The sequence below is a fragment of the Chelonia mydas genome, chromosome 2 (assembly GCF_015237465.2).
Source record: "Chelonia mydas isolate rCheMyd1 chromosome 2, rCheMyd1.pri.v2, whole genome shotgun sequence".
In the NCBI taxonomy this organism is placed as follows: domain Eukaryota; kingdom Metazoa; phylum Chordata; order Testudines; family Cheloniidae; genus Chelonia; species Chelonia mydas.
In genome coordinates, this window is record NC_057850.1 from 97,527,975 (window position 1) to 97,672,153 (window position 144,179).

The 144,179-nt window shown below is 44.0% G+C and overlaps 3 protein-coding genes and 2 long non-coding RNA genes across 30 annotated transcripts in view; 1 reads left to right on the plus strand and 4 right to left on the minus strand.

The window, feature by feature from the left end:
* Positions 1-248: 248 nt before the first annotated feature.
* LOC102940059 (cytochrome b5) lies at positions 249-23,784 on the minus strand. Of its 2 annotated transcripts, XM_037892926.2 has the most exons (5): positions 23,264-23,784; positions 15,921-16,049; positions 6,684-6,713; positions 2,816-2,850; positions 249-1,556 (listed from the first exon to the last, which is right to left on the minus strand). In XM_037892926.2, exons 1-5 carry the CDS (start codon positions 23,396-23,398, stop codon positions 1,478-1,480), a joined length of 408 nt encoding a protein of 135 aa, XP_037748854.1. In that variant the 5' UTR covers positions 23,399-23,784; the 3' UTR covers positions 249-1,477. The 2 variants fall into 2 exon arrangements, with proteins under 2 accessions (XP_037748854.1, XP_037748855.1); XM_037892927.2 differs by lacking the exons at positions 249-1,556; positions 2,816-2,850 and having other exon boundaries at positions 6,683-7,306; positions 23,264-23,558.
* Positions 8,001-11,732, minus strand: LOC122464515. The gene is made up of 2 exons (XR_006288614.1): positions 8,987-11,732; positions 8,001-8,687 (listed from the first exon to the last, which is right to left on the minus strand). It is a non-coding gene; the product is annotated as an uncharacterized LOC122464515 (long non-coding RNA).
* A 2,003-nt stretch (positions 23,785-25,787) lies between the features above and the next one.
* Positions 25,788-83,290, plus strand: C2H18orf63 (chromosome 2 C18orf63 homolog). 25 transcript variants are annotated; one of them, XM_043539944.1, is made up of 17 exons: positions 25,788-25,916; positions 26,437-26,538; positions 35,825-35,994; positions 36,735-36,813; positions 39,105-39,161; positions 40,377-40,488; positions 54,856-54,897; positions 56,500-56,576; positions 59,430-59,539; positions 59,621-59,744; positions 59,862-59,947; positions 61,364-61,547; positions 63,459-64,583; positions 67,699-67,815; positions 68,409-68,556; positions 71,239-71,337; positions 82,660-83,290. In XM_043539944.1, the coding sequence occupies exons 3-15, from the start codon at positions 35,861-35,863 to the stop codon at positions 68,532-68,534; spliced, it is 2,373 nt and encodes a 790-aa protein (XP_043395879.1). In that variant the 5' UTR covers positions 25,788-25,916; positions 26,437-26,538; positions 35,825-35,860; the 3' UTR covers positions 68,535-68,556; positions 71,239-71,337; positions 82,660-83,290. The 25 variants fall into 25 exon arrangements, with proteins under 25 accessions (XP_043395879.1, XP_043395901.1, XP_043395880.1 ...); XM_043539966.1 differs by having other exon boundaries at positions 63,459-63,908; XM_043539945.1 differs by having other exon boundaries at positions 59,648-59,744.
* A 9,047-nt stretch (positions 83,291-92,337) lies between these two features.
* Positions 92,338-135,429, minus strand: DIPK1C (divergent protein kinase domain 1C). The gene is made up of 6 exons (XM_007054595.4): positions 134,884-135,429; positions 128,540-129,217; positions 122,213-122,377; positions 109,610-121,051; positions 101,521-101,660; positions 92,338-96,305 (listed from the first exon to the last, which is right to left on the minus strand). The coding sequence occupies exons 1-4, from the start codon at positions 135,064-135,066 to the stop codon at positions 120,830-120,832; spliced, it is 1,248 nt and encodes a 415-aa protein (XP_007054657.2). The 5' UTR covers positions 135,067-135,429; the 3' UTR covers positions 92,338-96,305; positions 101,521-101,660; positions 109,610-120,829.
* Positions 135,430-138,987: 3,558 nt separating this feature from the next.
* Positions 138,988-144,179, minus strand: part of LOC122464516 — a 6,019-nt gene continuing 827 nt past the window's right edge. The window contains exon 2 of the long non-coding RNA XR_006288615.1: positions 138,988-140,901. This is a non-coding gene — a long non-coding RNA (uncharacterized LOC122464516). The remainder of the gene's footprint in view (positions 140,902-144,179) is intronic.

Consider the following 144,179-nt stretch of genomic DNA (forward strand, 5'->3'; position numbering starts at 1 on the left):
CTCTTGGATAGGGTTATTTTGATTGAGGTCTGTACACTGTAGTGTGGATACCAGAGGCCCAGGCTCAAGCACAGGTCAGAAAATCCTTAACCTAGGTTAACCAGTGTAGACACTCAAGCCCTAGGTTCTGACACAAGTCAGCTGACTTAAGCCCACTAATCAGAGGCTTATGTTGCTGTGTAGATTTTTCTATAGGTATGTCTATCTGCTGAGTGGGAATTAATACATTTGAGAGACAGAAAATCCAATTTTATAGGAATGTGGAAAGACACTAGGGATGTGCTTTTATTCATGATACTGTACATACGAATAGCACAAGTTAAAAACATCACCCTAGAAAATGCAAACAGCAAGATTCCTCTCCCGAAGAGTTATTTCATGATAAGTACAAGTTGTATGTTCCTTTTTTCCTTAGTACTGAGAATCAGCACAGTAAACTGGGTACAGTAGTTAGATAATCAGTTTCACTTACTAGGAACCATAGCTTTAAGTTGAAGATTTCCTAAAGCTTTAGCTCAAGTTGTAGGATAAATTACAGTCACATCAGTTCAGAGCTCTGGTTGCTAAAAGTAATATTTTGCTCCACTTAGAAAAATTACCTGTTGTGGAATTTACATGAAATATTTTCCCCCAAAAAAGCAGAACCAATAAAAGAGCTTTTGATTTGTACGTTTTTTCAAAATAGACAAGATGTTTATATGAGATATCCCAATTATTTCCTTAAGTTTAATTTCACTATGCTTCAGTGATGCTTTTCCAATAAGCAACTGAATTAAGCACTCTGGCTTTTTTATGGTAGCACTCTGTACTAGTCCTAGGTGTCAGGAAGGTCTTTTAAGTAGGCCATTGTACAGCTTGACATGTAGATCCACACATTGTATAGGCTACACTTTACATACATTTACAAGCTTTACTGACCCTTAGACCTACTACCACAGAGCTTTCTCCATTTTATTTTTAAAGTAAAAAAAATTGAATTTGTTTCTTTATGTAGAAAGAAAAAACAATTTGAAAGCAGTGCTAGACTGAAAGCAAAGAATATAAGATTATGGGTAAAAGGTAAAATGAACATTGTTTTCAGAGACACATGCCCACCAAATTTTATAGTTATTTAGGGCTGAAGGATTCATATTAAATTCAGACAGTGCCTTAACAAACATTAAAGAAGCAATGTTACAAGTTTCAGGCAGGTACATACATAACATCTGTTGTAATACAGAAATCAGCATTATCTCAAATGGTTCATTAGAGAATAAAACAGTGATATACAAAAGATAAACACTACCTTTAGCACTTAAGCAGTGAGTAAAAGGTAGAATTAAGAAGAAAGTGCACAGCAGAAAGTTTTCTGGAAAAGTTCAATTTAAAAAATTTCTTTTCAGCTATTATGCTTTTGTCAGGAAGTGTAGTGAGTTAAGATGGCTTCTGTTTTCTTTCCCAAATCCGTCTCTCCTTTTATTGGTTCTCAGTAGCATGCTTACTCTGACATGTAGAAATGATACATCAGGGCCACAATAATTGCTGCTATTGCTGGGATCACCCAACTGGTCCACCAACTAGAAAGAATCACAGTGAGAATTATTTTCATGCAATGTCTAACAGCTGCTAAACTACACATGAGATTTTATTGGTTATAAAAAAAGTTTACTTTGTAATTCTTTTCCACTCTTCAGATAAGGATAAGAGAGCCTTTGACTGGGGGAGTGTTTTGGTTGGTCTAGAACCAAATGCTGGTAATATGCTCTTGCCAGCCAACACGATCGCATGCACAGTTATAAAAACTTTGTTTCAAAGTCTCAGTTTGCTGATTGGAGAATAAGATTCCAGCCAAACTTAAAGCCATGGCTTGTCGCAACAGAACAGTGCCCTTCACTGAAGAGAAGATACAGGTGAGCTTTCCCAAGAAGTACCAAAAGTTTTAAATTCCTCTGTGGGAAGTGATATGGAAGGTTCTTGAATCACAGGATTCCTCTAGGTAATGAACAGTATTAATGCATGAAGTTCTGGCTGGATTGTGTTGAAATGTGAATATCTGTGCACATTTTAAAATTCTACTACATTGGACCCTCACTAGAACGCATGTCTATATAGCACGAATTCGCATATAACGCGGTCACAGCCATGGATCCCAATTTAATTACTTTAATTGCAATTCGTTTTAAAGCAGTACCACACATGGATCCCAAATCCTGCGTTCTAGCAAGGGTACAGGGTATATGTGCTGCTCTACGTTTAGCCCAGAATCCTCCTTATATTTAACTTGGATGCAGCAGCAAAGACTTTTCTGAGTTGATGCTTATCAATAAGGCAGCCAGAGTAGCTAGCAACAGCAGCAGCACTAGTGAGTAAGATCACCAAGCACCTCCTGCATTAATAGCATACCGGATCTTCTCCAGAAGAAGGTAAACTTAACTTCAAGATGAAGTGTAAAATCTGCATGGTAAGACTACAACATGCCCTGGAGAGCACTGAGAGCAAACTTGGGATTTACATATGGCAACAGCCTTCACATGTCATCCATTCCCAGGGTCTGACTCCATGGGAAGTTATTCCTAGTTATTCCCTGTGTGGACACATTCTAAAATAAAGAGCGTCCACACAGGGAGTTCATCAGGAATGCCTTCTTGCTTTAAATTCGCTCCTTATCTTATTCCAAATTAACTTCATAGCATTGATAAGCCCCTAAAATCGACCATCTTATTTGCTAGTAGTTTGAACGGAACAGTATTTTTTCCCCCACTTCATTGAATTAGGGAAGGGTAACCATGAAGCACCAGTCTGTTTTAAATTTATGACATTACAAGCCATACTATACCTGGAATTAGAGTCCACAGTGGTAAGAAGTGTTTCCTGAAAAACAAAGGTCATAACTAAGATACTGAACATGAGTGGCAATTTCCCCCCACTTCCCCACAGAGGGCTGGCTAAACGAAATGGATTCACCATAACACTTTTATTTATATCTTTTCCAACAACTAGCCAAAGCAAGCCACAAATGCAGCTTTCATGCCTGGATGAAGTCAGCCTTATAGTTAAAAGCTTCAGAAGTAATTTGCTAATCAGATAACATTCTGATCCCATGTTTCCTGCTGCAATTTATACCTCACTTATAACAAAATGGTTATCTAAAATTGTTGCCAAGTCATTTTTTATGTCCCTCTCTTACTAATTAGTGGTTGCATTAACGTCTGTAGTTAAGGTTATATCAAGACTGTTTACATATTCTTTGTGGCCTAAACTTTCCATGCTTTGTTTCAAAGGTTTAATTATTGCAGTGGAAAAACAATCGTTTTAAGACCAAGATTTTTTGGTTGCCAATAATTCAAACTAAATACTCCAAATCTGTACATAAATACTTCTTATTGAGAACGAGGGTGGAGTGATTAATTCACGTCATATTGAAGCTTTGTAAAACTAATTTGAAGTTTTGTGCTACTGCAACTTTAAAGTCAATAATAAATTAATTTTTTTTAAATGCCACTACTGTTAGGATGTCTTATTCAAACAAAGACACTGCTACAGGCAAAACCAAAATACTGAACATATAGCAGGTATATAGCTTTACTCACATGAGTAGCCCTATTAACAGTAATGGAACTACCAATGTGCTTGAAGTTAAGCATGTGCATAAGTATTCACAACATCAAGGGTTAACATTGTATTCAACAACTTCATTAGTGACATTAGATTGGTGTCATGTCAAAAGCACATTGCTTTAGTGTTAGATATTTAGGCTTCAATCACAGTAACTTTGTTAATGTGATTTTGAAATCCGGAGCCTAAACTTAGGCTCCTATAACCTCTGGATAGGCACGTAAGGGTGAGATTTCGAAAGCCACTTAAGTGACTTTGGAGCACAAATCCCAGTGACTTCAAACAGCAACTCCTAATGGAGGACCAAAGCCGGTTCAAAACATTTCTGTTTTCTTGATTTATGGTAAGTGCAACACATCAGAAGATAGTGTTGGTTATCAAGATAGCCTGTGGTAATTGCTTATCAATTTTGTGTTGTTCTCACAGGAAACAACGAGCTCCCGGACTTGTCGTTCAACATAGATCTAAAATGTGAAACTTCCTGATAGTGGGATTTCAGTTTTCCATAAACTTTCTAACAATTAGGAAACAAGTACAAATTGCTAGTCTTCCTCCTTCAACTAAAACACAGGATGCTGGGGCTGTTCACAAAAGGAATACCAATTCTTACTGAAAGAGTGAACTATCTCTGTGTAAATCCTTCAGAAACACAGAGCCTGGTCCCACAAACCTGCATGCACAGAATACACATCTTCAGTGTTTATATTCTTTGATGACATTTTTCAAGTGTGCTGCTGCCCTGTTAACCCAGCCCTTAACAGTTCCTCCAGCCAAACAGGAGTAATTGTGAGAACTCACTTATCCACCATCCCATTTATCTCAGGGACATCTGGACTTCAAGACTTAATCATTTAAATGCTAACTTGCATTGGCAGTTTTTGTTTTTAAAAACAAGATACTAAAACACAAAGAACTGCAATACTAAAGTTGCACATTTCAACAGAAAGTCAGAAAATAAAGTTAATGTTCTCATTAAAATCTGCTCAGTGTAGCCGTTACTTTATGAATTAAACTACTAGTACCTGAAAGTTTGAGTGGTTGCGCAAAGGTAATTCGTAAAGCCATGTGTCTAAAAGCCCCTGAGAACTTAAAAATTGGATGGTAACAGACCATGAATCCCAGTGATGATTGAAAACTGGTGATATTCTAAACAAAAAGGTCTCAACTAGGCTTGTAACGGTTTCCATCACTTCACACTAACTCAGACATTTTAGACTTCAGAGTGATATTTAGGATTATTGTGTATGCTGGCTGTTTTCCTGTGGGTGGCTGTGCTGATTTGTCTGTGGGGGAGTTGTATAGATTTGTGGTGAATGAGGGGTTTATGATGCCATGAGGGGCTGAGAGTCTAGACTGTTTTGTCTACCGATTGTTGCGTGGGCGGTGGCATTGATTTTTGTCTGGGAAGGCTGTACTGGGAGATTTGTATTGCTTTGTGCAGGAGGCAGTTGGGATAAGTAATCCACTATCTGTACAGTCTCCCCCATACAACCACTGAAATGGCTGTATGCAAATTAACCATACATTAACTTAGATATCAGGATACTCTAGGAAAGCATTTCTAAAGTGGGGGCCACACAAAGCCCCAGGTGCCCTGTTGGGCTGAAGCCCCAAGGCCTCCCCACTGCTGGGCAGCTGAAGCCCAGAACCCCAAGCTTGCCCCCACCCCCCCCCACTTCTCCCAGCTGAAGCCCTGAGTTTTTAATAGCATGTTGGGATGGCCTCAAAGAAAAAGGTTGAGAATGCCTGCTCTAGGACTCTTGACATGGCATAGATACATGCCTTACTGTAGCTATGCACCACGTGGCTGTAATTTGTAAAGTCAAAATGACGGAAAATTTAAAAACTGGAGGGTAACAGATCACAAAACCTAGTGATAGCCTGAACAAAAATATCCTTCGATTATGTTTCTTGCTGTTTCCAGAGCTTCAAGCTGACTCTAGAGACATAATAGGCTTCAGAGTGACAAAGTGACAATCCTGGAATCTTGTTGTACAGAATACATAATTTAATTGTTAAACATATAGACTAGGGATGAGCTAATGTTACTAAAGTACTTTTAAAATTTTTAGGGAGTAACAGGAAATGTATACTTTTTTCAAAGCAAATTGGGGGGGCTCTCAAAGTTAATGCTCTCTTTATAATTGCAGCAAGACATCCCTGACTGGGTGGTAAGTCTGCAGGAAACTAAATTTTGGAACAGATAATTAGCAAGCAAGATTGCACAGTTTAATCTAATTGCCTACTGGGCATTCTGCTGCACCTACTACAGGTGTACTAGCATCAGAATCTAAACAAGCCCTGGCCCTCATAATTTGCTGCTTACTTCCAACTTGCTGGCACCACTTCTACTAATTCCTGTGGCTTTATTTTAATTGTAGATGCATCCATAACAGATGCTTTTGGATGTATGTCCTGTAAATAAAGAAGTAGCACTAAAAAAAAAAAATCTGTGGTAGTAGTATTCTGTGTTTACCTAATCTAAAATTTTTCAGGTGTTGACAGAAAAGGTATAGTAACTCAGACCTGACGCAATTTTATTCTAGCTTCAACTTAATTGTGTAGAGGTGTGGTAACTGTCATGCTTGTAATATTTGTGAATTGTGTCCATTTTGCCAAGAGCTATACTGCAAAAGTTGAGGTAATTAGAAACCCTTCAGATTTGTCCCCAACTGTTCATACAAAACTTAGACAACTTAATAAACTTCCTAAAAGTTTAACTTTTACACCTAACACAAGATTATTTTTATATAAAATCTAGAAAAAAATAGTTAATTTGTACATTTGGTGGCACTTTCTATACAGTGAAACAGAGACTGGAATTAATTTCCTATTTTGTTCAGTGGGAGGGGTTTTTTTGCAAGAACAGAAGAAAACATTTTTAGTCAAGAGGAAAGGTTTACTGTAAAGCCACACAGATTGACAGCGAGTCTCAGGGCAAGTACAGTACTTTAAACTACTTTAAGGTTTTTTTTTCAAGTAAACTTGATCTTCATGTCCTTTCGTCTTTAAGTAGATACACTGTGTGCAAAAAGCCTCAGTGTCCAGATGAAACACTGGATTTGAGATTTCAGAGTGATGACACTTACCGTTGGTTTCTTAATTTTGTCTCTGTCATCCTGCAAGAAAATAAAGGGAAAAAAGGTTAGACAAGAATGAAGTGTATCAAACAGGATTTCTGAGAAGGTCACTAGTTTCAGTTATTGCTGTGCCACTAATTTTTTTCCCACAGTATAGACTTAAGATCATGCAGCTGCCTTCCACTACCATAAGTTATCGGAGTAGGCTGTGGGTCTGGGAACAGACTAGGCCCACTGCTCCTCCTGCATCTCGTAAGAGGCAACTAAAAGGGGGCTGCCTGGAGAGAGATGGGCTCCCCCAGGTTAGAAATTTGCCCAAAACACAACATATGATAAGCAAGTCAACCATGTACATACTGGATTGATCACACCCTGGGTTAATAATGACCACACCATCAGTCTCCCACCAGGGTGGACACGACAAGTATACTACTGGCGTAACCCCAACCAAGAGGATCCGTGGAAGAGATACCACCACCACCACCGTCACATGGAATGTAGGGACATTCAGACAAATAGGGAGGTTGAAAGAACTCACGTACGAAATGGAACAATACACCTGGCACCTCCTAGGAATCTGAGGTCAGATGGAAGAACTTTGGAGAGGCACTAACGGAAGAAGGCCATGTACTCTATTACAGTGGAGAGGACAAACATGGCAACAGTGTAGGATTTGTGCACAAAGATATCAAGAATTCAGTATTAGGATGCCGCCCAATGTCCACCAGGCTTATTTCCATCCTTCTAAAGGCAGTGCCATTTAATATCTCAGTGGTACAAGTCTACGCCCCTGCTCATCATCATAGACTGAGGTAAACTGAAAATGTTTACAATCAGTTCCAAGACATCATTGATATGGTACACAAGAAAGATATCCTGAGTGTACAGGGAGATTGGAACGCTAAAGTAGATACTGCCGCACAGGCAGACTGGTGAGATTGTGGCCCTTCCTGTAATGCAATAACCAATGAGACAAGATTGAGGCTTTTTGAGTTTGTCAGCTATAATAATCTGGTTCTGGCAAACATTAGGAGCACATAAAAGCATGCAGGCGATCAACACGGCACACACCTAATGGTCTAAATCACAGCCAGATCGACTACAACATGGTGCAAAACTGATTTAGTTCTGGGATTAACAGAGCTAAAACAAAGAGCTTCCCCAGTGCTGATACTGGAAGTGATCACAACCTTGTGATGCTAAGTTTTTGGCTGCGGCTAAGGAAATTCGGGCCAAAATTCACCAGAACCAAGTTTGACTTGGAAAGACTCAGACTGAAACATTGCAGAGTCATTCCAATGATCAGCAGAAAATTTGCCCTGCTGCTTGCTCTAGAGGACGATGCAGAAGCGACGACCAACAATTTCAACACTAATGAATGAGGCAGCAACGGACATACTTGGAAAACGTCGTAAGACAAAACCATGGGTCATAAATGAAACACTACATGTGTGACATTAGAAGAGAACTTGAGACACAAGAACAGCACTGAGGGAAGCTGATAAATACAGAGCAATTAGCAGAAAGATCAAGAATGTAATGAAAGTGGACAAGGGGATATGGATTGAAAAATGATGCTCTAAAATTGAAGAGTGTATCAATAATAAAAATAGCAAACAAGCCTTCCAGGTTGTAAAAGATCTGACGAAGGAAAGATGGACCAAAGCTAACACAATTCAAGACAAAGAAGGGAACAGAAGAAAGGGACATCAATAGGTGGACAAACTACTGCTCTGATCTATGCAACCACAAGACAAGTGGAGATTTAGTGTCCTAGACAGCCCAGATTCAACAGAGGAGGAGAAATTTCCAATACAACATGAAGTGCAGATGCTGTGAAATCACTCAAGAACGGAAAAGCTATAGGTATAGACGATATCCCAGCCGCACTGATGAAATTTGGAGGAGAAATAGTAAGATGTACTCACCAAGATCTGCAACAAGATCTGGCAGACCAGTGAGTGGCCCTCCACATGGACACAGTCACTAATCACTCTGACAAAGAAAGACAACCTGCAATTGTGTCAAAATTACCAGATCAGAAGCTTAATTAGCCACCCCAAAGAGATGTTGAAAGTCATTGAACAGACTGAAGCCACACTCAGCGAATATCATTGCTGGCTGGCTTTTGTGCCAGAAGTACCACCACAGAACAGATTTTCAACCTTCGTGTTCAATGTGAGAAGCACTTACAACACTAACAGGACATTTACCACATTTTTGATTACCTCAATACGGTGTTTGACAGAGTATGGCATGAAGCTCTGAGCAACCATGAAGTAGTACAATGTTTGTCATAAGCTTATTCTTACCATTAAAGAACTGTATGCCAAGACCAGCAGTGCAGTTCTCATCAATGGCACAATAGGAGAGAGTGGTTTTGCACCACCGTTGGAGTCCAGCAAGGTTGCCTTCTTTTGCACACACTGTTCAACATCTATTTGGAGTGCATCATGACTGATGCCCTAGAAGATCACATATGCAGAGTCAGTATTGAGGGGGTGAACAAACTCAGTGGACAAGAGCTGGAGACAGTGAAATAGTTCAAGTATTTGGGGACAATCACTGATGAACGATCAAAGGCCGAAATTCTGGCAAGAACTGCACAAACAGCAGCAGCACTGACAAAGCTAAAGCCAATTTGGAGGAATAAGAACACCGCCCTGGAATCCAAACTGAAACTGCTGCATGCATTGGTCATCTCCATTTTTCTGTATGCATGTGAGACATGGACCCTTACAGAAGAACTTGAATGGAAAATACAGATAGTAGAAATGAGATACTTTGGTAAAATCCTGGGCATCTCCTACTTTGACCACGTCACTAAGAGGTCCACAACATCACCCAATGCACTGGGTCATATGAAGACCTCCTGGTGACCATGAAGAAGTGCAAGCTGAAGTGGTACAGCCATGTAACAAGATCTGGCCTATCCAAGATCATCCTTCAAGGGACGGTACAGAGGAAGAGAAGAGGGAGACTGAAGAAGAAATGGATTGACAACATAAAAGAGTGGACAGGAATGGACTTCGGAGACTCAAGCACTGACACACAATCGTTAGGGGTGGAGACAATTAGTTGATTGCTCATCAGTGATGGTGCCCCAATGACCAATGCAGTTATTGGAGCGGTGATGACGATGACAACATCATTTGCTTATAAATAATTTCCAGAATGTTTCCTTATTCAACTGAATGCAACTCTCCAATGCATTTCAAAATTCCATGCACCAGCAGATTTCTATTTCCTATGTTCCTAAAAGATATACATTCCTTTAGTAGACTGTGTAACAAACTGAACAATTACCCTGATTTGATAGCCCCTTCCACCATTCACACACGAACAATACATAGGAGCAAACTAATCAAGGTCCCATGTGCTTTGTGGCATTCTGTTGCAATGGCCCTGAATTCTACAGCACCCTAAGGCAACAGATGAAGTCTGTGACAGTCAGGTAAGTTTTTAAAAGGCAGTTTATAAATGCATAAATTATGAACCACACACAGTATGAAGCCAGTGTTTGTTTGTTATACCTCAGATAACTGTATGCATAACAGAATCACAGAAGTTGTCAAGTCAACAGAAGCTGGAGATTGGCAGTTAAGTGAAGGACAGCTGGGTCTTTTATGTGACATGTGAAGCAGTTTAGGGTTAGCACACTGGCTGCATATTTCTACTATAATACCCAAACATAAAATAGTTAACGTTGATATTGTCATCTTTGTTTCAGAATCTTCAGTATGAGTTAGTGTGGCAGTTCACCTTCGATTTGTTTTTCCAAATTTTCTCCAGCCTCAGGGAGACACTGGATCATTTTAGTAGTAGTATTACCACAGAAACTAGGAGCCTAGTTATGGACCAGGACCTCATTGTACTAGGTGATGTACAAGTAGAAGCAGAACAAAAAAGAAAGGCTCTCAACTCCAAAGTAAATTAAGAGAGACAAGAGATGGCTACAGATAAAAGATGGATTACAAGGAAACAATACTAGTCAACACAATAGGCAGTGGCATCAACACACCAGCGAACCTGAACACTGACCAATTCTTCTGGGCATCAGAGCAAAGGAGAGTTAGGATAGGCCATGAAGGGCCTTGAAAGTAACTTATGTTTGATGTGAAAGAGAAAAGGGAGTCAGTGGAGGGATGTAAACAGGGTGAGATGGTCAAAGAGACAGTGGGCTAGGAAAATTACCTTTGCAGCAGCATCTGAATGGATATGAATGGGGCACGATTGCATTTGTCTGGGCAGAGAAAAAGATTGTATTCAGTAACTGAGACATGAGTTGATAAGAATCTGGAGCAATTTTAGCTGAGTGGATAAACAGGAACGGTTGTATCTTAGCCCTGGTCTACGCTACGGGGTTAGGTCAAATTTAGCCGCATTAGGTCGATTTTAAAATGAAAGCGTCCACACAACCAACCCTATTCCATCGACCTAAAGGGCTCTTAAAATCAACTTCTGTACTCCCCCCTGGCGAGGGGAGTAGCGCTAAAATTGACCTGGCTGGGTCGAATTTGGGATAGTGCAGACACAATTCGATGGTATTGGCATCTGGGAGCTATCCCAGAGTCCTCCAGTGTGACCACTCTGGATAGCGCTTTGAACTCCAAAGCACTAGCCAGATACACAGGAAAAGCCCTGGGAAATTTTGAATTTAATTTCTTGTTTGGTCAGAGTGGTGAGCTCAGCACCACAGGTGACCATGCAGTCCCCCCAGAATCGCAAACAAGCTCCAGCATGGACTGAAAGGGAGACAATGGATCTGATTGCTGTATGGGGGGAAGAATCTGTGCAGGCCAAACTCCGATCAAAAAGAAGAAATGCTAATATATATGCCAAAAATCGCACAGGGCATGGTGGAGAGAGGCTACAACAGGGACACACAGCAGTGCTGCATGAAAGTTAAGGCGCTCAAGCAAGCCTACTAAAAGGCAAAGGAGGCAAATGGTCGCTCTGGGTCAGAGCCCCACACATGCTGCTTCTATGATCAGCTGCATGGCATTCTAGGGGGGGACCCTACCATTACCCCACCACTGTCCATGGACACCTGCAAGGGGAGGGGGGGGAGGGAGTCTCACGCAACAGGGATGAGGATTTTGTGGATGAGGAAGAGGAGGTGGAGAATGCGCAGCAGGCAAGCCGTGAATCCATTCTCCCCGGCAGCCAGGACCTTTTCCTCACCCTGGAGCCAATACCCTCCCAAGGCGGGATCCTCCAACACTGAAGCCAGAGAAGGCACCTCTGAGTGCGTATTTGTAATTACAGTACAGGGTTTAAAAGCAATAGTGTTTAATGTTTGCTTTGCCCTGAAGAATTGGGATGCATTTGCAGCCAGTACAGCTACTGGAAAGGTCTGTTAACGTGTCTGGGGATGCAGCGGGAATCCTCTAGGGACATCTCCATGAAGCTCTCCTGGAGGTACTCTGAAAGCCTTTGCAGAATGTTTCTGGGGAGGGCTGCCTTATTTCGTCCTCCATGGTAGGACACTTTACCACGCCAAGCCAGTAGCAAGTAGTCTGCAATCACTGCAGCACAAAGCATGGCAGCGAATGGTCCTGGGATTTGGTCACATTCAAGCAACATTCAGTCTTTATCTTTCTGTGTTAGCCTCAGGAGAGTGATGTCATTCATGGTCACCTGGTTGAAATAGGAGAGTTTTTGTAAAGGAACAGTAAAAGGACCCTGTTCATGTTGGGTTGTTTGTGATTGGCTAAAAGGGCTCATCTCGGAGAACAGCCATGCGGCAGGGGGAGGGGTGAAGGGCTCATCCCGGAGAATAGCCACACAGCAGGGGGAGGGGTGTGCTGCACATCCACCCAAAAACCGTAGCTCCTCCTTTTAAATGTGAAACCCAAGCAGCATTGCTTGCTATGGGAAAGGATGGCAGTACAGTTTGAGCCCATTCCCGCCTTCATAACATGTGGAAGAAGCCAACCCCGTATACCAAAAGGCTTACCATGGCTGCCTAGAAACTGAATTCTGTTGCCCAGCCATGTGTGATGTGCCACCATACTGGCAGGCACTCAATATAAAAGGCAAAATGTGACCTTTTACCTAAAGCACATGTGCTGTGAATTGCTTGATTCACTGTGAAAGAGTCTCCCTTTTGTTCTCAGAAAGGTATCCTCTTAAATTTTACTCTCCCTTTTTATCTCCCCCCAGGTGCAAATGTTTCTATGCTCCCCCTATCATCTCCATCCCTGAGGTTATCGCAGATCAGAAGGTGGAAAAAAAAGCACTTGTGATGACATGTTTTCAGAGCTCATGCAGTCCTCCTACACTGACAGGGTACAGCTTAACGCATGGAGGCATTCAGTGGCAGAGACCAGGAAAGCATTAAGTGAGCACAAAGAGCAGAGGCAGGAGGCAATACTGAGGCTAATGGGGAAGCAAATGGAAATGATGAAGCATCTGTTGGAGCTGCAGGAAAGCCAACAAGAGAACAGACCCCCGCTGCATCCATTATATAACCGCCTGCCCTCCTCCCCAACTTCCATATCCTTCCCACCCAGACACCCAAGAACGTGGGGGTGGGAGGCTCCAGGCACCCAGCCAATCCACTCCAGAGGAGGGCCCAAGCAACAGAAGGCTGTCATTCGAACTGTTTCGATTCGTAGTTTGGCTACAATAAGCCATGTGGCCTTGTCATTCCCTCCTCCTGCACCCCAGCCCACCCGAACTATCTTGTCAAGAATCTCACTTTTTTTTTTAATTAATAAAGAATGCATGGTTTCAAAACAATAGTTACTTTATTTCCTTTGCCAGCTGTGATCGAAGGGGGAGGGTGGTTGGCTTACAGGGAATTAAAATCAACAAAGGGGGCCGGTTTGCAGCAAACACACACGGCTGTCACACCATAGCCTGGCCAGTCATGAAACTGGTTTTCAAAGCCTCTCTGATACACAGCGCGCCTAGCTGTGCTCTTCTAATAGTCTTGGTGTCTGGCTCCTCAAAATCGGCCACCAGGTGATTTGCCTCAACCTCCCACCCCGCCATAAACGTCTCCCCCTTACTCTCACAGATATTAAGGAGCACACAGCAAGCAGCAATAACAATGGGAACGTTGGTTGCTCTGAAGTCTAACCTAGTCAGCAAACAGCACCAGTGAGCTTTTAAACATCCAAAGGCACATTCTACCACCATTCTGCACTTGCTCAGACTATAGTTGAACTGCTCCTTACTACTGTCCAGGCTGCCTGTGTACGGCTTCATGAGCTATGGTATTAAGGGGTAGGCTGGGTCCCCAAGGATAACTATTGGCATTTCAACATCCCCAGCGGTTATTGGAGTAAGTCCCTTCTTGCAACTGTTCGAACAGCCCTGAGTTTGTAAAGATGCAAATGCCATACACGGCCATCCCACGTCGATGTTGGGGAAACATCCCTTGTGATCCACTAGTTCTTGCAGCACCAGTGAGAAGTACCCCTTGCGATTTACGTACTGGTTGGAAAGGTGGTCTGGTGCCAAGATAAGGATATGCATTCCATCTATCACCCCAACACAGTTAGGGAACCCCATTGCAGCAAAGCCATCCAGTATGACCTGCACATTTCCCAGAGTCACTACCCTTGATAGCAGAATATCAGTGATTGCACTGGCTACTTGGATCACAGCAGTCCCCACAGTAGATTTGCCCACTCCAAATTGATTCCCAACTGACAAGCTTCCACAGGGCTATCGCCACTCGCTTCTCAACGGTCAGGGCAGCTCTCATCTTGGTATTCCTGTGCTTCAGGGTGGGGAAAAGCAATTCAAAGATCAAGGAAAGTGGCCTTACGCATGCAAAACTTCGCAGCCACTGGGAATCATCTCATACCTGCAATACTATGAGGTCCCACCAATCTGTGCTTGTTTGCTGGGCCCAGAATCAGCATTCCACTGTATCAACCAGCCCCACTGCCACCATGATGTCCTAATTGCCACAGCCCATGCTTTCAGGAACATGTGTCCATGTCCTCCTCACGATAGTCCTCATGCTGGCATCTTAGCCCGGAACTGCACGTACTCCAGGATAATGCGCAAGGTGTTTACAATGCTCACAACAGCAGCGGTGAGCTGAGCGGGCTCCATGCTTGCTGTGCTATGGTGTCTGCAAAGGTAACTCAGGAAAAAAAGGCACGAAACGATTGTCTGCCGTTGCTTTTATGGAGGGAGGGAGGGGCGACTGACTACATGTACCCAAAACCACCCTCGACAATGTTTTTGCCCAGGCATTCGGAGCTTAACCCAGAATTCCAACGGGCAGCGGAGACTGCAGGAACTGTGGGATAGCTACCCACAGTGCACCACTCCGTAAGTCCACAGCATTGAGGACACACTCCGACTTAATACGCTTAGGGGGGACATACACAATCGACTGTATAAAATCAATTTCTAAAAATCGACCTCTATAAAATCGACCTAATTTCGTAGTGTAGACATACCCTTAGAGATGTTATGCAAAAGAATCAGCAAGACTTAAAGATAGCCTGGATGCAAGGAACTAATTAGAGGTTTAAATCAAAGATGATGCCCAGGTTATAGGCCCGAGTGACAGATCAGATGACAGTGTTTTTCATGGTGATCAAAAAAAGAAGCTGAGGTGAAGATTCAGAACTCTGTTTTAACAGTTGAATCATTTATAGTCTCCTCATGTTTTCAATATTATCTTGACAACCAAAGTAATGAAGCATAGATTCTGAAATTCACTTCTGTTCCAACGAATAAATGGCACAGATATGGACTACACAGGACCCTGTCCAATTTCAGTTTATATATCCTCTGCAAGAGGTTAATGATAATTTTGAATACTTCCTTCAGTACAGTAGATATAAAAGATTATAAATCTCCTTATAAAAGATTTACACAAATTCACAGATCTACTATTTTAAAGAATTATATCTTATCTTTAGGGAGATCATGATGTACAGATTGGAGAGTACAGTATGATTTAGTGTTCTGTAGTGTTATTTGTCAACCTAAGTTAATGCAGCTGTAATGCATTTCAAAGAGGAAATATAAACTGTACCCTTACCATGATTTGATACCACATTATCTGAGCACTTCAGAGTGCTCAACTCTCAGCTTCTGCCTGAGCAGGAAAGAGCAGCCTGGCTTCACCCAAAGTTAACTGGTATGGTGGAATAAGGAGGTCTGGCTAGCATCGATGGTTACCAGCTCTATTTTTAGTGTGCTTATCACAGAAATGTCTAAACACGGAAAATTGCAGGGACATTAATATTTGTACACTGATAATGTACTCACAGGATGAAGCTCCCCTATAATGAATGTCTCAGACAGTGTTCTGGCATCTGTGGAATGGCCGACATCTTCAAAGCTTTCAGTAGCATCTCCTCCAGCTTGTTCCCTTAGGACTTCTTCACCACCTGGATGCTGTGAGAATAAAAAATTCAGAACTCATACACTTACTGAAAATCTAGTATTTTCCAGAAGTCACAGAAGGTGGAAGGATTTTTCAGACGTCAAACTGTACGGGGAGACTTTGGCAAACCAGTAAAGTGCCTGAAACCACTATGGATTATTGCTAAAAAGCAACCAAGTCAGCAAGCTGTAAACTGGCCATTCAGCACTCTGACCAAGGCAGGAGGGGAAGGGGTTTTGGGTGCCACAGAACAGGCAGCTTGGCCCCGCATCCCTCCTGATAAGAATTGTGTTGAAGTTGCCGATACATGCATTTTAGAAGAGCAGGATGTGCCCCAGGGATGCCTATTGGGGCCTCAAAGCTACAAACTCTGGTTAATCGATAATCAGAAGGAATCTCTTGCTTGACCATTGAAAATGCTTACTTAATAAGTTTTCTTTAAGGGACATGTCATTCTATTACTAATGTATAAATAAGGGGAGAAAGTTTGAGGTAGTTGAACTCTTTTTAGACTCTCCCTCTGGATATATCTTGCAGTCCCACTGGCAGATGGAAGATTTGGCCACCAGAAGCCTGCCGCTGTGTCACTTGAGAGCCACAGTCAGCTTTGCTAATTATCAAGGGTTGGGGGTATTTTACTAACCTGTTGAGGACATGTGTAAGTGTTTGAGACTAAGTAAAGTTTAGCTTTAAGTGAAAGCACTCGTGTGGTCCTGTTTGTGCCAGCCATCTATCGGTTGGACGGCCCTGTCTCCCCTGATTTATTTCCTGACACCACCTCGCACAGAGTAAAAGTTACCAAGAGCTTTGGGTTGAAAGAACCCTGGGTAACAAAACCAGACTTTAATTATGAAAAAATGAGTTGGGCATGTTCTAAAGGATATTCAATTTTCTTCAATATTTTAAAAAGAGCCCCATGGTTTACACACACACACACACACAGTGAAAATAAAATCCTTTCCCTTATTTTTTCCCCCAATTCCCTTTTGCAAAACTGATTTCTTGCCTACATTCTAAACTATAATTTTTTCATTCAAAACTTCCACTTTGAGGACTACAATTGCTAGAAGCAGCATCTGACATTCCTGACAGAACTAGTCAAGGCATGACAGAAAGTTAAATACATAAGCAAATTAACTTTAAACAATGCTACAACACTTTTCCTACATAGGGATTATTTACACTTCTTATGACAGCTGAAACAAATCCTACCATACTACACGATATGGACTTCAATAACGAGGGTAACAAATGATTTTTTATTTTATTAAAGCTTTATATATCTTCAGAGTCTCCCTAGTATCTGTAAACCAAAACTAGAAACCTTGCTTTTGAAAATGTTACCTCGTAATTGTTATAGCTACATGTAATGTAACGCAAAGGAATGCTGGCATTCAAAATGATTACATCTGCTCAATTCTCTGCAGACGTGGTTTCACAACCATATTTTCTTTATGAAAAAAATCTGCTACTGCTGTGTATAAGAGCTATCAAATGCACTAATCATGAAAAAGGAAGAGTATTCTCTTCTTTGTTATTTCTGAAAACTATAAGCAGTACAAGTCAGACCAGTGAGATTTCAGCTGAGAGAATCCAAGAACAGCAAGGCAGCGTTAATCTGAAATGCACAATTGATGACACTGTTTTAAAAGCAAAATCAGCGCTCCAGTAAGATGTCCACAGGTTACAGGAGAATGAAGCCTTCTACTTATTCATGAGAGGAGTAGCAGAGCCAAAAGCAATACAAGCTTCCTCTCACTTTTCATTTGAACTATTCTGGATGTACCACAGGGTTGGAAAGAGAATGAGGAGAACTGTTCTCACAACATCCATTCAACACTTCTCTGCAGATACGGCCAAGTGGACTTGTATGTAATTGGTAATTAAGTTACACTGAACCCAAATCATAAACCAGTAAACTAAGTGAAAACCTCATCCTATTACCACTCCCCTAAACCAGCCAGTATCTAGGACTAGGGCCCTACCAAATTTACGGCCATGAAAAATACATCACTGACCATGAAATCTGTTCTCCCCAGTGAAGTCTGTATAGTATAAGGTAAGAGTACAAAAAAAGACCAGATTTCACAGGGGAGAACAGCATTTCTCAGACTGGGGGTCCTGACCCAAAAGTGGTTTGTGCAGGGATTGCAAGGTTATTGTAGGGGAGTCAGGGTATTGCCACCCTTACTTCTGCACTGCCTTCAGAGCTGGGTGGTGAGAGATCAGTGGCTGCTGACAAGGAGCCCAGCTTTGAAGGCAGCAGTGCAGAAGTAAGGGTAGCAACAACATACCATGCCATCCTTACTTCTGTGCCACTGCTTTCAGAGCTGAGCTCCCAGCCAGCAGTTGCTGCTCTCTGGCCGCCCAGCTCTGAAGGCAGCGCCGCCACTAGCAGCAGTACAGAAGGAGTCTCCATTTGGGCTCTCAAAACTAGCGAACACTGACAATTTCAGCCTTAACCTCTTTATGTCTTAGTTCCCCAACTATTAAATGGGGGTAATACACCTAATTTCACCTAAGTGTTGTGAGGTTTCATTAACGTTTGCATAGTAGTCAGATCCTATGATCAGAGCACCAGAAAAATGTCTATGAGGAAATTTTTGAAATCCGCAAAGAGTTTAGGTGATGTGCACTAATTAAAGCCGGAGGCCAAATATTGAATGGGAAGGATAGAAATATGGCATAACAAACCAGTCACAGAATGAGGCAGGGATGCTGTGGAAAAAAATAGTATGTAATCATGTACCATAATGCAAACACACTAGGGAGCCAAATTAAAGTTACACAGGCAATCTAACCTTCAAGCGTTTTACTTGGCAAGCACAATGTTTTTAATGTAGATTTGGGGATATAATTGTATATTAGATATAAAATATGAATTAATAAAAATTAGTGGCAGACAAGTTTCCTCCTGTTATCTAAGTTCAGCCATGCTTGAGCTAAGATGGACAGAAAGGCCCTATAGTTGAAGCACAGAGCTTTTTTTTTTTTTTTTTTTTTTTTTTTAAGATATTTACACACTTTAGCTGCTCTGAACTGTGGGTACAGGAATTATAGCCTACTGCCCCTGTCCATCTTCTGAAGTTAAGAAAATAATCCCTGCTCACTCTTATCACAAGGAAATAGTTGCTGCTACCAGAGTTTCAAGTAGTGTGGCAGTGCCAAAATGCCCATAAATTGTACTAATTCTCATTATTTTAAATATGTTTATTGTGTAACTTTAGAAGTTCTTTAAAGAAGTCCGATCTATGCTTATCCACAATGACTAAGCAAAAGAGGGAGAGGCTAAACAAGTGCAAAGAGTAAAGATTACGCTTAGCAACTGAGCCAAAAAAGGTTAAAAGAGGGTATGCAGAAGAGAGATTACATAAGGCAGATGAGGCCCTCGTTACAAATCTGCCCATGAATCAGTTTTGATAACTATGTGGTGAAAGGCCAGGACAAAGGTCTTATGTGCGCACTAAACTTGACTATCTTTAAAATGTACAGTATGTTTAACAAACTGAATCAACAGAACCTGTTGGACAGCAAAGTTACTTGTATAACAAAAAAGTATTCAGAAAGGGTTAATCCAGCTTTAAAGAAATGCTTTGAGTATTTTTACATATACTATGCTTGGAAATAAATAGCCCCCAAATAGAAGAGAAAGCCACTTCAGACAAACATTGTTTCAGAAAACATGAATAGTATTATATCAGCCATTAAGAGGGAAGGAAACAAACTAATTCTCTGCTCAAGATATCAACAAATAGTAAAAGGAAATGAAAATATGCTGGCTCTTAACCAATTAGGAGCATGTATATTTATATCCACACATCGGGTCTGATCCAAAGCATGCTGAAGTTAGTGGAAAGACTTCTTAGACTCTAAAAGTAGGATCTCTTATCCACAGCAAGTAACTTAGACCTTGTCTATATTTAAAAGGGTTTTCCAATACAGACACAATGGAACAGCCCTCCTAGTAGAGACAGCTGATACTAGCCAAAGAGTTCTTTTGCTGGTATAGTTTGCGCCACTTCCCCAAATGTAATAAATTACACCAGCAAATGGAATTTTTTGCCAGTATAATTGTATCTACCCCCATTAGGGTTGTAATTTTTTCACACTACTGACAGCTATGCTGGTAAAACTTAACAGTAATCAAACCTCAGATAGCCATACATACTTGCCAGCCATACAGTAGACAAAATACACAACCCAATGATTTCTTTGCACCTTGACCTGCTAAACATTTATTAAATATAAATGTTGTTTCAAAACTTTACATGTCAGTGAAGGTCTTGCCATTTATCTTACTCATTAAATAAACAAACTCACATACCTACAAACATCCCCACTGAAGTGCTCAGTGCTCTGTAGAAGACAAAAAAGAAAAATAATACTGTACTACACCCTCTTAAATGAAAGTGACAAACGTAAGAACTAGTCAATGGAGATTAGGCTTGAAAGAAATGACTTTTCCATTACAAAGTCATCAAAAGTCAAGTTTCCAAGTTGGGTGAAAATTCTCTTAGTTTACTTTAATAGCTTAATGCAGGGATCAGCAATCTTTGGCACGTGGCCCGCTCGGGTAAGCCCCCTGGCAGGCCGGGCCGGTTTGTTTACCTGCCACATCCGCAGGTTCAGCAGATCGCGGCTCCCACTGGCCATGGTTCGCCATTCCAGGCCAATGGGGGCTGCGGAGAGCGGTGGCCAGCATGTCCCTCGGAACGCGCCGCTCTGATATTACTGAAAAAGAAAAGGACGACTTGTGGCACCTTAAGAGACTAACAAATTTATTTGAGCATAAGCCTTCGTGAACTACAGCTCACTTCATCAGATGCACTCAGTGGAAAAGCTGTAGGTCACGAAAGCTTATGCTCAAATAAATTTGTTAGACTCTAAGGTGCCACAAGTTCTCCTTTTCTTTTTGCGGATACAGACTAACATGGCTGCTACTCTGAAATCTGATATTACTAATTTCAGTAGCTGCATGAAATCTCTTCACCCCAGGATTTCGTCGTCAGTTACACATGGGCCTTGTCTGCACAAGCAAGTATGATGGCCATCATTCACCACAGGTGCAGTTCCACTGGTGATAGCAACAGCAGTAGCTACATTATAGGTAGGTCTCCTGTACTCACCACATCTAAGCCTACTCAGATTTATGCTACTTTAATCCAACCCCCATCCCCAACGAGGCAAAGATTTATAGATTAACAAGGCTTGGGTTCTATGTATCATCTAAATTGCAGAGCAGATAATTTTTTCTCCTCTAATCTTTTAGTTGATAGTAATTTTAGATGTTACCTTCAACAGCAGATAAACCCTTCTTCACACAGAATATGACTCAGTACTCTGTTAAAGGTTACTAATGAACACATGGAACTCAATCCTGCCCTTTTGTAATCCTGAGCATTTTACTTTGCAAGCTTCACATACTTTTATATAGTCTTTAAGAGTCTTTTAAGCCCACACGTTTCAAATCATACGAATCAGAGTTCTCTATGGCAGTCTCTACACTAGAATTACTGGTGAGATGCATACATCACTCATACAGTGGACACCAGTGTAGACGTATGACTTGAGCATTTCACATAAATGGTGGCGAAGACAACTACGTTCTGTCTACCCTACAGCTTCTACCAGTAAAAAGCTGCACCAGTGATTAATTAAAGCTACAGGTACTTTGCTGATACAGACTAACAGGGCTAACACTCCGAAACCAGGTACCTTTGTTTTGACAAAACCTTAGAGTACTCGTGCTTTAAATACTTGTGCTTCAGGACATAAGCAATTTAAATACCAAAGCAGGGTTTTGAAATAATTGGAGGCCTCAGTTCTACAGACCCGCATATTCTGAGCCAAAGTCTATTCAAAGTTAGAGTAAATTTGGAATAACTCCCTTGAATTAACTGAAGCCACACCTGTACATATTTTGAATAGCAGAGCAACATTTTGATCATATATAAATCGAATACTTCATAGTGAATGAACCAAGGATACAAGATGAATGCATTGCCAAATTAGATAATTTCATTTTAAAATCATAATTAAGAAGACTTTTTCAAAAAATTGGTTTAGGGAATTTGTACAGTGCACAATTGCTCTCTTCATTGCTGCTTTATTAAGTTATTGGAAACAATGTCAATTATGCACCATCACATTCATTCACTAAATAAGTCAGGGGCTCTGAAAAAAGAAAAGGAGTACTTGTGGCACCTTAGAAAGACTAACCAATTTATTTGAGCATAAGCTTTCGTGAGCTACGTCCGATGAAGTGAGCTGTAGCTCACGAAAGCTTATGCTCAAATAAATTGGTTAGTCTCTAAGGTGCCACAAGTACTTCTTTTCCCGAATACAGACTAACACGGCTGCTACTCTGAAACCTGAAAGAAAGGTGATCATGCAGTTAAAGATTACTCTCACACAAGCCTACAAGCTTAACTGTTGGAAGTTAGTGAGTGAGCATTAACTTTATCACATTAACATTCTCTTAAATGTAACTTTTCTATGCTGTTTAAAGGGACTTTTAAAGGGAAAAAAGGCAAACAGACACCATTAAAACGCACAGAGTGAAACCAGATTATATCATATGCCCTGGACATCAAGTTCTCCACATGTCAGGTTTCCAGGAGAATGATTGGGACGTTTTGGGGACCCGTGTGTTGAAACCAGCAGGGTCCCGGACTTCGGAGAGCATGCGCTGAACTGCACAAAGAATGAGGCAGGGTTATGTTTTTGACCTCTCTACCCCGGCGAGCCGACACACCTATCGCCCTTTCCCCCTCAGGGAACAAAGATGCTTTCTAGCAAACGCCGCACAAGAACTAACTGCAATTGTCAAGCCCTCCTAACTTGTCCAACCCAACAGCCTCAAAAGCAACGCTGAGCAGCAACTGCCCCCCCCCCCCCGTCTAGCCCCTCCTGATCCTCCTCCACACCCCGGGTACCTCTTCAAACTGGTTTTAAGGGATATCCCCACGTGCTCCCAACGGGGGGACCGCACCCTTCCCCCTACGCGGGGACGCAACCATCTTTGCTCAGGCGCTGACCCCGGAGGCCTACGCGTCAGCGGGACGTTACGGTACAGGTGGTCAGAAGTTTCGCCCCCTCACCCCCGTCCCCGGCTTGCGAGTGCCCAGCCCGCCCCCAGCACCCCACCCGGGGATTTAAACTCTCCAGCAGCCCAGGCGAGCGCCGCCGCCTGCCGATCCCAGCGCGCCCCGGACCCGGCACTCGCCTCCTCTAGGAACTTGGTGAGGTCGTAGATGCGGTGGTGCAGGAGGATCCAGGTGCTTTGGCTGTGGTTGTGCTCCTGGATCTCCTCGAGCCGGTAGTAACGGCCCCGCCAGGCCTCGCAGGCACCCGCCGCCATCGCCCCTCCTCAGCCTCAGCAGCGCGCGCGCGACCCCCAGGTCCTAGCAGCGGCCCTCGGCGGCGGCGGAATGACTCTAACCCCCGCCCCGTCTCGGGGCAGTCTTATCACCCCGCGCGCAAGCTGATTGGATCTCCGGCAGCGCCCGGCCTATGGGAGCCCGTCTCCCCCGCCGGCCCCTCATTGGTCGAACGATGAATTAGAGGCTTTTCCCAGTACTACGGGCTGTTTTCTCCTTTAATTCTAAGAAACTGTTGCGTCGCCGTTTGGTTACAACAGGGGCGGGGAAGGGACACAGTCTCGCGCCCTCCGACCAACCCTCCCCCACCAGAGGGCCCTCATCAACCTCGGGGATCACGTGCGGCTGCGAGAGGGAAACGCCCTGAGCAGTACCTGAGACTCTGAGCCCCGCCCCCTGCCCATTCGGTCCCCCCCCCCCCCCGCACTTCCGGCTGACGCCTGCCCACGCTGCTGTGTCCGGCAGAGTCCTGTTTTTCACTTCCTCCAAACGACCCCTCCGCTGGGGTGACCAGACAACAAATGTGAAAAATCGGGACTGGAGCGACTGGTAACAGGTGCCCATATAAGAAAAAGACCCCAAAATCGGGACTGTCCCTATAAAATCGGGACATCTGGTCACCCTACCCTCCGCAGCCCCTACCCTCCAGCATAAGATCTGGCCCTGAGAGCTGCTGCTTCCTAGGGGAACAGTTCCCTGCATCCCACCTACTGCTAATGGGATCCCTGTCTCCAGGACCACCCGCCTCCACAGGTGGTCTCCTCTTGTCAATTGCTCTTGGTGACACCTCACTCCTCAGGCTGCTTTGGAGCTAGAGCTCCCCTTCAACGTCCCTTTTCCATAGGCCTTGCTGACCTCTCAACTCCCAAGGCCACATCCCAATTATCCTTGTGTACCAATTCAGTACAGTGTGGTATGCTGACAGTTTGTGCCAAACAGGTCAGTACAGTGCATTCATAAAAAATTCCCCTGAAGTATGAGAAGTCCCACTTAACAGGAGAAGCCAGAGAAGGCAAGCAGCGATGTAAGGAGGGAATTCCGCAATGAAATCTGTAAAACAAGAAATCTCACATTAAAAATGGAGAAAAATTGAGCATAACTTCAGAAGAAGTGAAAGAAACAGAATAAATAGTTCAGTATGGGGGCAGCAACCTATTGCCAGTTTAGAAATAGATGTTACCACCAAATAGGCATGTTGTGCAGAATACTACTGCCTAAAATGAAGTCCTATTCTGGGCCCCTAGCTTGAAGAAACTGGTTGAAAATGAGGGTAAAATTACATGAAAACATTTTTGTCTGTTTTTCATCAAATTTTTCCAACTATCTGTAACTGTTTAGCTTGGCAAAACTTAAATTTTTAGCCATGCAAATCCGTTTCATTACACTGATTTGTGAATTCTGTACTGGTGATTTGATCATCTCCTTAAATGTCATTTTCCTTGCCTCCAAGCCATTCAGTAACCACGTTATGACCCTGGTTATGCCATTTACAACTGTAGCGGGATTGTCACAGCTACACAAATCAGTGAAGTCAAAACTCTTCAGTATCAATTAGCAGTCAACGCTTCAATGAAAAGAGGAAATGCAGTAATCCTAAAATATTGCCACAGAAATGTGTAATTCCCCTCCTATTGGGTAATCTCATTTTGCTAATTTATTCGGGCAACTTCTATTAATTAAATTCAAGCTATACTTCAGCAACACTAATGGATGGCAATGGCCTTACCTCCCACTTATTATCTACACCCGGCCTGAAGGGAGTCCGGCGATTGTAAATTTCATAGTTTCAGCCAGGTGGCGGTGATTTACCAGTGCCCCGGGAGCCCGGCTGTCGCATTGTGCGCATAGTGCAGGCAGCGTTTCGTTTCAGTCTGACGCAGAATGTTCCCCGTGGCCCTTCAGGAAAAATTGGGGTGCTTTAATGTGATTCCTTCTTTCCTGCCAGACATGCCGTGTGGCATGGGACGGCTTAGATTGCAGGGGCGCTGTGTGGTCTGCATTGCCCTGGTACCCGGCCTTGGGCGAGGAGAGGGCAAGCTGAAATCTTGAAAATTGGCGGGAGAGCAGCGAGGCGGAGCTCCGAAGCGCCACGGCAATGATCTGGGGAGCAAGGTGACAGCCGCAGCAGCTTGCTGTTAGCAGGAGGCCGGTTTTCTCGTCATGTGCTGGGCTACATCTGCGGCGCATGTTTGGGCCCCATATACATCTCCCTATTCGGCATATGCTTTGCATAGGGAGGGAACTCAGCGCCTCGGGCCAACACCCGGCCCCATCACCCAGCAGGACGCTGCTGCTGCCGCCCCTCGCAGCCACACTCTACCTAGGCGCTGCTTAGCTGCCAGCGCGCGGCCACCAGGCTCCTTAGTCCATCGCGTCCCGAGCGCCCGCATACGCAGCAGCCTCGCGCACCTCGGCGGAGCTGCTGGAAGCCGCGCGCGCTGAAGGCGGGAGGAGGCCGCGGGAAGAGAGGCGCGAAGCGACCGGAGGAGGGAACGCGCGGTTAGAACGCCGAGTCGTACCCTCCCCCCGCCCGGAGACTAGCGCCGCGCTGAGGCGAGGTTCGGCGTGGGGACAGGGTTTCGGGGCTGCCCTGGCCTGCTTCCGTCCCTGCCCCTCCATTTGACACCCCACCACCCCCGATTCACTTGTCACTAGCAGGAGTGGCCGGGGGCTTGGTCCTTCTCCTCAGCCCCAGGGAAGCTGCTAACCGCAGCTTTATTCCGGGGGAGGGAGGAACAACCCCCCCCCCCCCCGAACTAACCCCATTCACACTTTGGAGAAAGGCGAGGATCAATAGCCCATCTGATAAATCTCTCAGCAGGTGCCCCCCCTTCCTCATGCTCTAAGTCCAAAGCAAAGCGTCCCAAACGTTGCTCCTGCGGGCTGGAAGTTGCTCGGGGCGGTGGCCAGCGAGAGGCAGTCTTCTCCCCTGTAGAAGGATTTGGGGAAAGAAATAGCTGGGGTGAAATTAAATAGTTGGGGCAAACTAAGCAGTTGTTTGAACTGTATTTATTTGAAGGGCATTCTCAAGCTGCCAAACAGCTTCCATCAGTGAACCCTGTGCCACCTTGGAGGTCCGGTGGGGGCAGAGCTTTCCTCTTTGCAAGTGACTCCTGAACAAGTGAGTGTTGGGGGAGGGGGAGACTGGGTCTTATCTGCAGCTTGTGGTGATGGCCTTTTGGGCCGTGCTTCTCTTCATATTTGGTATTTATATGGATTATGTGGCCACCTGCAGTTATATTAGGGTACTTTTTTTTTTTTTTTTTAACTGTAATCCAACCACTCGCTGACAGGGGATTGGAAAAAACATCTCTATTGGCAAGATATACCATAATTGTCTAGTATGGGGTTACTTGTACCTTTCTTTTAAGTATTTGATACCAAGAGAGACTGGGCCACTGGTCTGATCCAGTAGGGTAAGTTCTATATGCATTGTGACAGGGTTGGGCCAGATGGCTACAGGAGAGTAATCCTATTGGGATCCAGGAGCTACAGGAGAGTTTTTTGTTTTTGTTTTTTTGAAGCAGAAAAGAATTTTATTTGTGTAACACTTACAAAGAATCACCAAAAAGGATCAAGCAAAACTATGCAACAAAACAAAAGCAAACGCAGGGTATAACCCAGCAGCCTTCAGGAGGGCGAAGTGTTCAGGCTAGCCTGGACCCAGAGCAGGGGGGCTTCGTCGACACTCGTGGTCTTCCACCCTCTCGAGTTACCTAGTGCCACGCCCAGTGTCACCGATTACTCCTCTCCTGAGGGTGCCCGACAACATGGGCATGGCTGCGGGGTGGGCAATTTGGGGGGTGGGGGGGGGACGTACACCCACGTGTGATAGGACCTCTCCTAAGTGACAGTGATGATGGTATCCACAGCGGCAACGGCTGGGGCTGGGGACTCTCGCTCTTCCCCTCAATCAAAGGGTCAGACGGAGGGAACCGGATGGGGTCACCGAGCAGAGAACCTCGGACAGCGCCCACCGCTCCTCGAAGGCGTCAAGGGAGTCGGTGGACACCGCCCAGAGGAACTCCGCCTGGATATGTGAATGTACTGAGGATCGGAAAACGGCCCTACAGTCGCAGAACGCTTCATTGGCCAGCCTCCCCTCTCTGGTTTTATAGATGGCTGTTTTAGCTAGGGCTAGGAGGAGGTTAACCAGGAGATCCTGCGACTTTGTGGGGCCACGGATGGGGAGTGTGTAGATAAAAATGTGAGGGGAAAAGTGTAGCCAAAAGCGTAATAAAATATTCGTGAGGAGCCAGAAAAGGGGCTGCAGCCTGGCACACTCTAAATATACGTGTGCCAGGGTTTCCTTCACGTTGCTAAAAGGACAAGTATCCGGGATGGGGCTGAACCGCGTCAAAAACACGTCCGTGCTCACAGCTCCGTGAAGGAGCCGCCAACTAATGTCCCCGACGGGCCTCGGGACCAAGGTGGAATACAGGCTGGCCCACCGGGGTTGCTCACCCTCCAAAGGTGGCAGGAGGTCCCGCCACTTTGTATTGGGGCGGGACACCAGGGTGTGGGCGTGAAGGGTGTGAAGCGTGAGTGTATATAGATGTTTCCTTGGCACGGTTTGGAAGCCTACCAGCTGCAGTTCATGAGCCGGCTCACAGTGAAAGGGTGAGGGGTTTGTTGGGATCTACGGGGTAGGGGCCCAATTGAAAGGTCCGGCGGGCCTGGGGTAGAGGGTGGGCGGTGTGTGCCCTCACGCAGGGCTCGGTTGAGATAAGCCCGAGCAGCGGGCTTCAAGGCGGCCTTCACCTCCTGAAGTACGCGCCGGGGGTACGAGGTCTGGAGAGCTCCATGCGCCCAGCGAGCGTCAGGGGATCCAGCCAGTCTCCCCGGTCGTAGTCCAGGAGGTCTCCGACTCTCGTGACTTCCGCCAGGACCAAACTCTGGCGCACCGAGCAGGACTCCGCCACCTGCACACGGAGCTGGGGGTTGTGTAGCAGGGGCTCCGCGAGGAGATCTGCTCCCACGGTGGCCACCACGGACCTGGTCATTGAAAACAGTTTCCAGGTCCGGAGGAGGTCCTGGTAGAAGACCAGCAGCCCGGAGAGGTCTCGCGGAAAACCTCTTAGACAAAGATAAAAGAGCCGCCGGTCATATCAGAGCCCTTGGAAGCGGCACAGGAAGGCGTGCGTCAATATGCTCCACGTCGAACTACCTGCACTATAAAGGAGCCTCTGCAGGGCCTGGAGGCGGAAGACACGGACCTGAGTGTGCAGACGCTTCAGGCCCTGCCCTCCTTCCTTCAGGGGTAGATGAAGAACCCCAACAGGGACCCAGTGCATTCCTGACGAAAAGAAGTCTAGAATCGATGTCCAGAAGTTGGTCAGGAAACCCGGGGCCGGGACCAGGGTGTTGAGCTGGTACCAGAGCATGGACAGGACTAGTTGGTTAAGCACCAGTGCTCTCCCTTGGAGGGAGAGACATCGGAGTAGCCTCGTCCATTTCCGGAGCCACTCTATCACCCCGCCTTCTAAATTTTGCCAGTTCTCCAGCGGAGAAGGGTGCATGGCAGAAAAGTAAACGCCTAGGTAGAGCAGTGGACCCACGCTCTACCAGATGGTCTGAAGCGCGGGTGGGAGGGAGCTCACCTGCTGCCAGTCCCCCACCGCCAAGCCAGAGCTCTTGACCCAGTTGACTCGGGTGGAGGAGGCTGCCCGAATAGATGGCCTGTCAAGCCTCCACCCGCGCCAAGTCGCCCGGGTCCTGGACCACGAGGAGCAAGTCATCAGCGTACGCCAACAGGACCAGCTGCAGCTCCGGCTCCCGCAGCACCAACCCTGTAAACCTCCTTCGGAGGAGACAGAGGAAGGGCTCGATCGCCAGAGCGTACAGCTGGCCCGAGAGGGGGCACCCCTGCCGTACTCCTTGCCCGAAGCTGACCGGTTCGGTCAGGGTCCAGTTGAGCCTAACCAGACACTCCGCGGAAGCGTGCAGCACCCGGAGAAAACTCACAAACTGAGGTCCAAATCCAAACGCCTGCAGAGTGCCCAGGAGGTACCCATGGTCCACTCTATCGAATGCCGTCTCCTGATCAAGAGACAGGAGGGCGAACGACAGACCATCTCTATGCCCGAGTTCCAAAAGGTCTCGGACTAGAAATAGGTTGTCAAAGATGCTGCGGCCCGGGACAGTGTAGGTCTGGTCTGGGTGGATCACGTCCGCCATCACGGACCCTAGCCGCAGCGAGATTGCTTTTGCTACGATTTTGTAGTCCGTGCTAAGGAGTGAGACGGGACTCCAGTTTCGTAAATCATGGAGGTTCCCCTTCTTTGAAAACAAGGCGAGCACCGCTCGCCTGCACGAAAGAAGGAGGACCCCGCCCTGCAAAGACTCGGCCCAGACAGTGGCTAGGTCTGGGCCAAGGATGTCCCAGAACACGCGGTAGAACTCCACGGTCAGCCCGTCCATGCCCGGAGATTTATTGGTGGGCATGCGACGGAGGGCTTCCGAGAACTTGGCCAGGGTGAGAGGCAGCTCTAGTCAGTCTCGGTCGCCCATGCTGACCGTAGGGAGTTCCTCCCAGAGCACCCTGCAAGTGCCAGGATCGGTCGGATCCGGGGAGAAAAGGCTTGTGTAGAAGTCACAGGCCCTCCCACACATCTCCACCGAATCCATGAGGGGGTGCCGTCTTCTGCTAGAAGGCAGGTGACGTGTTTCTTGGCCCCCCTCGTTTTCTCCAGGGCGTAGAAGAAACGGGAGCCGCGATCCATCTCCCGAAGGAGGCGGATGCGGGATTGGACAAAGGCACCTCAGGCCCGATGGTCCTCGAGGGCCCGGAGCTCCTCCTGCTTCTCCCGGCACGCTCCGCAGAGGAACGGGTCCTCGGGGCTGGCGGCCAGAAGCCTCTCCATCTCTAAGACCTCCCGTTCCAACTGCTCTATCGCTGCATTTCTCCGCCGGCTGGTGCCCCGGGTGTAGTCACGGCAGAAGAGCTTGGCGCGCACCTTCCTTAGATCCCACCATCACCGCGCCAAGGGAAAGGCACGCTGCTGCTCTCGCCAGGCCAGCTAGAACTCCCGGAAGGACGTCAGGAAGCACTTAACCCCCAACAGGCTGTTCTTAAAGTGCCAATAGGCCGGCCCCGGCCTCTCTGCAGGGAGGGAGGCCGTTATGGTGGCTAGATGATGGTCGGAGAAAGGGGCCAGCCAAGTGTTTGGAGGAGTGGGCTCGTGAAAGATGGAAACAGGATAAATAAATACGGTCCAACCGAGAGTGGTGTGACCGATGGGCCTCCACCCGGACAAAGGTGAACATGGAAGTGTCATCTGGGTGGTGGTCACGCCAGATGTCCACTAGGGAGTGATGTTCGACTATTCCTCGGAGAATGTTCGCGGCGGCCGGGCTCAGCTCGGCCCCTGAGCGGTCCTGCTCCTCGAGGGTAGTGTTAAAGTCCCCTCCCAGAGAATCTTCCTCGTAAGAATCTAGGGTGCCGAGGAAGTCGGACACCCGCTGATAGGATTGCGGCCACTTCGGGCTCATTGTCGGGGCATAGATGTTAACAAGGTTGACCACGAGCTCCTCCATATGGACTCGGAGATGCAGCAGGTGGCCTGGCATGGCCTCAGTGACCCCTAGCACCTCGGGCCGTAGGTTGGGGGAGAACAGGATCGCCACTCCACCCTGTCGAATCGTGAAGTGGCTAAAGTAGACCCCGTCCCCCCACTCCAGCCACCAGCTGTCCTCGGCGGTCGGATCCGTATGGGTCTCCTCAGGAAAACCACAGAGTACCCCCCTTCTCGAAGGTAAGAGAGCACCTGGGACCTGCGGAGAGCCATCCTACAGCCCCTAGTGTTCAAAGTTGCAATAATGAGAGGTGTCATGCGGAGGGCTGGGGGGGGGGGGGGTTCCTTGTTGGCGGGGGTGTTCGCGGCCCCCGGCGGGTCGCGCAACAATCCGTGACCCATCCCGTAAGTGAGTACATCATCATGGAAACTGCGGGCCCGCCCGTAGGCCGCGGCACCGTGCCTTCCTTTCCCTCTACCCTCCTTTATAAGGGCCCTTGTGGCCTGGAGGATTTGATCAAAGTCCCCCCATAGCTGGAGAGCTAGCTGTACCCTGTTGCAGGAGCCACGGATGTCTTCTAAAAGCTCCCACAATGCTTTTCGCAGCTCATGGCGGGGGGTGTGGGGGGTTTGCGATTTCCTAGTTATTCCCTGGTGGGGCTCTTGGTGCAGCCTTGTGGTCCGCTGAGGCGGGCAGGCAGGGTGCAAACCACTGACGGGGCGTCTGACAGGCTAAAGTTATTAGGTCCGTCTCAAGCCTTGGGGTAGAAGGGGATGGCGGAGGGAAAATTGCAGCTCCTAATGGGTCACGGCAGGAAAATGCAAAGGCTGCTCCTTGGGGGGGATCCGCAAAAAATGGGAAAGAAATAACCCCAGGGGCAGCAATAGCATTGCAGGAGGAGGTGGATTGGGCAGGGACAGGGGTTGGGGTGGGGGCAGAGGCGAGGCTCTGGGCTTCGGGAGGCAAGTAGCTGAAAGGTGGCGCCTCCTGAGTAGATTTGAGGGTTAAGGGTGGTGGGGAGGGGGCTCCCAGTGATACTAGGCGCAGGCTCTGTGGTGGATTTGGCAGCCACGGCATCAGGTGGTGGACCCCTTCTGTGGGGTGCCCGCCCGGGAAGGCGGTTAGAGGGAGGGAGCATGGGGAAAGGGGGACTGGGGTGAGGTTGCCCAGATCGAGGCCGGCCGGCAGTAGGTCATCCTCTCTCTGGGTGACCGGGGTCAAACCTAGGGCCTCGATCTCCTCATGCATGGAGGAGAGGTCGCCTTCCGCCACCCCAGGGGTCTCCCCTCTGCCGCCCGCTTCGACGGTCGCTTCGGGGTTCGCGGGGGGTTCGGGTGATATTCGGGCAGAAGGGGCTTCCTCAGGGGTCTCGGAGGGGAGGGTCTCCCATGGAGGGGAGATCCTACCTTCCAATGCTATTTTGTCTTCCCCTCCCGACACCGGCGGATGGATCTCACTCGTGGGCATAGCGGAAGGCTCAGTATCCAGTGTCTCCCTTCCTGGTCTTCCGGGGGGCCTCCGCATCGGATAGGTGCAGCGGAGCTCGAGCCTTCCACTTGCCTCGCTTCCCGTGGACTAGGGTCCAGCCCTCCATAGCATCGTCTGGGGGCTGGTTAGCAGGGGTCGTGTCGGCAGGCAGAGGCGATGGTTTAGGGATTCAGGGGGCTAACGGTGAGGCAGCATGAGGGGAGGGGGGTTCTCCTTGGGGCGGGCCCTCTCCTATGCCCGGTAATATCTTTGCTGCACCCTCCTCCATAGGCTCTGCTGGATTGTTAACAGCAAGGGCGGGGCTCTCGCTCGTCTGGGCGTTGTAGAGGAGGTGTCTCTTGGGCCCGGCCGGGAGCAGCGGTGGAACGAGCAGGAGGAGAGGTGGTTTCGGGTACCAGGCGGCCAGGGACGTCGGCAACGACGGAGCCGATGTCCTGCCGGGTCTCAGGGGTCTCGGGTGCCCCTCCCTGCCGGGCCAAGGGGCAGTCTCTTCGGACATGCCCCGCTGATCGGCAGAGGTAGCACGGGCCTCTCCTGTGGAATAGTAGACCCGATAGCGGGCTCCCTGGTAGGGGATCAGGAAGGACCCCTCAAGCGCCTCTTTGTCACGCACCGCCGGCGGCGGTAGAAGCTGCTCTTGCCGGCGGAACGAAAAGACGTGACGGAGGGTGGGGTCCTTGCAGCCCAACGGGAGAAGGCTGATGACAGAAACGGGTTTCCCCAGGGTGGAGAGAGCGGGTAACAGGGCAGCATTGGGTAGAAAAGGAGGGACAGAAGTCAGGACTAGGCAGACGCCCAGGTCCTCTAGCGATTCCAGGGGAACGAACACCCTCCCTCCCCACCGCCAGGCCCTTCTCCACCTCCTCCTAGGCGGCAGCCTCTAATGCTAAGAAAAAGATGACTTTCCCGTACATTTTGGAGGCCACCACAATAGCCGTGGGTCCTATCACCCTCGCCAACGCCTGCACGTATGTCTCCACGTGGGGCGAGGCGGGCACCAGGAGGCAACAGACGCCGTGCTTCCTGGTCATGGTGGGAAAGGGGCCCCGGCCGCTATTGATGGTAGTGGAGGCGGTGGGTGGGCGAGATGACGGGGGGGCGGAGGCTGCTACCGCCCAGGCATACGCCCTGGGAGCCGGGGGAGGGACGCTCGCAGAGCTGGTGGAGGGAACAGCGGGGAGGGACGCCATGGTCGATGACGAGGCCACAGCGGTGGGGGCAGCCCCTGCCATGGAGGGCCTGGTGGTTGTAGCGGGGCCCTTTCCCTTCTTCGCACCCTGGCCTTTCTGGCCAACTGGGGGGGCTCTCCTAGAATCTGGGGGGGTGGTGGGCATAGCAGCGGCAGTAGTCGCCTCGGTGCCTCCTGCTGCCGATGCCCCAGCGGGGGCAGTGGCAGGTGTTTTGGCAGCAGTGGGGGGGGGGGGGCTTGGTGGTTGGGTAGGTGGGGGAGGAGCAGCTGAGGTTGTTAGAGGGGCCTCACCCCTCTCATTCCCTGCCATTGTGAGCAGGGAGAGACGGGGAGACACCAGAAGGGGGAGAGGGAAGCAGATTAACCACTTCTCCCTACTGGGCTGCAGGCGGGGGGGCGGCAAATGGGTCGGACTGGACGGGGGAGGAAACAGGAGTTGGGGTCAGGTAATAGGGGCAAACTGTGGGGTGACCAGTCCGGGGGGGGTGGGGGGGACGCACGTTTGTCCAAAGAGTCTCGTTTGGTCGGCTGTTGTTTCTGGTCCAGACAGTGGAATCGGGGAAAGCAGCTGAATCCAGAGGCAGATGGCAAGTTGCCAGCAGGGACGGACGGTGGGGGGGCCGTAACAGTTGTAGTAGTGTTGGGGGTGGGGGCACCGATGGGTCGGGGGGCAGCTCCGTGCCACACCCACTGTGCCCCTACAAACGCAGTTAAGACACAGTCAAACTCCCCCCACACGAGAGTACAGTTCAAAAGTTACTCAGTCTTACGGCCCCCTCCACGATGATTTGTAGCTTCCCTGGGTGATTTCTCTGTCGGCTCTCTTCTCTCCCGGGCTTTGTGGAGCATTCCAAAAATGCCAAGCAGATAAGAAGAAAACAATAACCTGTCCGTTAATTACAGGTCCACAAACGAACAGCAAACGGCTGGGTCTGGGGGCTTCCACTCCCCTCGTCCGGGGAGCGGGTCGGCAATCCCTCCCCTCCCCCCCCCGTGGGGTTGCAGCTGGAGCAGTAGCAGCATCCGAGGGCAGGCGTGGGGGGGATGGCAGCTAGCTGGTAGCCGACCAGCACTCGAACAGCAGCAGAAAAACAGCAAAAAAAACCAAAATGAAGAAAAAGCGTCTGGCCCGGTCGGGGGGGGGAAGCTGAGACAGGGGCAAAAAGTAAGAAAAGCCCGGGCCAGGGGGCTTTAGGAGAGAATAGAAGGCAGATATGTTAGCCCCAGGTTAAGTAGGTCCCTTTTCCCTGGGTAGGGTAACAGGGAAGGCTCTAGAACAATCAGGAACCTTCTGGAGACAATTCTGACAGACAGGCTGATTAGAACACCTGCAGCCAGTCAAGAAGCTGTTAGAATCAATTAAGGCAGGCTAATCAGTGCACCTGGGTTTAAAAAGGAGTTCACTTCAGTTTGAGGTGCGCGTGTGAGGGGCTGGGAGCAAAAGGCGCTAGGAGCTGAGAGTGAGAATGCGGACTGTTGGAGGACTGAGGAGTACAAACATTATCAGACACCAGGAAGAAGGTCCTATGGTGAGAATAAAGAAGGTGTTGGGAGGAGGCCATGGGGAAGTAGCCCAGGGAGTTGTAGCTGTCACACAGCTGTTCCAGGAGGCACCCTAGACAGCTGCATTCCACAGGGCCCTGGGCTGGAACCCAGAGTAGAGGGCGGGCCCGGATTCCCCCCAAACCTCCCAACTCCTGGTCAGAGGAGGAGTCGACCTGGATTGTGGGTTCAGAAAAACGACCAAGCTGAGGGCTGCTGTGAAGCTCCAAGGTGAGCAAATCTGCCAATAAGCGCAAGACCCACCAAGGTAGAGGAGGAACTTTGTCACAGCATATATACCTATTAAAATGTGCAACCAACCACAGATCATCTTCTAAGACTTAAAGTGCAGTTTCACACTGACCTCACTTTTCATAAAACTGAAAACTGAGTATCAGGGTGACTATGTGACCAAACTTGGTTTTTAAAACCTTTTTTCTTCTATTTGAAATCGTTTTGGCTCTTTAATCCACTGATGGGGAAGTAGGGAAAAGGAGAAGGGACCTGTGAATGCCTCCACCAGCTCGGGATCCCTCTTCTCATGATTTTTGAACACTTGGGTTGGCATTACTGTTTACTTATTCAGCTTGCATGTGACTCTGCTGAGGTCCACAATATCCTAATAATAGTCTCCTCTTTTTGATAATGAAGTAATATTTTTCTTTTATTAAAGACTAAGGTGCTGAGTTGGGACAGTTAACAAAATAAGATGAATGACACAAGACACCAGTCGCTGTTCTTCGTCAGTTTGCCTGAGTTACAAAAGCTCTGTGCCATTAAGGTTACGCTGAGTTCTAAATTGGCAGAAAATGAGGTTAGGAATACACAGATGAAGATTTGCAGGTAAAGGCAAATAATGGTTGGCATTCTCAGAAGTAATTTTTTTTAAAGTCTTTCAGTAGTAGTAAACTGTAACAAGATCCGTAAAGTTCCTAACAGTTATAACATTCAAACATATTACAGAATACATTTTTTCCCTATAGCTGTTCTAGTAAGGTACATCATGATTATTTTTTTTTAAAAGGCAACAATATCCTTTATAGCTTGTAAAGCATTCAATTTTAAGTCACTTGTCATGTGTGAACCACTGAATTAGTAAGGGAATAATAAAAGATTCAAAGTTAGTCCATAGTCCTATGCGAAGTCCTGGAACTCTTTGAATGCATCACCTAAGATATTACAGTGTTTTACAGAGGTTGAGGTGAGGAATAAAGTGATAGTACTCTCCCAAAAAGCACACTCACCTTCCCAACATACTCCAGTTACCATGCCTACTCTTGTTTTTGTTTCACATTTACCTTCCCACTTTCTGGGAGAGAGTGAGTGCCAATTCTGAATGTGGATTTTGTTTTTCTCACAAAGGTTTCCAAACAATGATCAGATAACTGTTTGTGACTGACCAGTCTGGGTGGGATGTGAATCAGTAACTTGAGCTATCCAGCATTTTCTGCTGAACTACGGGAAAATGTAGTTAAGTTTTAGGAAAATATAACTAAAATAAAGGTAACCTAATGCTGAGATGTCAAGCCCAATTTAGAGGAAATTCACTTCAGAATTAATTTTGAAAAGTTTTATCTTTGTAGGCAATTGTTATTTCTTCATCCAGATATCCTTTCTTCACCTGTCCCTGGAACACTGAATCAAATTTCAGTTGTAATGGCGGTCAGTAATAAAATCTCTGATACTTACAGTATTTCTATCTGCATATTCCAAGTTGTGTTGTTAGCAGAACTACTAATAAGTAAATTGATACAATTTAAATATAAATTGTTAATGCAAAATACGTAAATTAACACCAATAATGAATGTGGCATATTATTTCTTCCATGGAAGAAATGGCACTTTGAAAGGACAGGGGTAAGTAATGTGTATCATCACTTCATATAGAGAAGTACAGTGAAATGTGCCTTAAGTGTTGAGGAGGAGTGAAATCCTGGCCCTACTGAAGTCAATGGCAAAACTGATGACTTCAGTGGGTCCAGGATTTTACCCAAAATATTTGGCAGTGCTTTGGGAGTGTCTTTTTCATAATAAGGTCAATCTCTTAACTTTCACTGTAAACTAAATTACACAATTATTTAATGTTAAATACTACTATATTTTATAAAAAGAAAAGGAGTACTTGTGGCACCATAGAGACTAACCAATTTATTTGAGCATAACCTTTTGTGAGCTAGAGCTCACTTCATCGGATGCATTCAGTGGAAAATACAGTGAGGAGATTTATATACACACAGAACATGAAAAAATGGGTGTTATCATACACACTGTAAGGAGAGTGATCACTTAAGATGAGCTATTACCAGTACTAGAGCGGGGTGTGGGGGGAGAGGGGGAAGAAAACTTTTTGTAGTGATAATCAAGGTGGGCCATTTCCAGCAGTTAACAAGAACGTCTGAGGAACGGTGGGGGTGGGGGAATAAACATGGGGAAATAGTTTTACTTTGTGTAATGACCCATCCACTCCCAGTCTCTATTCAAGCCTAAGTTAATTGTATCCAGTTTGCAAATTAATTCCAATTCAGCAGTCTCTCGTTGGAGTCTGTTTTTGAAGTCTTTTTGTTGTAATATTGTAACTTTTAGGTCTGTAATCGAGTGACCAGAGAGATTGAAGTGTTCTCCGACTGGTTTATGAATGTTATAATTCTTGACATCTGATTTGTGTCCATTTATTCTATATTATGTATTTTTAAAATATTGTGCCTGGTGTTTTTAAACTATCATTCACTTCACATATTAATGGGCTAGTTCTTATAAAACAAAGATGCTATTGGGCCAGGCCTGACATGAAACACTGGAAAAAATGACTTTATTTAATTTATGTATTCACTTTTTAATGTATTAAAAAGATCTCTCTCGTATCAAGATGAATATACAAAATCGAATAAAACATACACATGTTGCTCCTAAACAGCAAAAATTGGACATTGCTGAAAACTTTTCCATGTAATTTAAATTGTATTTTTTTCCTATATAAGTACCAGACAGTTTATGTTTGTCACTTAAAAAATTCTGTCCTCCTTCCCCAGTGCCATGAGCAGAGCCTCAGAAACTGTGGGGAAATATAATGGGACCCTGCATGTCATGAGTTGCACAGAGCTGTACAAAAACCTAGAGCCAGCCCTGTGGGAAGACATTTTCATCCAACTGCATTAATTAAATATTTTATTTTGGTCATTGGTTAAGGACAAAGGAAAATAGCTCTTCCCTGCTGACCTTGAGAATGCAATTATCAGCCAGGGAAGAGACCCACAGCAGCCATCCTGGGTCCATTGTGGATCTTTTCAGTCACCAGCCCCCTTCAGGATAGCTGAGGTAGTTTCAATGCAATTTGATTAGAAATTTCTGCCATAGTGGGTACTGGTTCATGAGTAGGACTTGTAGACTCTACAATAATACAAAACCCCCACCAATAATAAAAAAAAAATTAAGAAAAAACAAGGAGTCCTTGTGGCACCTTAGAGACTAACAAATTTATTTGGGCATAAGCTTTCGTGGGCTAGAGCCTGCTTCATTAGATGCATGGAGTGAAAATACGGGAGCAGGTATAAATACATGAGAGGATGGGGGGTTGCTTTACCAAGCGTGAGCTCAGTCTAATGAGTGAAATCAATTAACAGCAGGATACCAAGGGAGAGAAAATAACTTTTGAAGTGGTAAGAGAGTGGCCCATTACAGACAGTTGACAAGAAGGGTGTAACAGTAGGGCGAAATTAGTACTGGGGAAATTAAGTTTAGGTTTTGTAATCTCTAAGGTGCCACAAGGCTACCTCGTTGTTTTTGCTGATACAGACTAACACGGCTACTACTCTGAAAAAAATTAAGACCGATAGATATCAAGGACTTGGCTCTGGAAGAATGGTTAGTACAGAATGTGGTAAGGCTGCACCAGTAATTGTTGAATACTCCTTTTAAGTTCAAAAGGTTCAGATAATTCTTTTGTTTTTGTTTAGATATCTTTTTACAAAACAGGAAAATGTCAGGCTTATGTACAGAAACATGGAGCTACAGTAAGTGATTCTTCACACTGTTACTTATTCATTGTTGCCAGTACTTGTGATCCCAGTCGTAAAAACTGATATTTTTCACAGTGCTTGCAATTCCCATTCCAACAGAAAATCTCCCCCCTACTTAAATTTTGCACAAAATGCATATGCCGTGTATTATAGGATTGGCTTACAGTACCAAATAATGCAAAGAACAGAAAACTTTGTGAAGTCCTGTCAATGATCTGTTTTTGTTTTGTTTGCAGTGTATATTATGATTCTGTTGTGCTACATTGCCTGTGATATAACGTTTGCGTTTGTATGGCTGAGTGTGTACTTTCAGAAACTGCTAAGTAGGAAGACAGTAGTTATAATCAAAACCAAGTTGTAATCATGCATGTGCATCTTCATTGTGGCCTACCTTTCTTTGTTCTTAGATGTATGACCTTGCATTTGACTGTATAAAAACACCTTTTGTTCAGATGAGCCCACCTTACCAAATGATCTATGTCAACTTGTATAACTAATCTGACGCCATCATTATTTACCACTCTATCCTTTTTTTTTTGTCATCTGAAAATTTTATTACAATTATTTTATATTGTCTTCCAGCTCACAGATAAAGGTATTGAATAGCATTGGACTGAGAACAGATAGGATCTCACTAGAAACATTCTTTTTGAGAGATCAGCGAACCAGTTTTTAATGCATTTGGTATAGGCTACACTGATTTTTGTCTAGTGCTATTTTTTTAACAGATTGTCATGTGGGACCAAGTCACATATCTAGGTATATTATGTTAACACAATTATCTTTATCAACCAAACTTGTGATCTCATCAAAAAACATCCTTGAGCTCGGGCTAGAGAGGCAACTGGGCTTGATATATGTGCATGTTGGGAATCACTGGTTAGAGTTTGGAATGAGATATAAACAATATCCACTGAAAAGTACTATATATAACTCATTCAGTCATTCCTTTCCCCCCAACCTTCTGACCCTCCAAAAACCCATAATGCATTAGAATGCACCTTAATGTTGTCCAGTAAAATGCAAAAGGCCAAATCCCAATCTGTTGCAGTTCCCAGTTATAATAAAGGGTACAGGTGCTCAGCATCTTTCAGGATCTAGCCCAAAATAACAGTATGATTATCTTTTATAAAACCGTGATTTAATTACTTTAAAATCTACTTATTATATAATTATTTAAAACTTTTTTCCTTTGGTTAATATTACTAGATTGAGGCTCCAGAGAGAATTGGCCCAGCCATCCTTCAACTATGTCTCTGTTACACACTTATAACCAGACTTGCCCCCAGCTGGAATAAGGCTGGTCATCTGTTGGTACAAGGTATCTTACTCAACTGGGTCAAAGTCTGACTCTTTGACTTTCAGTACTTTATTATTTTTTAAATTATATTTGCCATGCATATGCAGCCTACTCTTTGATTATTAGTCTTACATTTTTGTTTTTGTATTTCTATGATTGTTTCTTTATCCCAGTTCAATTTTTTAATGAATAATATAAAAGGACAAGGAATTCAAATTTTCTATCTCCCCTCTCCTTTGTGTAACTGATTTAATAAGCATTTAAATTGACCATAGTATATTCAGTTAATTTCAAAATCAAATTTTGCAATACAGCAGATTTATGAAAATACTGTAAATAGGTTTCAAAATCAGCTGTTCTGTTTCACAGAAATTGCACACTTCACTTACATAGGATGAAAGTGACATGCTTTACGACCATGCCTTTCCATCAAGTTTCATAAGGCTAGATGTTGTTGTTCTTACCACCTAACAATGTTTCCCCTACTAACTGAACAAGGTGAGAAGAGTGACAAATTAGCAAATGTAGAAAACCAGACACAAGTGGATGTGGTTCTAACACAACCACATGCTATTCATCCATTAAAGGAATTGTATGGATTTATTCTACAGTATAAATTGGGATAAAAATGTGTTTTTCTGTTTTAGTTCTAGTCTTACTGTTATTAGACTTTTTTTTACTTTATTTTGAATCAGTTTTTCTTCATTGACTATCTTCAAAACAGATTTACATCCCTTTAAAACCAATGTATTCAAGAAAAAGAATTAAAATCAGAGGGCCAGATCCTCAGATGGTGTGAAATTGGCTTACTTTTATTGAAGTAAACCTTTAGCACCTACAGTGTTCGTTCTGGGGTGTGTAGCCTATAGGAGGATGATGCTACAGTAGTTTTACATTTTGAGTTTACACTGTATCTTGTTATGTATAGGTATGCTAATGAAGAGTATTCAGGTCGGCTCTTTCCTCCTTCCACCAAGTGCGCTGCATGTGACCTAGGCAGAATGTTTCCACAAGCTTTCCATGGCCAAGGGGCATGGGCAGCTGGTTGGTATGAGGTAGAGTGGAGACAAAGTACGCATAGCCCTTCTTCAACCAGTATGGGAAGCACTATCCAGCACCTTTATTCCCAACTCTTCTGGATACTTTCTGAGACATTCTACCCATCTGTTGTCAGTGGCCCCTCCTCATTCAAATCAATGCCACTATTTGGTTCTTAATTTCATAGTATCACTTAGGGTATGTCTACACTACAAAATTAGGTCTAATTTTTAGAAAGTGATTTTTTTAGAAAGTGATTTTATATAGTCGATTGTGTGTGTCCCCACACTAATGCACTAAGCACATTAAGTCGGTGAAAGGCGTCCACAGTACCAAGGCTAGCATCTACTTTCGGAGCGTTATACTGTGGGTAGCTATCCCACTGTTCCCGCGGTCTCTGCCGCCCATTGGAATTCTGGGTTAAGCTTGCAATGCCTGATGGGGCAAAAACATTGTCGCGGGTGGTTTTGGGTACATGTCGTCAGTCGCCCCTCCCTCTGTGAAAGCAACGGCAGACAATCATTTCGCGCCTTTTTTCCGTGTAGGCGCCATACTGCTTTCAGCAGACGGTCCAGTAGGACTGCAAACAGTCGTCGTCATCCACAGCTTCCGCTGCTATTCTGCTCTCCTGATGCTATGAATCCATCTTGCAGGTCCTCTATATGACTGTCGTCATCCACCACTTCCGCTGGCACTCTGCTCTCCTGGTGGTCTTGCAAGGCTGCTTCCGCTGCAACTCTGCTCGACTGCTCTTGTCTCGCCATACCACAGCAAGCGTGCAGCCCACTCAGCTGTTATGTCCTGACAGCAGACGGTGGAGTAGGTCTGCAAAACTGGTCATCCAACCACCGCTTCCCCTGGAACTCTGCTCTCCTGCAGACGCCATACCATGGCAAGCATGGAGCCCACTCAGATCACCGCAGCAGTTATGAGCATTGTAAACACCTCATGCGTTGTAAACACCTCATGCATTATCATGCAGAACCTGAAAAAGCAGGCGAAGTGGTGGCGATGGCAGCGCAGTGATGAGGACATGGACACAGACTTCTCTCAAAGCACTGGCCCTGGCAATTTGGCCATCCTGGTGGCAATGGGGCAGGCTCATGCCATGGAACTCCGATTCTGGGCCTGGGAAACAAGCACAGACTGGTGGGACCGCATAGTGTTGCAGGTCTGGCTGTGAAACTTTCGCATGTGTAAGGGCACTTGCATGGAACTTTGTGACTTGCTTTCCCCTGCCCTAAAGCACAAGAATACCAAGATGAGAGCAGCCCTCACAGTTCACAAGCGAGTGGCGATAGCCCTGTGGAAGCTTGCAATGCCAGACAGCTACCGGTCAGTCTGGAATCAATCTGGAGTGGGCAAATCTACTGTGGGGGCTGCTGTGATCCAAGTAGCCAATGCAATTACTGAACTGCTGCTATCAAGAGTAGTGACTCTGGGAAATGTGCAGGTCATAGTGGATGACTTTGCTGCAATGGGATTCCCTAACTGTGGTGGGGCAATAGACAGAACACATATCCCTATCTTGGGACCAGACCACCAAGGCAGCCAGTACATAAACCGAAAGGGGTACTTCTCACAGGTGCTGCAAGCACTGGTGGATCACAAGGGACATTTCACCAACATCAACGTGGGATGGCCGGGAAAGGTGCATGACGCTTGCATCTTTAGGAACTCAGGGTGTTGGATCATATTAAAGAAGTTCTGTATTAAAATCACAAATGAGTTTGATACCCTGAAATTTAAACTATGGGGAATTACTAATTAAGAGGTCTCTTGGTTTTTGGTACTGTTTCTCTCCCTCTCTGTGTGAAAATTGCAAGCTGCTAATTGTGTTAGTACATTCTAAGGGTATGTCTACGCTACAAAATTAGGTCGAATTTATAGAAGTTGGTTTTGCAGAAATCGTTTTTAAATAGTCGATTGTGTGTGTCCCCACACACAATGCTCTAAGTGCATTAAGTGCATTAACTCGGCAGAGTGCTTCCACGGTACCGAGGCTAGTGTCGACTTCTGGAGTGTTGCACTGTGGGTAGCTATCCCACAGTTCCCGCAGTCTCCGCTGCCCATTGGAATTCTGGCTTGAGATCCCAATGCCTGATGGGGCAAAAAACATTGTTGCGGGTGGTTCTGGGTACATGTCATCAGGCCCTCCTTCCTTCCCTCCCTCCCTCTGTGAAAGCAACGGCAGACAATCGTTTCGCACCTTTTTTCCTGAGTTACCTGTGCAGATGTCATACCACGGCAAGCATGGAGCCCGCTCAGCTCACTGTCACCGTATGTCTCCTGGGTTCTGGCAGACACGGTACTGCATTGCTACACAGCAGCAGCAGCAACCCATTGCCTTGTGGCAGCAGACGGTACAATAGGACTGGTAGCCGTCATTGTCATGTCCGAGGTGCTCCTGGCCGCGTCGGTCAGGAGCGCCTGGGCAGACATGGGCGCAGGGACTACATTAGGAGTGACTCGACCAGGTCACTCTCTTTAGTCCTGCAGGCAGTCCTATTGTACCATCTTTTGCCGGGCAGGCAGGCAGATGAGGATGGCTAGCAGTCCTATTGTACCATCTTCTGCCGAGCAGCCAAGAGATGTGGATGGCTTGCAGTCCTTCTGCACTGTCTGCTGCCAGCCAAAGAAGTAAAAGATAGATGGAGTGGATCAAAACAAGAAATAGACCAGATTTGTTTTGTATTAATTTGCTCCCCCCACCCTCCCTCCCTCCGTGAAGTCCTGCCTGAAATACGAGAGGGAGGGATAGCTTAGTGGGTTGAGCATTGGCCTGCTAAACCCAGGCTTTTGAGTTCAATCCTTGAGGGGGCCATTCTGTGTGACAGTTGTTTGTTTCTCCTTGATGTAAAGCCACCCCCTTTGTTGATTTTAATTCCCTGTAAGACAACCCTGTAAGCCATGTCATCAGTCGCCCCTCCCTCCGTCAGGGCAACGGCAGACAATCGTTCCGCGCAGACGCCATACCACAGCAAGCATGGAGCCTGCTCAGATCACTTTGGCAATTAGGAGCACATTAAACACCATGCGCATTATCCAGCAGTATATGCAGCGCCAGAACCTGGCAAAGCGATACCGGGCGAGTAGGCGACGTCAGCATGGTAACGAGAGTGATGAGGACATGGACACAGACTTCCCTCAAAGCACGGGCCCTGGCAATGTGGGCATCATGGTGCTAATGGGGCAGGTTCATGCGGTGGAACGCCGATTCTGGGCCCGGGAAGCAAGCACAGAGTGGTGGGATGGCATAGTGTTGCAGGTCTGGGACGATTCCCAGTGGCTGCGAAACTTTCGCATGCGTAAGGGCACTTTCATGGAACTTTGTGACTTGCTTTCCCCTGCCCTGAAGCGCATGAATACCAAGATGAGAGCAGCCTTCACAGTTGAGAAGCGAGTGGCAATAGCCCTGTGGAAGCTTGCAACGCCAGACAGCTACCGGTCAGTCGGGAATCAATTTGGAGTGGGCAAACCTGCTCTGGGGGCTGCTGTGATGCAAGTAGCCAACGCAATCAAAGATCTCCTGATATCAAGGGTAGTGACCCTGGGAAATGTGCAGGTCATAGTGGATGGCTTTGCCACAATGGGATTCCCTAACTGTGGTGGGGCCATAGACGGAATGCATATCCCTATCTTGGCACCGGAGCACCAAGCCGGCAAGTACATAAACCGCAAGGGGTACTTTTCAATAGTGCTGCAAGCACTGGTGGATCACAAGGGCCGTTTCACCAACATCAACGTGGGATGGCCGGGAAAGGTACATGATGCTCGCATCTTCAGGAACTCTGGTCTGTTTCAAAAGCTGCAGGAAGAGACTTTATTCCCAGACCAGAAAATTACCGTTAGGGATGTTGAAATGCCCATAGTTATCCTTGGAGACCCAGCCTACCCCTTAATGCCATGGCTCATGAAGCCGTACACAGGCAACCTGGACAGTAGTCAGGAGCTGTTCAACTACAGGCTGAGCAAGTGCAGAATGGAGGTAAAATGTGCATTTGGATGTTTAAAAGTGCGCTGGCACAGTTTACTGACTCGGTTAGACCTCAGCAAAACCAGTATTCCCACTGTTATTACTGCTTGCTGTGCGCTCCACAATATCTGTGAGAGTAAGGGGGAGACGTTTATGGCGGGGTGGGAAGTTGAGGCATATCGCCTGGCCACTGGTTACACGCAGCCCGGCACCAGGGTGGTTAGAAGAGCACAGGAGGGCGCAGTGCACATCAGAGAAGCTTTGAAGACCAGTTTCATGACTAGCCAGGCTACGGTGTGACAGTTCTGTTTGTTTCTCCTTGATGAAACCCCCTCCCCTTCGGTCACTCTACTTCCCTGTAAGCTAAGCACCCTCCCTTCCTCCCTTCGATCACCACTTGCAGAGGCAATAAAGTCATTGTTGCTTCACATTCATGCATTCTTTATTAATTCATCACACAAATAGGGGAATAACTACCAAGGTAGCCCAGGAGGGGTGGTGGAGGAGGGAAGGACAAGGACACACAGCACTTGAGAAGTTTAAAACTTATTGAATGCCAGCCTTTTGTTGCTTGGGCAATCCTCTGGGGTGGAGTTGCTGGGTGTCCGGAGGCCGCCCTACCGCGTTCTTGGGCGTCTGGGTGAGGAGGCTATGGTACTTGGGGAGGAGGGTGGTTGGTTACACAGGGGCTGTAGCGGCAGTCTGTGCTCCAGCTGCCTTTCCTGCAGCTCAACCATATGCTGGAGCGTATTAGTTTGATCCTCCAGCAGCCTCAGCATTGAATCCTGCCTCCTCTCATCACACTGCGGCCACCTTTCAGCTTCAGCCCTCTCTTCAGCCCGCCACCTCTCCTCCCGGTTATTTTGTGCTTTCCTGCACTCTGACATTGTTTGCCTCCACACATTCGTCTGTGCTCTGTCAGTGCGGGTGGACAGCATGAGCTCAGAGAACATTTCATCACGAGTGCATTTTTTCCGCCTTCTAATATTCACTAGCCTCTGGGAAGGAGAAGATCCTGTGATCTTTGAAACACATGCAGCTGATGGAGGAAAAGAAAAGGGACAGTGGTATTTAAAAAGACACATTTTATAGAACAATAGGTACACTCTTTCACGGGAAACCTTGCTGTTAACATTACATACGCAGCACATGTGCTTTCGTTCCAAGGTTGTATTTTGCCTCCCCCCCACCACATGGCTAGCCCCTCACCCCTCCCTGTGGCTAACAGCGGGGAACATTTCTGTTCAGCCACAGGCAAACAGCCCAGCAGGAACTGGCACCTTTGAATGTCCCCTTAAGAAAAGCACCCTATTTCAACCAGGTGACCATGAATGATATCACTCTCCTGAGGATAACACAGAGAGATAAAGAACGGATGTTGTTTGAATGCCAGCAAACATACACTACAATGCTTTGTTCTACAATGATTCCTGAGTACGTGCTACTGGCCTGGAGTGGTAAAGTGTCCTACCATGGTGGACGGAATAAGGCTGCCCTCCCCAGAAACCTTTTGCAAAGGCTTTGGGAGTACATCCAGGAGAGCCGCAAATGCCAGGGCAAATTAATCATTAAACATGCTTGCTTTTAAACCATGTGTCATAAATATAAAGGGAAGGGTAAACCCCTTTCAAATCCCTCCTGGCCAGAGGAAAAATCCTCTTACCTGTAAAGGGTTAAGAAGCTAAAGGTAACCTCGGTGGCACCTGACCAAAATGATCAATGAGGAGACAAGATATTTTCAGAAGCTGGGAGGAGGGAGAAAAACAAAGGGTCTGTGTCTGTCTGTATGATGCTTTTGCCGGAGACAGAACAGGAATGGAGTCTTAGAACTTAGTAAGTAATCTAGCTAGGTATGTGTTAGATTATGATTTCTTTAAATGGCTGAGAAAATAGCTGTGCTGAATAGAATGAATATTCCTGTCTGTGTGTCTTTTGTGTAACTTAAGGTTTTGCCTAGAGGGATTCTCTGTGTTTGGAATCTAATTACCCTGTAAGGTATCTACCATCCTGATTACACAGAGGTGGTTCCTTTACTTCTATTAAAAGTCTTCTTGTAAGAAAACTGAATGCTTTTTAATTGTTCTAAGATCCAAGGGTTTGGGTCTGTGGTCACCTATGCAAATTGGTGAGGATTTTTACCAAACCTTCCCCAGGAAGTGGGGTGCAAGGGTTGGGAGGATTTTGGGGGGGAAAGACGTGTCCAAACTGCATTTCCCAGTAAACCCAGATAAAGTTTGGTGGTGGCAGTGAAAATCCAAGGGTAAAATCATTTTGTATCTTGGGGAAGTTTTAACCTAAGCTGGTAAAAGTAAGCTTAGGAGGTTTTCATGCAGGTCCCCACATCTGTACCCTAGAGTTCAGAGTGGGGAAGGAACCTTGACACCATGTATAGTATTTTAAAAGGTACACTCACCAGAGGTCCCTTCTCCGCCTGGCAGGTCCGGGAGGCAGCCTTGGGTGGGTTCGGAGGGTACTGGCTCCAGGTCCAGGGTGAGAGACAGTTCCTTGCTGTCAGGAAAATCGTTTCTCCGCTCGCTTGCTGTGAGCTATCTACAACTTCATCATCATCATTTTCCTCGTCCCCAAAACCTGCTTCTGTGTTGCCTCCATCTCCATTGAAGGAGTCAAACAACATGGCTGGGGTAGTGGTGACTGAACCCCCTAAAATGGCATGCAGGTCATCATAGAAGCGGCATGTTTGGGGCTCTGACCCGGAGCGGCCGTTCGCCTCTCTGGTTTTCTGGTAGGCTTGCCTCAGCTCCTTAAGTTTCACGCGGCATTGCTTCGGGTCCCTGTTATGGCCTCTGTCCTTCAAGCCCTGGGAGATTTTGACAAATGTTTTGGCATTTCAAAAACTGGAACGGAGTTCTGATAGCACGGATTCCTCTCCCCATACAGCGATCAGATCCCGTACCTCCCGTTCGGTCCATGCTGGAGCTCTTTTGCGATTCTGGGACTCCATCATGGTCATCTCTGCAGATGAGCTCTGCATGGTCACCTCTGCTTATGAGGTCTGGCCAGCATGGCAAGCTGCAGGTGACCATGCAAACAGGAAATTGAAATTCAAAAGTTTGCGGGCCTTTTCCTGTCTACCTGGCCAGTGCATCTAAGTTGAGAGTGCTGTCCAGAGCAGTCACAATAGAGCACTCTGGGATAGCTCCCAGAGGCCAATACCGTCCACAGTGCCCCAAATTGCGTCCACAGTGCCCCAAATTCGACCCGGCAAGGCCGATTTAAGCGCTAATCCCCTTGTCGGGGGTGGAATAAGGAAATCGATTTTAAGAGCCTTTAAGTCAAAAAAAAGGGCTTCATCGTGTGGATGGGTGCAGAGTTAAATCGATTTAACGCTGCTAAATTCGTAGTGTAGACCAGGGCTAAGACAGAGTCTGTTCTCAAAGCAATTCTTTTTAACAACAACTACTCACACAGAGAGAGACTCAAAGCAATACTCTGTAACAACAGAATCAGCACCCAGAGACTCCCCGCCCTTTTGTTGTATTCATCTTGCTTTGTTAACAATTGTGATTAAAATAGAGATAGAGGATGTATGTGGATGGATGCTTGGTGTGGATAATAACTGAATGATCAGGGAGGTGCCAGCCTAAGAATCCAGTGTCCATCGGCTGAGTAAGGCGTTAAGTGGAAATAACTAGAGGACCCCCAGAAGGCAGACTGGAATCCACCCAACAGCCTCAAGGATGGGAGAACCAAAGAACAAGATAACATCTGGCAGCATGGAGCCGTCAGGAATGTGCTATCTGCTGATTGATTCAGCAACAGCATGATGAAGAAATTCCCATAGACTGGAATAGGAAGAAATTCCTATAAAAATGGACTCTAGAAAGTGAGAACGTGAGGGTCTGATTCTGCAAACCAACTTCCAGGAGCATCAGATGTGCCTCTGACAAGGCCTTGTTCCCTCCTCATGTCCAGGCCACCTGGCCAGTGGCTTGGCATGAGCAACTCTAAGGCTGGTAACTATGATAACAACCTTGCAGAACCTGTGTGTGTGTGAGTGAATGTGTGAATAAATATGAAATTGAATAGAATGTTATAGCTATAACTAACTACTTACTATGATTCTTTCTGTATTCACAATAAATGTGGCATTTTGCCTTTTCCCCTTTAATAAGATCCTGCTGGCTTTTATTTTATTGGTATAAGAAGGGCTGTTCGAATAGTTGCAAGAAGGGACTTAATTTCCAGACCAGAAAATTACCGTTGGGGATGTTGAAATGCTAATAGTTATCCTTGGGGACCCAGCCTACTCCTTGCTCCCATGGCTCATGAAGCCATACAGCGGAAGCCTGGACAGTAGTCGGCAGCTGTTCAACTATAGGCTGAGCACGTGCAGAATGGTGGTAGACTGTGCATTTGGATGTTTAAAAGCGCGCTGGCGCAATTTACTGACTCGGTTAGACCTCAGTGAAACCAGTATTCCCATTGTTATTACTGCTTGCTGTGTGCACCACAATATCTGTGAGAAGAAAAGGAGTACTTGTGGCACCTTAGAGACTAACAAATTTATTTGAGCATAAGCTTTCGTGAACTACATCTGATGAAGTGAGCTGTAGCTCACGAAAGCTTATGCTCAAATAAATTTGTTAGTCTCTAAGGTACCACAAGTACTCCTTTCTTTTCGCGGATATAGACTAACACGGCTGCTACTCTGAAACCTGTCAATATCTGTGAGAGTAAGGGTGAGACATTTATAGTGGAGTGGGAGGTTGAGGCAATTCACCTGGCCCCTGATTACACGCAGCCAGACACCAGGACAATTAGAAGAGCATAGCAGGGCACGCTGCGCATCGGAGAAGCTTTGAAAACCAGTTTCATGACTGGCCAGGCTACGGTGTGAGAGTTCTGTTTGTTCCTCTTTGATGAAAACCTGCCCTCTTGGTTCACTCTACTTCCCTGTAAACCAACCGCCCTCCCCTCCCTGCTTTGATCACTGCTTGCAGAGGCAATAGTCATTGTTTCAAATTCATGCATTCTTTATTAGTTCATCTCATAAATAGGGGGATAACTGTCAAGGTAGCCTGGGAGGGGTGGGGAAGGAGGGAAGCACCAGGTGGGGTGAGGGAGGTGGGAAGGACAAGGCCACACTGCACTTCAAAACTTATTGAATGCCAGCCTTCTGTAGCTTGGGCAATCCTCTGGGGTGGAGTGGTTGGGTGCCTGGAGCCCCACCTCCCCACGTTCTTGGGCATCTGGGTGAGGAGGCTATGGAACTTGGGGAGGAGGGTATGGAACAGGGGCTGCAGGGGCTGTGCTCCTGCTGCCTTTCCTGCAGCTCAACCATACGCCAGAGCATCCTCCGGTAGCTTCAGCATTACATCCTGCTTCCTCTCATCACACTCTCCCCACCTCTCCTCTTGCTCCTGCCACCTCTCCTCTCGCGTGTCCTCCTGTCCTCCTGTTCATTTTGTGCTTTCCTAGACTGTGACATTGCTTGCCTTCATGCATTTTGCTGAGCTCTTTCAGTGCGGGAGGACTGCTTGAGCTCAGAACATTTCATCACGAGCGGGTTTTTTTTCACCTTCTTATCTACAGTAGCCTCTGGGACAGAGATGATAGGGGAAGCGTTGAAACATTTGCAGCTGCAGGAGGGGAAAAAAGGGAGAGTAGTATTTTAAAAAGATGCATTTTAGAGAAGAATGGGTAGACTCTTTCACGGTGAACCAAGCTGTTAACATTACATAGTACATGTGCTTTCGGTACAAGGTCGCATTTTGCCTCTTATATTGAGGGCCTGCCAGTTTGGTGTGAGAGATCACACATGCAGGGCCAGGCAACAGAATTCGCCTTGCAGGCAGATATGGTAAGTCTTTTGGCTTCTTTAACCTTCATAACATGTGGGAATGGTTTCAAACAGCAGCGCCCTCATTTCCCATACCAAGCACCCGTTGGGTTGGCCATTTAAAAGGAGGGGCTGCGGTTTTTGGGTTCACGTGCAGCAGAAATCCAACTAAACCACCACCACACACCCAATTCTGTGGGATGATCATTTCACCCCTCCCCCACCGCGTGGCTAACAGCGGGGATGATTTCTTTTCAGCCACAGGCAAACAGCCCAGCAGGAACGGCCATCTCTGAATGTCCCCTTAATAAAATTCCCCTATTTCAACCCCACCTCCTGCATTCTTGGGGATCTGGGTGAGGAGGCTATGGAACTTGGGGAGGAGGGTGGTTGGTTACACAGGGGCTGCAGTGGTGCCTTTCCTGCACCTCAATCATATGCTGGAGCATATCCGTTTGATCCTCCAGTAGCCTCAGCATTGCATCCTGCCTCCTCTCATCATGCTGCTGCCACCTTTCCTCTTGATCCTGCCACCTGTCCTCTCACGCTTCCCTCCTGTTCTCGCATTCATTTTGTGCTTTCCTGGACTCTGCCATTGTCTGCTTCCACGCATTCTGCAGGGCTCTTTCAGTTTGAGTAGACTGCATGAGCTCAGAGAACATTACAACGTGAGAGTGGGGTTTTTTTTTCACCTTCTTATCTGCGCTAGCCTCTGGGATGGAGATGCTAGTGGCAGCGTTGAAACATTTGCAGCTGTGGGAGGAAAAAAAAGGGAGAGTAAAACTAAAAAAGACACATTGGCCATTTAAAAGGAGAGGCTGATGTTTTCGGGTTCACGTGCAGCAGAAACCCAACTAAACCACCCCCACAAACCCAATTCTTTGGGATGATTGCTTTACCCCTCCCCGTACCGTGTGGCTAATAGCGGGGATGATTTCTTTTCAGCCACAGGCAAACAGCCCAGCAGGAACGGCCATCTCTGAATGTCCCCTTAATAAAATCCCCCTATTTCAACCAGGTGACCATGAATGATATCACTCTCCTGAGGATAACACAGAGAGATAAAGAACGGATGTTACTTGAATGCCAGCAAACATCGGGACCACATGCTGCCATGCTTTGTTTTGCAGTGACAACTGGCCTGCGTGGTAAATTGTCCTACCATGGAGGACGCAATAAGGCTGCCCTCCTCAGAAACCTTTTGCAAAGGCTTTGGGAGTACCTGCACGACAGCTTCATTGAGATGTCCCTGGAGGATTTCCACTCCATCCCCAGACACGTTAGCAGACTTTTCCAGTAGCTGTACTGACCACGAATGCATCCCAAATCTTCAGGGCAAATTAATCATTTAAACACGCTTGCTTTTAACCCGTGTATTATATTTACAAAGGTACACTCACCAGAGGTTCCTTCTCCGCCTTCAAGGTCCGGGAGCCCGTCTTGGGAGGGTTGGGAGGGTATTGGCTCCAGGGTGATAAACAGTTCCTGGCTGTCAGGGAGAATGGTTTCTCTGCTTGCCTGGTGTGCGCTATCTTCAACCTCCCCCTCTTCATCATCTTCCTCATCCCCAAAATCCTCATCCCTGTTGTGTGAGACTCCCTGGCAGGAGTCTACGTACAGGTGTGGGGTAGTTGTAGGGGCACCCCCTAGAATTGCGTGCAGCTCATCATAGAAGCTGCATGTCTGGGGCTCTGACCCTGAGCGGGGGTTTGCCTCTTGGGTTTTTTGGTAGGCTTGCCTGAGCTCCTTAAGTTTCACACAGCACTGCTGCAGGTCTCTGTGATAGCCTCTGTCATTCATGCCCTTGGAGATTTTTTCAAATATTTTGGCGTTTCGTCTTTTGGAACGGAGTTCTGATAACACGGATTCGTCTCCCCAGACAGCAATCAGATCCAGTACCTGCCGTTCGGTCCATGCTGGAGCTCTTTTGCGATTCTGGGACTCCATGGTCACCTCTGCTGATGAGATCTGCACAATCACCTGTGCTGATCAGCTTGCCACGCTGGCCACACAGGAAATGAAATTCAAAAGTTTGCGGGGCTTTTCCTGTCTACCTGGCTAGTGCATCCGAGTTGAGAGTGCTGTCCAGAGCGGTCACAATGGAGCACTGTGGGATAGCTCCCGGAGGCCAATACCATTGGATTGCATCCTCACAAACCCAAATTTAACCCAGCGATGTCGATTTCAGCGCTAATCCCCTCATCGGGGAGGAGTACGGAAATCCATTTTAAGCTCCCATTAAGTTGACAAAAACGGCTTCGTTGTGTGGCCGGGTGCAGGGTTAAATCAATCTAACGCTATTAAATTCAACCTAAACTCGTAGTGTAGACCAGGGCTAAGACTAAAACTTGTGAAATACACATGGTAGCTCTGGGGTTGCCTCTAAGCTATCAGCTGGTTTGGGTGGATGGAAGAACACAAAGCAATGTTTCTATCCAGCTCTCCTTTTGAGCCTGAGAAATTTGTCCCAGACATTTAAGAAGAACAAGAAGATGTGAGGAATGTGTCTTTTTAGGCTGCAACTTTAGTAACTTAATTCATCTGGGAATTATCAGCAATAACTCATTCAGTGCAGGTTATCATTCCTTTCTCATTCATTTCCACCTATTTGGGGAGGGCTGCCATCAGCCCCCTCCCCTCCAACCTTGCTTGCAGCCATTGCTGGGACCCCACCACCTTTCCCTGGGAAAAGGGAGTTGTCTCCTTACTGTAACAGACATTAGGAGCCCCAACCCTGTTCCCCAACTTCTTTAGGGGATGCCTTCCCCTAAATCCACTTTCAATTTCAGTTAATCAGAGAACCAGACTCCCTATGGAATAATTACCTGCACTGGATACCTGCTACCAACCACATCACAACAACTTTAACCTTACTTCCTGGCTGACCCAATCAGGTCCTGAAGGTGTGTGGAAGGTGAAAAATCCCACACTATTCCAGCGAATCTGATAAGGGAAAAATTCCTTCCCAGTCCTGAAAAAGGCAACTAGAACAGTGTCCACAACAGACCACAAAAACCCAGTTCTACACTTGTCCAATGGGTGGGACCTGCTGATCCATGAGAGAGGGTTCTGTCTGGCAGGACAGAGCATATATACCTTTTCCCTGCTCTGCAGGAGGCCAGTGGCTTACCTTACCTCCTCTGGCCAGCCCTAGCTTAGGTAAAATGCCTCCCTCCCCCTCCCCACCTCAGTTTGAAGGAGGGGAGCAACAGTAAAGGAGCCACATCCTTTTCTTCCCACTTGTCCAGACAAAGTGCCCTGTTACCTAATGAAAAACAATTCTGTATACAGATTCCTTACTGAGAGATAAACATCATGTATATAGTTGTTGTGCTTTCATGCATATGTCTGTATTGATTTACATGCCACTTCTAATTCAATGAAAAATTCACTGATACAAATTTTTTCCTTTCTGTGTGAGGAGCAAACTACACAGGAACCCTGCCACACAAAATAAATTATGCACTTTGTCCATATCTGCTACATAAAATACTTCTGAGATAAAAGTCTTAAAGTATACTAGGCTTATGCATACATTTTATAAAAATAATACGTACTTATTTTATTTATTAAGGAAGCAATTTTTTGTCTCATATGGGAAGGCAAAATGCTGTTGGTAAGTACAATATTGTGTTAATATTGTAAGTATATTAGAAATTAGTCAGACTGTACTAAAGCTTCCATGGTCTTAGTATATCAACCCAATATCATTTCATTTTGTAATCTACAAATAAATTCAATCATATGATACCTGCTGGCAGATTCTTCTTTAAATTATATGGACACTTTTCAAATTAATTGCACCTCTGTAAGAGAGAGAGGAGTATTTTTATACTATTAATATTAACCTATGACCATAGATTAAAATATATGGTTGAAAGAATCTGGTTATAAGAGTTAATTTTAGGCAGATGTAGTTCAGACTGCAGACTTGGTATGGCGGTTTGATGAACATAGGTAAAGTAAAATGAGTAACTGTGATTAACTGGCTTAAGTTTATAGTTCTCAAAACATCAGGCCACAGTAGGGTTGTTCCTTAGTATGTTATGATTAAATATATAGAAAGATATATTTATTTTATTTCTATATCGCAAATATAAATTTTAAGAATTCAATTTTAAAACATTGGCACCTAAATTTGCACCTGGAAAATATTTTCAGGAGCAGGTAATTGCCAGTGCAAATTGGTATTTGTGCATTCAAGTGACTATTTAGACCAGGGGTGGGCAAACTTTTTGGCCCGAGGGCCACATCGGGGTTGCAAAATGGTATGGAGGGCCGGGTAGGGAGGGCTGTGCCTATGCAAACAGCCTGGCTCCCGCCCCTTCCCGATTCCCACCCCCTGACTGCCCCCCTCAGAACTCCCGACCCATCCAACTCCTCTGTTCCTTGTTCCCTGACCGCCCCCTCCTGAGACCTCCCCCCCGCCCCCCGGGACCCGACTCCCTATCCAACCCCCCCTGCTCCCTGTACCCTGACTGCCCTGCCCCCTATCCACACCCCCGCCCCCTGACAAGCCCCCCGGGACCCCTGACCCATCCAATCCCCCCTCCCACTCCTTGTCCCAACTGACCCCACCCCCTATGCAACTGCTCCCTGTCTCCTGACCACCACCACCACCACCCCCAAACCTCCACCCCATCCAACTGCCCCCTGTCCCCTGACTGCGCCCCAGGACCTCCTGCCCCTTATCCAACCCTCTCTGCCCTCTTACCAGGCCGCTCAGAGCGGCAGGACAAGCTTATTGGAAAGCTTGGGAGGTGGATGGGCGCAAGCCGTGCTGCCCACGCAGCGGTGTGGCTGCAGGGAAGGGGGGACAGTGGGGGAGGGGGAGGGGCCAGGGGCTAGCCTCCGCAGCCGGGAGCCTAGGGGCCGGCAGGAAGGTCCCACGGGCCATAATTTGCCCGCCTCTGATTTCGACATACAACCGTGAGCTTTGTGCAATTATGTATGTTCACATACATTTTACAAGTGAAATTTAGTCACTGATATTAAGAATTAGCCAGAAAATACTTATTTTGATTTTTAAAAATTGAAATATAATTCTTTATACATGAAGAGGAATTCTTCTTATCTTTTGGTACTGCTACACCGAGCATAATGGTTGGAGGGTTTTTTGTTTTTGCTTTTTTAAATAAGCCTCTTGGCTTTACCTTTTCACTTAAGAGACAATTTTATATAGTTATACAGAGTGGTTCTGGTTTTGATTTTATTTCAGTTATGGACCTCAATGTATCAGAGACCCAACTTTGCATCAGTGTAGAGGCTTGCACAATTCGTCTACCGCCACCCCAGGTACAGAACAGTTCTAATTTCTATGGCTAATTTTGTTCATCCTACTTGCACTTATTTTATCTGGGCTGCTTTATTTGAAAAGAACATGGGGAAGCAAGATGTTTACTCCCAATTGCCATTGGACATGCACTATGTTAGTTGCTTAGCCTCATCTTGTACTAAATATATATACCATATATTATTGGATAGGGTTGTACTCATGGGAGTCTGACAGTCATTCCAATCAGAATGTCAGAGGTGTGAGATTTCCCTATAGTTACTGTTTGAAGAGAATTCCAGAGAAAATAATAAGAGCATGGGAAAAGGGAAGCACATGCTGGTAGCACTATTTCCCCAAGAAGAAAAGGAGAACTTGTGGCACCTTAGAGACTAATCGATTTATTTGAGCATAAGCTTTCGTGAGCTACAGCTCACGTCATCAGATGCATACTGTGGAAAATACAGAAGATGTTTGTTTTTATACACACAAATCATGAAAAAATTTTCTTTATTTTAATTCTTTATTTTCATTAAAAAATCTTCTGTATTTTCCACAGTATGCATCCAATGAAGTGAGCTGTAGCTCACGAAAGCTTATGCTCAAATAAATTGGTTAGTCTCTAAGGTGCCACAAGTACTCCTTTTCTTTTTGCGAATACAGACTAACACGGCTGTTACTCTGAAACCTATTTCCCCAAGGATAGTAGATTTTTCACATGAAACATACATCCATTTGGGACTGCCGGGCAAAGATGTTACAGAACAGTCCTCCTCTGGAGAAGATGATGAATTAGTAGCAATAGAGGCAGATGAAACCATTGAGATTTAAGCACTGTATCATCCACAAACACCCAAAACCCTGTTTGACACCAGGGTCTCTGACCCCTTTCTTGTAGTCTCCACATAATAGAAGGATGTCTACACACAGTGCATGATGATTACAATGGATGGACGTCTTTATGCCACTAGGTCACCTTATATAATAATATTCTCCAGCATTACCCAGGAGATAATCCTTCTTTCACTTTCATCCTATAATAGCTTAGAGCAGGGGTGGGCAAACTTTTTGGCCTGAGGGCGACATCTGGGTGGGGAAATTTCTTGCAGGGTTGGGGTGCGGAGGCGGAGTGCGGGGTGTGGGAGGGGGTGCGGTGTGCAGGAAGGGGCTCAGGGCAAGGGTTTGGGGCAGAGGAGGGGTGTGGGGTGTATGAGGGGGATCATGGAAGGGGTTTGGGGTGCAGGAGGGGTGCAGGATGCAGCAGGGGGCTCAGGGCAGGGAGTTGGGGTGCAGGAGGGGTTCAGGCTCCGGCCCGGTGTTGCTTACCTAGAGCGCTCCAGGGTGGCAGCGGCACACACCGGGGCCAGGGCAGGCTCCCTGCCTGCCAGCCCCGGCCCTGCACCGCACCACTCCGGGAAGCGGCCGGCACCACGTCCCTGCATGGCCGCTGGGGGTGGGAGGGGGTGCGCAGTGGGCTCCGTGTGTTTCCCTCGCCTGTGGGTACCTCCCCCGAAGCTCCCATTGGCTGCGGTAACCCGTTCTTGGCCAATGGGAGCTTTGGGGGAGGTACCCACAGGCAAGAGCAGCGTGCAGAGCTCTCTGCGGCCCCACACCCAGGGGCTGCAGGGACGTGGTGTGGCCGCTTCTCGGTGCCGCGCCATGGGGGTGGCAATCCCGCGGGTCGGATCCAAAGCCCTGAGGGATCGTAGTTTGCCCATCCCTGGCTTAGAATAACATCTTATGTTCAAAACCATCTATCAACTTTTAGCCATCAGAGCTATCAAAGAAGTCCCATCTGCACAGCGCTTCTCTGAAACCTGTTCCATTTTCTTTGTGATACCCCCCAAAAAGTTGGGAGCAGTTTGGGTCATGCTGGATGTGAGCATAGTTAGCAAATATATCAGGAAACCATACTTCAGTATTAAGAAATTAGCATCCGTTCTGATAGCCGCCATGTCACCTTAACTGATCTGGTACAATGAGTACTAAATTTCTGATTACTTCTTTGCTTACAAAAGCAAGCATTTTCAATCCATTTCTATCCTTTAGAATATCCTTTGGCTCTCAGGAGAAAGAAATTCCACCGTTTCCCCTAGCTAGATAACATACTAATCAAAGACAACTTCAAGGTATCAGCCTTGAAAACGACACAGGCAGTGATGATGGAAATTAACATGATGTTTCATTATCAGTAATCAGTATTGTGGTCCATAATTTGCTAGAGTCTGAAGATAGACACAGCAACTGAAAGGACTTTTCTGTCACTGCGTGGATGCAAACCATGACAAACAACAGTCTCAGAAAAGAATGTTTCTCCAGGTCTAAGAGTGTCTATGACTTTAGCTCCAGCATGTCTTCTCTCAGAATATCTGGGCATCTCTCTTGATTTTTTCAAGAGGCAAAGGCATAGCTTCTTGGTAGTCTTGCTGAGATCTTCTGCTACCCTGGTTATTATGCTGCAATACTGTCATTAGGTTGTCGAACATTAGAATATGTTGGTTTCTGAGTAGAACTTAAAAGTACTGCAGGGATAGTAAGGAAGTTCTTAGTCTGAGGACATTTATTTTGTGCTTCAAGTCCTTCTGTATCCAGTATCCTTAAATGTTAAAGTACCTCCAATATGATCCATCAGCCTTTAAGTCTTTTACGTCTTTAGCCAGTTCCTGGAAGTTTAACGTTTGAAACAGACTCTGCCATGTGACAATGTGAATAAAATTCTAAAATTAGCAGTTTGTAATGGCTGATAAATGAATATTCATGTATAAGCTTTGGTAGTACATTTGAATGCATGTTAGATGTTTTGCATGTTCCTTTTTCATTTTGTATAAATGAAGCAATATTTGAAAATAACAAAACACTTTTTTTTCTATTTAAAGCTGGAAGACTTTGACATTTCAGCAAACATCTTAGATATATTTGACAACAATAAAAATACAGTCATTCAGAGACACTCCATTTTAAGTAACTGGTGCTATGTCTTGCCAAGGTAAAATTCTATTTAATTCCAACAAAAACAAACAGTTTACCAAATATCTGTGTTTCCAACTATGCTGTGGGTTATATCTAGCGTTCTCTTTGCTTTACCCCTGTACAGCATGAAAATGGGTCAGATCATAAGTATTAGCCATGTAATTCCACCAGAGTCTCCTTTTCATTCATACAAAGACTTTCAGAAGCACTGGAAGAATCTGGTAGGAAAGAACATGATTACATATGATTTTTTTCCCTTTTGTCTCTTTTTTGAATTTTTTTGTGTTAATCACATTGTTTATAATAACATTCCATCTATATGTGTATTTTATTTTTAGTATGGGTATATCCTTCCAGAGGATCATGGAGAGACAAAAATATATTGCAGTGTTTACTTCAAACTGATAGGGGAACGGCTCTTTACGTATCCTTTATACATATTTTATTTTGTGTTAGAACGTCTTCTCCTCTACTGTGCTAGCCAAGATCCAAACTCTAATCCAAATTGAGGGCCAAATTCACTGCAGTTGTAATTCCATTGAAGTGAATGAGGCTAAGTCATCAGAAAATATGGTCCAAAATATTTAATTCAGTTCTTCTGTAGTATTAATGAATGATGTCAAATCTGGTCTTCTCTATTTTGCTGGAAATGTTTCTTAAAGGACCCTGAGATATGAATTGGGAACTCTTGTAGGGGCTGGGATGCCAAATCTTTGAGAGAATAATTTTTCTTCAGCCTGTTTGTTCGGGCATATGCGTTGAATAGGCTTTAACAACAAAAACAAAAAAAAAGCCAACCAAATAAAAATTTAAGTTTTAGTAAATCTGAATCTGAATAAAATTACTTCACCACACAGGCCCTGATCCTGTTAACATTTACTCTCATGCTTAGAGTTCAGGACATTTGAAGTGTTTTCACAATTGAAACCTAAGTCTGGTTTCACTTCCATAATATCTGTGAAGTTACCTGTTCCTCACAATCATCAAGAGTCTTCCAGGAAAAACAGTCTAGATGACCTATGACTTTATAATCTTAAAAACAAGCGGAAAAAACCCCTTTTTATAAAAATAAATCTTTTCAGGCCTCCTTGTTATGGAAACAAGAAATGGCACTAACAGAATGTTTTTCTTTGCAGGTCACCCTTTACTAGGGGCATTATCAATTAGTTCAGGCCTCATTTTTCCTTTGCTTTGCAATTTGTGCAATCCAGTGAGGAATATGCTCCATATTCTAGCTTTATTTTTTTAAATCCACCCCTGCATCATTGAAATACTGAAAAAATAATAGCATTGCTAATACTTGTTTCAGACATTTTATGTTGCTGCTGAAATGACTGCCAGTAGAGGGTGTTCACATTAATTAGGAAACTCTGATTTCAGAACCATGCTCACAAAGAAAGAACTCAGACTAAAAACCAAGATTCATATTGAGTTGTGCTTTGGAATGAGAAAATAATTAAAATATCCAGAGAAGGAAAAGAAGAAAACCAGGAGGATGTTACAAATAAAACACTAGTTTCTATCACTTTTACTTCTGTTGAATAATACCTTATTTTGCAGGATATTCCATTGATTTCAATGTGTCGGCTCAAGCAATAAAGTACTTCTCAATGGGAATGAAAATGGCTTAATTTAGCCTAATGAGAGTAAAACTTTCAAATCTCCAAAACCATTAAAACTACTAAAATGTTGGTCCCTTTAAAAATAGTAAAGCTGCTTTTTTTAAATTCTTTTGAAGAAATTTTAGTGTGTATTTAAACTTTTATTCAAGAAAAGGATAAACAGTTTCATTATACAAAATGCTAAAAGCCATCTTACATAGCCCTTAACACTTATTCAGGTACCCTTTAAGTTGCATAAGAAGCCAACCAGTCCAATATTTTACTAGAGTAGATTTAGAAGGAGTGTTAAACTCTTTTCTTTCTGACCTAAAATCTAAACTTCCTCATCTATGTGGATTTCCAGTAAAAATGACAAGTAAAGCATTGTATGCCACAAAGGAACTAATCAAACATCCCATGCATGTAAGAAGTTTTATGTTTATATTAATATGTATATTAATGGGCACAGTGTTGTTCATGATAATACGTGCTCTTTCCCAGGTGAATTTTCAGAACACTGCAAGAGTATAAAAGTATTTCTCACCATGAATAACTGTTAATACTTGTGTTTTTCTAGTTAAATGGGTAGCCTCACATATTACTGTTCATATCATAACTGTATAAGAAGATATGGAAGTGATATGTTGCCAAATTACCAGTTCTGTTGGAATCTAAGGTTTCCTTTTCCTGAATTTTTTATCTTAACTCTGCCACCATAAATATCACAACAATATTTTTTTCCTTGTTTTGAAAAAGAAAATTAGAGAAAATAAGTAGTCTAGACTTATTATTGCAAGCATTTAAATGGTTTGAGTCAGGCTGAAGTTCACACTTCAGAGGTGAAGAGGATGGGAAGGAGCAAAATTTACAACTCTTTTAGAATAATGGGCTATATGAAATACTATTTTCAGCCTTTTCTGAGCAGTAGCACACGTGCTGATTATCTTGTCAGTGAAAGAAGAAAAACTTATTTTTTAAAAAACAAAGAGTAGAATTTGAAGAATGCAGTAGAAATTGCAGAGTTTCGAAAATGTTAAGATCTGGTGTCTGAGTGAGGCTCCTGTTTCTCTCTTTCCAGTAGCTGCAGCCCCTAATGGAGAAAGTTAGGATGACTCCTCCTTATTTCCCACAGTTTTCACAGGCATCCAGGCATTTCTTTGTTATGAAAAGTCTAGATGTCTGTGTAAGTAACTAGAGACAAGGAGGACAGTCAGCCAGCTAGCTCTGTGTGGGCCACTAGAAATTGCTTTGCATTCCACAGTTTTAGAAGTACTGCTCTAAAATGACGACTAAGGATTAGGTCTTCAATGTCTGAGAAATGTGGCAATCCGAAAAGTGCCTCATCAACCAATTGTAGCTCATAAGCAGAGAATGGGGAAACTGGATCCAGTGCGTTTTGTCCCTCATCCCTCAAAACTGTAGAAATCTCTAAATACAAAAACCACACAATCAGAGTTCTATGAGGTTTCAGGTGGTTTTTCAGCCTGGTGTGAGACAGAGGACATAGCCGTAGTATTACCGTCTGTGATAACTGTGCAATTAAGGAGAATGTCCTAATGGAAAATAACTGTAATCATAGCAAAACTAATTTTGAACAATAGCAGCTACTCCTCATTTAAAGAGAGGGTTGATTGAACATATCTGCTGATTAGGGAGTCAAAAGCATCTAGGTTTCCTGTGGCACAATAGGAGCACTGAGGAGCAGCGTAGAGAAGTTTGCTCTGCATGCAGATGCCATAATATCCTGAAGGGTGGAATTGGATCTCTCCCTATGGGCTCTAGACCCTTTTCCTCAAAGAGGATATTGTAGCAGAAACTCAGTGTGGCAAATCACACAGAATTTTCAAAGTAGTTTTTCCCTTTCAGTGGATTTTTTCCATGAGAGGGAATAAAATGATCCGATATAACAGATATGAAAGGGGCACATTACTGAAATGGTTTCTCCACTTGTATTTGTAACAGAAAAATTCCCCTGGGGTCTTTTATTGTTGCTATGTGATGTTAAAAGGTTGCTGGGTTCCATTTCAGTGGTGGGTGAAGTAATCACTGTATATAGCTTGTGGCATGCTTTTTTATTCTTGCTTGAAAGGATATATATTGTGCAACATATTTGCCATCTTGACAATCAGATATTTGCATACATATTACTTTTCATTTATCAAGCTGAAAAAAATCTTTCCTTAAATGTCCTTAATAGCAAGCATACAATGTTCTTAATTCTAGGTTGTTTTTAAAAAAATAGAATTATAAAATAACCAACACAAAAATGTGTACACTGTATGTTGTATACAGGCTAAGTTATTGTAGCATTGTAAACTAACTCTCTTCGTTCAGTTGAATCAGTTTGGCAACAGCTGTGTGTTTCAGGGAGTAAATGCCAAGCCTGCAAATCTGACCAGCAAACCGATATGGAAGGTATCTCTGACTCAAGCACCTCCAAGAAGAGAGACTTTGCAGCAGAGGTCTTCACAATGCAGTTCAGGAATTAGCCACAGGATGGAGCTTTTGATCAATCAGCCAAAACAATGTACTCTCTCAAATCTCATTCCATGGCCAGAGAATGCTGTTGCTGAGGCCATGAAGAAAACAGTGCATAGTAGACAGCAGCAGCAGACTCCAGGAGCATCAGGGGTACCAGTTCACTCAACTGAATCCTTAAGAATGTCTGAGCATTCATGTGTGGATTCTCAAAAGAACAATGCCACTAGAATTATACCTATTTTCAAAGGAAAGTTGTTGCAAATGGATGTAAAGGCCACAAGAGCCAATGAAGGAAAGAAAAAAGTGAGTGTTTTATGGCATTCTCCAAAAGTAGTTAGAGATGTCACTGTGTCTAAATTATCTGTATGCAACCTCAGTGTAAATCAGGTATACAAAACTGTCCAAACTGTGTCATTCAAAAATCCTACTAATGGCACTGATGCTCAGAGAATGACTGGGAAAGCAAGTGTAAAAAATGCTGGACCTATATGTGACCAGAAAAAAGAAACTGGTAAGCAGCTGACAAATTCGGCTTTTTCTAATAGCCCATCTTCAGGTAGGAATTCAAGTAAAGGCAAACCTGAAAAGCTAAATTCTTCTTCATTATCTGCTAGTGACAAATCAGTGCTTCAGACATCAAATGCTAATCTAGGTTTGAAAAAACCTGCACTACTCAGTTCTACTACAAAAAAGGGGGGAAAGTTATCAAATCAGAACACCACAAAAATATTTGGGGAAAGTCACAATTCAAAGAAGGTACAGATACAGATTTCTGAGTCGGACAAAGAAATTGCAAACACCAGCATATCACAGCATCAAACAAAAAGCCCAACTGAAGGAGCCGGGTTAAATATTCACAGATTGGTTTTAAACAGTACAGTGCACAGAGCCAAAAGAGAACATCAACAATCATTAATACCACCAAAGGAGTATATCACCAAGACAACCAATCACCATTCACAAGTCAACTGTGAGCAGGTACAGTAAATAATTGGTTTCACCTATACTAGTTCTCACCAATTCTGTGTGTGTGTGTGTGTGTGCGTGCGCGCGTGCACTCGCTGAGGTAATTAGACTATTCATTGCATTTGATGCTGTATCTTAGTTCTGCCAGACAGTATGTTTCTAATATTTGCTGTAATTTGTATTAAAATCTTTAACCATTGCCTCCTGTTACAGTAAAAGACTGATTTGTTTTATCATCTGAGCTGTATGCCCTTGTAATTGTGACTTTCTAAAAGGAAGGATAATTCCTTTAAATTTCGTTCCAGATTTTTATTTAATGGGACTAACAAAATTTATAAACAATAATATGCTTCCATTTTCTGTGTGTCAGTCTGTCTTCACACAAAGTTGTGTACCACAACCAGCTATTGGATGGTATATCAGACCAGCTCAAGTATGTGATCGTATCACCTACTAGCTGTAGACTACAGAATATGTAAGCCCAATGCTTTTATACAAGCTTGAAACTTTAGCAGGTTCAGCTGTTACAACACATTCATTGAAAACCTTTGCATGTATAATAGCTATTTAGATTACAAGTTAGTAGAAATTAGGGCTGTCCATTAATCGCAGTTAACTCATGAGATTAACTCAAAAAAATTAATCACGATCAATTGCAGTTTTAATCACACTGTTATACAATACCAATTAAAATGTATTAAATATTTTTGGATGCCTTTCTACATTTTCTAAGATATTGATTTCAATTGCAACACAGAATACAAATTGTACAGTGCTCACTTTATATTATTATTTTGATTACAAATATTTGCACTGTAAAAATGATAAACAAAAGAAATAGTATTTTTCAGTTCACCTCATACAAGTACTGTAGTGCAGTCTCTTTATCGTGAAAATGCAGTTTACACATGTAGATTTTTTTTGATACATAACTGCATTCAAAAACAGAACAATGTAATACTTCAGAGCCTACAAGTCCATTCAGTCCTACTTCTTGTTCAGCCAATCGCTAAGACAAACAAGTTTGTTTACATTTACAGGAGATAATACTGCCCTCTTCTTATTTACAATGTCACCTGAAAGTGAAAACAGGCATTTGCATGGCACTTTTGCAGCTGGCATTGCAAGGTATTTACATGCCAGATATGCTAAACATTCGTATACCTCTTCATCCTTCCACCACTATTCCAGAAGAAATGCTTCTTCGCTGACTACGCTGGTTTAAAAAAAAATGCATTAATTAAATTTATGACACAATTCTCCCTAAAGGAGTTCGTTACCTCCTGTTCTACCTGCATTCTGCCATATATTTCATGTTATAGCAGTCTCAGATGATGACCCAGCACATGTTGTTCATTTTAAGAACACTTTCTCTGCAGATTTGACAAAAAGCAAAGAAGGTACCAATGTGAAATTTCTTGAAGATAGCTATAGCACTCGACCCAAGGTTTAAGAATCAGAAATGCCTTCCAAAATCTGAGGGCGACGAAGTGTGGAGCATGCTTTCAGAAGTCTTAAAAGCGCAACACTCTGACCTGGAAACTACTGAACCCGAACCACCAAAAAGGAAAATCAACCTTCTGCTGGTGGCATCTGACTCATGATGAAAATGAACATGCATCGGTCCACACTGCTTTGGATCATTATCTAGCAGAACCTGTCATCAGCGTGGACACATGTAGAATGGTGGTTGAAGCATGAAGGGACATATGAATCTTTAGCGTATCTGGCATGTAAATATCTTGTGATGCCAGCCATAACAGTGCCATATGAACACCTGTTCTCACTTTCAGATGACATTGTAAACAAGAAGTGGACAGCATTATCTCCCGCAAATGTAAACCAACTTGTTTGTCTGAGCTATTGGCTGTACAAGAAGTAAGACTGAGTGGACTTTCTAGGCTCTAAAGATCTACATTGTTTTATTTTTGAATGCAGTTATTTTTTTGTAGATTATACTACATTTGTAAGTTCAACTTTCATGATGAATGCAATACTGTACTTGTATTAGGTGAATTTAAAATACTATTTTGTTTTTTACAGTGCAAATATTCATATTTATTTTTGATTACAAAGTGAGCAGTGTACACTTTGTATTCTGTGTTGTAATTGAAATAAAAATATTTGAAAATGTAGAAAACATCCAAAATGTTTAAATAAATGGTTTTCTATTATCGTTTAACAGTGCAATTAATCACGATTAATTTTTTTAATCGCTTGACAGCCCTAGTAAAAATGCAAGTTGTTAACAGCATTTGAACTTTGTGCTGAATGGCACACTAAAAATAATTTAAATAGAGTATGATACTTCCTCTTGAGTTTTAATAAAACAAGAAGTGGTAAACTGAGTTCAGTGCAATAACAGTGATGAATTTAGCACCAAGTTTTTTAAGACGTTCAAGAACGTAAGTTGTGCTTTGAATCTTCTAATTTTGCTTTTAATTTGTATCTACAAAGGCTTTTAACTTTAAGAAAATTATCCATACATTTTGTTACACTGTCTTTACAAGATATAGAACCTTTTATTGCTGCTATTTAAGAATGTTCTTCACCATAAGAGAATAAAAAGATGTTTTATCCTAAAAACTCCCGGGAGTGGGACACAGGGTGGTATTTTCCTTCCTATGATTTTCTTAATCTATAAATATGAATTTGGTAGATGGTAATTCTTTCTCAGCCTGACTTTATTATTGTTGGGGTTGGTTGGTTTGTTATGTGGGGGACAGGGGGGATGATGAAGGGGGTTGGGCAGAGAAGGGCTCTTGCATATGTCCTGTGAGCACAGTTCTTAATTTATGTCTGCTGGCTTTTAAAAACAAAAGTCTCTAGAAATATGAAGCACTGGGCTATTAATGCCTCACAGACACAGGTTAGCTGCTAGAGTGAGAATGTACATCAGTAAGAAAGGGTACATATTCATAGCGGTCTATTCTTTGGACAGTGAGTGATAATTTATCTGTATAATTCACATTGGTGTTAGTGTTGGTAGAAGTTACAGGCCAGGGTGGATTGTAATGGTGAGATTCAGTGGCCAAAAAAAAAGTCAATCAGAAGTCCTGTCATGATAACCATTACAATAGTACTGGAGTTTTAGATAATGAGGGTATATCAACTTTTGTATTTTAAGATGTTGACAGTGAATGATCCCTTGCATTGTGAAGCAGTGGCCTCAAAACAGATTTACTCAAAGATGGAGACCCATTTGAAAACAACTTCAAAGAAATGTTGTGGCAAAAGAAGGCAGGTAAAAAACTTACTAACATCCAGACACTAAGTGATGAAAAAGACAATATGTACTTTTTGATTTTAGAATATTGACCAGTTAAAGCAAAACCGGGAATACAAGAAATCCCTTATGGCCTGGAAAAAGTAAAACTTTTATTTCATTCCTGTCTTTTCAGAATCTTTTGGCCAACTTTTAAAATTTTGAAAACATACTCCTTCAGAAATTAAATATGTAGTAACACTAAGAAGGTTAATAATATTTAATGTAAATATTTTATTTTAGGGTATATGAAAATAACTTTTCCGATTCCACATTAAAAAATCTTGTTAGGAAAGACATTCACAGTATCATACAACTTATTTCTGGGATTTATTAATCCACTTTATAATGGTCCTATAAATGAGATTCTTCTGACTGCATGAAAGCTTTTCCTATTTGCTGAAATGTATGCCATCAATTTAGAACATCCTTTTCTGCATATGTATTTTACTCTGCTTAATCATAATTTGAAGAAACTATTGCAGAAAATGTGGACTTCGTCTATTTTAAAAACCAGTATATGTAATTATAGTGGAGATTGATTTATTGATTAATTTTTTGGTTCCATACAGTCATTTCTGTTTGTGGATAATCCAGGTATGTTACAGATTACCACCGTCTCCTTGATCCAAAGTATTGAGACATTTAAATTGAGGTGCATAGCTATCAGCTTCATTGATCATGTCAGCACTGCATAAGTATCCACACAGCACTAACTAGGTATATAGTAAATGCTTTATTACATTAGATCACTGGTATATTTTGTCCAATATTCCATCTTCAACGGTGACTAGTAGCTAATTTTCGAGTGGAAGGTGCAAGAATTCCTGAAATGGCCAATCGGGACAGTTTTTTCTTCCTGCCCCAAGCTGTTAGTAGGTGGCTTATGCCCTGCAATACAAAATGTGATCCTTTATTATTTGTATAATTTATTTTAATGTAACTATGGATGCTCACATTAGTTACATAAATGTCTCATCATTTTTAATCCTATTAAACTCTTGGATTCAGTAATATCCTGTGGCAATAAATTCTATAGGCTAGGTATGATTTGGGTAAAACATAAAGTATTTCCCTTTACTGGTTTTAATTTACTGTCTTTCAGTTTCAGTTTTAATCCACTTACTTTTGTAGTATCAGAAAGAATCAATAGGAGCACGCAAATAACTGCTAGATACCATTCATGTACCGTTTTATGTACCTTATATCCCCTTTTATTTGTCTCCTCTCTGAATAAAACAGTCCTAATCTTTTCTCGCTTCTAATGGAAGTCTTTCCATAACTTTTAACCATATTGCTGCCTATCTCTGAACCTCTGTTTCTACTACATCTTTTTTTAATATCTGATAACCCAAAGGGAAAGAGTATTAAATGTGAGGGAATACTATCCATTTATATTGTGGTAAATATTTTCAGTAGTATTTTCCATTCCCTTCTTTTTATGTTTTAACTGGTAGTTTGCATTATGAGTACTTGCAGACTGGTGGGCAGTTTCACCAGCCAGGGAACAGAAATAAGGTCCAAACCTCAATCCTTTTAGGACTCTTTTATAATTAACACAAAAAATAAATGGACTTAAAAGCACTGGACAATAATTCCCCAAATGCTTTCCCCCACTTTAGATAGCCAGGAGAAAAGGTGCACCCTTCTTCTTAGCTCCCCTTTGACGCAGCTTTTCTCCCAGCCACCTTTCATACTCCACTGGTTGCAGCCCTGTTAACCCTGTAGAGGTTGCAATGCCTTTACCTTTTCACGCCACCATGGCACATAAATAATCGTGTCTTTTTCTTGAGCATTAATAGTTATTTCAGAACCTAGAAATGTGCACGAGTAGTTCAAATTATTCCTTTTAATTTACATTTGTCGACAGTAAATGTCATCTTCCATCTTGCTGCTCATTCACTTAGTTTTGTTGGGTCCCTGTGGAGTTCATCATAGTGTTCTCAGGTCTTGACTATTCTAAATAATTTTGCGACATCTGCACATATTACCCCCTTATAATTTTTCATTTTTTCCAGATAATTAATAAGTATATTAACCACTGGTCCAACTGTGTGTTACCCAGGGTTTTCAGAACCCCCAACACTGGTAACGTAACTGTTTCACTCCAGGCAGCGTCAGTAGAAACACAGTGATTCTGTCTGATCAAGGATTAAATGCAAGTAAGCGTGCTCTTATCTAAGCAGTTTATGAGATTTAAGCACTCACAGACATAAGCAATAGGTTTAGAACATCTCAAATATTTACCTATATTCTGAGATGTTATTGAATAATCAATGACAAGTCAGCGCTGGGCAAACGCCTCCCTGCTGGGAGTAAACATGTCAGGAAAAATGTCTCTCTCAGGATAGCTCCAGAGGACTGCTCCCAAGTACACTCTATTACCTAAACAAGTGGCTCTTAACCTGGGGTGCATGCACCCCCTGTGTGGTGCGAGATGCCCTTTCTGGGGGTGCAAGACATGCCAGATTTTTTTAGAAGGTAAATCATCGAAAACACAAATTAAGCACAGGCACGTAAGTACAACTACTTTGTTTAATCAAACCTATGTACTTATTACATTATACAGTTTTTAGCGATTACTGTAATATACAAACAAAAAATATATCTAGGTTTAAAGAACTGACCTACTTCAATGATTATTGATAAGAGGTGCAAGAACGTATTTTGAGAACCAAAGGGATGCAGGCTGCAGTAAAGGTTAAGAACCACTGATCTAAACTTTTTGTAACTAACTTCTACAAAACAGAGGTCATAATGACCTTACTAGATCATCACTTTTCCTAACTTTCAATAAACTTTTAATAGCTGAGGCATCTGGACTCCAGGTGGTCCGTCCATATATCTTCTTTCATTCTTGGTTATTTACTTTTCCTTCCTCCCTCCCATTCTGAGTAGCAAAACTGCCAGCAGTTATGACCTTGCTTCTGAAAGCCTGTCTCCAAATTAACCCTTAACTATGTGGTGTTCTATTTCATTAATTCATAGTGGCTGAGTGCACTTAATATGCCCTCAATCCAGGGCAACATGTGGATCCCTGGGAAATCACTTTTAATCTAAGCACACATCCTTTGAAAATTAGGCCCCTTTAAGGTATCTGAAATTGGGCACTCAAAAGTCACTAGTTGCTCTTGGAATGCTTGGCCATTACTTTTGATCCAACATTTAAAAGGATATTTTCAGCAGTTTGGGTTTTAATTTAATCTTCCGTTACATACTATACATTATCCCCACATTTTGAACATTGCTTAATTGATCTATGAAATGTATGCTTATTTTCTGTTTCCTGTACTGTTCAATCAAAATTTCTTATTTGCAGAAATGACATTTGTTAGTTTAGCTGTTGGCTTAGTGTTACTCAGCACTGAGTGCATTCAGTTAACTTGCTTTATTACTTGTTAGCAGGAAGAAGGAGGAGGTTATTCAAAGTCAAAGAAATCCAAAACAAGTAAGCCTGCTATCTAGAATGTGGATGTAGAGGAGCATAGAAAGAAAAATCAGGTATTTCTGTGTTACAAACTTGAAAGATTCTTCTTTTTAATAAAAATAATACTCTGTCATCTCCGATTCTTAAGGATCACAATTACTCTATAAACTGTCTGTACAGAGATTGCCTTACACCAGGGGTAGGCAGACTTTTTGGCCTGAGGGCCACATCGGGGAATAGAAATTGTATGGCGGCCCATGAATGCTCACAAAATTGGGGTTGGAGTGTGGGAGGGAGTGAGGGCTCTGGTTGGGGGTGTGGGCTCTGGGGGGTGGGGCTGCAGATGAGAAGCTTGGGGTGCAGGAGGGTGCTCCGTGCTGGGATTGAGGGGTTTAAAGAGCAGGAGGGGGATCAGGATTGGGGCAGAAGGAGAGGCTCAGGGATGCAGGCTCTGAGCAGCGCTTACATCAAGCGGCTCCCGGAAGTAGTGGCATGTCCCTTTTCCGGCTCCTACGTGTTAAATGGCCCCGACCCTGCTAGCGCCAGTGCAGGGCCATGCGGCTGCTTCCGGGAGTTGCGTGGTGCTGACTCTGCGCCCTGGAATGGGGTCATGCTGCGGCTTCTGGGAGCCACGTGGTGTGGCCCCTGACCTGGTGCCCCCAGCTGGAGCGCCGGAGCGGGGCAAGCCCCAGACCCTGCTCCCCAGCAGGAGCTTGCGGCCTGGCTTAAAATGGCTTGCGGGCCAGATCCAGCTCGCGGGCCGTAGTTTGCCCATTCCTGCCTTACACAATAAGAAGCTGGATGCTAGGATAAAATACTAACATACAACAAAGCCAGAGTTCTTGGTTTCTTCAAACACTTGCAGATAAGTAGTCTTTTCATTTTGCTTGTCTGGCCTTTCCTGGCAAACAAGCTCTATATTGAATTATAAAAGATTCCTACCCTTAGATGTGCTCAGACTTGGCTTAAACTCACATATGATTGGATAATTTGTCTTTTCTTTCTTTCTTTTTTTTTTCCTTCAAACCAAATGAAACCTAGTTTCTGTGCATTGCTGAGTGCAGTTTTTAACCTAAGTTATTGTTAAAATCACAGGACCATATCCAGCTGAAGTTATGTGCATCATTTCCTGTAAGGGTGAGCATGGTGGCTGGGCACTTGGGCAGCGATAAGTCCTAATAAAAGGATAAACTGACCAGCCATGCAAAACATTAAAGATTATACAGTTCCACAATGAGAAGACTGAGATACCAGTGCTCAGAATGTGCGGGGTTTACGTTAGTATTAGTCCTTCAGGGAAGAATATTCTTCTTGTACATTAGGGATGCAGAGAGCATGTTAGAAAAAGGACAGTTTTACTCATGCAGCCAGTTAAAAGTTATCAACCAAAACTTACATGAGGGAACAGACTCTGTGGTTAACAATCTTAGAAGTAAATGAGGTTATAGGAGTCCAAAATAAAAATATCAAAGTAATAAAAAAAAAGGAAAGGGATCACATAGGTCATGGCTGGACCAAAAGTACAGTGTATACATCATACAAACAAATGGGAATATCAGGGTCTTAATAAAAAGAAAAATACTTAAAGAATGTTTCCTTTTTAATTCTGTTTCTGGTTTCAGCATAAGTGATAATAGGTAGCCAGGCAATCAATCTCTGTCAAGCAGTGCATTTCATGCCTCTTTGTTCCCTGAGGTGGATGCATTCCCTGAAATGACATGAACACCCACTCTTTATTCTGCCTGGGAAAAGCTCATTCCCTAGATGAGTGTATCCTGTATGTGTAGTGCCTTCATACGTCAGGTCCTCACCCAGCCCAGTATTTAGATGTGATATTTGATTAGTCGTTTTCCCCTGAAAAGGGACAAAGTAGTTCAGCTTCAAAATCAGGCAACTGAGGCATGACCCTACCAAAAAGGAAATCTGTCCTAGAAGATTCAACATCCTGGTCTGTAGTGCTGAAGTCTGTGAGTGGCCCTGAGGCCTCACTCTGTACCAAAGATGTTTGCTCTGAGATGTGAGATTAGCTTTGTCAAAACTTTGTACTGAAGCTGATTTCAGCTTTTTATTATGTATGTACCAGTAGGGCCCAGCTTCCCCAAGGAGGATCAGGGCCACATTGTGATAAGTGCTCTATAAACTTTGTCCCAATTTGTTTAAAATATAATGATTTCTAAGGATCCTGTTAGTGTGGACTCTTCCTCAGTTCTGGGAGCTGACTAATCCTTGTCAGTGTAGTGATGCCAGAGTCTGGGCCTAAGAAGTTTTGGTCTACAACCTCTTTTTATAGTGTACTGTCCTGTTGTTGTGCCAGTGTTGCATCCATATTCAGCACTTACAAATGCTTGTTTGCTTTTGACATTTGTTCTCTTGAGATTTACTCCTGAGCCTTTAAAGTTTACCATGGGACAATATATTGAGATGAGATGTTTTTAAAATAAAATAATTGTTGTCTTGCAGGAGGAGGTTGGCTTCACAACTTATCACTATATAAACATTTTTATTTACAATTTCCTTACAGAAAGGGGATAGTTTTTTCTGCTGAATAAGAGCCAAGATCCATAAACTCCAGTATCTGTCACAGAAAATCACAGATGTTTCTGATTTTCTTCTCACTTTTGTTTTTGGAAATCAGGAGTATCTCCCCTAAAGTCAATAGAGTTACATTGGTGTAAGACCAGTGTGAGAGGAGCATCAGACACAGTATTTAATAAATCTTGTCCACTATATATAATATCACTTTCTCTTGAGAGCGGGACTCAGGCCTTTTTTGGGACAATAGGAGAAGTTAAAGATTAAGAGTTAGTTAAATTTAACTTGGTTGACTTTTTATAGTTTACCTAAAACCTGTATGACCAAAAATTTTAACAGTGATTTATACCCCATTTCAGCCACTTTTAATTCATTTTCTAAGGTACAAATTAAATTGGGAGCTGTTCAATATTCCACTTAGTTTTTTGTAGAAGGAAGTGAATTGCAATTGTTTTCTGAGTCATAAAACTGCTGCTGAAAAGGAAATTGGGCTTGTAGGTAGGTCAGGAATCATAGAATCATAGAATAACAGGGTTGGAAGGGACCTCAGGAGGTCATCTAGTCCAACCCCCTGCTCAAAGCAGGACCAATCCCCAATTAAATCATCCCAGCCAGGGCTTTGTCAAGCCTGACCTTAAAAACTTCTAAGGAAGGAGATTCCACCACCTCCCTAGGTAACGCATTCCAGTGTTTCACCACCCTCCTAGTGAAAAAGTTTTTCCTAATATCCAACCTAAATCTCCCCCACTGCAACTTGAGACCATTACTCCTTGTTCTGTCATCTGCTACCACTGAGAACAGTCTAGAGCCATCCTCTTTGGAATCCCCTTTCAGGTAGTTGAAAGCAGCTATCAAATCCCCCCTCATTCTTCTCTTCCGTAGACTAAACATCCCCAGTTCCCTCAGCCTCTCCTCATAAGTCATGTGTTCCAGTCCCCTAATCATTTTTGTTGCCCTCCGCTGGACTCTTTCCAATTTTTCCACATCCTTCTTGTAGTGTGGGGCCCAAAACTGGACACAGTACTCCAGATGAGGCCTCACCAGTGTCGAATAGAGGGGAACGATCACGTCCCTCGATCTGCTGGCAATGCCCCTACTTATACATCCCAAAATGCCATTGGCCTTCTGGGCAACAAGAGCACACTGTTGACTCATATCCAGCTTCTCGTCCACTGTAACCCCTAGGTCCTTTTCTGCAGAACTGCTGCCTAGCCATTCGGTCCCCAGTCTGTAGCGGTGCATTGGATTCTTCCGTCCTAAGTGCAGGACTCTGCACTTGTCCTTGTTGAACCTCATCAGATTTCTTTTGGCCCAATCCTCCAATTTGTCTAATCCCTCTGTATCCTATCCCTACCTTTCAGCGTATCTACCTCTCCTCCCAGTTTAGCGTCATCTGCAAACTTGCTGAGGATGCAATCCACACCATCCTCCAGATCATTTATGAAGATATTGAACAAAACCGGCCCCAGGACCGACCCTTGGGGCACTCCACTTGATACCGGCTGCCAACTAGACATTGAGCCATTGATCATTACCCGTTGAGCCTGACAATCTAGATGCAGAAGGTTCTTAAAAGAAGGAGGGGAAAGAGTTACAAGTATAAAAGGAGTTAGAGCAATAACCATATTAAAAATAGCAGAACTTATGTTCCCAAACTGCTCTGTGAATCACACTTGATTCTCAAAGCACTTTCTGTTCTTCTGCAGAAATCTGCCTTTTCACATGGAGCTGGTTTTCTTCCTTAGTTTTAGTTGCTGAATTTCATTTAAAGAAGCTTAAAATATATTAAATACTTTCAAAATATTGCTTTTCCATTGAAGCAATTGCTACAGCTACCACAGGGATATTATGTGATGACAAATGGGAGAGGAGGGGATTCACATGATCACAAGTGGAAAGGAAAGGAATCTCATCAGTAAGGCTACATTTTAGTCACGGGTATTGTTACTAAAAGTCACGGACAGGTCATGAGCAGTCCATGACTTTTACTATATACCCCTGACTAAAACTTGGGGTGGGCAGCCAGGATGCTGGAGGTGGGGGGGCGGCCGGTGGTGCATGGCCCAGGACCCACCTTGGTGCTGGGTGCAGGGGTTGACAGGGCCAGCAGGCTCCCTACCTGACTCCGCACCTCCCCTGCAGCAGCAGCAGAGTTTGGGTGTGAGAGGGGGCAAGGGGTTGGGGCACAGGATGGGGTGAGGTGCAGCTGGGGGCACTTACCTGGAGGGCTGCCTGAAAGCAGCGACATCCCCCTCGCTCAGATGCTAGGCGGAGGCGTGGCCAGGCAGCTCTGCGCGCTGCCTCCACCCAGAGCACTGGCTTCACAGCTCCCATTGGCCAATTACTTACTGCTAAATTCGATTATCCAGTCCATCTGCCCATCAATGCAGGATTTTTATGATTTAACATTAAATATGTAATTACTAAAATACATCAATTTTCCCCCTTGATGCCATTTTGCAGTCTCTTGTTGATACTGTTACCCCTTTTGACCTAACTGGCTAGCCAAATTTGGGGTGTTGCAGGTTATTCCAGTCATAGTGACCAACATTTTCAAACTAATTTAAGGGAGATTTGGGTTGGGAAGCCCTGGAGGAGTTGGAGAGTGAGCCTGCACCACACTCACCTTGCAGCAGCAGCTCCTTGTCTCACAGGGCTGATCCAGCTCCCCACTCCGTCCCCTTCGCTCTGGCTACAGTATGCACTGCTGAAAAACAGGCTGTTGTATGCCTTTCTATTAAGCATTTGTATCTTTAGAAACATTTATTGCCAATGTATAAGGTAGGATCTTTAATCTTACTGTGACTATTTCAATTTTGTATTCTGTAAAAATAATTGCACCTTGTATGCACAGATTCTTCCCTTCCACACTGAGCTAAAGTTTTAGCAAATTAAATCTATATATGATTGTTTATTTCAATGCTTTTAATCCTTTAGTATTGCCCTAATTCTTCTTTTAGAAATGTATGCAGGGGGACAAAGCTGTCTATATTAAACTTTCATTGCAAAGCACACAATTTTTAGAGTACAGATGGAGAAGATTAAAATAACTTGCTCTTTTCTGAGAGCATTGTGGCCCCCCAGACAATTTCTGGTTTGAAAGCTGGGGGAGGGAGGAGGAGGAGGAAGTCCCCCAAACCCTTTATAATAACTGACTAAATCTCAGTGTCACAGTTCCGACTCCAGTCCAGAAGACCTAGGCCCTCCAGATCTGAGTCAAACCTAGCTTCACTCTCCTTTCTGACCTTCTCCCTCCAGGCCCACCCGAAGCCCCTTCTCCCTCCTTGTCCAACACTGAGCCCGGTGTAGGGGAAGGCGTCTGACATCTCCACCCACAGCATGCCCTGCTTTCCCCAGCTCCACTCCTCCTGGGTTGTCCATGTCTCTCTCATACACCCACAATTCCTACCTTAGCCAATAGCAAGCCAGCATCATTCCAGTTTCACAGGGTATGTGCCAGTGGAGTCACTTACTGTTGAGCTATGACAAGGTTAACTAAACCCACAAGAAAACAGTAAAAAAGTGCCATACAATTGACCATTATAAGGTGCTGAAGAGTGGTTTCTTCATCTCCCTTCTCCCACTTTTCTATACAGTCAAGTGTGCCACCACTCTACCTGGTCTCCTCTGGTCTAGTGAGCCTGAGAACAGTGCTGTTCCACAACCAGCGATCCTCCATACAGCAACACAACAACTGGTTGTAACCTTTATGTGGGACTGTTAATCATTTATTAAATATGCACTCAAAACAGATCTACAGAGTAAAATAAAAACGAACATAGATACCCATCCACCATAGTTGTACAAGAGCACAGAACTTCTTTATTCTCATTTTACATAATGAGAAATTGTAATTAGTACATTATAGATTTTGACTTCATAAATAGAATCCAAACTAATATTGGAGCAGAAATAGTGACATTTGCTTGTAAGTTGACTGTATAGTTCTGTTTTGTAAATTGAACTTTTGTTTTGTGTTTTTTTGAGTTTGAATCCTCAGAAGAGGATTTAAATTAAGGATTGAAGCTCTAATGGTATTGGTTCTGATTCTCTAATTCTGAGGTGCAATTCAGACCAGTGAGAGGGTGTGTCACTACTTGTCCTAACCCTGAGTGCCTTAAAATGCTCTGCTGTTGTAGCTCCATGTCTGGATGTTCCCAGCTAGCATACAAGCATACACTGAGTATCTGTGTGTTGAACAGCCGTGGTTCAGCAATTCTGATTACAGCAGCCTGCTTGTTACACCACAGTCACCCTCTGGTCTCCCCCAGCCTTTGATACTATTAGTTAAGTGACCCCAACACACCCCTACTCCCAATTTCCCTGCCTACTAGACATGGATCCATTGATCACTACCCTTTGAGCCCGACGATCTAGCCAACTTTCTACCCACCTTGTAGTGCATCCATCCAGCCCATACTTCTTTAACTTGCTGACAAGAATACTGTGGGAGACCGTGTCAAAAGCTTTGCTAAAGTCGAGGAATAACACGTCCACTGCTTTTCCTTCATCCACAGAACCAGTTGTCTCATCATAGAAGGCAATTAGATTAGTCAGGCATGACTTTCCCTTGGTGAATCCATGCTGACTGTTCCTGATCACTTTCCTCTCCTCTAAGTGCTTCAGAATTGATTCCTTGAGGACATGCTCCATGATTTTTCCGGGGACTGAGGTGAGGCTGACCAGCCTGTAGTTCCCAGGATCCTCCTTCTTCCCTTTTTTAAAGATTGGCACTACATTAGCCTTTTTCCAGTCTTCCGGGACTTCCCCCGATCGCCATGAGTTTTCAGAGATAATGGCCAATGGCTCTGCAATCACATCCGCCAATTCCTTTAGCATTCTCAGATGCAACGCATCTGGCCCCATGGACTTGTGCATGTCCAGTTTTTCTAAATAGTCCCGAACCACTTCTTCCTTCACAGAGGGCTGGCCACCTCCTCCCCAAGCTGTGCTGCCCAGTGCAGTAGTCTGGGAGCTGACCTTGTTCGTGAAGACAGAGGCAAAAAAAGCATTGAGTACATTAGCTTTTTCCACATCCTCTGTCACTAGGTTGCCTCCCTCATTCAGTAAGGGGCCCACACTCTCCTTGGCTTTCTTCTTGTTGCCAACATACCTGAAGAAACCCTTCTTGTTACTCTTAACATCCCTCGCTAGCTGCAACTCCAGGTGTGATTTAGCCTTCCTGATTTCATTCCTACATGCCCAAGCAATATTTATATACTCATCCCTGGTCATTTGTCCAGTCTTCCACTTCTTGTAAGCCTCTTTTTTGTGTTTAAGATCAGCAAGGATTTCACTGTTAAGCCAAGCCGGTCGCCTGCCATATTTACTATTCTTTCTACACATCGGGATGGTTTGTCCCTGTAACCACAATAAGGATTCTTTAAAATACAGCCAGCTCTCCTGGACTCCTTTCCCCCGCATGTTATTCTCCCAGGGGATCCTGCCCATCAGTTCCTGGAGGGAGTCAAAGTCTGCTTTTCTGAAGTCCAGGGTCTGTATTCTGCTGCTTTCCTTTCTTCCTTGTGTCAGGATCCTGAATTCAACCATCTCATGGTCACTGCCTCCCAGGTTCCCATCCACTTTTGCTTCCCCTACTAATTCTTCCTGGTTTGTGAGCAGCAGGTCAAGAAGAGCTCTGCCCCTAGTTGGTTCCTCCAGCACTTGCACCAGGAAATTGTCCCCTACACTTTCCAAAAACTTCCTGGATTGTCTGTGCACCGCTGTATTGCTCTCCCAGCAGATATCAGGATGATTGAAGTTGCCCATGAGAACCAGGACGTGCATCTAGTAGCTTCCGCGAGTTGCCAGAAGAAAGCCTCATCCACCTCATCCCCTTGGTCCGGTGGTCTATAGCAGACTCCCACCACAACATCACCCTTGTTGCTCATGCTTCTAAACTTAATCCAGAGACTCTCAGGTTTTTCTGCAGTTTTATACTTGAGCTCTTTGCAGTCATACTGCTCCCTTACATATAGTGCAACTCCCCCACCATTTCTGGCCTCCCTGTCCTTCCTGAACAGTTTATACCCATCCATGACAGTACTCCAGTCATGCGAGTTATCCCACCAAGTCTCTGTTATTCCAATCACATCATAATTCCCTGACTTTGCCAGGACCTCCAGTTCTCCCTGCTTGTTTCCCAGGCTTTGTGCATTTGTATATAGGCACTTGAGATAACCCGCTGATCGCCCCTCATTCTCAGTATGAGGCTTGGCTTCCTCCAAGCCAAGCCAGTCGGACTTGGAACTGAGTACCTCAGCATCAGTGCAGAGTGCTCCTTCCACCACTCAGGATTCCTGGTACCGCTTGCAATGCCTGGTGCCAAGAAAGAAGCATAAGAAGCAGGTGGCTAAGAGGGGACATTCCTCAACTCCAAGGAAGGCTAGGCACGGGGAACAGAGTGGAGTGCGAGCTAAGTCAGACCACTCCTCTGCCTCGGCATCACAGGCAGCACTGCTGACTATGGCACGTACGCAGGCACCATTGAGTCCAGTCCTGGATGAGCCGTCAGCATCGAAAGGACAGCACAGCACCAGCACCAACATGGTGCCATCGGCTCCAGAGGCGTTTGCTGCAGCCAGAGACTGGTACTCTCAGTACTGCTGTCGCTGGCCATACAAGAGGTAGTAGCAGCACTGATAGGCAGGAGGGAGCATCTAGCCCCCAGCTGCTGTCTGGTTCTGGATTCCGTGGTATTGTCTAGAGGGAAACTGTCCTTGCTGGCCCTGGTGCAAGCCTCCCCTCTCCAGCACCGATCTCCAGCACTGGTAGGAACTGCATCTCCATGGTCCCTGTAGGAGGGCTCATCATTGGAGTCGAAGGTTGGGTCATACTCCTCTCATCCGAGGGGTCGCCCTCGTTATCCCTCCAGTCATCCCTACCCCGCTGTAGACCCTGGCACGGGAGTGCCATCAAGTGCTTGGCTGAGCGATCACTAGCCTATGCCAATGCAGTCGCCCTTTTGGAACCTGTGGGGATTGCCCCTGATTCCAGGACCCCATTTAAGATGCTATTACTTGGTGGCCTCCAAGAACAGGTTGCCTCCTTCCTATTGGGGAGCACCTGACCTGGACTTTGGGGAGTGGAGGCGCAGCGCAGGCGGGGTCCTGGGAGAAGAGGCCAAGGGGGAGCTAGGCTGAGGGGTGGAGCCAGTGGCCACCCCCATTTCTCAGGAGCTTCAGGCAGCTGTGCTCCAAAGGCAGCAGACCAGAGCACCTCCAAAGGGAGGTGTGCCACATCCGGCATTTCTTGCCTCATTTTTGGAGGCTTAGCCTCCCCAAGCCTCTTATACCAGCTGCCCATGCACAACCTCCTTCTGCCCTCTTTTGGCATTGGCCGGAAAAAAGGAACTGAGGGGACATGGGGTTGGCCAGACCCTTTATACCGGTGCTGTGAGTGTCCAGCACCAAACAAGGTGCTGGTTTCTCTTGTCTTCCTAAGTGAAAAATAACTTGGAATTCTGTGCCCCTCTCTTTTATAGTCCAGCAAACTTTTGAAATGTATCCTTCTCAAAATTTAATGCCCCTGCTGTGAGGAAAGGTGCCATGGCATCTGATGGAGAAGGTTTCCTGCTGGTTTCTTCCCCACTGATGCTTTCTAGAACGCGCATTGATCTGTCCCTGCAGCCTCCGATATGCCAATGAACAGCCACTTGACTGTGATTGCCAGTTGTCTGTGGTTACACATGGTAGGAGGCTCTGGCCTTTTCTGTGTGTTGAAAAAACCTGTTTACCCACTTCCCAGACTTATCTGGATCAAACACATTTTAGTAACATCATATAGAGGGAATTCATAACTTCACACATAAATACATTTTACAATTATATTAATAACCAGTGTGTTATTAGCTTTCATATTTGTACAAACATTATTACAAAAGCATGTAGGGTGTGAATACAGAGGGGTCTAGGGTCACAAATGGGCTTTGTGATCTCTGCTCTGTTTTCTTTATTGTCCTGGTACAAGATAAAAAAATGAACATTAAATACCTTTCAATACTACTGAGTGACTGTTCAAATTTCCCCTCTTGACAGTTCAAGATAATGAGCCTCAAAAATGGATTTGGACGTTTAGTTAATTATATGGGGGGGGAAAATCCCATTATTTTTTATCTAAAACTTGTCACTTTCAAGATTAAGTATTAAAGTACCTGCTTGCAAATTTAAGCTTTCCTCCAAACCATTTGTCAGTGTAAAGTCACAATCCTTGTGAGAATTATTTTTTGCTCTTTGTCCAACCCTCCAGGCCTCTTTCCTTGTTTACTAAAACTTACAAAATGTTAAATAAGTAATTCTCTTTGTCTAGATAATGGCTTGAAACGAAATCACCATTATCTTTCTTGGGGGACTAATCACATTTTATGTTTGATGCCAGAATCCTTAACTCTCATGGTTTCTAATGAGTTTTATTTCCTTGGAATGAATATCACTATGTAAAAGATTTATCTAAGTCCAGTTGTTGATAGCCTTCTCCAGCAAATCACAAAAGAGATGGATATCTGCCAGAGACATTTGTGTAATTGTATCTGAATAAATGTAACTAAGATGAGATACTGTATGGGTTTTTACTGTATAGATTATTACATTCTTTCTCCCCCAATATGCTTTTTAATAATACTTTGAACACTTATGTATGAAATAGAAGAAAATAAGAAACTAGTGTCACAATCCTAGGTCCTATAATTTTTTGAGGCATTGTAGCTCAACATTTACTTGAGGTGAACACACTCTTTCACCTTGGGACTGATTCTGTTAGAGTCTAATGTGAACATTTTGGTATAGCTTTGTCAAGGTGGTGTTTTTTCTTCAAAACATTTTGGATTTTGTGAGGATTCTATTTAATCAGCATTTTAATTTGTTTAGGCACAAGACAGAACAGATGTCATTGTTTGCATTTGTCTCATCGTGTGGAGAGGAACTTTTCTGCCAGAACCATAAGAAAGTTTGTTTGTTTCCTTATTTGTTTTCCACCTCAATTTTTTTTCTTTTTTAATGATAAAGAGTCATCAACATAGTTTTAATTTATCTATGCCAGTTCCCAAAAGTAACTGGGCCCTTGAACAGAATCTGACCTATTCACAAATTATAAAAACTAGGACCTAAGTAAGTCCACAGAACTGGAAGCGAAATCACATTTGTGACTGCTGAACATTAGAATTCAAAAGCACTTTTCAGATACTGCAGAACAGTCATCCCCACACAGTTCTGACTACATTTGGTAGTGTAAGTTTCTGTAGTGAAACAATTAGACAAGACAGGCTGCAGAATGGTTACATTTCCTTTCTGCTAAATTATCAGTTATTGTTATATCTGACTTAGTTGCTGGGAGCTGTTACCCCAAAAATGTTCTTTGTTTCCATACACTTACATTACAGTAGATTGCATTAGAGGTTATTTTCAGTTGTTTTTATATTTTAAAAAGTGCATGCTCTCATTTTGTGTTTTCTATTATGTTACTTTAAATCCAGACCAATAAAAGTTATTGTAGATCCAATTTGCTCAGTTTAAAATAACTTATAGAATAATTCACCACTGGTAAATTGTCATAAATATTTATCAGCCCCTGGGGGGAAGAACTATTAGCCCACCTGTATTAGTTAATATATGTTTGGGTGTGTGATGTTGAAGAGAAGAAAACTGTTGCTGCTTTGGTGGGGATGGGGACATGAGGGATGATGATGACGCTATTGAATGGGATGTAAAAGGATAGGAGAAACAGTGCTACTGCTGCTGCTTTACCTGGGGTATGAAGGTGCTGAAATACATTGGGCGGTGCGTGAATTGCTGGTTCAGAGAGGCTAGCCCCCAGCACCGCCTCTTCCATGACCCACTCTTGCTGGAGGCCAAAGCTCCCCACCGCAGCCGCTGGCCCCTGCCCCAGAGTAGTGCCCCCAGCCCAGAGCACTGGGCGGGCCTCATGGCCCCAGCCCCAGAACACCAGGAGGGTGAGCAGCGTGGCCCCAGCCCCGTCGGCCCCAGAGCACTGGGAGGGCAGGCAGCACGGTCCCAGCCCCTTCTCCCTCAACCCCGGAGCCCTGGGAGGGCAGAGCATCAACCCCAGCATCAACCCCAGCCTGAGCTGGGGCCACGGCACAGGGGAAGAGCCACCCACAGAGTGGGAAGCAGAAAGGGGACTGAGGGTGGAGTGTGGGCGGGGCCTCACCTGGCTGTTTGGGGAGGCTCAGCCTCCCCCAGCCTATGATACCCGCCGTCCATGTGAGTCTCACTTCCTTCTCCCCACCCCCAATTATGGAGTGGGGCTGCAAGAGGCCACCTCAGTTTCTTCTTCTATATGCCCTTATCTGCCATGCCATCATCAGGTGGGCAGAGGATTCTCTGTACTTAATTGTAATCAAGACTGTTGGAACACAGAGCCACTAAGAAGAGTAGGGCCATTGCAGTTAGAGCCAAATGGCAGCTACATGGGAATAGTGGCTATAGTCCCCAAATATGAAAGGGACAATTTCAGTTAGCCCATACAATGATTTATTCATCTTGGGTAAGCAGGCAAATGGAAACAGGTTGAAATAATCAAAAGGCATAAGAAATTAAGAGTTGAAATAGCATTACATACCTCCCCAACTTGACAATTGCCAGTTTTCATTGCCTTCTCTTTACAGTTCTTTAGTCAGTTTTCAATTACTATGACCATGCTTACGTCTAATTTCATATTTAAAGTAATATTTCATGGGGACTATATCAAATGTTTTAATAAAGCTCAGATATATTACATATACCAAGTTTACTTTGTACACTAATATTGCAGATCAAAAACATGATTTAGTTTGTCTGGCATGATAACTTCATAGATCCATGATGCTTATTTTTCATGGTTCTGTTTTCCTCTTGATGTTCACAAATGTAAGCCAATGTGACTACTCACATGCTTAAAATTAAGAACATGCTCAAGTACCTTGCTGGACTGGGGAATAAAGTTTTACAAATTATCCTCTAAGTACTTACAATCAATAGGTACTCTTTAAATAATTAGAATAATACAATTAATACATTACAGAAATTTGACAGCTTAATTACATGATAAAAAGCCCAGTTTTTCTCCCATTGAAGTCAATGGGATTTATGCCATTTATTTCAGTGGGAGGAGGCCCAGTCCAACTTTGATTGTGTACTTAATATTTGGTTTTTAAAAACAGTCAAATTACATACTGGGATAGCTGTTTCTGAGCCCTGGGAAACTACAGGGTAAATAATTTGTATTTAAATTGATAATAATTTTAACAGTTTGGTCACAGCCCTGAATAAGGAGCAGCACATAGGTCCACCACCTCAGCAAGATCCCTGGGAGCAATTGTGACTGAGGCAGGACACTTTTTGACATCCTTTATGTTACTGGGGCCGGGGAGGAGGAAGCAGTTTACTGCAACCCTGAAAAATGTAGTTTGTGGAGAATCCATTCCATGATCTGTGCTGGTCTTTTAGAGTACCGAGTATAGCAGCCAGGTCAGGAGTCCAGTCCAGGTGTTGTTTTGGACTAGAGAGTTCAGTTAGCTACAAAGGGAGAAGCTGTATGCCGTGTTCTGTGAGCTCTACAATTAAACCAGTGGTCTATGGAAACTGACTTTAAAATTATGTAGAGAAGCCGCCTCCTAAATCAATTAGGACACAACAAAAAGGGTGCAGCTTATTTCCCCCCCTTCATCCAGCCAGTTCCTGGGGAAAGGAGAGCACAGAACCATGGCTTACCCTACTTCTTATCCCCTCTACCTCCTTGGTGGGGGGGATGTTATTGGAGAGAAGAAGAGAAACAGCTGCTATGCAGACCCTGTGCTCCATGCAGAACCACACCCAAGATCTAGTCCTAATGCAGGCAAACCTTACTTCCCTTCACTATGGCAATAGGACTCAGGACAATCTAATCTTATGCAGTTTACCCAATTGATCAGAATGGTTCCAAAAGAGCTTTCGAGACTATTGTTGGAGACCCCAGGGCATGGCCACTAGTTAAATCGAGGGGATGGAAGGCCATAAGGGTCGAGGAAGTCTCCCTGCTGTAGGCCTAAGAGCTTCTTTTCAACCCCCCTTGTCATAAATATAAAGGGAAGGGTAAACCCCTTTAAAATCCCTCCTGGCCAGAGGAAAATTCCTCTCACCTGTAAAGGGTTAAGAAGCTAAAGGTAACCTCGCTGGCACATGACCAATGAGGAGACAAGATACTTTCAAAAGCTGGGAGGAGGGAGAGAAACAAAGGGTCTGTGTGTCTGTCTATATGCTGCTTTTGTTGGGGATAGACCAGGAATGGAGTCTTAGAACTTTTAGTAAGTAATCTAGCTAGGTATGTGTTAGATTATGATTTCTTTAAATGGCTGAGAAAAGAATTGTGCTGAATAGAATAACTATTTCTGTCTGTGTATCTTTTTTGTAACTTAAGGTTTTGCCTAGAGGGATTCTCTATGTTTTGAATCTAATTAGCCTGTAAGGTACCTACCATCCTGATTTTACACAGGGGATTTCTTTACTTCTATTTACTCCTATTTCTATTAAAAGTCTTCTTGTAAGAAAACTGAATGCTTTTTCATTGTTCTCAGATCCAAGGGTTTGGGTCTGTGGTCACCTATGCAAATTGGTGAGGCTTTTTATCCAACATTTCCCAGGAAAGGGGGGTGTGAGTGTTGGGAGGATTGTTCATTGTTCTTAAGATCCAAGGGTCTGGGTCTGTAGTCACCTAGGCAAATTGGTGAGGCTTTTTACCAAACCTTGTTCAGGAAGTGGGGTGCAAGGTTTTGGGAAGTATTTGGGGGGAAAGACGTTTCCAAACAGCTCTTCCCCAGTAACCAGTGTTTGTTTGGTGGTGGTAGCGGCCAATCCAAGGACAAAGGGTGGAATATTTTGTACCTTGGGGAAGTTTTGACCTAAGCTGGTAAAGATAAGCTTAGGAGGTTTTCATGCAGGTCCCCACATCTGTACCCTAGCGTTCAGAGTGGGGGAGGAACCTTGACACCCCTTAATAGAACTCAGGCCTGGCAGGTCTGAGTAAGCTCTTTTGCTCTTAAAATAATGTTGCAGTTGTAGATAATGCCTTATAGTGTAAGGTTTGCTGACGCCAAGTTAAAGATAACAGGAGAGACAGCGACAAGGCCAGACAGAATGTGCTGGTTGTTTAAGTTGCTAGGAGTGCTTGTTAGAGGTTGCAGGAAATAAACATTGTTGTAACCCATATAAGGAAGGCAGAGCATTTGTGCAAAGCTTTGATTGGCTGATGTGTAGTGCAGTAGCATTAAGGAATATAAAAGTGTGTGTAATGACCTGCTCTGATGTGCAGGATTTGAGATTTCTCTCCCTGTACCTTTCTTTGGAATTCCAAATAAACTTTTCTGCTTCTCCACCCCGTTGTGTTTATTGGGTGACGCACACCGGGCAATGAACCCCTGCTGTTGTTTGCCTCTGGGAACTGGGTGCTGGCAACAGCTTTTGGCGTCCCTGGGTAGGCGTGAGGCTGCAATTTAGCCTTGCCCAGATCCCTTCCGGCGGTCAAGGATTGCAGCGACAACCGATGCCCAGCGCACACCGGTGAGTTCATCGGGGGCCTCGGAGGAGACGCAGTTTGATCGACCCCGGGGGGCACGATGGTGCAACGCACTCACATAGTGGAGAAGTACCAAGGGTGACGGTGGGAGGAACCAGTCCTTGGATAAGGTAGGAACTTTGTGAAATCCGGATTGTGCTCTCTGTTTGAACTTGGGGACACCCAGAGTTACCCTGTAGGTATGGGACAGAGCATGGGAGGTAGGGTACAGTGCACACTCCTAGAGTGTATTTTAGTAAATTGGAAGGTATTTGGATCAGATCCAATGACTAAGGATAAATTGAAGCGATTTTGTACGGTTGACAGGCCTCAGTACCAATTAGAGGACCAGGAACAGTGGCCTCCCAGAGGATCACTAAATCATAATACAATCCTCCAGTTACTCCTGTTCTGTCAGCGAACGGGGAAGTGAAATGAGCATTCGTATGCTTACTTGTTTATGACCTTGTGGTCTCGTATTGATATTTTACAACACTGTAATTTAACCCCGATTGGCCCATTAGCAATTAATGTCAGTCCCCAGACCCCCACCCCAAATGTAATGGCAGATCCGGTGTCCCCTTCGGCCCCTACACCCACACAGAGTGTGTCCCCTTCGGCCCCTACACCCACACAGAGTGTGTCCCCTTCGGCCCCTACACCCACACAGAGTGTGTCCCCTTCGGCCCCTACACCCACACAGAGCGAGGCTCAGAGTAAGATCCCTAGTGAAGCTCATAGTGAGGTTCGGGCTCCATCTGCTGGAATATACCTGTTACTTACCGAGACTAAAATCGACCGTAATGCAATAGAAAGGACAAGCTGCTACAACTATGCAGGTCTATACTCATGCACCTTTTAATCCTATGGACCTGGCCGCTTTCAAAGCACAGGCTGGAGAATTTTCTATCAACCCAAGCAAGTTTGTATCGGTTTTTGAGGGATGTCTTAGCAGCTACAAGCCAGACTGGGATGATTGTAATGTTCTTCTGCGAACATTATTGACTGAGGTTGAATGAGAACAGGTCATAGCTAAAGCAAGGGAGGAAGCAAAAAGGCGATATGAGCAGGACCGTAACAATATCCCGACCCCAGATGATCAGGTTCCCATAAAGGATCCTAGGTGGGACCCAAATGACAATCAGGCTATGACCCACCTCACCTCCTATAAGGAGCTGTTACTATATGGACTCCGTCACGCAGCTGTCAGACAGAATAATTGGACTAAACCATATGAGGTAGTGCAGGACCCAAAGGAAAGCCCTGGAGCTTTTTTGCAGCGCATTCGAGACACAATCCGACAGTATACCAATGCAGATCCTAATGATCCGCAAACTGAGGCAATTATTAAAGGAGTATTTACAAGCAGGGCAGCCCCCGACATTAAGAGAAAGCTACAGAAAAAGGAGGATTTGATGGGTATGACCATGGCACAGATTTTAGAAGCAGCAAATCGAGTGTATAGTTTAAGAGAAGTGGAGAAGGAGAAGAAGCAAGTGAAATTGATGGTAGCGGCGGTGCTGGCAGGCACGAAGGGAAGTGAACGAGAAGGAAGGGGACGTGGACGTCCAGGCCCGCGGGAAAGACGACTGGGGCGCAATCAGTGTGCCCTTTGTCGGCAAGAGGGACATTGGAAGAATGAGTGCCCAAACAAGAAGGAAAGGGGGGGTACCTCTATGATGGCAATAGAAGAATAGGAATAGGGGTGTCGGGGAGACGGATCATCCTACCCCTGGAACCGCAAGTAAAAATGCGGGTGGGAAATGAAGAAATAGATTTTTTTAGTGGACTCTGGAGCGGCACAAACTGCTGTAAATCAACCCCTTTAGTTGCCAGTAGCAGATTCCCTCACTGTGATGGGCGCCACAGGCAAAGATACCAAGCAAAGCTCTTAAAGAACCCCGAGGTCACGCTGCAGCCTTGTCCATCCCTTAACCCTGCCACCCTCTTACCAGAAACTGAGAAACAGGAACATGACTGCTTGGAGATCATAGATGCCCAATATTCTAGCTGCCCGGACTTGAAGGATGTGCCTCTCCCAAATGCAGATTATGAGTGGTACACTGATGGTAGCAGCATGGTGATAGATGGGCAAAGGAGGGTGGGTTATGCTATTGTGACCCTCAATGACACCGTGGAAGCTGAAAGTTTGCCCGCTGGGACCTCTGCCCAGTTGGCTGAGCTAGTGGCCCTGACCTGTGCACTCGAACTGTCCAAAGGAAAACCGGTCAATATTTTCACTGATTCCAAATATGCTTTTGGTGTGCTGCATGCCCATGCTGGTCTATGGAAACAAAGGGGAATGCTGACTGCCCAAGGCTCCCCAGTAAAACACCGGCCCCAAATTCTCCGGCTTCTAGAGGCAGTGCAACTCCCCTTGGAAGTGGCAGTGGTACACTGTAAGGCCCATCAGAGGGAGGATCAAGATGTGACCAGGGGTAATGCCAGGGCAGATAGAGAGGCGAAGCATGCTGCCACCCTGATGTCCCCTCAGACTGAGAACACCTATATGCATGCCCTTATCCCATCAGTGGGGGAGCTCCCGACCCCTCAGTATTCTGGGGAGGAGAAACAGCTAGCTGACAAACTTGGTCTCCAGGAAAAGGAGGGATGGCTTCATTCCCCGGAAGGGAAAGTCCTCTTACCAAAGGGCCTAATCCTGCCAGTATTACAGAAATTACATCAAACCACTCATGCTGGCAGTGAGGCACTTATCCAATTAATGGGAAAGTACTTTATAACCTCCAGACTCAGACACCTGGCTGCCCAGGTACAGGCGGAATGCATAGTCTGTCAAAAGAATAACCCCCGACCAGGACACCCTGTGCCACCAGTGGCCCTGAAACCCACTCCAGGCCCCGGACAGGTGTGGCAAATAGACTTTACTGAGTTTTCCCAGACCCAAGGGTTCAAGTATCTCCTTGTCATAGTGGATAGATTCAGCGGATAGCCGGAAGCCTTTCCATGTCGCAACTGCACTGCCAGGACAGTGGCTCTCAAGTTTGTTAAGGAGATCATTCCTCACTTTGGACTTCCCCAGTGGATGGAATCTGACAATGGAACACACTTCACGTCAAAAATCGTCCAAAGCATCTCAGACGCCTTACAGATTCCCTGGAAACTCCATACACCCTGGAGACTGCAAGCCAGTGGGGTAGTGGAGCGGACCAATCAGACCCTTAAGCGACATCTCTCGAAAGTATGCCAGGAGGCCTCCCTACGGTGGCCTGATGCCCTGCCCCTAGTTCTGCTCCGCATCCGTGCTCTCCCAAAGGGTAGATTAGGGCTCAGTCCCTTTGAAATTATGTTTGGAAGGGCATGGCCTATGAATGGGACACCGGTTGTGTCGGGGGAGAGTGGGAATTGGGGAATGGGTTTCTGTCTCAGTATATGTGTTCCTGCCTGCTGTTCTTTTGTCTCTTCACAGGTATACTAAGGATTCCCAGCCTCTACCCTTGGACTCGCCCATCCACTCCCTGCAGCGTGGTGACTCAGTGCTCGTACGTACCTGGAAAGACGAGCCCCTCCAGGAAAAGTGGAAGGGACCCTATACTGTCCTGCTGGTCTCCCCCACGGCAGCAAAGAGACACAAGAATTGGATTCATCATACCCAGCTGAAGGCGGTGTCAACCCCCTTGGCTGAAAGGTGGACCGTGCATTCAGCCCCCTCCACTGAGGATCTTGGACTAAAATTATTATTCCAACGGCAGCCCGCCGGGAAGGCAGAAAAGTAGATGGGAGGGTATATTTTATTCCCCCTCTTGGCCGTGTGCCTAACTGGTACTGCTGTTTCAGGCACTGTATCCGTAAATACCTGGCTGGCACTGACCCAGAGTGCAGTGAACGCAACGTCGTTCTCAGAGAACCTTATTCTCAGAAACTGAGGCAGCAGCTCTGGCCTTTTCCTTAGTTGGTATTCCTGGGCTTGTGGTGCATAATTATCACGCAGTAGAGCACCTTGCCTGCACGGTGGCAAAGGCCATTAATTTAACCTCAACCGTCCTGGCCCAATTCTCACATGAGTTAGGGGAAGTATGTCAGGGTATGCTACAGAACAGGCTGGCTGTGGATTATTTGCTTCTACGCCATGGTCACCTCTGCCAGGAGTTTGCAGGCATGTGTTGCTTTAATATAACAGATGCAGGGCCATCCGTAGAAGCTGATTTACAATGCCTACAGCAGCTGGCAAAGGGCATTCATCAGCAAACTGGGGAGGATTGGCTAGGCTCTTTATTTTCTGGTTGGGGCCTTTCCCCATGGCTAAGTGGGTTGTTTAGCCTATTATTTAAGGTCGTTTTTCATGTATTAATCATGTTATGTTTACTGTGTTGTATGTGGTCCTGTGTAAAGATGCTTGTTTTGCATAGCTTTAAAAATTTTAATTTTATGCATAGCCCGCTAGTGAGCAATTAAAGATGAGAAGACTCAAGCAACAGAAATGAGTATTCTCAAAGGAGGGAATTGTTGGAGACCCCAGGGCATGGCCACTAGTTGGGTCGAGGAAGTCTCCCTGCTGTAGGCCTAAGAGCTTCTTTTAAACCCCCCTTAATAGAACTCAGGCCTGGCAGGTCTGAGTAAGCTCTTTTGCTCTTAAAATAATGTTGCAGTTGTAGATAATGCCTTATAGTGTAAGGTTTGCTGACGCCAAGTTAAAGATAACAGGAGAGACAGCGACAAGGCCAGACAGAATGTGCTGGTTGTTTAAGTTGCTAGGAATGCTTGTTAGAGGTTGCAGGAAATAAACATTGTTGTAACCCATATAAGGAAGGCAGAGCATTTGTGCAAAGCTTTGATTGGCTGATGTGTAGTGCAGTAGCATTAAGGAATATAAAAGTGTGTGTAATGACCTGCTCTGATGTGCAGGATTTGAGATTTCTCTCCCTGTACCTTTCTTTGGAATTCCAAATAAACTTTTCTGCTTCTCCACCCCGTTGTGTTTATTGGGTGACGCACACCGGGCAATGAACCCCTGCTGTTGTTTGCCTCTGGGCACTGGGGGCCGGCAACACTAAATATAGCTTGGAGACTTTTCACTTTTTTAAAAATATTGATAAAGAAAACAAGTGCATATGAAAAACAACATATAAGATCAGTTAAGTTCGTTCACATGTAGAAATTTTCAAGATGTTTAGACCTTAATGTGTCTTCTTTTGTTGCAGTAGGAAATCCTAGCTCCTGGAATCTAGCTGTTAACTTCAAGAACAATTTTAATTTTATTACAGCTAGACAGCAGTCCAAATATATATCTGTACATACATGCACAGCATATTTTATTACAGATGTTAAAAAATGTGCAGAGTATGTAGAGTAAGTAAAATCCTGTTTTAGTACAGACAGTTCACACTAGCCAGCAGCTTTTGATCACTCCTGGTTGCCAAATTACGTAAGTGCTGATATGAGGGATAATTTCCATTTTGTAGCCTAGATTCCCATGTCAGAATCCATGGGACATAATCCCATTTTCATTTAAGGGGACAGGCTGCCAAAGCTTAATTGGCTTTAATTGTGCTGCCGTAATTAATGACAGCATAGTCCACTATTTTAAAAAAATGAACTATTTTAAAAATACTTTAGAAGTCCTGTCTTGCACATTTACTAAGCAACTAAAGTATTAAATCAGAAGGAGTTATGCCAGTGTGCTAATTTAACTAAAACATATGTTAGCTCCTTTCACTGAAAGATCTGATCCTCTAAGCACTTGTGCATGTAAGTATGTTTAGGCCCCTTGAGTTCACTGAGACTATGCATGAGTCAAGTCAGTCATTTGATTAAGTGTTTGCAGGATTGGGCTCTAACACAGTAACTTGCTGTTCAAATGCACTAGTCCAGAAAATCTATTTTTCCCTAATTATTGTACATTTATATCATAGCATGAGTATTAGCAAGCATAGACCCTGATCCAGAAAAACACTTACAATACGTGTGTAACTTTAAATAGTGAGTAGTTCCATTTCAGTCAACTGGCACTGCCCACAGGCTAAAAGTTACAGATGTGCTTAAGTGTTTTGTTGAATCAGAATCATAAAGAACAGGTTAGCCAGCTGTGAAGCTGCTATCTAAAAAGCCTTCTGTGATTGCACAGTCCAAAAGGATGCAGATATCTCTTTAAGTTCTTACACAACACCCATTGCCATAGTATCGGAGCAGTAATTTTTTACTGCATCAGGACCTACATATTTATAGGATATTTTAAAGCTCCTGTATTTACAATTTAAAGAAGTGAGGCAAGTTTCCACTCATGGAAAAAGAACTACTTTAATGTGCCATAGGTGTATAGAGGGAAATCAGAAATAAAGAATAGTGCTGCCTTCCTGCAGTGCAGTTTGTAGGTTCCTGTCTATCCTTGTAAGTTTGCAACCAGTAGTGTAAAGTCCTGTATGATCTGTACAAATTCAAACACTTATCAGTTGATGGCTCTCTAGTGTTCTTAGTATTTAAAAAAAAATAGAAGACTTGTCCTCAATTATGATTCAGAATTTCAAGGCTTGAGTTCCCATGAGGGAAAATGCTTTGTAGGCTAGTAAAAGTATCAAGTTTTACATCATATCTCTTTCAGGGCATGTGTTATCTTATGGCCACATGCACACCTTGCTTTGTCCTGATGGTTTTCAGTTTTCTATGACTAACTAGATATTCTGCCACTGAGGTTCCTTTTAAATTTAAAAAAGGAGAGCAATAGAATCAGAATTCTGCAAATTTAAAAAAAAAAAAAAAGTAGAGTAAATGCACTGCTGTAATGGAAAACCCGTCGCTCCAAATACATGGGCACCAATCCAAGCCAGCTTGAAATCAGCTATATACATCTTCATTAATTCCCTAGTTAGAGACATATAGGCTATAGCTACACGTTGAGCTAGGGGTATACACGTCTCTCACGGAGAGAGCATACTAAAAATTGAAGTGTAGCTTCCATAGAATGGGTAGCAGCAAGCAGGAGCACAAGCTGGCTCCCCCACCTGCAAGCATGCCTGGAGGCAATGGGTATGTACTTAGGATGGCTCGTGCCACCATTCACTGCTGCCTGTGCTACCACAGCTACACTACTATTTTTAGTGCACTAGCTCGATGAGCGCTAGCACGAGTATGTGTACGTGAGCTGGGAATCACACGCCTAGCTCGACATGTAGATTAGGTAGATATTAACCTGTTAGCTAAAGTAGAATAAAGAAGTGTTTAGCTGATGGGAGTTTTAAAAACGTTAAACCGGTTTTTAAATTTTGAAAGGTGTTGTAGCAGAAAACTTTTTTTCTGCTTTGTAACTTAAACACATCTAAACTCATTTTCTTTTTCAAAATTTGTCCACCCAAAAAAAATCTGTTTCTGTGATGAGATCTTATGTACAATGTTTCAACTTCAGATGAATTTTTATAACAGACTTATAAACTGTTAAAAAGAAGAATATAGGATGGTAATACTGTCAGGTAAATAACTAGAGCAGTATAAGTTCAGTGGGGAGTGAGGTGGAGTGGGGTGGATGATGCTCTTCTGGTGAACCTGGTGATTCCTTTATATAAAAGAACATATTTATCCATGCCTTCTTAGCTAGATTCCTATCCACCATGTTTACTATCATATCAGTAATGAGGTGACAGTAAAAATATGCATCATTAATTTTTAAGACAGGCAATGTTAAAGAAAACTATCAGACATTCACAGTGTAATAGACCTGTTGGCCGCATTTTAGCAACATATCATTTTTATTTTCAAGTGTCTGAAGAGTCAGTTTCTGTTCAGGTCTCAACAATACTCACTTTATAATGCAGTTTCACACAGTACCTCAGGGAAATCTGAGGCAAAGCCTAACTTGTTCAAATCAGCTGTAAATGCTTAATGCTGCATAATGGAGCAGAATTCTTAGAACAATAATCCAGCCTCCTTTTAATGTGTGTAGTATTAAAAAAAATAGTTCATTGCAAAAAAAGTGCATTTTATTGTTTCCCTTTGCATAAAAATTGAATAAATATTTATGTAACAATTCACTATTTTATTGCATGAATTATTAATATTCATTATGTTAATTATAAATGGCCACGTCAGCTAGATGGCTCAGTAAAAGCTGGAAAGCCAGGTAATATCATTGAACATATTCATTATGGACTAGCTTGTGATTTGGACAATATTTGAATGCTTGCTCAGATAGTGTGCCATTTTACACTGATTATTGTTTGTATTAAAAAAGCACTTTGAGGTCCCAACCTAGATTGGGACTACATTGTATTAGGCACTGCACAAACACATAGGCTACGTCTACACTACAAATGAGGAGTGTGATTCCCTACTCGTGTGGACATACTCGTGCTAGCTCTCATCAAGCAGCGTATCCACAGCAGCAGCAGCATGGTTTAGCTGTGCCTCTGCTACACTGCTAATTATATTCGCACTAGCATGATGAGAGCGAGTGTGTGTACATGAGCAGGAAAATCACACTCCTTGCTCAGAGTGTAGACATAACCATAGTGAGACAGTTCCTGTCCTGAATAGCTTGCACACTAAATAGACAAGTCAGACAGCACAGACTGGTGAATTGATCATCCAAGAACACACAACTGGTCAGTATCAGAACTAGGAACAGAACCCAGGTCTCCTGATTCCCAGTCTAGTGCCCTCCACACTAAACCACACTGCCTCTCATGTTTACTATTACACCACTACTGGAACAATCAGTAGTATTTAATTCAGAATTATTTCCGTCATTCCTCTGTCCCACAATTTTTTGGATGCTCTGCCCTGCCTGAACAGTTATGAACATGCATCAGCAAGAAGTCCATACCCATCTGCTTTATAAAACTTCAGTATGATTAGAACTCCACCCTGAATGGTGCACTTTGGGAAATATGCTATAGAAAGTAATTAATGTGGTTGGCTTTCATTTCATGGGAGTCAAGTTTGGGTCAGGATCTATTTGCAGAGAGTTTGGAAGCCTCATTCTGTTGCTGACATGAACACCATGCCCATGAGCAATCACTGTAGTGCAACTGGGTGTCTCCTAAAAAGAGGTAATAAGATTTATTGAGCATGTAAATTAAATTACTATTCTTTTTCCCAGCGAGATCATGGCCTTTTCAGATTAATGTCTTAATTTATAGCCATACTAGCAGGACTGATTATATCACCTTTATTTATACCCTTTATTTTGAAAAAAATAAATTTTTTTGACCCAGAACAATCAGGCTGTGCACGTAACTAATCTGTGTGAATACATGTTCCTGTCACTTTTACCCTCATGCTCCATTCCCATCATCTCCTTTTGTTTATTGTACCCACTTGTAATGTGTTATCTTATTAAAATTAAACTGTAAACTAGTCAGGGCAGAGACACTTATGGTCCCATACTATAATTCTTTGTTCAGGTGATTAGAATCAGTGGGAGTTTTGCTTGTTTAAAGACTGCAAGATTAGTTCCTTATTGTAATGGGCTCTTTCATTGTGCGTAGAGTTTGTGATTTCACACAGAGCTAAATTCTTATGCCCCTTAATTTCCCACTTATTAAAATGGCTACATTAACCTAAAATAAATGTCCCTAGAAAGCAGAATTGTATGTTACAAAAATACTCCCACAGCTTGTTTGAAAGGCATGTGAATATTCCTAACATACAATCAAAACAAAACCCAAATGACTTGAAAAGGATGATGTAACATTCTTTACTTTAGTATGCCAAGATTGAATTTATATCTGCTGCAGGCAGTCTAAGAAACATTTGATTTGCTACCAGTATATGCTGCAGAAAAGGTATAGCACATTACTCTTTTTGTAACCTTTTTGTTATGTGAAAAGGGCATAATTGTATAATCGGACAGTCTTTAATTATCTTAATTGAGTCATTTACAATAATTCAGTTACATACATAGTGCTCTAGCTTTGTGTAGTATGCTAAAAGAATAGTAGTTAGATAACTGTTTTTAACTATTAGAAGAAATCCCAACGTCCATTGTCATTCATTTTTTAAAAGTTCGGTTTTGGAATTCATGTCACATAAAAAAATACCAATTTCTAGTTTAGTAAAGAAACCCAGCTTTAAAGGTGATTTTGCTGTGTTTAATTATTTTATGGGTTTGTTGCTGCTGCATGCCCCATGGCTTTCAATCTGTCTTTACATTTCTTCCTGTTTAATTAATCTCAAAGGTCGGTGCAGCTATAAAGTGTTCCTTTACACTGTTTTGTGTTAGTATATATTTAAGGTGGCATTTTCAGGGTCCAATTCTGCACACACTCCATGGATGGAACTACCTCCATTTTGGTAACCCTAATGGGTGACTAATCTTAAAAACGGCAGAATGGGTTATACTACAGTATTATTTCTGTGATCCTGGTACACTTCCAGGAAAGCCAATATCAAAACTTCCATTGACTTACAATGGGATCCACAAAAGCCAGGGGAGAAGCCGCCTAAGGTATTCAATGAGAGATGTTAATGACAGGAGTGTGTTCTAAGCACTGCCCCTCTCACGGAGATAGGCTTCTAAGTCCAGGCTGCAAGGAGGTGCCCATATATACTTAGTGATCAACAAACAGGAACCCCTCCCCTTAAGTCAGATGAATTAGGCATCAAAGTAATTTCTTGTGGAAATAAGTTAGGTACCTGCCTCACTCACAAAGTGGCCTGAGGAGGAGGAGGAAGCAGTGTCAGTTTATAACTTTTAGTTCAGTGGTTAGAGTACTCACTTGGGAGACTCAGGTTCAATTCCTTCCTTTGCCAGAGGGGGAGAAAGAATTTGAACAGGCTTCTCCCACAAAAGAGCTCTAAGCACTGAGCTATGGGATAAACTGAAGTGGGACTTTCTCATTCTTATTCAGATCTCATTCTCACTCAGATCTGAAACTCAAAAAAGAGTCTTACAAAAAGTGGAAACTAGGTCAAATTTACAAAGGATGAATATAAACAAATAACACAAGCATGTAGGGACAAAATTACAAAGGCCAAGGCATAAAACAAGATTAAACTTGCTAGAGACATAAAGAGTAACAAGAAAACAGTCTATACATACATTAAAAGCAAGAGGAAGACCAAGGACACTACAGGGTAGGCCCATTACTCAATGAGGGGGGAAAACAATAACAGAAAATGTGGAAATGGCAGAAGTGTTAAATGACGTTTTTGTTTCAGTTTTCACCATAAGGGTTAGTAACGATTGGATGTGTAACATACTGAATGCCAGTGAAGATGAGGTAGGATCAGAGGCTAAAATGGGGAAAGAACAAGTTAAAAATTAGTTAGATAAGTTAGAGGTCTTCAAGTCACAAGTGCCTGATGAAATACATCTTAGAATACTTAAGGAGCTGACTGAGGAGGTTTCTGAGCCATTACTGATTATCTTCGAAACATCATGGAAGATGGGAGAGATTGCAGAGGACTGGAAAAGGGCAAATATAGTGCCCATCTATAAAAAGGGAAATAAGGACAACCTGGGGAATTACAGATCAGTCAGCTTAACTTCATTAACCGGAAAGATAATGGATCAAATAATTAAGCAATCTGTTTGCAGACACCTAGACGATAATAAGGTGATAAGTAACAGTCAGCATGGATCTGTCAAGAACCCATAGCTTTCCCTTACAGGGTAACAAGCCTTGTGGATAGTGGGGAAGTGGTAGCTGTGATATATCTTGAGTTTATTAAGGATTTTGATACTGTCTGGCATGACTGTCTCATATACAAACTAGGGAAATACAACCTAGATGGAGCTATTATAAGGTGGGTGCATAACTGGTTGAAAAAACATTCCCAGAGAGTAGTTATCAGTGTTTCACAGTCAAGCTGGAAGGACATATACAGTGGGGTCCTGCAGGGATCAGTTATGGATCCAGTTCTGTTCAATATCTTTATCAATGATTTAGATAATGGCCTAGAGAGAGCACTTATAAAGTTTGCCGACGATACCAAACTGGGAGGGGTTGCAAGTGCTTTGGAGGATAGGATTAAAATTCAAAATGATCTGGACAAACTGGAGAAATGGTCTGAAGTAAATAAAATAAATAAGGACAAATGCATAGTCTTAGGAAGGAACAATTAGTTGCACACATACAAAATGGGATATAACTGCCTAGGAAGGAGTACTGCGGAAAAGGATCTGGGGGTCAGAGTGGATCACAAGCTAAATATGATTCAATAGTGTAACACTGTTGCAGCAAAAGCAAACATCATTCTGGGATGTATTAGGCTATGTCTACACTGGCACTTTCGTTGCTAAAACTTTTGTCACTCAAGGGTGTGAAAAACACACCCCTGAATGACAAAAGTTTGAGCAACGAAAAGCACCGGTGTGAACAGCACTTTGTCGGCAGGAGCCATGCTCCCATCAATGAAGCTACCGCCCTCATTGAGGGTAGTTTTATTTTATCACCAGGAGAACTCTCTCCCTGTGGTAAAGAGCGGCCACACAACACACCGTACAACGGTGCGGCTGCAGTGGCACAGCCACGCCATTGTAAGGTGCACTGTGTAGACATTGCCTTAGCAAGAGTGTTATAAGCAAGACACAAGAAGTAATTCTTCAACTGGAGTATTATGTCCAGCTCTAGGTGCCACATTACAGGAAAGATGTGGACAAATTGGAGAAAGACAAGAGAAGAGCCAAAAATTTTTTTAAAGGTTTAGAAAACATGATGTATGAGGGAAGATTGAAAAAATTGGGTTTGTTTAGTCTGGAGAAGAAATGACTGAATGGGGACACAATAATAGTTTTCAAGTACATAAAAGGTTACAGTATTACAAAGAGGAGGAAGAAAAAATATTCTCCTTAACCTCTGAAGATAGGACAAGAAGTAATGAGCTTCTAATAGTTAAAAACAGTTAAATTGCAGCAAGGGAGATTTAGGTTAGACATTAGGAAAAACTTCCTAACTATTAAGCACTGGAATAAATTGCCTAGGGAGGTTGTGAATCTCCATCATTGGAGATTTTTCAGAGCAGGTTAGACAAACACCTGTCAGGGATGGTCTAGATCAGTGGTCCTCAAAGCCGGTCCACCGCTTGTTCAGGGAAAGGCCCTGGCAGGCCAGACCACTTTGTTTACCTGCCATGTCTGCAGGTTCAGCCAGTCGCGGCTACCACTGGCCGCGGTTCGCCGCTCCAGGCCAATGGGGGCTGCTGGAAGCGACATGGGCCAAGGGACATTCTGGATGCCCTTCCCACAGCCCCCATTGGCCTGGAGCGGCGAACTGCAGACAGTGGGAGCCGCGATCGGCCAAACCTGCGGACGCAACAGGTAAACAAACGTGTCCGGCGTGCCAGGGGCTTTCCCTGAACAAGCGGCAGAACAAGTTTGGGAACCACTGGTCTAGATAATACTTAGTCCTGCCATGAGTGCAGGGGGCTGGACTTGATAACCTCTCGAGGTCACTTCCAGTCCTAGGATTCTATGATTCTCTCCTGTTGAGGCTGTTTCACTGTGGATAAATAATGAAAGATTGATTGAAGTAGGGAACTGGACCCTGGGTCTCCCACCTCCTACAGGGTGCCCTAACCCATGGACATTAGAGTCATTCTCAGTCTCTCTCTCTCTCACTGATCCAATGATTGTTCCACTGTGATTAAATATTTAAGAAGTCGTTGGGCCAGAGAGAGAGTAAGAATGACTCTGTTGCCTGGTGGAAGACCCAGTGTCCAGTCCTCTAGCTCCCGGTACTCTTTCACTAGTTCGCCACAGTGGAACAGTGTCAAGTGGAGAGACTGAGGGAACTCCTCCTCAGAATATCCCACAGCTCAGTGGTAAGAGCACTCTTCTAAGAGGTGTGGGAGAGCCCTGTTCAAATCCTCTCTCCTTCTTTCATCCCGTGCCCCCAGGCAGAGAGGGGAATTGAATCTGGGTCTCCCACATTTCACGTGAATGCCCTAATCACTGGCTAAAATTTATAAAGTGGGCAATACTATCACCACCTCCTTTTTCAGTGGTGGCCAGATTTTGAATGGGACCTGAACCAGTAGGCATCCTCTGTGCATGCCAGCCAGATTGGGCCTCACAGATAAAATAAATGAGTGGTCTTCCCTCAGTTTGTGGATTGGATTAGACCCCACATGAGAGACAGGTAGCTAAATACTTATCTTCCCCCAATTTATGGATCACTGTGGGGCTTAGGTGGGAGATAGGTGTCTGGAAAGGTAGAGTGAGGCATCAGTGCATGGGCTCAGGGCAGAAATTTAGGAGCCGAGAGAACTTTATACACTGAAAATGTAGACACCAAGTGAGCATAGACACCTACACAGTTTGACAGGATTGCAGTGGAGCCAAAAGCTTGGATTTAGGTGTGTAAATCAAGATTCGGGCACCTAAGCACCTTTATAGATTGAGGTTTCTGTTCCTTTGCGATGGCAGGGTAGGGGATGGGTAAGGTGGCTTTCTCTGAAAAACGAAGCATATATAAACAGTTAAGGTGTTGTAAGATGTTACTTTTTCATTAATTTTGGAGGGGATGGAGTAAATTTAGTGCTGGTGAAAGGTCCTGGCATATTTGACTCATATAGGTTTAGTGAAGCCCTATATTCCTGAGAAGCAACAGTGTAACCTTCCCTATATGCTTTACTAATCTGCCTCAGATGTGAAAGGAATTAGAAGGAAACACTGTCTCTGAGTCCATTAGACTGTCTGCTGAGCCTGCTCACAAAAGTGCCAAGTAATATCTAATGGGTTTAGAGATACGAGCACTTGTCCATTAGGAATTGGACCGAGACAACCAAAACATTGCACTAAGTCTACTAAACAACCTTCAGATAGTAATTAATTTGTAGTCAATACCAACATCATCAAAAGTTGAAACGCTGACCTAGAGGTGAAAAGCTTGGAATCCTTTATTCCCTTGAACCAATTAGCCCCTCTGATGATCTTCATCTTGAAGTTACAATACAATTGTGACCTAATCTTTAGCAGGTAGATTTGAAATGCTACCAAATACACAGTAGCTTGAAATACCAGCATTATTATTATTATTTTATTATTATTTCATTAGCCAAAGCAAAATAAAATAAATAAATTGATTTTTAATGTTGCCAATTCTTCTTAATGCCTCGTAAACTAGAGGAACTTTCAAATATTTATGTGAAATGAAACCTATCACAGAGTGTTTTTTCCTTTAACATTAATAATAAATTAATCCTCATAAATATCCCCGTGAAGTGGGAAAATATTATTGTCCCTGTTTTACATGCAAGGAGGCACAGGAAAGTTAAATGACTTGGCCATGGCCACAAATCAAGTCAATGAGAGATAAGGTCAGAATTCAGAATGCCTGGATCCCAATCAAAACCTCTGATAGACTACTTTACTCCTGGAAAATGTACACATTGTACATTGTGTAGTGCATACTGCTTTATTTCAATCTATAATATATTTTAATTTAATACCATGTGAAATACATTTAAAATAGAACTGTCTGAGGCTTTCTGCAAATTCTTTGGGACCAGAAATTTCTCAACACACAATAATTCAGGGTATATCTTTCCTAGAATAAAGGGTGTTCTGGGTGTTTTAGCATGTTTAACAGATATGTTCTGAAACTAGTATAGACAAAGCAAGTTGTACTTTATCCTGTGTTAGTTGGTCAGATTGAAACCTCAGTTCTCCCCTGAGTTGTCTGTCATGATAATCAGGAGGTCACGTGTCACAGATATCATCCACATAGGTATCAAAATCTCTCATGGCAATAACTTATGAGAGTCCACAATTAGGTTTAATAGAAGCTCTGGACATTCTGATGAGAAGTGAAGGGAGCCATTTTTGAAGTGAATAGAGTTACTCCAGATCTAGACCAGTGTTAATGAGAGCAGGATTTGTTTATCTGTTTTCTTTCCATCCCTGGACTCGCCTATCAAGTGGAGAAAGCGCTTAGCAAACTGCCCTTTAATCAACTAGTTCTTCCAAAATGCATTCCCCCTCTACATATTTGCTCACAAAGGTTGCATTTTAATTCTTTGATAAAACTGAATTGTAAATACAAAATTAAATTAGGAATGTTATTAGAGCAAAAAAATCATGAAAATTATATATTGCTCCAGATATTTCTGATATTAGTATTCATTCAGTACTACATTCTGAAAGCCAGCAAGCAAGCTATACTATTAATTGCTCTGAAAGACGGTGCAGCAAGCAATATGAGCACTGAAAAAAATATATATCAATCATGATTCTGTGATGGTAGTTTTGATAGCAAGCACAAATCCCATAAATATTCTAGATTAAAAATGCATATATTAATGGTGTCTCTTCTTCAGTCTTCAATTATTAAATTAATAATAATTAAAACAAAGGTTTTTGTAGTTTTTCACTCACAAGAACATTATTTTTAAAATATTGCAAGCAGTTTGCAGACATTGTAAGGCATTTTTATGTTTCTCCTGCAAAATAGGTACATGTTGCAATTTAAGAATTGAACTCTAACAAAATTATATTATTATTATTCATTACAAATTCAGTTTGTTGGCTTAGTGAATTGCTATGCACTGAATTTAAAATGAGATGCCAGTTTGTGCCTTGTTATCAGTACACAGCTGCTTGCCTTACATGACTAACTTCTGAAACAGCTTTCCTGGCCTGCCTGGTATAGAACATTTTATGTGAAAATAAATGAGTTTGTGAAAATCTTTAATTATTTTACTTTTATGAAAGGATAAAATCTTCAAGGCTTTTTCTCTAAGCCTTTTTGGAGTTTTCAAGTTAAAAGAATACAGAATAAATTCATCCATTTTTTTTGCTAACACAGAACAAAGTTTATTTTCTCTTTTCGCCCCTAACCTTAAAGCCATCACATTCTCAATCCCCACTGTGCATATCTGAAGTGTACAGCACCAAATAAAGATTAAGGGCCTGGTCCAGAAAAATCTCCTACGTGTATGTTTAGTCTTCTACATAGCTGTGTCAATCAACTTCAGTGGGACTATGGGCCTGTTCAAAGCCTAGCCAAAATTCTTCCAAGTATGTTTAGTCTCATATGTAGCTCCCCTGCAACTGATACAACTAAGGTCCTGGCCCAAAGCCCAGTAATGTCACTGGAAACACTACCATTGATTTTAATGAGCTTTGGAGCAGGCCCTGGGTGAGGGAGAAAGGCAAAACATTTAGGCACATGCTTAACTTTAAGCATATGAGTAATCGCATCCAACACTTAAATGTGTGCTGAACTTTGACTTCAGTAGGACTTAAGTACATGCATAAGTGCTTTGCAGAACAGCCACTTGCGGGCAGAGAACTATGCAGCCTGGAAAAACCTCCGATCAGGAAGACGAGAGATGCAGGTCTCTGCCCAAGAGAGGTGACGGCTGAGGAGCCAGGAGCCTAAAAGAGGGTGTCCTTGCTAGACTATGAGGGGAAAACACAAGTGTAGTTGCCCTGAACTGTGACACAAGGAATATCTAGTTTGGAAAGGAAAGTAGTGCTTATAGGTGTGTCTTCTACTGTTGGACAGATTTCAATTCACTGCAGTTAGAAAAGAAGTGTCACTTATTGTACATGGCTTGTAAACTACGCCACCATCACTTTGGAGGGGAGAAGAGTTGAATTTGGCACTTTTACTTTTTTATTATTTTTTTTTATTTTTTTACAAATGATAAAAACAAAGTAAACTACAGCGTGCGGTATATTATTAGATGTACATGAGAAAGTCTTATTTTACTACCTCAAAAAACCTTGTCCAAACAGCTCACCTAATGAAAGCCTAAGGGCTGCTGTAGCTTATGCCAGCTGCTAATTGCCTAAATAGCTAAAGCTGCAGCCAGGGTTATCCTGGCCATGCCCCTGTCATCTGGGCATGTCCCATTTTCCCACCCAAGGGAGGGCAGGAGCATCTGTGCTGACTCTGCACCATTGGAGGATCCCTTCTGCACTGGGGTGTTCCTCCTGCTTCCATATACACCAGGTTAAGGCCAGACTGTCCCAGCTATGCAGTGCTAGTTTCCCTCTCTGTGTAAACTGTTACTGTTCTGCTTCCCCTGTAGAGATCTTAAAAAGAAGAAATAAGAGCAAAGAGATGCAAAAGAAAAACAGGCATATAATAGAGTCCTCAGATGGCCAGGGCACCCAGTTTCCAGCCCTGCCTCCTGGCAGGAAGGGTTTTCCGTCCAGTTCCTAACCCTTGTATGTGGCTTAGCTTCATCTCAGGGTTTTCAAAGTCCTTGCCATCCCATTGCTGAAGGGGATGTGGGGGAGAAGTGAGACTTATGCCCTTCTGGCAATAAAGGCAGTTGGTAGGGGAGCCCAGACCTTCCCCCTGTACTGGGCTCCGAACCAGGGCCCTCTGAGAGCCAACGCCTGGAATGCCCTCCTAGTTGCCTCCCTGAGTCACTTCCTACCATCCGTCTACCGCCATGTCTCCAAGTCCAATATAATTTAGCAAAAGAAAAAAAAAGACAGCGAAACCTTCAGCCCCCGCAGGGCTCAGCAGGCATCTTCAGCACCCTTGTTCAGGAGCCCTCAGGATGGGTCTGTCTTCCTCCTCAGCCTCCCGCTTCTGAGCTTCCTCTCCAGATGGAGCATGCTTTGCAGGTCTGGAGGGGCAGAGCAACCTGTGGCCAGTATTGTCCTTTAACCTCTTTAGGGTTTGTACACCCCATCACAAGGCACAAAAAGTAGCATAAAGCAAAACTAAAACAGGCACACAGTGGCAGAAGATAACAAGAAGAAATAAAGAGAGGGAGGAACAGTAATCAAAAAGGAAAGTCTATAGGTGGGTAGGATGGTCAGAGAACAGGGCAGTGAACTTCACCTAGGTTCAATTTTTGGCTCACCCACAGACTTCCTGTGTGATCTTGGGGTAGACATTTAATCAACCCTGTGCCTCAGTACCCTATTGGTAACATGGGGATAACACTTCCCTTCCTTATAGCATGTTGCAAAGTTAAAATCCATGAATAACTCAGATACTACGGGGACAAAGGTCATATAAGTCCCTAGAGAGAGAAGAGGAATCAAAAAAGTCAGCAAGAAAAGAGCAACAAAAAAGGGTGTAGAGGGAAAATCTTCCTTATTGCTTGGATTTTGGAAAATCTCATGCCTTCCTGATAGAATGAACAGCCGCATGGGCTGTACTGGGGGAGGCAGAAGATGATTGATGTGTTTGCCATGCAGCCCCATTTGAGAAGCAAGTTGGTGAGGGCCTTGAGACTGCCCAGACCCCCCACATACATTTAGGCCCCAATCCGGCAACATGCTCAGCATGAGCCGACTCCTGCACCCATGCACAGCCTCATTATTTGGATGGGGCTCTAGGAGGATGCAGGGGGAGGCCCATGCAGAGTCCATTGTAAGATCATGACCTAAGCTCTTAAATTTGTTTTACTGGATTCTGGATTGTTTACCAGTGGGGTGTAGAATTAATGTTACACCATACTAATTAGTCAATCCCTTTATTGGTGATGGAGTGCCAGGAACTTGCTTGCAGCCCAGATTGCTGTAGTTTGTACTTTCTCTGTATATTCCAAACCATGTGTGCACTAATGTATGAATTATCCAGAATGAACAATAATGAATTATGAATGATTCATAATCACTTATCCAAAGCCAGTTGATTTTTATTTTGATATGTAAACAAAATTACTGTAATTTCCTGCACACTTTTGAAAAATATTGTATAAAGAACAGAGTAAAAAAACCACTTTTATTTATGTAATGGACTGAATGGTAGAACAAGAAACCTTGAAGTGATATTGACAAAGCTGTTTCCCATAATGTTTTTAAAGAAGCTCTTTTATTATTTTGATCTTTATTATTGGTAAGATGATATTTTGTTTATTAATACAATATTTTAATTAAAATTATTATATAAATATTACTTGCTATTCCTACTAACATGAGTCATAATTATAGTACCATAAAGGGTGATACTAAAATATAGTGTTAGTTTGTTACATGGCTACAAATATACTTCCCAGCAACATAGCACCCTCAACCATTACCTGTGGAAATCTGTGTCCAGCTACTTGCATTGTAATGTGTGTACTTGTAAACATGCATAAAACTCAAGATAATCTTAAATCTAATATTAAAAGAGCACTGAACTTTTTGAAGCAATTAATCCTCAGAACCATTCTACAGTTTCTGGTAGATTACTGTCTGTTTTCACTGGCTCTGTTCCATGCCTGGGAATAATTCATCCTAACAATTTACTCAATGCCTTCATATTAAGCAAACTTCCTGTGTTCAGTTTCAAATTCTTCATGCAGTGTTCCAGGTATTCTCTAATGGTATCAGTGTGAGGCTCCTTACTGTAACTCCACAGATGGGAGACTGTATTTCCCCCCCAAACACTGTATTCAATGTTTATCCATCTCTTTCAGCCAAAATTGGCTCTTTTTTACCATTTATTCTCTTTGGTCCCATCCAAGATCACGGTGTCTTAGAGAAACATTGAGGTGAATGGATTGGTCCAAGTACAATCCAACAGAGTTCACCACCACCTTCCTTTTGCAATGTTGTCTGCAATTTATAAACTCAGATCACAATGCTGTATTTGCTTCCTCCTGAAAGTAAGCTGACCAGTAGTTCTCCACTGTAATTTTTCCATTCTTTAGAGTACAGTGTACTAGAGAGATCCTGGCCAAACAAGTCACCACTGCCTGATTCTCAAAGTGTTCCATTCTGCAGACCACAGGAGAGCAACAGACCATAGTTTTAGAACCACTGTGTTGAGCAATAGAGCATTTTGTGCTAATGTGCTGTGCAGGGTATATGTTGTCACAACAACAAAGTAATGCAAACCAGGCACAGAGGAAGGATGGTTTGGTGGTTATGGCCTGGAACTCAGGAGGAGAGCTGGACGGATGTTTGACTCTTTCGGGTCGGTCAGCAAATGGAAAAATCAGTAGAAATAGTCAATTCAGTTCAGAAATATTCAGAATTTGTCAGCAAATTGGAAAAGCTCATTTCAGGCCAAACAACGGTGTCCTTTTATTACCATGATTACCACACTTGCCTGGGAGACCCAGGTTTGACTCTTCACACTGCAGCAAGGAATTGAACTTCCCTCTCCCCACTCCTACATGAGTGCCCTAACTATGAGGGCTTAGTCCATTCAGGTTCTACCTTTGTATAAATACTTATGATATTTTATTTATCAATACATTATTTTAAATATTAATCGGGCCAAAGTTAAAGAGAGTGAGAACATCTCTCTAGCTCAGGGGTTCTCAAACTGGGGGTCGTGAGGTTATTACATGGGAGGGTTGTGAGCTGTCAGCCTCCACCCTCAAACCATGCTTTGCCTCCATAATTTATAATAGTGTTAAATATAAAAGAATGTGTTTTTTTATTTATAAGGGGGGGTCTCACTCAGAGTCTTGCTGTGTGAAAGGGGTCACCAGTACAAAAGTTTGAGAACCACTGGTATAGCTTGGCGATTAAAGTACTCACCTGGGGGAGGCAGGGGAGACTTGAATCCATATCTCCTGCCTCTGAATCAGGCAAAGAGATCTGAATTCAACTTTCCTACCTCACCCCCTAAGGGATACCTTAATCTCTAGGCCAGAGGTGGGCAAACTATGGCCCACGGGACCGTCCTACCCGACCTCTGAGCTCCCGGCCAGGGAGGCTAATCTCCGGCCCCTCCCCAGCTGTCCCCCCACCCCCGCAGCTTCAGCTCGCAGCATGGGCAGCGGGGCTTGCACACGCCCACCTCCCAGGCTTTCCAGTAAGCCTGTCCTGCCGCTCTGAGTGGCCTGGTAAGGGAGCGGCGGGGAGGTGTGTGTGGATAAGGGGCAGGAGGTCCCAGTGGACAATCAAGGGCCAGGGGGCGGTTGGATGGGGCAGAGGTTCGGGGGGGGCGGGCAATCAGGAGACAGAGAGCAGGGGGGGTTGGATAGGGGGTGGGGTCCTGGGGGGGATGTTAGGGACGGGGATCCCAGAAGGAGGCGGTCAGGGGACAAGGAGTGGGGGAGGGTTGGATGGGTCAGGAGTCCTGGGGGGCCTGTCAGGGGGCGGGATGTGGACGGGGATCCCGACAGTCAGGGGACAAGAAGCAAGGGGGGTTGGATAGGGGGTGGGGTCCTGGGGGGGCAGTTAGGAGCAGGGGGTCCTGGGAGGGGGCGGTCAGGGGACAAGGAGCAGGGAGGGTTGGATGAGTAGGGAGTTCTGAGGGGGGCAGTTAGGGGGCGGGAAGTGGGAGGGGGCGGGGAGCCAGGCTGTTTGCGGAGTCACAGCCTTCCCTACCCGGCCCTCCATACCGTTTCGCCACCCCAATGTGGCCCTCGGACCAAAAACTTTGCCCACCCCTGGTCTAGGCTATAAAGTCATTATCTTGCTCTTTGGCGCAATGAATTGTTTTCTGCAAAGCGGTACATCTTCACCAGAAGAGATTGAGAGTAACCTACCTCAGAGCAGCCTATTGCCTGGTGGTTAGAGCACCCATCTGGGCCTCAGTTCCCCATCTGTGTGTAAAAAAAAAAAGGGGGAGGGGAATAATAGACTCCCCTTCTGCACAGAAGTGCCATGAGAGTAAATCCATTAATGTTTGTGAGACACTCAGATACTGTGGAGATGGGGTCCTATAAGTTCCCAAGTAGATAACAAGACAAGCACCTGGCAGCACGAAATACGGAAAAAGCTCACATTTAAATCTCTTAAAAAATAAACAGCCAACCAACATGTATTTTATAAAATGCTTGCTTGTTTCAGTCTTTAGAAATCAACCATTAACCCTGGGGTTCCTTATGGCCCCATTTAACAGATGGTACAATCTGTAACCTTATAGGGCTCTCTTGTAAAGCTGACTAAATTTTGCTGACTCATTGTGACAAACGTGACTTCTTGGCTCACCAGGTTATAAAAGAGGTGGTGCAAGCCTATGGTCAGAAGCTGTGAGGGGTGGAAATACAGAGATTCACCAGGAAGGGCTAAGAATGGCAAGGTTTTGGGAAAAAGGACTGAGGTTTGTGTTCTTTTGTTATTATTTAAGGACGGCCAAACCCTAGGAAGTAAGATATGAGATGGATTCTATATTCTGTCTGGAGAACAGTAGAAATGCCATTTGCTCACATCCTGTTATTCAAAACCAACTTGCCCCTTTACAAGATATCCACAAAAGAATTAACACAGATCAGTGACCACGTATTCTTTCCATTTCCGACTGCCTTGAGCAGTAGTACATGTTGTGCCAGATCAAAAATGTATATACAGGGCAAGAACCTGAGTTGGTGTAAATCAGTGTAGCTCCCCATCGAATTTACTGGAATTATGCCAGATTATATCAGGTGACAATCTGCCCCACAATTCCTCTCTAGGTATCCATTTTAGAGTCAATATATGCAGTAGTACGGGGTCGTTTAAAAAGACTTTCTCATCTGAAGCCTCCACTAAAATTATTCCCTGAAACCAGAACTAGCTGAAAATTTGCTGTCAGCTTTTTTCTATTTTCAGTTAGCTTGAAATTTTCTGTTTTGAAAATTTCTGCAAAAAAAGGTGGAAAGTAATGAAGACTTCACTTTTTTCAAAGTTTGTTGCCAAAAATTTACCTGCTCTACCTAAACCCTTTTGTGAGAGGCTGCTATAGGACTGCTGTCTTTAAAGCAGTGATTGTCAGCCAACCAGTATGTACCACATAAGAGTGACCAGTTTGTGCATCTGCTTTGACTAAGCATGAAGTCATTGTGCCAGGATTAGGCAATATGCCACACTTCCAGTTTTAAACACTTTAGGCCAAATCTCAGATGGTGTAAATAGCTGCAACGCCATTAACTTCAGTGGAGCTCTGTCCATTTACATCATCTGAGGTTCTGGCAAGTGAGACATAACTACTGTAAATTTGGGGGGGGGGAGCGGAGAATGGGATGTTTACATGACATGAAACTGACAAGTAAACTATATTCAACAACAAAAGTGGAGCAGAATGAAGCTTACTTTTTTCCTGCTGCTGTTAAATGTATTTCTAATAACTAACAATACAAATCTACCCCTCTCTTTCTATCCTGTAGAAGTACTGCTCAATCTTAACACAGATTACACTTTATAACATGTGTTAAAAATCTCCAAGGGATGCCATTCCAGGAAAAATTTTAAGGCGAGTGTCAGATATTTACAGGTTATGACAAAATTAGACCAAGACTTCAAATATTAATCCCAGATGTTTAAAGTCAACATGCCGTAGTCAATGGTTACAAAATAATTCATAGCCAATTTCCTGTGAAGCTTGAGACGCACTTAGTGAATGGATCACATGAAGAAGTTTGACAGAATTCTTTGCTGTGGCAATAACATATGCTAGTCCAAGATAATAAAGCCTGGAATGTATTATAGATTCAGGGAATAATGCCGGTGATTTCCAGTTGCTTACTCAGTAGGTGACAATATCTGTAATTCTTAGCAACAAGCCTTTTATTTTTCTGTGAATTCACTGTTTCAGAGGGGCTCCTTTTTAGCAGATGTTGTTGTTGAATTATTTCAAAGTGCTGCAAAGAACATCCCATCCCATCTTCTAATCATCAATAAAATCCCCATTCCACAAATGCAGAAGGGCAGCTATAGGGAGGGATAGTGGTTATCTTTATTGATTACTTGTAATAAACTACCACCTACGCTTCCTGCAAGTCTAAGAGTACACCCATCTAAAATGGAACTAGATGGTAATCCAGAAGCATGTCTGATTACATTCAGCCAGATGGCCACTGCAGCTCAGTGAGAGTAGTCCTGGATTGTCCAACTCCACTCCTAACAGGAGAGTCACAAGCAACCTATAGAGTCCTGGGAGAGGACAATGCCACAGACCATGAGCCTGGCCATTCTTGATTAGATGGGAATAGATTCATAGATCGAAGGCTAGAAGAAACCATTATGATCACATAAACTGACCTCCTCCATAACACTGGCTATAAATTTAATTCAGTGAGTCCTGCATCTAACTCAGCAACGTAGTGCCACAGTGTAGACGCTTCCTACATTGACAGAAGGGGTTTTTATGTTGATATTGTTAATCCAGCTCTCCGAGAGATGGTAAAACTCTTCCACTGATTTAGCTGTGTCTACACTGGGGGTTAGGTTGTCCTATGTCTCACAGAGAGCAACAATTTTCACAGCCCTGAGCGATGTAGTTAGGTCAGATCTAATTTTTAGGTGTAGACCAGGCCTTAGAGTTAATAGAGCTGCGGTTTTTAAAGATGCATTTAGGTCAGCTACATGAAGGGTTCGGGGATGCGTGATCTGACACCAACTGTCTGCAATGGCTGAGATGTACTTAGAAGCAGAGTTGCTGGAGGAGAAGCAGATGGAAGAAGAACTAGATGCAAAGCCACTATAGTAACCACTCCAACTGTAGCAGCAGCAGCAGGTGGGAAACAACCAAAGGCACTGGAGAAAAGTAAAGGTAGGAGCAAAGGAAAGAGGAGACCATTCACCCAGGACACAGGAGGGAGCCACTGGTCCCCTCAGATTGTGTTTCTACTGCAAGGAACATACTGTGCAAGGAGAAGGGGTAACCAGCCTAGTGAATTCAGGACTATAGAAATTGCATAATACCTAGAAGCACTGGTACGAGGCTGAGCTTTATTTCTTGATCCAACTCATGTGATGTGGGTCAGGTGTACAAAGAGTTAATTGCTCTTGTCACATGTCAGAAGTATCTACTGACTCCAGTGGCTACTTCATTTATAAAAAGTAAAATCAAATGTGAATAAAACATATTAACTCAAAATAACTACCCTCCTTCCTTTCACTCTTCTGCTACTTAGGAGACCTTGCTGGCTTCTGAATTAACCTCCAATTTCATTGTAGGTCATCTATCTGGAGAATATGGTTACTTGGAATTATAAACTGATGGGATGCATTGTTTGCTGCAGTGAGCTCTTTCTAGTGTATGGTTTACTGATGAATTTTAAGAAGCAGACATTGCATTCTCAGTGCACTTTATGTTGGAACTAGGCTATCTATAAACTGCAGGTGCCTCATTAAATTCCATGGCTGATTACAAGAAGCAGCCATGCGCAGAAATGTTCTTCAGGGGCTTCATGATTTGCATTGTTGTGCTTGGTTCCTTCTAGTAGCACTGGCTCTGTACCATTGTGAGCAGGACACAATAGAAGCAGCAAGATTTCAGTCTTCAGCTAACCATCCAGAAGCCAGTGGCATCCAGCCAGTTATTGATTTACATATTGACATTTACCCCTTATTATAACTGTTGTGCTGCACAACTGTTGGCTTCTTTCCTGAAAAAACCTGTGCAGCATAATATTTTAACGAACATTTTGTGGCTTTCTGTTTCCCTACTGATAGCTGGAAAGGGTTGCTTTATTTTATACAATTCTGTTAGAGAGCGGGAGACTGAGAAACTTTGTCAGTATTCCCAGTTCTGGTTAAATGGCTTGGCCGGAAGGCAAGATGGATAAGGGCCCATTTCTTCTCTGCACAGACGTGTTTAAAAACAACAACTTGGCATCGCTGCTGTAAAAGAATTTCTGTATCAGCTATATTTAGTTCTTCTTTTGGGGAAAAGCAAGGGTATTCAAGCCTCTAATAATGGTGATAAACTATATAGAACAATACTATCTCTTTTACAATGGATGGACAAGAAATGGTAGGGTGAAGGTCTCTTAGAAGGGGTCCCAGTATCATTTTATAATTTACAGATCTTATTCTCATATGTATAAAAGCCCTGGAAAAGCCAGTACCAATGGAGTTGGCATTATTCTTCCTCTTTAATGTCAAATTATGCTTTATCCTAACCTTTCCTCGGTAACTTAATTTAAAATTTGATAAAACTGAACACAAACAACTCTTCTTTTATCCTTTTCAGAGAAACTCCAGGATTATGTAGCTATTACTCAGTGCAAATTCTATTTGTCTCCCCATTAAAAAGCAAATGTTATTCAATTCATCTATATGATCTTGTTTTGAACAGACCAATATTATGAAAATAGTTGCTTCTCAGCCAAAGCTGTCAACACCCCCAAGCTACACGAACGTGGAAAAATTAAGACAGCAGGAACTTTGACTTTACTGCATTTGTTTCTTTTATTGTTCTTCCTGATAGGAATGTAGTGCCTCTCAAAGATGTCAGACCTGCAAAATGAAGTGATCTTTTATTCTCCTACAAGGAACAGAATGGAGAGTGGTAGCACAAGCTTCTCCACACACACACACCCAGCACCCTGACAATGTGCCTCCACTTGGAAGGACCATCTTTAGTGATGAACAGCTAATTCCATCCCCATATCCTTCCATTTGCTACCTTCTTTAATTAGACTGAGAAAGGTGCCACTTTGAGACAGTTCTGGTGGTGACTTCTGTGTTGCAGACATCTTTCCCACAAGAACTGGGCTAATATCACCATGGCCCATAAAGCAGCAGTTCTCCACCAGGGGTCTGCAGTCCCCTGGGGGGCCAAAAGCAGGTTTCACGGGTCTGCCAAAATAAACCAGGCTTCAGCCCTGGGCAGTGGTACCACCTTCACACCCTGACTCACCTTAGCGGGCCACCCAGCCTATGGGTCAGCACCAGCAACAAGTTTCATGCTGAGTAACTAAAAAAATAATATTCAGTTTTTTATTTTTGTACCTATATTATCCTTTTCTTTTTTATATTATATGTGTGTGTTTATATAACTAGCAATTTAATACAACTTTTAATCTATTGGATATGCAGAAAAACAGTTCTTGTAGGACAGGTGGACCCTGGAGTTTTTATAGCGTGTGGGGGGGAGGCTCAGAAAGAAAAAGGTTGCCATAGAGTTTACAGAGGAGTTCTTAGATAGCTTTTGGTGACTATTGAATTTGAACCAATGAACCACTACTAATTTTGAACCTTTCTTACAGCAGTATAAAACTACACAGCTCACTGCCAATCTCCTGAGCCATCGCGTCCTGCTGCTGCAATTTCTTCTTAGTTCATAAGATTTTTTTTAAAATAAAACCTTTTTATTTCATGCTTTCAGTTACATTTCCCTTATATGCAATGGCCTAAATTTTCAAGACTGATTAATGGATCTTAGTTGGGCACCCAAGAGCATTAAAGAGTCTGAAATTGCTGAGCACCTGCCCTCTGGAAACCAGGCCTTTTTAAGGTGCTTTGGGTTGGGCACCCAAATGATTAGTCACTTTTAAAATATTAGACCAACAAGTCTTGACCAGCTTCTATGGTCAGGTCTTGGTCTTGATCTGCCTCTACATGCCTGCACCGGGGCATAAAGAGGAGAAAGCTATACACACCCACCTATCCCAGTGTGATCTTACCACATCTCTGCTTCAGGTGCAGGGAAAGAAAAGCAGCTACACACCCAGTACATCCTCCCTTCTCCTTTCGTTGGATAAAGAGGGGAAGGGGAATGAGTGGAGCTGTGTCTCTGGCCCAATGCACCAACTAGCACAGCTGAGTCATTTTGGGGTGGGGTAGCTCTCAAGCAACAGGACATGGGTAGTCACACTCAATGGTCAGAGCAGGAATCAGCACCAAAGGTCAAGACCAGGTTACCTGGAATGGGACAGGGACAGGACTAGAAAAAAGCAGACACAAGAGCTATCACAGCCATGAGCAAATGCTTTGAGCAGCCACTGGGCTTAAGCACCAGACTGCTGACTCTTCGAACCAATCAGGCAATGTAGCCAATCAGGCAGCCTACTACAGGCCAGCTGTGCTCATTAGGTAGCCTAGGGACTGGCTCTGCTTCCAGACTGGCTATGCTGCAAATGCTGATTCCTGATAGTAGCAACATGCTAGTTGTGGCATACTGCCTTACTTGGACTCCTTTTGGGGTAGCGCAGCTATGTGCTGCTTCTTGCATAAGGCTATGAGCTGAAAGGAAAGGACAATCTGGCCTGTAACACGCCATGTAATTTAAATGAGATGGTTATCCACATAACTCTTACCTTTTTCTCTTCAGTATATGGAACTTGATCCTGTTGTCACACTGCTCTCACACTGACGTAATCAGGAGTAAATAAAGTCAAAGAGTAGCTACACCAGTGTAGAGTGAAATCAAAATCAAGTCTAAACACTGGATTTTCTCCCACGTGTCACACGTGACTTAGTACATACACATATTTATACAAAGGAAAGAGCGTACAAATAGGATGAAGTGAGGCTGAGGATATGCCCCATGTATTTTATGCAAATTCTATTTTATAGGTATTTCTATAGTGCTTATCACTATACGATCTGAACCTTGGCTTCATTTCTTTAGTTTTAAGGGCAATGGACATATACACAGTTTACTTGCATTATGTAAAGCCTATTCAGTGATGTTACATTGACCTAATTTAATACAATTCAGCTGATATTTTGAGAGTGTTTTGATAATGACATTTATTGGCTCAAAGTCTGCTATTTTATATCTCTGAAAACCCTGACACAAGTGGGTTTTCAGAGATGTAAAAGAGCTGAATTGGGCTGAGTATATTTCATTATTGCTGTTCATTTGTCATTATTTATATTCAATATTTTATGTTCTTGTAGCCATTATAAATCACATTTTAACTATGTTTATTAACCACACTAAGGAAAATAAAAGTATTGCAGCTTTATAGATATCCAGAAAGCAGCGCGGGCCAAGGGACGTGCTGGCCGCCCTTCCCGCAGCCCCCATTGGCCTGGAGCGGCAAACTGCGGCCAGTGGGAGCCACAATTGGCCGAACCTGCAGACGCGGCAGGTAAACAAACTGGCCTGGCCTGCCACGGTTTTCCCTGAATAAGTGGCAGACCGGCTTTGAGAACCACTGATCTAGTCCATACCCCCACGCTGCCATCCCTGACAGATGTTTGCCTAACCTGTTCTTTAAAATCTGCAATGATGGGGATTCCACAACCTCTCACGGTAACCTATTCCAGCACTTAACTGTCCTTCTAGTTAGAAAGTTTTTCATAATCTATAACCTAAATTTCCCTTGCTGTAGATTAAGCTGTTTACTTCTCATCCTGCCTTTAGTGGCTATGGAGAACAATTGATCCTCATACTCTTTGGCACAGCACTTAACATATTTGAAGATTTTCTGGTCCCCTTCAGTCTGTCCTCAAGACTGAATATCCCCAGTTGGGCTTGACTCTTCATTGTCTTTCAACTTGCATAGCTATTTACACCTATGAAAAGTGTGTGTAAAATGCTCCTATTTGATTTGGCTGCATTTTACATTCACTTTGCACAATTGTAAGTGGCTACACAAGGTACAAACAATGAGAAGGCCTATTTCCCTCCCCTACCCCTGTCCTGTGGAGACACACGGCCTGGTTTTTCCACTGCCTTGCATCTTTAGTCATTTGCTCTGGTGCAAAGCAAGTGTAAAACACCATGTAATCTGTACTGTCCATTCATGTGAGTGGAAGCATGGTTTCTCACTTTACACAGATTTAAATGACTTCACAAGGTGCAGGACAATGGAGAATCAGGCCCATTGTGTTCTTACAATCTGTTAGGTTCTCCTAGACTTGCCAATTGCAAATGAAGGTTTACTAAAATCCAGTTGGAGGTAACCTTAAAGCCCTGCCAAGTGCAAATCATCCATTTGCTTTGCTACTCAATATTTTCTGAGGTATTGATTGTTCATGAGGATTGTTCTTTGTAACCTGAAAAGACTAAACAAAACCTAATGAGCTGCGGAAGAATGTAATGAGTTAAACTGAGGTTCATGTCAGGTGAAGGTGACCTACAGCTCAGCCCTCAGGGGGTCAGAGAAAATTTTCATACGTGATTTCACTTATTAAACCCTATCAGACAGTCTCCTGGGGAACCAAGTAAGGTTTATTCTAAGATCTTGTTGCCGTGTTTCGTTTTAAGATTCAAATAACCATGTCAACACTTGTTTCGCTCCACTGTACAAAATGCAAACCTGAAGCTATGAAAGGGAACCCACAATGGTAAATGGTGGAGTGCAATATTGCCACAAAATGGCAAAAATTGATTTTGTTGTTGTTCCTCCTCTATTGTATTTTCTGGATTCAGAAAGAGAGAAGGAAATGATGATAATGGGGAAACCAGTCTGCCATGGGGGTCTCTGGTCAGGCTCTCTGCAGTGTTGGGGGTGTGCACAATAAGCTGCTACTGATCTTTCTAGGTTCATCATTGCCTCTTGCTGTGAAATACCGGCAGTTTGTTGGTGGGAAGTGTAACAAATCTGTGGCTACTTATGGGGCCTGATCCACCTCCCATAGTTGGATCAGGACAAAGATCTCTACTGCACACATGCACCATGGATAACAGAGCTCTCTATCCTAGTCCAAAAGGCCCCACAGCCCTGTGCCATTTGAGCTAACAGAGTTTTCTGCCCCCATCCCCATCTCTTAGAAATAAGGCACCTTACCTTGGCCAATTGCAAGAGGACAGCATTATACACAGAGCCAACCAGAAGCTGAGCTGTATTATTTTTTTAACCTATTTTTCCCTGACTTTTCCTTTGTCCCTTTTCCCACCTTCTTTCTATTTATGGTACTTATCTGGCCCCCTTTACATAGGATCTGACCACCTCACAATCTTTAATGCATTTGTCTTGCAGGCGTCTCTCTTTGATTCAGTTCAGTGATTGCAGATTCCATCCAGTTTGATTTTGTTTCTCCTCAACCAGTTTCATTACATTTTCTAATGACATCATGGGTGACCTCAGCTTTCTGACAGGGCCTGGGCTTTTTGGTACGTTTTCTACTTTAGCTGAGGATTATTTTTTTTAAAATGTCTCTCTGATTTCTTAGAAAAAAGTGTGGATTAAGCAAAGATTTACCATCCAAGGATTTCTGAGTTCTAATCTTGACTCAGTTCCCTGGCCTTGCCCTGGGCAAGTTCTTTAACCTCATTCTCGCTGGTGTAAAACCTAACATAATTTGAAACACTACTTAGGGCTTACATGATTAAGCACCATGATTTAACATCCTTATGAACATGTTAGCTAGTCATGAGGAATCCTAGACTTCTCCTAGCTAGCTAATGCGTTTTTAGGTGCTAAGAGGTGTTTAAAATCACATGAGCTAACCCTCTTTAAAGAGAACGCCCATTTCCTAGCTAGACAAGGCCTGTGAATAAAATAGTACTTCTGCCAAGCTTTAGGGCTGTTGTGAAGACTAATGTCTGTAAAGCAGTTTCAAAGTGGCAAAATACTGGGCTGTAAATCTATCCCACATTAGCCTGCTGTGATTTAAGGGTATGTCTACACTTAACACACTGCAGCTGCACAGCTGCTGCACCATTGTAATGCTTCATTGTAGACATAAGAGCGATGGGAGGGGTTCTCCCATCACTGTCAATAATCCACCCCCCACCCCCCATGAGGCAGTAACTACGTTGACAAAAGAATTCTTCCTGTGGGTTAGGCTGGCTTAACGACATCTCTCAGGAGGGCTGCTTTAACTTTTGAGTGGAAACAGCCCTCAGAATGTTCATATAGATAAGCTGCAAATGTAATTATATGCCCCCAACCCAGCACTGCCAAATTCCAAACTGGAGAGTCCCATCTGATGATCTTTTAGTAAAAATTGTGAAATGTTTGTTTTTTCGGGTCTCTGCCTCATTTATGCAGTCCCATAATCTGCCAGCAATGGCAGACGGGCATAGCACCAGTACACAACTGAGACAGCTTCTAAACTTGTCTGCTAGACTCTCCACAGCTAGAGAACTTTGGAAATCAGCTTTAAAGTCCTAATCCTGCAATCCCTGTTCATGTAACTGGTCCCACTGACTGCGGATCATGACTTCTCATGCAAAATTCCTTTTGTTACTAAAATATCACCATAAAGCCAAAAAAATGTTGCATGTACTAAATAAAAGCCGCCAGTATTCCCTACTCTTTTCCACAATCCCTTCCATGATGGAGAAGGGAAGGAAGTGATATGGTACACTGCGGCCTGCTAAAGTGTCCCATCTACCTCTCTCAAAGCGAGATAAACTAAACCAGAAAAGGAATAAGAGGGTTCACATGAGGAGTTATACCAGTATAACTATAGCAGTATAATTTTACCACTATGATTATGCTGGTAAATTTCTCTGTTTAGACAATCCCTAAGCAACTTGATGTATTTTCTTCCAGCAGTGTCGGCTAGGGCTCCAGTTGCAAAAGATAAAGAAAGGCAATGCCTTTGAGAGCAGCAGAAGGAGAAGTCTATACAAAATCAGCCATGTGTCTATGCAGTTCCCTACTGGCAGAAGCTGTTTGTGCAGAGTAGTCTGTCCTGAACCCTGCCTACCAGTCCCTCACTCTGTGGTGAAATATAAGGACACCTCATGCCTCTCTTTTAAATTAATATTAGTTCTGCTAAGCATTTACACTTTTCATTTTCAAAGCACCATCCACAGATAAATATCTCATCACCCTGGGATCAGCTCTCAGCTGGATGCTATTTTAGCAGGAGACCACAACTCTATGGGCAACCAATGACAGAATGTCACTGTGGAGAGCCAATGTGACTTCAAAAAACCAAGCAAGAATAGTGTCCATATAATGTCAAACAATTTCACACTTCAAAGGGGATTAATAACATTCACTGCATCTTCAACCATGGGTTTCATTTTCATAGTAAAAAAAAAATCTATACACTGTAAAAATTAATACAATGGATGGGTGCGTGGGGGGGGGAGAGAGAGAGAGAGACTGCTGGCAATGATGATTATTATATATCATTGCTACCAGTGAGTTTCACAAGGCTGCTTTTTGAAGTTCTCTTTGACTGGCTTGCAACAAATGGTATAACTCAGACAGAGAATGCAGAGATGTTTGCTGGTGTTGTGTCAAGTCCTTGGGTCCTGGTTTGGCACATTCATGAACAGCCTTTTGCAATTGCAACTGCAGAGGGAAGGAAATTGTGGGTCCCCTGAGATTTGGAGAAAACCAGTGACGGAATATTTTGTCACAGATGACCTGTGAAAAGGTAAAAGAGCAGATTGACTTTCTGGAGCTGCAAATAAGACAATTCTGCCCCTTGGTGACTGTAAACTGTACAAGCTATTGCTTCCACTATTGAGTCCAAAATGCCTCTAACACTGATAAGAGCAAAGCATAGTGCATGAGGCACTCTACAAGCTGTCCCTGGCCATTCTACTCAACCCTCCTTAACCATACCTATCCATTACCAGCATGGGCCTCCCTGTGTAGCTGAGCTGTATTTGGTAGACTTGTGATGTAAGATATGGGCAAATGCTCACTAAGTATCAGGTGGAGGACACCTAACTCATTTCACTTGTGACCTAATAGCAAACTGAACAGGGATTGCTAAACTCCACAGTTCAGGGACTGCCTTTATTGGTGTCTTGTATTACCATTTTGCCTCTGTTATTATTAGAGATTGGGCACTGACAATGTACAAGACCACTACATGCTATAGCTCCCATCATACTTCCTCTTATCTTTCAAAACAAACTGTGAAGATAAATAATTTTTCTCTGCTCACAGTCAGCCCAGTTTTCAGAAAAGGCTGCCTAAAGTGGAGACCAAGGCCCAGATTCTCCAAGGCTGCTTTGTTCTGTTGCGTAGAGCAGTGGCCTGAACAAACCAGAGTTCTCAGTGAAGAATTCCCCCTGTTACTTCACCCACTTCTGCATCCCAAGCACAACAAGGGAAAAGCAGGCAGGAGGAATGTAGCACAGCTGAGCTCTGCTACCCTGATCCTCTACTGGCATTGTCAGCAGGGTAAGTTAGAGCAGGATGCCTTGCTCCAGGGCCAGCTGCCCTTGAATCAAGAAGCTGGAGCCCTGTGGCCTCCCCCTCCCAACTAGATCTGAGCAAACCTTAGAGCTGTAGATAACTGGGCTCATAAATCCCACATATTTTTACATGCAGATAGACATTACACATGCAGAAAGGGAACGGTGAATGTTAGGGCCAGCTTGCATGCACAGAGATGAATTTATACATGTCATTTAGGCAGCCATTTTTGAAAACTGGGTTTGATGAATGTACATCAAACATACTTGTCTAGACCTCACCCAGCTCTAGTTCATGCCATATGTTTTATTCTTTAGCTGCCTCTGACTGGTCTTTTTAAAAAGAAAATGTACACGTAATAAATCTCTAGCTACTCACTTGCAGGTTGTTGTTGGCCCTTTCTGCCCCACACTTTTTGATTCTCAGGTCACACTTTGAAAAGCAATCGAAAAAATTACAGTCTTCATCTCCTGTGCAATTCTGTTCAAGGATATCCCTCATTTTAGGTTCAAAAAAGGCCATATCCACATCAATGGCAACCACCTGTGATCAAACAAACACATCAAAAGTGACACATGCAGTGAAGGATGTAACTTTCAGGATAGGGTAACCAGATGTCCCATTTTTAAAGGGACAGTCCTGTATTTAAACCCTCCTGCAAGTGTCCCGACTTTTTCTTAAAAACGGGCAAATTGTCCCATATTTTCTGTCTCCCCCCCGCCACCATCAGTACTGGTGGGTCCACTCCTGCTTCTGGCCGGATCCCTTCTCACCAGTCGCCCATCCACCAGCGGTGAGTGGGAGGGTCCAGTTGCCGATGATGGAGATGGGTGTGCAAGGCTGGTGGCAGGGTGAAAATGCAGTGCACAGGCCAGCCACTCCCCCACTAGTCTGTCAGCACAGTCCCCGCTGCATCCCAGCTCTTGGCCAGCAGGGCCCCATCCCATTTCCGGCCAGCATTGGCTGCACAGGCAGCAAGCTGCAGTAGCTGGTGAATGTGGGCAGGCGCCAGATGGCAGCCGATTATGTGTCGTCTCTGCTGCCCACCCATCGGCCCTTTACATGCTCCCCCTCTCGCAGTTCTCTCCCTGCTTTGTCCCTTCACAATCCCCTCCAACCCCGCTGCTACTCCATATGCTCCCCCCCGCCCTCCTCGGGAAGGGCACGTCCTCCTCCCAGTACTGCGCGGAGAACCAGTCCCTACTCAGAGCATTCAAATCACCAACAGCCTGGTCGGCAGGCTCCTTCCTGCCCCCACTGCCTCTGGCTGGGCTGGCGCCCCAGGAAAGCCAAAGACCCTCTGGCCCAGAGCGCTGGTCAGGAGGAACCAAGCCCTGCCTATGCCACAGCCCTGCACAGCGTTGACACGGGGAAGCCTTTATGCCCCTCAGCTAAGCTCTGGAGTAGTGGGGGTGGGGGGGAAGTGATTTCCAGCCTGTTCACACCCAGAACCTGCAGGCTCCACAGCAGCCCCTGGGGCACACACATCCCGACCTGCATCCTGCCCCCAGGGTATGCGGGGCTGCTCTGTCCCCTAGGTACCCTCCCCTGCTGAGCCACATCTCTCACGGTTCACTGAAGCCCCTGCAGTCAGGTTCCCTGGGCCCTGGTGCACAATGCATCCTGAGTGCTTAACCCCTTTCTGCCCATGCTGTAGCCTGGGGACAGGAGGTGACCGGGTTATGTCAGTGGCCAGCAGCAGCCTGGAGGTGTTAGCTGCTTTTCAACACTGTGCAGGTAGGAAGGGACAAGCTGCTTCCAGCCACGTGGGAGAGGGAGAAGAGATGAGCTCTGCAAAGACACGGGCCAGGTCATCCCTTCTCCCCCGGCCTCCCCTGTGGCTGGAAGCAGCTCCCGACTTCACTTAACTAACAGTGGGCCCAACTTCACTTAACTAACAGTAGTTGCAGTAATGATAACCAGTGTCACTCCAAGCTCTATGTGCTATTTGCAGAGGGGAGCTCTGTGATATACAGGGGATGTCTGCTCCTTCAATAGGCATTCATGTAATCAAGTGACATTCATGGTTCTCCCTCTGCTTATCTAGAAATATATCTATCAGTATTTCACAGCTGGTTGATGGTTAGCAGAGAGAATAAGGACTAAATGGATGTGAAGATTAAGCTATCATCTGACTCAATCTTTTTCTTTCTGAGGACCTCCCTAGCCACCCTCGCCCCCCCCGCCCCGAATATGCTTTAAAATCTCCAAGGCCCACCTGTGGCAGAACAACTGTTTTTCTGTATATAAAAGCCAGAGTCAGCATTTGGGGTAGCAAGCATGGCAATTGCCCAGTGCCCCATGCCACAGGGGGCCCCGCAAAGCGAAGTTACTCAGGATTCGACTTCAGCCCCGGGTGACAGGGCTCGGGGCCCCGGGCTTCAGCTCCTTGCAGTGGGGCTTCAGCTTTCTGTCCTGGGCCCAGCAAGTCTAATGCCAGCCCTGCTTGGTGGCCCCCCTGAAACCTGCTCGTGGCCCCCCTGGACCCCTGGTTGAGAACCACTGCTATGCAGGTTTGTCGCTCCAGGTCAGGCTCAAGAAATATTGGACGGGCAATGCAAAAAGGACCACACAGCTTCTGCAGGTGTTTGGTTCATAACTGTCAAGTGGGTAGAAGATTTTAGTTTCTAGGATTGTCAATATAGCCCCTTTTACTTAAAAATTACAAAAATAAAGAAGGGGAGAAGGAAAGCCATCTATGTGATGACAGCTGCTTGCTATGGCACGTACAGTGCGGGCAGTGAAGTGAGAACAGTCTCACCTCAGTGCTGTGAATGCTGTGAGTTACATTCAACCTTAATATCTAACAATGTAAACCTTCACTCAGAGAAGCCCACCTGTTTCAGATGAAGTAATTTGGTATAGATGGAAATGTTTGGAAAACGGACAAAGCACAGCTATTTGCAATTACTCTGCGGAGAGCTTTAATTATAGAACTAAGCCTCCCAAATAGCAGCAGAGCTGAAATGTATGGTTGAATGACAGCTGGAATGACCCCAGGAATTTCAGATGTATGCACCTGGCAAAAGGCCAAATGGACTTTCCAAAACAAAGTCAAGGATATGATCTAATTTTTGCAATTTTTTTCCCATGAGGGAAGCTCAGATCTTGAAGAAACTAAACACACCTTTTAACTCCAGGTATCTTTAAGTTTCTTGGAAAGCTTGATAAGAGTGATGTACCCTGGGGAATTTCACAAGTTCATGCAGGTAAATATCAGAAATATGTCGACTTTCTTAGAGTCGGTAGTGCCTTGTCCCTGCTGTAGTTTCACTCTTAAATTCTATTGGAAAAATGTTGTTATTGTTGTTCACATGTGAAGTGGGCCAGATCCTCATGTCTGGCCAAACTGTGCTTGATGGAGGACCCAAGGCAATAGCCCTCCTGGTCCTGAGGGCAGTCAGGAGCTAGTTTGTACCCTGGCATAAATTAAAGCTGCCTCAGAGCTGCTGTAACCTATGCTGGCTTGTAGTGGCCTCCCAGGTGCTGGTATGGTGGCAAGCATCATGGGACTATGTAGGGAGCCAGGTTGGCTTCCCTCCGAACCAGAGGGTAAAGAGCCTGAGTGGGCGGGGCCAGACCAAGCTTACGCCAATCCCCAGAAGGGGAGGGGTGGGACAGGAAGTACAAAGAGTGGGGCCCTTTGCCCAGTGAGGGCAGCACCAGGGAGGGAGACAGACACAGGCTGCTCCTCCAGACCCTGCTGCCGACCCAGGGGAGGCCCTGGGCCAGGAGGAACCTGACCGGGAGGAAGGCCTGTGGCGAGCAGGACTGCCAGCCGCTGAGTACCCGGAGGACCTGGAGGGGCCAGGCTGTAACCCGGGCCAGTGTGAGCCCGACACAGAGGGGGAGCTGGAGCTGCCAGGGGCTGAATACCCGGACGAGCTGGAGGGACCAGAGAGACCCGCTTGAGAGACCGGGTAGGAAGTAGCTCAGGGACAGAACTGCACCGTGGGGTGGGTGTATTTGGTCAGCGGGCGCAGATGGCCCCCCGCTGACCCAGCAGCGAGACCTTTGCCTCCTGCCACTGTCAGGGCCCTGGGCTGGAACGCAGTGGAGTTGGGTGGGCCTGCGTTCCCGTACCCGGCCAATCTGCCTCGGGTAGCAGAACCACGCGCTACAAACCCGTGCCGGCGCCCCCCTGCCGGAGGGGCGCGCGGACTCCGGCCGGCACACCTTTTCCTCTGATTCCCCAGCGCCCAAAAGGTGTGACTAAGGCCTGCCCGTGGGACCCTAGCTCTCCATTGCCCCCTAGGGGCTCGGTGGGCCAATTGAAAGGCCTGTCACAGACTGCAACATGCTCCATTCCCCCTTCCATCCCCCCACAACATGTCCACTATACCAACGGGGTGGCAAAGAGTTGGCTTCACCATCTCTGTGCCAGCTGAGAATTTCCCTGGCTACTCTATTAGGGCAGCTGTCCAGCCACTATGCATTGGAGGAGCAGCATAAGGAGGAGGGAGTGAGCACTGAGGATCTAGCTGGTTATTTTGGAAATGAATCCAGAGGCAGGACGGTGTTACCCCAGATGTGTTTTTCTGTACACTAGCAGCATCATTTGTTTTAGGTTGGATGGGGATGGAGAGGCGCTCTTCTAGTCTTCTTTTTAATATTATTTTTATTCTATCGTAAAATGCAAGAAACGACAAGATAAAAAATGAATCATAGAATCATAGGAATGGAAGGGACTTCGAGAGGTCATTTAGTCCAGTCTCCTGCGCTCATGGCAGGACTAAGTATTATCTAGACCATCTCTGACAGGGGTTTGTCTAACCTATAAGCAAAATTTGCGTATAATATGCAGAGAATAATTAGACCATAAAAGGATATCTAAGATTAGCTTATCCAACCCCTTACTCCTGGGAGTTGTCATTACTCTCACAAAAAAGACATTGGTTTTGTTGAGATCGCTTGTGTAACAGATAATCTCATTAGTAAAAACTTACAAGTGCAGTCCCAAAACCTTTTTCTGATTTACAATTTAAACATTGACAAGTCCCTCCACTTAATGAGCCGGATCTTGAATCCTGGGATAGCTCAGAAAGGGAGTGCAAAGGTGGCATCAAGCTACCCTCGCTTTCTTACAATGTTACCTTTTAGAGAATTCCACTAAACAATACCGATTGACATTGCCAGGCTCCAGAAAGAGCCATGTCCAACTCTCCTCATCCAGAGGGAGAGTCCTGGCATTGTGGACACCTAGAAGGTAGGAATGAATCAGAGAGAACCATCTCCCACTAAAAGGTCTTGTAATGAAAAGTTCTCAATATTCTTTCACTCCTCCTTGGTGAAATCTCTTGTCCCCTGAGCAGATATCAAAACTGACCATATATGCTCAGTCAGGTCCAATTATAGCACTGTGTAGCATTCATGCTGCATCTGACTGAAAAGATGGTAGGCAAAACCTATCCTGAGGAATCTCTGTTGTGTCTTCCTCCGCTGAAATGATGAGATATTTTTAGCTTCTCTCTGAAATTCTCCAACCATTCCCTACTCAACTCCCATATGGCACCTGAATAAACAATAAACGCTAATTGAAGGGTGAGGGGAAAGCACTCAAATTGCTTTCAACAGCTATAGGCTTAGGTAATATTTGTACAGCAGTTTGAAGATGTAAGTGTTATATGGATGCTTGGCAAGTATTGATATTAGCAGTCATATTTCTGTAAGTATTCTACATTCATTATGAGTGCAGAAATTCCATTGATCTCACTAACTGCATGCATGATTTGAACACACTATGTATATACAAAAAGAACAGGAGTACTTGTGGCATCTTAGAGACTAACAAATTTATTTGAGCATAAGCTTTCGTGAGCTACAGCTCACTTCATCGGATGCATCTGATGAAGTGAGTTGTAGCTCACGAAAGCTTACGCTCAAATAAATTTGTTAGTCTCTAAGGTGCCACAAGTACTCCTGTTCTTTTTGCGAATACAGGCTAACACGGCTGCTACTCTGAAACCTGTCATTATGTATATACAGTGTCTTGAGTGTATGCACACAATTTCCATTGAAATCAATTGAATTTCTGCCTGCAGAATGAATGCAAAATATGTCCAGAAATGTGGTTAACAGTACCACTACTTTCTAAACATATAGAATCCTTCAATCTTAAAGAACAGCTCTATGCTAAAAAGTTGAAAGGTGACTCTGCAAGAATGGCGTCATGCGGTTCCAGATCTATTGCTTTTCAATTATTTCCAGATCTAATGTGCTCAGGGCAAAAGCACAAAGGATGTTTTTCTCTAACTATCAGTCCTGCAAACTCAAGCCTTTTCTTGAAATTCAAACTGAGTTCTTGCCTTCCTGAGCATCACCCCCAGCAATAGTTTCTCTGGGACTGATTCTGTCCCCTGTGACAGCTCTGCAAAGTCACTACCTTCAAGTGGTGTCCTCAGTAACACCTGAGGAATCCTGTTGCCATCAGTGGGGTTGCACAGGTGTAACTAATTACAATTAAGTAAACAGTTATTTTCATAATGCACAAAAAAAGAACAGAACTCAACTCTCTCTTTTTGCCAGTTTGAGGTTTGCAGGAAAAAGTAACAAAAAAGTAGCTTTTTAGCACTAAAATAAGTGACTAGATTCTCAATGCACTCAGGAAGCAGCTCTGATGACATGGGGTGGCATTTTTTTCATACGCTCTTTTCAGCTCAGAACTGGATCTTAAACTGTGAGTATACAACCGAAGTACTAACTTACCGTGAGATCATTTCGGATAGCAAAATTCTCTGGTTTGATATCGCACAGGTGAAGCCGGTGAGAGAAATCATTATCAAAATGATTCACCATATCTAGGAAGCTGAGTGCAATGTCCGTGATTGCCTTCACCTTGCTTTTAGTGCCAGTGAAGGAGGGACCAACTGCATCCTCCAAGGGAAAAACAGTTTTGTGCCGGGCATGTCCGGCTGTGAGATACTCCACAGCATAGAAGTGGCCACAGGAGCCGATGACCCGTAGGACATGTTTGCTGAAGTCCTGCAGTAGACTGAAGTAGATATATTCTTCCTGCTGGAGTAAGGACCACATGCTGGCCACTTGTGCTTTCCAATGCAGACCTCTCCTCCTAGTCCATAAGGGTCCCATGGTGTTGTTAGATAATTCCAGACCCAGGACATTTTTGACCTCCAAAGCTACCATCAGCAGAAGCTCTGTCTCAGGAACATCCTGTGTTTCCACTTCATCAAGCAATCTGAGGCTCTGGTAGCTAGAGAAGATTTCCTTTTTGGATTTCAAGATGACTGGCTGGCCTTTCCAGTCCGCCCGGATGACCTTCTTACCTCTGTCGTAGTAAAGGCATTGCTTGTACACCAGCTTCTGTGCCACACACAAGTCTTCACAAAGGTCACCAGTCAATGCTCCTTTTCTGTAGTCAAGACACTAGGGCAAAGGAAGAAAACAGTTCACAGCAGAAGAATATACTCAAGGAGCATTTCAGGGAGAAAGGGTCATCGCAGTTACAGTGTGACAAACATCATATTTAGACTCTCAGGTAAGGCTATGATTTTTCAAACGTGCGTGGAGATCACTTCAAAGAAGTGATTCTTATGACAGTAGAGGGACTGTTTTTTCTCTGGCCAGGTAAAGGGCTAGCACAGATGACCTACACTAGGTGTTTGCCATCTCTATTATCTATGGGTCAGATTTTGATACCTTTGTTGACACCCCAGGATAGTTTACACAGCCCTGTCTGAGTTATGGCAGTCTGTCCTCATCTCCTTATGGGTGGCAGCACTGCCCAGAATCTCCACAGCACTATGTGCCTCTGCCCCACCCCCAATCTGCCCCTCCCAGCCCAGCCACGTTCCCAAATAACCTCTGCTTCAGGGCTCATGAGGGACTGGACTACTCAGAAGATGGCCTGTGGCTGCCATCCTCAGTTCCTGCACTGGGGGAATTCTCCTTCAGCTGGATCTGGGGCTTTTACAGCCCATTATATTGCTCTGTCTCTTTTACTGTACATTTCATGTGAAGACCTTATTCCATGTGAAATCCCATCAAAGTCAATGGGACTATTTGTAGACTGAGTTACTCCCCCAATAATATAATATAGATGACTGCAGCAGATACAATCTATGGAGCCCAGAATATGCAGGCTTTTTATAATATATAAATATAAATATATTATTCATTCTGTAAGCCAGAAAGGCTTCTTCAGTTAAGGTCTGTCTGGCAGACTGACATGCTTTAAAATGTATGGACGTACATATCAGATATCCTTAGGTAATTTTAATGCACTTTGGGTAATCTGGATTTTAAAAACCCAAGGAAATTGCTACTTGATAGTTGTATGGTTGTATGCATGAAAGAACTAAAATAATATCTCCCCCCTCCCCCCCCATAATTGCTTCCATTCCTCCACTTGTAGACATGTAGGCAGCTTACATACTTCTGTGTCCATTCAGAACTTCCAGAAGTGCAGCTGCAGAGACTGTTGGGGTGGATCAGTGGACAAGATGATCCCAGATGTGGGGTGGAGGGAGAATAGTTTGTGTTGATGAAGGAAGCCAAACAGCTGGGAGGTGGCTTGATAACATTGGCTGCCCTCATTGCTTTCTGGCATTTGAACTTTTGTTTAAACAAGTAGGTTGACACTTCCAACTGTTTAATAGTTGTAAAGACTGCCTGACCCCAGCCTAACTTCTTACTATTTGTTCTGTGTAGAGGAAACATGATGATAACATTCAAGTGCTGTTATTTTCTTAAAATAGTATCTGAGGTGTGCACCAAGGGAATATGCTCTGATGCTAGACAAGGTTGAAAGTTAAATATAAAAATATCTTTTTTTAAACACTCACTAAAATTGATATTTTGTTTTTCTTGTGTAAACATTCCCCAGTTAGCACGGGGAATAACTGTGAACCGGTAACTTTGTCCACTGGGGACTTTGGGCATGAGGGGCAGGATGGAATCTTAAATCCAATAATGGTGCAAGGGGTGAATGAAGAGGTGATGAACTGGTTATCGTACTACATAGTAGCCAGTGATTCTTGTGACATTAGAAGGACAGGTATGACAGGTATCACTTGTGCTCTCACAGCCTAAAGAGAATGTTGCATTGATAGATGCCAAAAAGAAGAACCAGGTACACCAACTCTGCGTGCATGTGTATGCCCTGATTTTGTGTCCTCCCATACTGTATGTGCATGCAAATCAGGATGGACACACACATTGCAGTCCACATGCACCTAACTTTGGTGACTCCAGAAGTACATGTGCAATTTTGAAATTCTGGTCTCATTTTTGAGGTATCTAATAACAAGTTATCATTCTCTCTTACAAGTAAGAAACTTACTTTTTCTCTGCTGGAGTAGTTTAATAATTCCTACAATCTGTGACCTTACCTTTAAACAACTCCTAGAAGGAGGGTAACACACCAAAGTCCCTTTTTTTTTTTTTAAGGAGCCTTAGTATTAGCTGATTAAAGAGCTTTGCTTCCTGAATGAGAAGATCACAGCCTAACATGTGCACTGCTACTATTAGGAAACTATAGGTCCCAGTCCTGCAATCAGATCCTGCATCCTGCCTGGAGCCCCATTGACTCAGCAGGGCTCCATGCATCCACAAGAGTCTCATGCATGGATCCAATGGAGGTCTAGAAGAGCCCACACCTAGAAAACCAGCAGTGAAACATGGAAAAACATAGTATGCTTTCCAGTATCTGTTGTATTTGCTGTATCATTCTTACTGGTATTTCATAAGAAAGTGACTGTGCAAAATATACAGCCACATCTACAACCCCCAAACATGGGAGATGAATCCATCCTGTAATGGGCAAGGAATAGCTCTTAAGTCTGTTCTTTCTATCAGCTGAATTGGTTGATCTGTGCCTATTAACCTAACATCTGCCAGTCATGCATTCTTCAATTTGATTCTTCTTTATTGAGCTTTCACAGGGTTTCTTAAACCATGGTCCACAAGTCACTAGTGGACTGGGGAGCTGCTAATGTCACAGTGCTGAAATACGTGTCAGACTTCAAGCAGTGACATTTCCTGCTAATTGTAGATCAGCTCCAGGAATCAGGGTTTCCAGAGGCTTTTTTGCCCAGTTAAACTAAAACCATCTCAAACAAACCAAAAAATGCCAAGTACCTCTCTGAAATTTTAGAGGGCTTGTCCACATACAGAATTTGCAGCCGTTTAACTTAAATTAGTAACTTAAACTATTTTAGTTTAAAAAGTTCAACCTCTTCTATGAACTGGGTTTATTTATATCTCTTTAAAACTGGTTACATCAGTTTAACTAGCACCTGCAAAGTTACCCATACAAGCGAATCCAATAAGCCAGGTTTAAATTAGTGTAAAAGAGTCCACACAGGGTTTTGCACCAATTTAACTAAATTGGTTTAAAATCATACTTACATGAGTGCAGCTTTGTGTGTAGATCAGGTCTGAAGCCTTCTGTCTTTCCTGGCATGTGTTTCTTTGGTGTAAATTCTACTGTGAGCAAGTTTATGGAAGACTCAAAAATCAGAGAAGTCCTACAACAGGGGTTCTCAAACTGGGGGTCGGGACCCCTCAGGGGGTCGTGAGGTTATTACATGGGGGGGTCACGAGCTGTCAACCTCCACCCCAAGCCCCGCTTTGCCTCCAGCATTTATAATGGTGTTAAATATATTAAAAAGTGTTTTTAATTTATAAGGGGGGGGTCACACTCAGAGACTTGCTATGTGAAAAGGGGTCACCAGTAAAAAATTTTGAGAGCCACTGTCCTGCAAGAAGCACAGAAACCAACTGGAAAGTTATGTAGACTAATCAGGGTAATGGTGGGGGTCAGGATGCAGGTAATGAATGGGAGATCAGTAGTAATAAATAAAAAGTCCTACACTCTGAGGTGATGTTTAAAGGATATGCACCACCTACACCCTACTGAAATGTTGTGCATTTCTTGTGCTGGCCCTCTATACAGGTATGAATTTCACCCTGTGAGAGAAACTAAAAAGCACCACTACAAAATAGAAGGGAACATAACCAAGCATCCTCGCCCATTGGATTACAACAGGTCACTTTCATCTTGTTGCCCACTGAAAACACTGTCCTCGTATTATATTTTCCATATCACCAAACATGCCCCATGCTTCAGGAAAAGGATGGGATGGAAACCTGGAAAAGTAAGTTTTCATGAAAGGCGGATCTCTGCTCACAAAGCGGGTGTTCTGTAGCTGGATTGCATTGCCTATAACAGTGAAACCAAGTGTGGTGCTTAGAACATGTACACAGAGCAACTCCCAGCTAACAGAAGATGAGCTCAGTTCCTACCGGCTCCACCAGGAAGCTGTTCCTTTTTGGTTCAATTAGAGCCATTGCTTATGGACAATGATGATCCTTTTTCACGTCTTAGCTGGGGAAATGCTCCCATCTAGTTCAGCCAATGGACTGGAGACACCTCTTTGCTACAGGGTTACTTAAGTCCACTCTGGTGTCTGGCGAAACACTGGCAGAGACAAGGGTCCAAATGGCTCATCCCTGAAATCTCAGGGCTCAGGGCCTGAGAGGGAAATGTGAATGTAGCTGTTGCCGTTTAAAATAAGTTGGCAAGGCTGCTATTAATTATTAATTATTATTATTAAGGCAAAGTCTTCCTTACTTATCTAGAACGTAGGAAAATGTATGATCATCAGTTGCTTGCTACTAAAATAGATTATTTAATTTCCATTTGGATTTTTTTCCACTTAACCCAAGCCTTTAAAAAAAAAAGACCCAGGCTTTTAATTGTAACCCACACTGCTCCACTTTTCTCTCTACAGAATTTCAGATCACCACATTTGGCTGAATAGTCTCACATGCTTTCTTGCTTTTTTTTTTTTTAATAAATATTTTTAAATATCCCCTACCAGGAAAAAAATGTGGTGGACCATAACCTGAAGATGATTTCTGAATCGAATGTGATCTCTGCCTAAAAAGCTTGTAGAGAAATCACCTTATATTTGAATGCATGTAGAATGCTGAAGATCCCTTCTAAAATATTTCAGAAGGGATGCATCCGATGAAGTGAGCTGTAGCTCACGAAAGCTTATGCTCAAATAAATTGGTTAGTCTCTAAGGTGCCACAAGTACTCCTTTTCTTTTTGCGGATACAGACTAACACGGCTGCTACTCTGAAACCTGTCGGAAGTATAGTTGCACATATCTCAAACAGCAGAATCTTGGATCAGCTAACCTAAAGTATTAAACTACCTTGTTTTCCAGTACCAAAGAAGAGCTGAATATGGTCTGCAGATGTTTTAACTCCCGGACCTTTACTCCCCTATTTTTTAAAATCCATTAGAAGATGCTTTACAAATATTTTAGTCCAAGCAATTAAGTGCTCTGTCTTGTTGAATTGACATTACCCTTCTGGGTAGAAGGAGTAAAATGCAGTCAGCATTGTAAAGCCTTTGCAAGTGGTAGCTTTTCAGCCCAATTCCCTTTTTCAGCTGCTTTTCTCTCTCCCTTATACACAGTGAAGCTTCCCTGTAAGATTACTCCATCAGCCAGAGGTACTCGCCTTTTCCATTAACACGTTCACAGATCTAGTATTGTTGCATCAGACAGTCATTGGTTCCCAATACTCTGTATTGCAAAGAACGATGCTTGGACCATATTTTGCATCAAGGAAAACGAAGACATTAAAACATAATAATGCCAAGGAAATGCTATGAGTTTAAAAAACAGTCATTAAAAACTCGGGACGTTTTACGCGTTGCCTTTTTAAGCCCCTGAGTGCAAGATCTGAGGCATCGTCCGTGGGCTCCATTCTGCCCCGGCTTCTCTTATTTAAAGTGAAGCTTTTTCACCAGTGACTATTTTTCACCAGTGGAATGAGGCTACGGTTAGTTCGCCTGGTTAGTATGGCCCGTTCTGTGCAGGGGAGAGCGACTGTACCAGAACGAGAGAGAAATGTAAACGGACGCAGGGATCTTAAAGGGGATCGGGGGAGGGCGATCACACCCAGTGTGCAGGGGATCAGAGAGCAAAGTGGCCTCCTAGGGCCCTGGCGCTGAGCGTGGCGTGCTGACCTGGTACTTGCCATGCCAGCCTCACTCTGCAAGCGCGTGGGGACATACCAGCCTCGCCAGCATCCTGTGGCTTTTCTCGTCGGTGCAGCGCTCGGAGAAGACGCTCCTGTGGACAAGGAAGAGGAACGTGCTGCCCAGCAGCCAGCAGCCAGCCCAGCAGAGGAAGAACAGGAGCGTGCATCTCCTCCAGATCTTCAGCCTCAGCCTCTTGAAGCCAAGGATGCCCCGCATGGTCCGTCCTGGCTGGGGCGGCTTCACGCACAGCAGCCGGTGCAGCAGCCAGAGGCAGGAGGGGGCTCCATGGAGATCAGTGTCGCTCCCACTTGTTCGGATCTGTCGCTGGAGCCATTGCAAGGAAGCAAATACCCACCCCGCACCCCCCGGGCGTTACTCGCTCAGTGGCCCGATCTGCCTTGTCCATGGGCAGTGGCTGGCAAATGACAACGTGCTCGCTGAGCAGCAGCAGCAGCGTGCGTGTGTCATCCCCACGGTGCGAGCTCCTAACTGGGCTCTCTGTGATGGGAGCCCTGCACTGCATGGAAGTTACTCCCACTCTGGCCCTCGCACGGACTGATGCTTTTGCAAGAAGACTGAGCTCTCCTTTTGAATTGAAGCCACGTAGTTCCGCCTCTTTTGTCTGCTGTCTCCTGTGTCAACCAACCCTCCTACTGGAGTTACTAGGCAGCTTCTCTCCCCACCCCCTTTCTCCCGAAGTTTCACACGCAAGAATAAAAGGGGGGTTGCAGCCTTGATTAGAGCGGCTCTGTGAATCTTTTTAATGCTGGTGGCGGCTTGACACTTTTAAGAGACAGCCCGAAGATGGATGGCCCGTCTGCATGAAGCGTCTCTAGTGAAAGGGGGACAAAAGTTGATTATTGAAGAATATTTTATGCTGTTTGAGTCCCCGTGAGGTTTACTACCCACAGGGGGGAAACAGCAAAAGCAACCCAAGTGCCCACTTACAAATGCAGGAGCACGTGTGCCGCTGAAAGTGGTGTGAACAAAGTGTGGGGAAGCCTGTCACCTGCTGGGAATAGCAGCTTTGGTCAGCCAGTGCTTAAAGTGCAGCCCTCCGCGACCGGGGCTGGATTTTCATGTGATGTTTTGCTGGGTCTGTGATCCCTTGTGACCCCCCACCTGCACACTTTAAGCACTGCATGTCCCCCCCCCCCCCGCAAACACACACACACACTCACTTTAAGCACTGCATGTTACACTCCCCAACACACACACACTTTAAGCACTACATGTAACCCTCCCCTCCCCCCAAACACACACATACTTTAAGCACTGCATGTTATCCTTCATCAATAACACCAGCTCAGACCCTGGAGACCTGTAGTATTTGCACTGTACTCGCTAATGCACTCTCCCAAACAAACCGAACAGGTCCCTGCCCCCAAAGAGCCAACATTCTAAGAGCTCAGCTGTGGTTTTCAGCACACAGGGGTATTGGGATAGTGACTGTTTGCTGGGAGCCGTGTGTATGTCTGGGGCATAGGCACTGCTGCACTTTTCTAGACAGGGAGGGTGTGGTCATCCTCCCCCTCACCACAGAAGTGACAGCTCCACCAGTGGCTGGTGTAGTGAGGTGTGGGCCCCTCTCCGCCTTGTGTGAGAGGCTGGTGTTACTGTGGGGGCTACCTTCATTCCGTAAGAGCAAGGACTGCGGTTATGATTGGCCCCTGTGCTGGGTAGGATGAGAAAGAGGATCCTTGCATCCTGTCCCCATTCCTGGGCAGGCACTCAGGGCTGTGCACAGTCTGGCCCTCACGCAGAACACTGGGCTCAATTCTTCCCCCTTCCCCACATCCAGTTAAGTAATAATTTACTCTTTGGGTAAGCCCATCACTTTCATAGAATAAGGTGCAATTCAGCATAGCAAGAGCATCTGATTCTGGCCCACTATGAGATATGGCACTAAAGAGAGGACCAGATTCTTCTGCCCTCATTCTTATGGAATTGTACCTCATTTCATGAGCGGTCCCCTTGCAGTAAAATGCATTGAATTCAATGGGACTACCCACCAAGTAAAATTTTACTTAACACGAATAAAGATGGTAGAGTATGGCGCACAGGTGGAGTGAGAGTAAAGGACAAGGGCAAACTGTGAAAGATAATACAATAGTATAATATATGCAGTGTGTAAGTCACTACTTGGGAGTTTTGTTAGTAATTTAATTTCACTCATTTAATTTCACCAAGTGGTGGTCAGTATTGGATAGCTGGGCACAGTGAATCCAAAAGATGTATGTGCTGCAGCATCATGTCCAAATTCATCAGGCGAAATCTTTCTCTGCCTGGCCCAAGACACTACAAAGAAAGATGTGTCTATTGACACAAAGGAATGTTACCTCTCAAAGCAGCAAGGAATCCATGTGCTGCAGGGATAAAATCATGTGTGTAGCAAGCATGCTGCGGGCCACTCCTTTTGCATGCTTAGCACAGATCCCTTGGCAGGATGGAGCAGGGCTTGAAGTAATCTTTTAAAAAGTGTATGACAGACATGAAAAATATGGAGAGAGGAAAAGGTTACAGATGACACCTTAGCCCTCAAGCCTTCTTGAGGCTGGTGGGGAAGGGGGGGGGGGGACTGAGAAAAAGAAAACAAAAGTACTGCTATTTCATCCTGAAAGAGCCCCTGGGGCTGAAACACTAGCACTAGCCATGATTTCTATTTTTACTGTGTTTTATTGACCTTTTCCCTCTTTCCACATCTACATGCTGACAGCACCACACCCAGGCACCATAACATGTTTTTTTTCCCATCACACCGAAAGGTAGACTTGATTTTAAATGCTGGGGGCACAGTGCGATTGTAGGGGAATTAGTGATGTGAGTAGTGTGAGCAACGGGCTGGGAGCCAGCAGCTCTGGATTTTTAATCCTAGTTCTCACTCTAAGAGAATTTTTCAGAAGCTGTCTTTAAGTGTGTGCCCAGTATTCGAGTGGCCAGCTTGTGACTCCGACTTGTCTCAGGATGGGCATCGAGTAGCTGAGGCACCACAAAAAATTAGAGACGGCCTTTGAAAATGTGAATCTCAAACTGTGGGTGTGTCAGTATCTCCATGTGTAGCATGAGGATAACAGCCCTTATGGACCTATGGTACTTCCAAGTTAATTAGTTAACGTTTGTAAAGTATTATTTAAGTATCATTCTTTTTTAACCCTGGTTCTGAAACACACTTGAGTGATTCCAGACATATTGATTTTGTGACTCGGAAAGGGGAAACAGATTTTTGGAGCTTGAACCTGCATTCCTTTTGCAGTCAAAACACCCTCTGAAATCAGTGGGAGTTTGGAATGTGCAAGGAACCCAGGACGGCTCCCTTCATGCTCACTCAAGGTTCGATCCTTCAACCTCAAACCCATCTAACTAAAGTTACTGCTCTGCTGGTTTGGGACCACGAGATTTATGACAACATTGGAGACATTAATGCAGGAGAAAAAAGTTAAACAAGATTGGAAAAAACCTAATACAGTTAGAAATCTGTTACAAATATCTGGCAATTTTCTCTTTGTCTTTATCTTTTTGGGTGCTGCTCCCAAAAACATCTCTGCCGACAGCAAATCAAAGCTACACATCTGGTGCCACAACACCCACTCCTTCATAATGTGGCAAAATCCACAGGAACAAAGCTCTCCTTCCAGGAGATTTCTATAGAGCACTCTGTCAGTGGAGTAGTATGTTTCACCTAACTTTGCAGTTCTTGAAGATACAAAAATCCCATTGACTTTAGAAGGAGTTTTAGGCATGAAAGGACTTCAGGACTTTGGACCTTATTGGTAACTAAGCACCAAAAGAACAATGATGTCTATGTAGCATTGTAGTTACAATGTGTACTAACACTGGGGACCTTTTGAGCAGAATGGGATCAGAGCTAGAAAGTTGTGGCTCAGGCATAGAGCCAAACATTTCCAAGTGTTTAGATAAAAGGCCATTATACTGATGAGGCTATAACTGCAAATTTCAGATCTGGATTCAAACTTCACCAATATTCAGGGATGTTTAGATGGGGGATATTGATCTCAGCCCATCTTTACTTTTTAAGAATAATACTGGTCCTGCATAATATGAATCCATTTGTATCCATGCACTACTGCAATTTTTATTCAGCATCCCTCAAAAGTTATAGACTCTGAAGCAGAAAACTTTTGTTTCCTATATATATTAAAATATAGAAATAGGATTATGTCACATTGCAAATCTTACACAGAATATATTCCTGGAGGAAGCAATGGTTTTGTCATATTTTGATTGAGAAATAAGCGTGATGAAAATTAAACAGAAAGCCCCAAGTCAAAGCAAATGCCATAAAGAATAGTAAAAATAAACCTGGGATAAATGTATCAATTCATGTCCAATTAAACTGTTGAAAAGTTGGAAAGGACACAATGAAAACATTCTTGGTCTCATCTTCATCTCCATTTGGGCACATCACAAAACCACCATGCATTTTGGCACAGTTCAGGGTTGGAATAGCCAGAGAGTTTGAGGGCCAGAGGTGAGATGCCTTGGCAGAACTGTGTGAAGAAACCTGGCATAGTGCCTACCAATTGGCTCAAGCCAGGACCATTAGGACTCAATATTGGTAGGAGCTGAGCACACACCTCTCCCATTGACTTCAATAGGAATTGACTTTGCTCAGCCCATAGCAGGATTGGGCCCTTAGTCTTCATTTTCATGAGCACGCAATTCATTATCTGATTTTAAAAAGAATAAATAAATAAGATTCACCACTCACACCCAAATTAATGAACTGTGCAGTTGTTCATTATGGCTGAAAAAGCTCATCACCGAGTATATTTTTTAATGTCATTAGCATGAAAGTTGTGGGACTTGTCTTTGAAAATGTGATATGGTTTCAGTTATCTTCCACTCAGCACAAACAAGTCTACTATTTCTGCTGGAAGCTCAGAAAACTTGCAAACCCCACTGGACTGCAGTTCAAAAATACATCGTAGCATATAAATATTTCTTTCTGATTTCCTGTGGCGAAGTTAAATAATCTGGAAACATCACAAGGTTTGGCGTACATCTGAACATATCCTTCAGGCATGTAATTTTCCTGCTGCGCGCTAGGTCTAGCAGGGAAACTAAAATGTATTTTCCTCATTCATGCCACTAATCAAAAATAAATTGTTGCGGGCTGTTAACAAAATTTTCACAGCATTCTGTGCTGTTTCTTTATATTGCAGACCACAGTGAGACAGATGGTATAATATAAAGAATTCATTTCAGAACGCATGTAGCTTCTGGGGCTGCAGGGGAAACTGGAAATCATTCATTCCTTTGAACAAGAAAAGTGTGTAAATGGAAAAACTTTGTCACATTAGTATGTCATGAGGATGATGGGATTTATAGTAGATAGTGGCCTACTCTGGTTGTATTTCACTTGCTTGCAAATGTTCCGTAGGTATAGTTGCCCATGTGACCCCAAACCTGTTTTGTTTTCCTTATTCTCCTTTGCTCTTTTATGGATTCCACCTGTGACAGAGTGCTGGGAACCAACACTTGAGCCTGCACTCTGATCACTTAAACATTAATTAATTCCCCAACACCACCACCGTGCCTAATTAGCAGTTTAGAATGGACTGGGGAGGATTAAAGAGCTAATTAGCCCATTAACACAGAGGGTAGAAGAAAGCACTGGAAGGCAGTGCTGGGGAAGAGGGTCAGAGTAGGAGAGTCAGAACCAAGAAGGATCTCTGGGTGACAAGACCTCTTCCCTCTCTTTGCCAGATGGCTGAGGAGAAACTGAAGCTGTAAATGATGTGGTGTATGGATCAGTAAGGTGATGTGAAGAGCAATGTAAATAAACTACACTGTGATGTTTAACAGCTGAAGATCTCTGAATACTATGTGTAGACAGAGCAGAAGACAAGGGCAGGACCTTGCCCTCTCACAGCCTGCATGTTTTAGATGTACAACTTACCTTGTTCTTCTCTTCAAATATCAATGTGGAATCAATGTTTTATCTTGCGCCAGCTTTGTCCATCTCAACTGGAAACAGTGTCACTTTAGGAAGAGAATCAGGTATCATGGCAGTGACTGTGGTATACATGCCTAGATAGATAAGACTGGATTAGACAAAACAACCAGGATCCAAAACCTCCCTCAAAACCAGGAATATTATTCCATGTACCAAAAATGTTTTAAATCCCAATACTTCCAGAGATCATGTAATCTCTGTGGTTCTCTCCTCTGTCAATTCATGTTGCCTCTCATCAAGAGGTTAGGTTCCCTAAAAGCTGTATGGTGTAGCATGTTGAACCCCGTTATAGTATTGGCCTTCACAACACCCTCTGGCAAGGAGTTCCAGAGGTTGACAGTGCATTGCATGAAAAAATACTTTCTTGTGTTTGTTTTAAACTTGCTACCTATTAATTTCATTTGGTGGCCCCTTGTTCTTGTATTATGAGAAGGAGTAAATAATACTTCCTTATTTACTTTCTCTATACCACTCATGATTTTATAGACCTCGATCATATCTCCCCTTAGTCGCCTCTTTTCTAAGGTGAAAAGTCCCAGTCTTATTACTCTCTCCTCATATGGAAGCCGTTCTATACCCCTAATAATTTTTGTTGCCCTTTTCTGAACCTTCTCCAATTCCAATATATCTTTTTTGAGATGGGGCGACCACATCTGCACACAGTATTCAAGGTGTAGGTGTGCCATGGATTTATATAGAGGCAATATGATATTTTCTGTCTTATTATCTATCCCTTTCTTGATGATTCCCAAAATTCTGTTCACTTTTTTGACTGCTGCTGTGCATTGAGTGGATGATTTCAGAGAACTAACCACAATGACTCCAAGATCTCTTTCTTGGGTGGTAACAGCTAATTTTGACCCCATCATTTTATATATATAGTTAGGATTATGTTTTCCAATGTGCATTGCTTTGCATTTATCAACATTGAATTTCATCTGCCATTTTGTTGCCCAGTCACCCAGTTTTGTGAGATCCTTTTGTAGCTCTTCGCAGTCTGCCTGGGACTTAACTATCTTGAGTAGTTTTGTATCATCTGCAAATTTTGCCGCCTCACTGTTTACTCCTTTTTCCAGATCATTTATTAACATCTCAGAATAAACTGCTACAACTGCTTCCAACATTTTGCATAAAAAATTTCTGTTCTTTGGGTCAAATTCAGCTGTGGTGGTACAGCCATTTTACTACTAGTAAATGGCTACTAGTACTTGTAGCCAAGGACACAAGATATAAGGTATATTTAGGATATAGTGGTGAAATATAAGTATTAATTAATGCTGTAACACAGGACCTACAGGACTCAGGCTTGTAAAATATTTAGCTTTGCCAAAATAGGCTTTAGGATTTAGGCTAAATTAGCTATAGTATAAAGATATGTGAGCATAAGTAAGTTAATAATAAATGTGCTGAGCTTCTGTCTATGTTTGCGATATGCTGATGTTTTGAAAATAACTACTGAGTTGGATAATAATGTGTAGGAAAGATCAGTAGACACCCCAAGATGATGGTTGGTAGCCAGGGTGAAATGTGAGAGACTTCCTTAAGGTTACTGCCTTTTACTGTGGTGATAAGGTGATGTAAATGCTAATGAGCATAAGGGAAACTAACAAGTTAGCCAATGGAAAACAGGGCACCCCAGAAGTAGTAGGGTGTGGAAGTTCAAATAAGGAAAAGGGGTAAAAATCTTCATAAATACGTATGAACACCAGTGGGCATCCGCCTAACACATCATAAAAGGTGTATCCCGGCCTGTGTGATTCCAGGATGATGACACTGGTGAGGATGATGAGTAATGTTGTGGGTTTTTCCACAAGGCATGGTGTGAATAATGCAAATACTCTGTGTTCTGTGTAGGTGTCTCTCTCTCTCTCCTTTACCAGATTGCAGTGTGTGTATCGTTGTGGGCTTGGCTAGCTAAAGTAGTTACTATAAAGAGAGCACTGTGTTGTTCCGGTGGTACACCATGGGGTCCCCCTTCCATTGATAACCTCCCTGCTGTTGTCAGTCTTGGGGCTGAACAGTCACAGATTAAGGGAGGTGTAAACCCTCACTTTGGAGAGGGTGATTGGTTAAAGTAACACATAACTATAGATAAGGCTACGTGCTGAACCTGGCTCTTTGTGTTCTCCCACATGGGGTTCTGAAACAATTGAATAAACATTTTTACCTGTCTAACCCAGAGGTTCTCAAACTGCAATCCGTGGACCACCAGTGGTCCACAAGCTCCAGTCAGCTGGTCTGCGGATAGTTCCCTCAAAGGTGCACGCCTGGGTGGCTGCACATGAGAGAATGAAGGGCCACCCACCTAATTAGTGGAGCCGCACAGGTGTGGCTCCACTAATTACGTGCCTGGACCCAGGAGAAGACGCAAGGTGAGGTGGTGGCCTTGGGGGGTAATGGGGGATAGGTGGGAGGGGGCAGTGCAGTGAGAAGAGGGGGTGTGGGGAATTTGGGATGTACAGGGCTGCGGCGGCCAGAGAAAGAGGCATCTTTCCCTAGCTCCAGGGCTGCGGCTGCTGGGGAGAGACAGCCCTCCTTCCCAGCCCCAGCTCAGGGGCTGCGGCGGCGGGGGAAAGAGGGCACATCCATCGCATTAGAAAGGTAAGACTACTGATATTAAAATATGAGCTGTGTGCTTTTATTTGTAGAACAAAAAGTGTTTATTATTTTTTTTATATATAGCGCTTTTATCCAAAGCACTTTTCAATAGTTAGCTAATGGGACAAACAACATTTGGAAAGATCATTAAGTGATCCGCTGAGACATTGGGTCGCGAAAAAAAAAGTTTGAGAACCACTGGCCTAACCTATATTAGTAACTTGTTTAAAATTGTGCAGGGGTTATTTAACACACAAAGACCATCATTCATACTACATCATTACAGAGAAAAAAATACAGGTCTGATTCTCCATTGCTTTTCATCTCCTGTATTTATTTACAGATGCCATGAATCCAAAGTCCCTCAAACACACACAGATTCTTCCATGTTTTCACAATAGTCCTGTGGGTATTTCAGGGCAGGATCAAGCATTTAGTTACATAGTACAGCAAAAGGGAAGGAGCGGTAATCTTTCCTTTTTCTACAGTATATCACTATGACATATGTGCCCCACATAAGGGGAAGATTCTAAAGGCTTGGACTATTTTAGAAAAGTTACAATGTTGAACTCAATTTTAAACTAGTCTAGTTACATATGTGCTGACCAGTTTAACTGCATTTACATTACAGGTTTTCACCTATGTAACTAGACTGATTTGAAATCCATTTCATTACACAAATGCAACTTTTGTAACGTAGACAAGGTCTGAAGCTTGCATTTTGTTATGTTATTGTGTTTTAAATTTAAAGAAT

Bases quoted from the DNA above. Each gene is read 5' to 3' on its own strand.
- C2H18orf63 (XM_043539944.1), top strand. From the start codon at position 35,861: ATGAATGACACAAGACACCAGTCGCTGTTCTTCGTCAGTTTGCCTGAG. The intron at 56,577-59,429 runs GTACAGAACAGT...TTCTATTTAAAG, and splicing joins TTCGTCTACCGCCACCCCAG to CTGGAAGACTTTGACATTTC. The intron at 59,745-59,861 runs GTAGGAAAGAAC...TTTTATTTTTAG, and splicing joins AGAAGCACTGGAAGAATCTG to TATGGGTATATCCTTCCAGA.
- LOC102940059 (XM_037892926.2), bottom strand. From the start codon at position 23,398: ATGGCGGCGGGTGCCTGCGAGGCCTGGCGGGGCCGTTACTACCGGCTC. The intron at 2,851-6,683 runs GTAAGTGTCATC...TTTGTTTTTCAG, and splicing joins ACAAAATTAAGAAACCAACG to GAAACACTTCTTACCACTGT. The intron at 1,557-2,815 runs GTATAGTATGGC...GATTCTTTCTAG, and splicing joins ACTGTGGACTCTAATTCCAG to TTGGTGGACCAGTTGGGTGA.
- DIPK1C (XM_007054595.4), bottom strand. From the start codon at position 135,066: ATGCGGGGCATCCTTGGCTTCAAGAGGCTGAGGCTGAAGATCTGGAGG. The intron at 122,378-128,539 runs GTAAGTTAGTAC...GTTTGATCACAG, and splicing joins CTATCCGAAATGATCTCACG to GTGGTTGCCATTGATGTGGA. The intron at 121,052-122,212 runs GTGAGTAGCTAG...ACCTTTTCACAG, and splicing joins GGGCCAACAACAACCTGCAA to GTCATCTGTGACAAAATATT.